Genomic DNA, 117932 nt, shown 5'->3' with positions numbered 1-117932 from the left:
CCCTAAACCCTAAACCCTAAACCCTAAACCCTAAACCCTAAACCCTAAACCCTAAACCCTAAACCCTAAACCCTAAACCCTAAACCCTAAACCCTAAACCCTAAACCCTAAACCCTAAACCCTAAACCCTAAACCCTAAACCCTAAACCCTAAACCCTAAACCCTAAACCCTAAACCCTAAACCCTAAACCCTAAACCCTAAACCCTAAACCCTAAACCCTAAACCCTAAACCCTAAACCCTAAACCCTAAACCCTAAACCCTAAACCCTAAACCCTAAACCCTAAACCCTAAACCCTAAACCCTAAACCCTAAACCCTAAACCCTAAACCCTAAACCCTAAACCCTAAACCCTAAACCCTAAACCCTAAACCCTAAACCCTAAACCCTAAACCCTAAACCCTAAACCCTAAACCCTAAACCCTAAACCCTAAACCCTAAACCCTAAACCCTAAACCCTAAACCCTAAACCCTAAACCCTAAACCCTAAACCCTAAACCCTAAACCCTAAACCCTAAACCCTAAACCCTAAACCCTAAACCCTAAACCCTAAACCCTAAACCCTAAACCCTAAACCCTAAACCCTAAACCCTAAACCCTAAACCCTAAACCCTAAACCCTAAACCCTAAACCCTAAACCCTAAACCCTAAACCCTAAACCCTAAACCCTAAACCCTAAACCCTAAACCCTAAACCCTAAACCCTAAACCCTAAACCCTAAACCCTAAACCCTAAACCCTAAACCCTAAACCCTAAACCCTAAACCCTAAACCCTAAACCCTAAACCCTAAACCCTAAACCCTAAACCCTAAACCCTAAACCCTAAACCCTAAACCCTAAACCCTAAACCCTAAACCCTAAACCCTAAACCCTAAACCCTAAACCCTAAACCCTAAACCCTAAACCCTAAACCCTAAACCCTAAACCCTAAACCCTAAACCCTAAACCCTAAACCCTAAACCCTAAACCCTAAACCCTAAACCCTAAACCCTAAACCCTAAACCCTAAACCCTAAACCCTAAACCCTAAACCCTAAACCCTAAACCCTAAACCCTAAACCCTAAACCCTAAACCCTAAACCCTAAACCCTAAACCCTAAACCCTAAACCCTAAACCCTAAACCCTAAACCCTAAACCCTAAACCCTAAACCCTAAACCCTAAACCCTAAACCCTAAACCCTAAACCCTAAACCCTAAACCCTAAACCCTAAACCCTAAACCCTAAACCCTAAACCCTAAACCCTAAACCCTAAACCCTAAACCCTAAACCCTAAACCCTAAACCCTAAACCCTAAACCCTAAACCCTAAACCCTAAACCCTAAACCCTAAACCCTAAACCCTAAACCCTAAACCCTAAACCCTAAACCCTAAACCCTAAACCCTAAACCCTAAACCCTAAACCCTAAACCCTAAACCCTAAACCCTAAACCCTAAACCCTAAACCCTAAACCCTAAACCCTAAACCCTAAACCCTAAACCCTAAACCCTAAACCCTAAACCCTAAACCCTAAACCCTAAACCCTAAACCCTAAACCCTAAACCCTAAACCCTAAACCCTAAACCCTAAACCCTAAACCCTAAACCCTAAACCCTAAACCCTAAACCCTAAACCCTAAACCCTAAACCCTAAACCCTAAACCCTAAACCCTAAACCCTAAACCCTAAACCCTAAACCCTAAACCCTAAACCCTAAACCCTAAACCCTAAACCCTAAACCCTAAACCCTAAACCCTAAACCCTAAACCCTAAACCCTAAACCCTAAACCCTAAACCCTAAACCCTAAACCCTAAACCCTAAACCCTAAACCCTAAACCCTAAACCCTAAACCCTAAACCCTAAACCCTAAACCCTAAACCCTAAACCCTTAAACCCTAAACCCTAAACCCTAAACCCTAAACCCTAAACCCTAAACCCTAAACCCTAAACCCTAAACCCTAAACCCTAAACCCTAAACCCTAAACCCTAAACCCTAAACCCTAAACCCTAAACCCTAAACCCTAAACCCTAAACCCTAAACCCTAAACCCTAAACCCTAAACCCTAAACCCTAAACCCTAAACCCTAAACCCTAAACCCTAAACCCTAAACCCTAAACCCTAAACCCTAAACCCTAAACCCTAAACCCTAAACCCTAAACCCTAAACCCTAAACCCTAAACCCTAAACCCTAAACCCTAAACCCTAAACCCTAAACCCTAAACCCTAAACCCTAAACCCTAAACCCTAAACCCTAAACCCTAAACCCTAAACCCTAAACCCTAAACCCTAAACCCTAAACCCTAAACCCTAAACCCTAAACCCTAAACCCTAAACCCTAAACCCTAAACCCTAAACCCTAAACCCTAAACCCTAAACCCTAAACCCTAAACCCTAAACCCTAAACCCTAAACCCTAAACCCTAAACCCTAAACCCTAAACCCTAAACCCTAAACCCTAAACCCTAAACCCTAAACCCTAAACCCTAAACCCTAAACCCTAAACCCTAAACCCTAAACCCTAAACCCTAAACCCTAAACCCTAAACCCTAAACCCTAAACCCTAAACCCTAAACCCTAAACCCTAAACCCTAAACCCTAAACCCTAAACCCTAAACCCTAAACCCTAAACCCTAAACCCTAAACCCTAAACCCTAAACCCTAAACCCTAAACCCTAAACCCTAAACCCTAAACCCTAAACCCTAAACCCTAAACCCTAAACCCTAAACCCTAAACCCTAAACCCTAAACCCTAAACCCTAAACCCTAAACCCTAAACCCTAAACCCTAAACCCTAAACCCTAAACCCTAAACCCTAAACCCTAAACCCTAAACCCTAAACCCTAAACCCTAAACCCTAAACCCTAAACCCTAAACCCTAAACCCTAAACCCTAAACCCTAAACCCTAAACCCTAAACCCTAAACCCTAAACCCTAAACCCTAAACCCTAAACCCTAAACCCTAAACCCTAAACCCTAAACCCTAAACCCTAAACCCTAAACCCTAAACCCTAAACCCTAAACCCTAAACCCTAAACCCTAAACCCTAAACCCTAAACCCTAAACCCTAAACCCTAAACCCTAAACCCTAAACCCTAAACCCTAAACCCTAAACCCTAAACCCTAAACCCTAAACCCTAAACCCTAAACCCTAAACCCTAAACCCTAAACCCTAAACCCTAAACCCTAAACCCTAAACCCTAAACCCTAAACCCTAAACCCTAAACCCTAAACCCTAAACCCTAAACCCTAAACCCTAAACCCTAAACCCTAAACCCTAAACCCTAAACCCTAAACCCTAAACCCTAAACCCTAAACCCTAAACCCTAAACCCTAAACCCTAAACCCTAAACCCTAAACCCTAAACCCTAAACCCTAAACCCTAAACCCTAAACCCTAAACCCTAAACCCTAAACCCTAAACCCTAAACCCTAAACCCTAAACCCTAAACCCTAAACCCTAAACCCTAAACCCTAAACCCTAAACCCTAAACCCTAAACCCTAAACCCTAAACCCTAAACCCTAAACCCTAAACCCTAAACCCTAAACCCTAAACCCTAAACCCTAAACCCTAAACCCTAAACCCTAAACCCTAAACCCTAAACCCTAAACCCTAAACCCTAAACCCTAAACCCTAAACCCTAAACCCTAAACCCTAAACCCTAAACCCTAAACCCTAAACCCTAAACCCTAAACCCTAAACCCTAAACCCTAAACCCTAAACCCTAAACCCTAAACCCTAAACCCTAAACCCTAAACCCTAAACCCTAAACCCTAAACCCTAAACCCTAAACCCTAAACCCTAAACCCTAAACCCTAAACCCTAAACCCTAAACCCTAAACCCTAAACCCTAAACCCTAAACCCTAAACCCTAAACCCTAAACCCTAAACCCTAAACCCTAAACCCTAAACCCTAAACCCTAAACCCTAAACCCTAAACCCTAAACCCTAAACCCTAAACCCTAAACCCTAAACCCTAAACCCTAAACCCTAAACCCTAAACCCTAAACCCTAAACCCTAAACCCTAAACCCTAAACCCTAAACCCTAAACCCTAAACCCTAAACCCTAAACCCTAAACCCTAAACCCTAAACCCTAAACCCTAAACCCTAAACCCTAAACCCTAAACCCTAAACCCTAAACCCTAAACCCTAAACCCTAAACCCTAAACCCTAAACCCTAAACCCTAAACCCTAAACCCTAAACCCTAAACCCTAAACCCTAAACCCTAAACCCTAAACCCTAAACCCTAAACCCTAAACCCTAAACCCTAAACCCTAAACCCTAAACCCTAAACCCTAAACCCTAAACCCTAAACCCTAAACCCTAAACCCTAAACCCTAAACCCTAAACCCTAAACCCTAAACCCTAAACCCTAAACCCTAAACCCTAAACCCTAAACCCTAAACCCTAAACCCTAAACCCTAAACCCTAAACCCTAAACCCTAAACCCTAAACCCTAAACCCTAAACCCTAAACCCTAAACCCTAAACCCTAAACCCTAAACCCTAAACCCTAAACCCTAAACCCTAAACCCTAAACCCTAAACCCTAAACCCTAAACCCTAAACCCTAAACCCTAAACCCTAAACCCTAAACCCTAAACCCTAAACCCTAAACCCTAAACCCTAAACCCTAAACCCTAAACCCTAAACCCTAAACCCTAAACCCTAAACCCTAAACCCTAAACCCTAAACCCTAAACCCTAAACCCTAAACCCTAAACCCTAAACCCTAAACCCTAAACCCTAAACCCTAAACCCTAAACCCTAAACCCTAAACCCTAAACCCTAAACCCTAAACCCTAAACCCTAAACCCTAAACCCTAAACCCTAAACCCTAAACCCTAAACCCTAAACCCTAAACCCTAAACCCTAAACCCTAAACCCTAAACCCTAAACCCTAAACCCTAAACCCTAAACCCTAAACCCTAAACCCTAAACCCTAAACCCTAAACCCTAAACCCTAAACCCTAAACCCTAAACCCTAAACCCTAAACCCTAAACCCTAAACCCTAAACCCTAAACCCTAAACCCTAAACCCTAAACCCTAAACCCTAAACCCTAAACCCTAAACCCTAAACCCTAAACCCTAAACCCTAAACCCTAAACCCTAAACCCTAAACCCTAAACCCTAAACCCTAAACCCTAAACCCTAAACCCTAAACCCTAAACCCTAAACCCTAAACCCTAAACCCTAAACCCTAAACCCTAAACCCTAAACCCTAAACCCTAAACCCTAAACCCTAAACCCTAAACCCTAAACCCTAAACCCTAAACCCTAAACCCTAAACCCTAAACCCTAAACCCTAAACCCTAAACCCTAAACCCTAAACCCTAAACCCTAAACCCTAAACCCTAAACCCTAAACCCTAAACCCTAAACCCTAAACCCTAAACCCTAAACCCTAAACCCTAAACCCTAAACCCTAAACCCTAAACCCTAAACCCTAAACCCTAAACCCTAAACCCTAAACCCTAAACCCTAAACCCTAAACCCTAAACCCTAAACCCTAAACCCTAAACCCTAAACCCTAAACCCTAAACCCTAAACCCTAAACCCTAAACCCTAAACCCTAAACCCTAAACCCTAAACCCTAAACCCTAAACCCTAAACCCTAAACCCTAAACCCTAAACCCTAAACCCTAAACCCTAAACCCTAAACCCTAAACCCTAAACCCTAAACCCTAAACCCTAAACCCTAAACCCTAAACCCTAAACCCTAAACCCTAAACCCTAAACCCTAAACCCTAAACCCTAAACCCTAAACCCTAAACCCTAAACCCTAAACCCTAAACCCTAAACCCTAAACCCTAAACCCTAAACCCTAAACCCTAAACCCTAAACCCTAAACCCTAAACCCTAAACCCTAAACCCTAAACCCTAAACCCTAAACCCTAAACCCTAAACCCTAAACCCTAAACCCTAAACCCTAAACCCTAAACCCTAAACCCTAAACCCTAAACCCTAAACCCTAAACCCTAAACCCTAAACCCTAAACCCTAAACCCTAAACCCTAAACCCTAAACCCTAAACCCTAAACCCTAAACCCTAAACCCTAAACCCTAAACCCTAAACCCTAAACCCTAAACCCTAAACCCTAAACCCTAAACCCTAAACCCTAAACCCTAAACCCTAAACCCTAAACCCTAAACCCTAAACCCTAAACCCTAAACCCTAAACCCTAAACCCTAAACCCTAAACCCTAAACCCTAAACCCTAAACCCTAAACCCTAAACCCTAAACCCTAAACCCTAAACCCTAAACCCTAAACCCTAAACCCTAAACCCTAAACCCTAAACCCTAAACCCTAAACCCTAAACCCTAAACCCTAAACCCTAAACCCTAAACCCTAAACCCTAAACCCTAAACCCTAAACCCTAAACCCTAAACCCTAAACCCTAAACCCTAAACCCTAAACCCTAAACCCTAAACCCTAAACCCTAAACCCTAAACCCTAAACCCTAAACCCTAAACCCTAAACCCTAAACCCTAAACCCTAAACCCTAAACCCTAAACCCTAAACCCTAAACCCTAAACCCTAAACCCTAAACCCTAAACCCTAAACCCTAAACCCTAAACCCTAAACCCTAAACCCTAAACCCTAAACCCTAAACCCTAAACCCTAAACCCTAAACCCTAAACCCTAAACCCTAAACCCTAAACCCTAAACCCTAAACCCTAAACCCTAAACCCTAAACCCTAAACCCTAAACCCTAAACCCTAAACCCTAAACCCTAAACCCTAAACCCTAAACCCTAAACCCTAAACCCTAAACCCTAAACCCTAAACCCTAAACCCTAAACCCTAAACCCTAAACCCTAAACCCTAAACCCTAAACCCTAAACCCTAAACCCTAAACCCTAAACCCTAAACCCTAAACCCTAAACCCTAAACCCTAAACCCTAAACCCTAAACCCTAAACCCTAAACCCTAAACCCTAAACCCTAAACCCTAAACCCTAAACCCTAAACCCTAAACCCTAAACCCTAAACCCTAAACCCTAAACCCTAAACCCTAAACCCTAAACCCTAAACCCTAAACCCTAAACCCTAAACCCTAAACCCTAAACCCTAAACCCTAAACCCTAAACCCTAAACCCTAAACCCTAAACCCTAAACCCTAAACCCTAAACCCTAAACCCTAAACCCTAAACCCTAAACCCTAAACCCTAAACCCTAAACCCTAAACCCTAAACCCTAAACCCTAAACCCTAAACCCTAAACCCTAAACCCTAAACCCTAAACCCTAAACCCTAAACCCTAAACCCTAAACCCTAAACCCTAAACCCTAAACCCTAAACCCTAAACCCTAAACCCTAAACCCTAAACCCTAAACCCTAAACCCTAAACCCTAAACCCTAAACCCTAAACCCTAAACCCTAAACCCTAAACCCTAAACCCTAAACCCTAAACCCTAAACCCTAAACCCTAAACCCTAAACCCTAAACCCTAAACCCTAAACCCTAAACCCTAAACCCTAAACCCTAAACCCTAAACCCTAAACCCTAAACCCTAAACCCTAAACCCTAAACCCTAAACCCTAAACCCTAAACCCTAAACCCTAAACCCTAAACCCTAAACCCTAAACCCTAAACCCTAAACCCTAAACCCTAAACCCTAAAACCCTAAACCCTAAACCCTAAACCCTAAACCCTAAACCCTAAACCCTAAACCCTAAACCCTAAACCCTAAAACCCTAAACCCTAAACCCTAAACCCTAAACCCTAAACCCTAAACCCTAAACCCTAAACCCTAAACCCTAAACCCTAAACCCTAAACCCTAAACCCTAAACCCTAAAACCCTAAACCCTAAACCCTAAACCCTAAACCCTAAACCCTAAACCCTAAACCCTAAACCCTAAACCCTAAACCCTAAACCCTAAACCCTAAACCCTAAAACCCTAAACCCTAAACCCTAAAATTAGGTTTAGATGAAGATCAATCGGTAAGGCATCCTGGACTTCCAAAATCCATCTCATATGAACTATTTTAACTAATCGACAGTCCTTGATTGATCTCTTGTAAGATGAACGGTTATGATCAAAATGAAGCCGGAAGCGTTCTCCTTTTACTGGGCTTTCGTTCGGCTCATTCAACCGGTATCTCAAGCCCAATAACTGTGTGAGAGCCCTTCTTCTGAAGACGCGCGCTTCATTTAGAATTCTCTAGAACGTCTCTCGAGCCCAGAAAACCCCAGTGGCCGGGAAGGTGACCACCCTGGAATGTAGGGGACGAAGAAACCCCCCTCGGAGGAAATCCTAATGCTCGTCTTCTCTCGCCTTACTACCTCGACCTCCTCGTCCTCCTTCGCAACCCTAAGAAGGATGCCTCCTTCCTTGCCGAGATGGCCGTCTTCCTCCGAAGCGCCCCCGCCGCCGCCTTGCAGCCCTCTTTCGAGTACGCTCTCTCCTCACATCCCCGACAGCTTGTCCCTCTTATGACTCAGTGCGCCCTTGTCTCGTGTTTTGACTTTTGGGTCAAAGAACTTGGGTCGGAGATTGATGTTCTTCTTGATGGCTTATTTGATCGGGTTGTTTTCTATTGTTTGCCCAGTTATACCTTGTTCCCTTTTCTCCTTTTGCTGGATGCCTCGGTGCAATGTAGAGAAGAGAAGAAGTTTGACTCGGATGGGGGTTTTGGGAATGGCGGTGCCTCATTAGGTGGGCATGCGATCAGTGATTCTGTGGCAGAAGGGATGCTAATGTGCCTATATTTTCATCTTTTGTTCTTAGTTGCATACATAGAGTCCTTTTGTTTTATTTTTTTTGTTTTCATGCAATTTATGCCCCTATAAATTTGTAATCTAGCAATTAGGCATACATTTCTTTTGAAAATTCTTTTCTTATAGCTAATTTGCATTGGACCATTATGTAGCTTTCATATTTTTTAAATTGAATGAACCAAATGTTGTGACCACCAAAACTATACACACTAAACTTTTTCAGCTTTGCAACTTGATGTTAGTGTTGTTAGTTCCGTTAAAATTTGAATTGAAATAACCTAAAAATGTAATGTTTCAGATGGTTGTGGTGCTAAAGAAAATTACCACTGGAGCTATGCTTTCACATTCTGTGGCATCGGAAGAATTTCGTGAAGGAATAATAAGATGCTTTAGGGTGATGCTTCTCAATTTACAACCTTGCTCTGTTAGTTCGTGTTCATGCAAACAAAGGGTTATCATGCCTACATCCAAATCTATTGATGGTGCTTTTGTGCATCATAATACTCTCTCAAGGGATTGTGTTGAATCACTAGAATGTTTGCTAGCATTTCTCTAATCTCAAAATGCTTCAGCTGCAGTAGGGCATTGGCTATCACTTCTTCTCCAAGTAAGTCGTACGTGCTTTGTTTTTACTCATTTTATTTTATTGTTTCATTGTTTTGGTAGTCTAATTTCAGTTACTTATCTGTGTCACTCTCCGGAGCTGTTTGTTTTAGTTATTTTGATGTAAATAAATGTCCAAAATAATTTCTCTTGTTCTCTTAAAGGCTGCTGAACTTGAGGCACTGAGAGGACACTGTGGAAGTGCAAATCTCCGGAAAGAGGCATTTCTGACCCTTCGAGTCCTTGTTGCCAAGGTATCATGAATATTGATCTCCTATAATATCCTACAAGTGATATTCAAGTTATATATGTTCACGTATATAAATTCTTTGTCACACGTTGTATACTTAATTATGAAGTTTTCACAACCTCTCAAGGCTCAGGTTTGAGTAGACCTAGGTGTTGCTGTAGAGTGTAGACTTTGTGGAATATGAAACATAAGTTAAGATGGTTTTGTTTGACATATGAACTGTTTTAAATTTGACACTTTTGAGTTGGATACATGTAGAGGCATGTATTAAATTTGACATATGAACTGTTTTAAGCTCTTCAATTTACCTTGTATGTGTTACTTTTGGAGGACAGATGCTTGTTCTGTTGCCTTGGAGGTAGCTTATCAGCCTGCTTAAACAGGAGTCTTGATGTAAATGGATAGAACTATGATGATATGTTTAGTGGAGTCATTGACTGTTTACCATATAACTATAAGATATCTCAAATTCTCTTACACCTTCCGTCAATGCCATGATTGGCTAAAATTAGGCGGTCTGGTGCTCCCCTCCCTCAAATTTTATTAACAGCTGCTTTGGATTATTTTTTATTTAATGTTTCTTACATAGCAAGTTGTTGTAACCTACTTAGATGAGATTGCAACAAGAAGCAAGCCCTTGAAGAGCATGTAGCAAAACAGAGGAACATGTTAATAAAAGAAAAAAAAGGAACGTGTTAGTCATTAAATGAAAAAATTGGTCCATTCCCTCATCAATATTTCGTAAGCGAAGTGAGCAGGATCTTTCTTATAAACCCTGCTCATTGCATACTCTGATCGATTGCCGCACAAATAACATTAACTGCTGCTGCTGACTATAGTGATCTTAGGTGTGATTAATGGTTGGGAAGGCCAAAACTGCACCTTATGGGAGTTTGCCATAGTTCCTGCACCTGTTTCTGATCATCCCTGATGCAGCAAGACGTCCCTGACTATAGTGATAAATTGTTACCTGAACTTGGATCTGTAACTTGTGCTCCAATTATTCATGTTGCTCTTAGTCTTCTTTAAAATTTATTAAAACTACTCAGAGAAAAATTCATTTTTTGATCATGTTTTACTTAATTTGATCATCACATGCTTATGGAATCTTTTGGATTGCATGTGCAACTATTAGAAATCAGAAAACCTTCCATATATAGTTTCTTATCTCAATAGCTTTTACCTTCTTTTATTTTTCACATCAGGCTCTAAAATATGAAAAATGGTTTGAACTGGTTAAGAAACTGACTTAACCAGGCTCTAAAATATGATAACTGACTTAATCATTTATTAGGCATAAGTGGGCAGGTCTGGTCAATTTGGGCCTTCTTAGCATGTGAGACCTACCCTTATTGGAGGATAGCTCTTGTTCGACAACATTGGTAGGAATAAAGCCAAAAGTGCCAGCATGAGTCTAAATCGCTTGAAGTCTGACTTTGAGTTATTTGAGTTTTGAAGAGTATATATTTCTATATTTGAAGCAACTGAATAGTGCCAACATGAGTCTATCTTTTTTTACAAAATTTATCTGAATTACCCTGATTTTAGTGGACATTCAATGAGTTCTAAGAGGCTGTAATGCTGTAGCTTAATTGATCATACACATCTCTTCAATAACTGTACTTATTCTGTTGGTTAGTGTTGTTGGAATCGTGTCATAGTTCCTCATTAGGGGGGATTTTTGAGTCTTGACCACTTTATGTCAGGAATTTGAAAGATTTTATTTGAGAGGTGCTGTCAAGTGGTTTATTTTTTCATCGACACCTTTTTTAATTTGTAGTAATAATTGTACTAGTTGAATTTATGTGTTACTGAGTGGAATACCATTTTTTTCTTGTGTATGATGTATCTTTTTAATCATATTTTGTGCAATAGTAATCGTTTTGGAACCAATTACCAAATTCAGCAGACTCATCTCTTATTTATTGCATATTGGGGTTTACCCATCTATGCATGCTGTTGCCACTGCACAAAAGTAGCTAGTTCTTTTCTTTGGGGCAAAATGTCAAAAAGCTATTTGGTGATCATTTTTCAGTTACAAGAACTTGAAATTGATGTGTCATTTCATGCTGGTGTTTGAATTGATTCGTTTCTAGATATTTTCAAATAATCTGTTGGTATTAGTTAAATATATAAAATATATTGTATGCAAACATATTTTGGCTCTCTGTGGTCATTCTTTAAATTTTTAAGCATGATATTTCTTATTGTTATGTTGAACTTTTTAGTCATACATTGGTACTCTCTAGACCTAACACTAGCATGAGCTGTGTGCACTAGTTCACTTTTCTTTATTTCTTATGTTTATGTTTCTCGTCTATGAGGTTATTTTAATATGGTGAAGCAAGTTAGGTACATGATTGATCTAGCCTTGCTCTTTTTGGCAAACCTGTAATTAATTGTCTCCAACATCATAACTGTTCTACATATTCTCATTGTGGAACTGTAATCCTTGATGTTGTTTGTGTTGTTTATGTTGATTGATATCTTAGGTTGGTACTGCTGATGCACTTGCCTTCTTTCTACTGGGCGTTGTAAGCCGTTTTGCAAAGGCCTTATATGTATCAAAAAATATGATTAGTGGTGCTGCTGGAAGCTCTGTAGCCATCGAGCAGGCTATTTGTGGTTTGACTGAGTTCTTGATTATTGTTTTAGATGACAAGGCAAATCTTCACTCCCTTGAGATGCCTGTAAATGATATTGGATCACTTTCACCCATGGAAAATAAATCTACCCAATCTGTCCTAGAGGCTCTTCGTAGTTTACCTTTAAATGGTCATGTTCAGTCAGCAAATATGATTGGAGATTCTTTTAATCAAGCTATCAACGATGATCATAAACGAAAGATAGTTGATCATAGCAATGGCAAAAGAAATTTATTTGTACATCGTTCCAGGGAGTGGATTGATGAAACTTCTTCTAATGTTGATAAATTAATGTCTGCTGCATTTCCACATGTATGTATTATCATCCTCCCTATTATTTGTTTATTTTGTTGTTTTCTTCGAGGTTTCATTGGTAATGGGATCCATTCGTCTCGCCTGTGACAATAAAGTGGTTCATTGTCATTTTCAGCTTTGTATTCATTCTGCAGAAAAGGTCGGAAAAGCACTTGTAGATGGCATACAGGGGCTTCTGTTGAATTGCAGATGCACTTTGCAAAGAAGCAAATTAATGCTTTTGGTGAGTATACTGTCTTAGGTTCAGTTGTTGTGTGTGATCTATTATTATGGAGCAGAGGCATAATGGTTTCTCTCAACTAAAACTTTTCTTATTATGACTTGGTTCAGTATTGACTTTTAATTCTTATATATATATTATTAATTTCCTAGATTGATTATTTTGAAAATCTAACTGCTGTCCTTTCTTTTGTGGCTATTTTATGAATGCTTAAACTGTACAATGTCATGAATTATATTGTTGTTAATAGTCATAACGAGTAAAATTCGGTGGTTCAATTTTAACATTTTATTTGATGATCTTGTTCTATTCTTCTCTTGGATCCTTAATTATGTTAGCACTGCCATTAAACTTATGTGCAATCATGTTAACTTTTATGGTTCATAATTTCATTTAAGTGATAGTTTAGTTGACAGTAGCATTAGAATAATAGTATGTGCAGGTTTGTCTCCTGTTAACTTTGTTATGCTACTCCTGCATTATATTATCACTGCCATTAAACTTACGTGCAATAATGTTAACTTTTATGGTTCATAATTTCATTTAAGTTATAGTTTAGTTGACAGGAGCATTAGAATAATAGTATGTGCAGGTTTGTCTCCTGTTGACATGGCAGTTTGGGTTCAATTTTATTGCTAATTCCTTTTCTTGTATGTAATAATTGCAGGAGTGTTTGTGTGTGCTGGTTTATGACGATGCAGATGTTGTGTCCATGGTAGCACAGGAATCCCTCGAATCTTTATTTGTTTTGGGTGAGAAATTTATAACCAAAAATGAAATTTCTGGTATATTTACGAGGTTTGTTCTCTTATTAGTTAGTTAAGAAAATAGATAATTTTTGTGCTGCTGCAGTGAATCTTACTTTTTCAACTTGTTGGCAGCCTCATCAAAGCGCTTCCATGTGTGGTTCTTGGAAGTGATGAGACAATTGCTTTGTCACATGCTCAGAAACTACTTTCTCTAGTCTATTATGTAGGTCCGGACCTTTTAGTAAATTACCTTCAGTCTCCTGTAAGTATAGATGTTCACAATTTTTTGTTTCCAGAGAATGTATTATGTATTTTCTGTAGTTTATTGGGACCTTCTTATTTGTGTTTTTGACTTCAAAATCCTTTGCATGCATTTATTCTTATAATAAAATTTTCTTTTATTTACATGACATACAGTGCTATTTAACTACTAAACAGTATGTTATGTGTATCTATTCCCTTTTTCTTTCTAATGTTTTTATTTCCTTTTCATGGTTAATAATGAACTTGAAAGAGAGGGCAAATATACTTGTTTCAGCCTTGCGAAGGTAATTTAACCCATTTCTACAAATGGTTTGTAGCTTATCTTTGATTAGTGAGAGTTTCAATTGTTAATTTGTTGTTTGTGAGATATAAATGAATTCTATAGCCCTTTGTTTCAATGATTTCAATAGGCACTCGAGTGCTCGCCTAAGCGCTCGAGCGAGGCGAGGCGAGGCCCGAGCGCCTCGCTTCATTTCCAGGCGATGCACTTCAAAGAGGCATCGTGATAAGACCCTAAAGTCTTATCGTAGGCTCTGATACCAAATGATAAGACCCTAAAGTCTTATCGTAGGCTCTGATACCAAATGATAAGACCCTAAGATCTTATCGTAGAAGAAATGGAAGAAATGAGAATGCTCTGATACCAAATGATAATACCTTAAAGTCTTATCGTAGGCTTTGATACCAAATGGTAAGACAAAGTCTTATCGTGGAAGAAAGGAGAGAAATGGGGATGATAATGATCGCTTCGAGGGGATCGGCCTCCTTGATCACTTCGAGGGGATCGGCCCTCCTTGAACACTTCGAGGGGATCGACCCTCCTTGATCACTTCGAGGGGATCGGCCTCCTAGGGTTTCTCCAAAGACAGAATAGTATTTTTCATATATTACTGAAAAGAAGTAGTTACATCCCTATTTATAGAGTTCCACCCAGAGTTCATCAAGACTTGAACTCTAATAATAAATAAATATTAGATAAACCTCTACTTGACTCTAATTGAACCAAACCGACTCAATAAACAACTGGACTAAACAGACTCAATAAACATTATTCAAAAGCTTATAAAAAGGTTCCTAACAGTTCCTCCCTCTTCAAATCAGCCTTGTCCTCAAGGCTGAGCAGCATCAATCTCTGGGAGCTTCTCTTTCAGCACTTTAGCCATAGACTATCTGCAACGCATCACAACCCGTTGATCAAGTAAGTATGATCTCCACTTTTTGATAGTGTAAGCAACAAGTCGGTCTTTCAATGTAGCAATCGTTGCATGAAACTTCTGGCCCTGTATAATCAATTTTATCTTTGAACCTTTGTTATCACAAGTGAAAATCCGTCCATCAACGATCTTTACTTCGAATCTGTCATAGTCTTCAATGTGGTGGGCCAATCGGTCAATAGTCTCACTGTCCATAAAATTGTTAGTGCTACCAGTATCAATCAAAACTATAACAGGCTGATGTTCCAGAGTTTCGCCAACTTCCATAGTTTGCGAGTTAGAGTAGTCGGCTAATGCATGCATTGTATATATGGTAGGTCCAACATCTTCATTAGAATTTATACCTTCATAATCGGAGTCCACATTCTTAGCTTTCGGTTCCTCTGCAATTGGTTCAATCATCAGAAGTTGCCCTTGTTTACATCGGTGCTCCATACTCCATTTTTCATCATAATACAAACCCCTTGCTGATCTTTCCTTGCTAATTTTTTTCTCATGTAGATTTGCAAATGAGATCGCAGCTATCATAGTACGGGGTTGACGAGCCTTAACTTCACACCGGATCTCTGGAATAAGCCCTTCAATAAATGTATCCAGAAGTTGTCGGTTTGACCAATCTCTAGCTTGATTTGATAATCTTTCAAACCTACTCTGATATTCTAATACTGTAGAAGTTTGATGAATTTTGGCAAGTTGGCAATCAACATTCTCATATTCAGATGGGCCAAAGCGAACAAGAAGCCCTCTTTTGAACTGCTCCCATGAAGGAACTCCGTGGAAAGTTTCATACCAATCGTACCACTGGAGTGCATCTCCCTCGAGCTGGATTGAGGCCACTTCTACCTTGGATTCTTCTGAGGTTCTGTGAAAACGGAAAAAATTTTCTACTTTAGAGATCTAATTGGTCGAATCTCCATCTTTCCATCTTGGAAATTCCATCTTCATGTATGAGTAACTTGTGTCACAATGTTGGGGCCATTTTCCTGTATTTTCAGATCTGTGCAACGTAGAACTTGAGCCCCCATTTTGTTGAAATTTGCTGAGGCTCTTCAGTAGGCTCTTTTTGAAATCATTAAGTGTTTCTTGCAATCGATTCTCAATTCTGATTTCCAATGCTTCCATTTGTGCTTTCACCGAGTTATCAATGGCCATTGCGTAAGACTGCAAATCTGTAATCTCAACTCCTGTTTTTGGTGTCGGGTCAAGGGCATCAACACTATCGATGCGAAGTTGCCGAGGAGGTGGACGCCAAGGGCAGTGCTGCGGTCGCTGCGTTAGAGGAAGAGTAGCTACCCTGTGTTTGTGTCACTGCGTGAGATGAGAGCACCAAGGCTGACAGATGACGGTTGCGACTGTTGTGACCCAAGGAAGCAATCGCCGAGCAGCCGTGTTGAGGCTGCGGTGATGGCAACCGACAACTGCAGCAGCGGAGGCAGAACAAGAGGGAGGTGGCGTTGAAGCGATCGGGGTTGAGACTGCAGTGGTGGCAACCGGTGGCTGCGGCAACGATGCAGAGCAAGGGGGGCTGCAGCAACGGTGCAGATCGAGGGGGTTGAGGTGAAGGCTGCGGTGGCTAGCAACAGCAGTCGTTGCTGGCCGGAGCGCTGCGGCGGCGGTGGAGAAGGAGGCAGCGAGGGTCGTGGCAGGCTGGGCGGCGAGCGGCGTCGTCGCTGGCTGGGCAGCAGTGGCGACGCTGGTGGTAGCCGGCGTTCGCAGCAGCAAGGGGATCCACGATTGCGGCAGCAAGGGGACATGCGACTGCGACGGTGGTAACTGCCCTATTTCGGCCACCACCGATGCAGAGCAAGGGGAAGCAGCGGCTGGGAAGCGAGCGGGAGCAGCGGCTGGGAGGCGAGCGGCGGTCGTTGCATGGGGGAGCAGCGGCTGGAAGGCGAAGGCGACGGCGCTCGAGGCGACGGCGGCGGCTGGAAACAAGGGCAGTAGATGTGAGTTGCCGTGATAGCCCTGTTTCGGTTACAAAAGATGCAGAGCAAGGAGGATCGGCTGTTGGGAGGCGTGCGGCGGTCGTCGCACGGTGGCCCGCAGCGGTGATGGGTTGGCTGGTCGGCGATGGCGCTGGAGGGGAAGAGGAGTGCTGGAGGCGGCGCGGTTGGTGGAGGCGCGGCTGCGATTGACGAGGGGCTGCAGCAACAGAGGAACTCTGTTTCTGCAACCGTTGCAACGAGGGGCTGCGGCAACAGGCGGCTGCGACTGCGACCCAAGGGGGGGGGCATGGCTAGGGTTGCGGTGGAGAGGCAGCGGTGGTGGCGCGGCTGGGAGCAGCGTCACCAACGATCGCCGAGGAGAAGAGTCGAGCGGCTGCGCTGCGACGCAAGGGGAGCAGGGGTGCGTGGCTGCGGTTTCTGCTTCTTCTTCTTCTTTCTTTCTTTCTTTCTTTCTTTCTTTCTTTCTTTCTTTCTTTCTTCGTATTTTTTTTTTTTTGATAGCTTCGTTGCAACGAGAACGTGAAGGATTGCTGCTCTGATACCAAATGATAAGACCCTAAAGTCTTATCGTAGGCTCTGATACCAAATGATAAGACCCTAAAGTCTTATCGTAGGCTCTGATATCAAATGATAAGACCCTAAGGTCTTATCGTGGAAGAAATGGGAGAAAAGGGAATGACAAATGATAAGATCCTAAAGTCTTGTCGTCGAAGAAAGGGGAGAAAAGGGAATGATAATGATCACTTCGAGGGGATCGGCCCTCCTTGATCTCCTCGAAGAGATCAAGGAGGGCCGATCCCCTCGAAGCTATCAAGGAGGGCCGATCCCCTCGAAGAGATCAAGGAGGGCCAGACTTTTGAGTAGAAGAGACTATGCTCTATGGATCTGTTTCGGTGTTGGATGCTGGATCCCCGTGCCAGACTTTTGAGTAGAAGAGACTATGCTCTGATAATATAGACCTTAGGTTGTGCTTGTTAGAATCCTGTAGAAGTTGAACCATTTTGCAATTGCCTTGCCAATATTTTGCCTATTTTCAAACGGACAATTTGATCGTTAGAATTAGGCCAATCTCAGCCCTTGATCGATAACGGTTTAAATCCGACTGTTATCGACTTGTACAGGTTGGTAATGGTCCGATTTTGATCGTTATCGCCCGGTACAAATCCCATATCGCCATATACGAGGTCATGTGATAGTATCGCCCGACAGAGAGCGGTCCACATATCGGTATCCTATCAGACTAGTACATACCGCTCGTACTGGGCAGTATAGGTCGACATGACAAACCCTGAGCTAGAACATAAATAAGATGATTAAAGAAAATAGACCTAAATAACAAAAAATGGTCAAAAGAAAATTAAAGTGGGACTGCAGCCAAGAGTATAGTTTATTGGCAAAACGGAAGCAACAGCAACAACCCTCCTTATTAGTGTACTCAAACAAGTACACTATCTATGAAGCTAACTTGGTGGAACAAGAAAAGTAAAATGCAATTTAGTTTGTGCTAACGTAACAATTATAAATGATAATTTCTCTATAGAGGAAAGAAATAAAATTCAAGGGTTATGGTTTTGCTTCACATATCTTGTTCAAAATCTTTTGCAACCAATTGGCAACATCAAGGATGCTGACTGACATAGTTTGTGACTTGTTCTGTCTTATGGTTACCATACTCATTTAGTGCATGGTTATTAATAATGATCGTATTCTGTATCCTCTATTGTAAGGAACACTAGCCTTGGGGTGTAATGATGAATCTCATGATTTTGTTAAGAGGGTGAATATGAATCTAAATTTTCCACACTTGAGCCTTGAAGTACAGATTTTGCAGTCGCATTAGGAAACCTGAAATTTGAGTTGATGCTTATGACCATGATCTACAGAAAGAAGCTTAAATGATTATGGTTTAAAAGATCAAATAGAATATGCTAATAGCTATTTTGTAGTTTCTGGTTCCACGATAGGGTTTATTGTCATGCACTTACATCAGGCCTATCAGACGTAGACACAATTATGTACCACATTGCGAATTGTCATAGCTCCTGCAGTCATGTGAAACTAACCAATCCAAAAAGCGTCTCATACACACTTGCAAGGAACTGATCCACTGATCTACTGTCTAATTTAACTATGCACACATTGTTAAGATAGTACATCCATTGATGCAATTCCAATTAGGACCCTTTTTCTGAGCTTTTGAATAATGTTTATTGAGTCTGTTTAGTCTAGTTGTTTATTGAGTTGGTTTGGTTCAGTTAGAGTCAAGTAGAGATTTATTTAATATTTATTTATTATTAGAGTTCAAGTCCTGATGAACTTTGGGTGAAACTCTATAAATAGGGATGTAACTGTTTCTTTTCATTAATCTATGAAAAATACTATTCTGTCTTTGGACAAACCCTAGGAGGTCGATCCCCTCGAAGCGATCAAGGAGGGTCGATCCCCTCGAAGCGATCAAGGAGGCCGATCCCCTCGAAGTGATCATTATCATCCCCATTTCTTCCCTTTCTTCGACGATAAGACTTTAGGGTCTTACCATTTGAGGTCGATCCTCTCGAAGCGATCATTATCATCCCCATTTCTCCCCTTTCTTCCACGATAAGACTTTAGGGTCTTATCATTTGATATCAGAGCCTATGATAAGACTTTAGGGTCTTATCATCAATCTTCTGGCCTATTTGCATTTTGGAGCTGACTTAGGATAATTACAGTAGAAAAAAAAAGTTAATACATTTTTTTTAATTCATTTTGTTCCTGTCTCTCACAAAATGAGATGGCATGACCTTCTTTTGCATTTCTGAAGGTAGATGGCATGGCTCATTATTCCATGGCTCAAGCTTGAACCATTTAAGGTTGTTAATGTTTTTGTGATTCAAACCACTTCAACAATATATTTGAAGCATTAATAGATTTCTATTTTTTTTATAAGTATTTCCTTATTGGTTTGTGTGTATCACACAATTACCTTTTCTTGTACTAAAACTCAGGACATTGCCCTCAGATCCATTGCATCCCTCAGGTTTCAAATGTATTCTGTTGTTTATCGATTTGTTTCTACTGTGTAATAACTTTCTCCTTGTACTAAAACTTGTCATTTGCCACCTTAGCTCTGATTCTTCCTTCCTGAGAGGTATTGCCAGAAAATATTTTGGTTCATAAGAGCATAGCTGCAACCATTATGATAGATGTTTTACATAAATTTTAGGTGCCTTGCTTTTTAATATTAGGTCAGTGGCTTTTACAGAGGTGGACTTCTTGATTTTGAGTTGGGTTTTGTTGCTGATTCCAGTTTGGTAGGAAATAGTCTTGATAGTTCATATATTATGGTCTTCAAAAGGTTATATTATTACCCTTGGTGTGGCAAATGTGTATGTGCATGATTTAGGCTGAGATCCTTCCATGAGTAATAGAGCACTCAATTTAAGCAATGGGTAAGGTGGATGATGCAGGATGAGTTCATATTAGTCTTATTTTGACAATCTTAAATCTGAATCTGAAATCCTCTCATGTCTAGGTTTAAGGTTTTTTATATAATAATATTTGTATTTTTGAATAATTTATGTTATTTTTGAAGTGTTATTAGAATGCAATTTTGAGTTACTTAATGATAAGAATACCTTCACCTTTTTTGTTTCACTTTCATCAAACTCGTGATGGAATTCTGTTTAGTATGGGATTTGAAAACATTATGTATTGTGGACTTTCTCAATTCTTCCCCAAACTCTTGTTTTGAAGTATATTTGTTTGTTAAATCTATTTATTCATTATAGAGCTTTTTTAAAGACATCCATTGGTTTCTATACGAAATTCTTTATGTTTGACAAAGTGATCTAAGACAATACATAAATTGTTATGTTATAGCTCATTCTATCAAACATTGTTCTATCATCTTTATATTTTTACATCTCATCTTATATATATTTTTAACAACTATATGGAAGACATGATCCTCTGTTCCCAAGATGTGATTCTTCTTTAACTTTCTTGTCACTTCTCCAACTCCTTATATTATGACATTTGTATACCATGCTGTCATCTTATTTTACAAAGAAGCCATAAGGACAAAAAAGACACATCGATAAGTAGCATATTTATTTCTCCCACATCCTAACATAAGCATTAGGGTTATTTTTCCAAACATAACTGTGGTTAATTCTAAAATGTTTTTAGTAGTAAGGCTAATATGTATCATATACTTTACAGTGGTGTATACTTGGAACTTTGGGAGTCTCAAGTATTTGTTGTTGATTCCTTGATGTTACAAACTTCAAGTGTAAATACAGCAGCATTACTGTATTCTCAGATGTGGTTGACCATGTGGTGAACTTATTGATTAAGACAATACCATTGATCAGTGATTTCAATAGGCGCTCGCGCGCTCCCCTAGGAGCTCGGGCGAGACGAGGGGAGGCCCGAGTGCCACGCTTCATGTCCAGGTGCCTCGCTTCAAAGAGGCGCCGCTTGGGCACTCACCCGAGCCCAGGCGCCGGGTGCTTCGGGAGAGCGCCTAGGTTAAACCAAGCGATCGAACCAGATTTTTAGGTCTGGTTGGTCTCCGGTGCTTTAGTTGGTTCAATCGAACCAACTAAATCACCGATATCAGGCTCCCTCTCGTGATTTCCCCGACTCGCGATTTTGTCGGTTGTCGCTGCTCGCTGTTGTCGCTGTTGTTGTAGAGAGCAACGACAACTAACACTCGCGATTTTGTCGTTGAGATTTCTTCTCTGTTGTCGCTGCTCTCTACTGCCGATGCCACTATCGCTGCTCGCTGCTACTATCGCTACTCGCTGCTGCCACAATCACTGCTCGTCGTTGCCACAATCGCTGCTCGCTACTGCTGTCGTCGCTCGTTGCAGCTGTCGCCACTCCCGCTGTCGCTCATAGCTCCCGCTCCCACTCCCACTCCCGCTATCGTCGTCGCTCACCGCTCCCGCTCCAGCTACGACTGTCACTTGCTACCGCTACTGCTACCGCTACCGTTATCGTTGCCTCAGCCTCGGTCTTCTCACACTCTTCTCACTATACTGTTAACAGTATATTAACAGTATACTGCTAATTGTATACTAATAATAGTATTTTTATTTATTAGATTAATAATATATTCTTTTGATTTTAATACTATTAATTTTATTTATTTAATGCTATATTTTTTATTTAAAAAATAAAAAAATATACTATTATGGTTTATTTATTTATTGTGATATTGTACTTGATTTTCTTAATTTAATAGTATATTTTTAATTTAAATAGTTATATTTATTAATTATATTATATATTTTTATATTTTAGTGCCTTGCTTCGCTCGGGCAGCGCCTAGCGCCTTGGGTGTTTTTGGACCTTAGCGCATTTTGGCACCTAGCGTTTTTTAAATCATTGCCATTGATACAATACCTTAAATCAGCATGGTCAGACTACAATTGCTTCGGAAAATATCAAGCCAACCCTAAATAGTTGGAATATTATGGCTTGTTTTTGTACTTGTGGATTGTTGTACTTGTGTGGTAATCAAGGATTTTACAGCAAAATGTGGATACAAGAATCTTGGTTTAATGAGATTAATAGTGCAGTAACTTTCTATCAGATGCAATCTTGAGATTGCACCAAGGTTCGCAATACCGTACCGTACTAGTATTTCGACCTGGGCTTTGTACCGGTACGGTACGGTATACCGAGCGGTACACCCAGGTGTACCGAGCGGTACACCCAAGTGTGCTGAGTAATGTAGCACTGCTATAGTGCTACAGTGCACTCGGACCGGTAACAGGTGGTCCGCGTACCGACAACCTGTCGGACCGGTACGTACCGCCCATACCGGGCGGTACGGTTCGGTACGGCAGACCCTGGATTGCACATCCTAAAATTTGGTGTATATGTTTGAACTTTTCTCATGCGTGTTTAGCAATTTGTTCTCATCTGTTTTCTACTGCATGGGTGGATTTATTTGCTTGATATCTGCTGATTTATTTTGTTTCATTCTTTCCTTTGATTTACTGCTGGGGTTTTAAAATGGTGTCTCTAACCATTTTAGGTGTATTTCTTCTTAAAATTATATATAAGATGAGTAATTTGAAAAGTCAATTTATTTATCAGTTACTGCCAATACTCTTTTCTTCCTCTAAATTGGTTTGGTCAATTGCCACAGATGCGAGCTGTATCCTGAGTTAGAGGTCCTTGGTAGGCATCAACACCCAAATTTAACTATTCCATTTCTAAAGGTAAAAACATTTCTTTTCCAGCCTTCATTTTTTTATCTTTTTAAATTTCAGCTCTTCTACACATGGACATAGAATTAAGTTCTAGGTTTCACTAACGAGTGACCATGTTACATGAATTGTGTCCTGATTTATTTTAGACTAGTTTCTACAGCATCTTGCTGTCACATATCCTTGTTCTTATCTGATGATGGAATTCATTTGATATGTGTATCTGTATCTTTGACATAAACATATATGATTATCCTGCTTGACAAAATAAATTTCAATCTGCATAAAGCTGATGTCAACATTTTGGCAGGTTCAAAGATTTTAGGTGTATATAGGTACAAACTAAAATTTATTGGACCTGTATAATGTATATCATTCTATCCCTTGTTATATCAAGAAGAACTATGGTTGGCATTCCAAAGTATTTAGAATTGTGGTTAACTCTTCTTGTATCAGAGTTATGTTTCCTTTTTGTTGTATGTTTAATATAATGAATATAAATCTCTTTTGCTTGGAGAAAAAAAATCTTTTTTTTTTATCTTGTTCTATTATTATATTCTTCTTTCTTGTTTTATCTTGTTCTATTATTTCATTCTTAATCCTAAAGTTTGAAGATGTTACAAGCAGATTTTCTTATTTGTATTTTGAGCTTGCTGATTGTTAACATTCTTGTGTCTAGGCTGTGGGTGAAATTGCAAAGGCATCACAAACTGAAGCATCTTCTTTGCCAGATCAGACTGAAATATTTAGTGCACACGTCAGCTCCAAGATTCTTATGATACAAAAATGGATTAATGAGAATCATGTGGATAGTAGCTCCTTCTCCATGTGTACCAAATCCCAGGCTTAGGTAATTCTGATTTGTACTATAAGGATTCTGGTCTTCTGTTTCAGCTTTGATTAGTACTGTTGAATGATTGGCACATGACCATGAAATCTGCCAAATTATGTTTCATTGAATTTTGTGAGTATTAATTTAAGAAATTGCTTTTATTTGTAAAATTGTACTCTATTAATTTAAGAATTTTGTGAGTATTAATTTTGTGATTAGGCAATGATTTTACTGTATATTGCTTTTATTGTAAAATTGTACTAAAAATTCCTACATTACTGTGATCTTCGCCCAGACAGATATCTCATATTTCAAATTGTACTATTTAGTATATCTGATATCATGATGAAATATGACTAAGAGTGTAGAAGTTTAGTTGCTTTCACATGTGATTGCCATATTTAACTAACAAACTAAGCACTTTGATCATAAAATTTTATACACTCCCCCAGTGAAAGAACACTTTTCTAAAAACAAAGAATTAGTTCTCTTTGAAGATGCGAAAGTGGAGACAGATTAAATAGTTATCTTCTGTGGTTTAGCAGGCTTCCAGTGCTATTTTTTTCTCATTTCTTTGTTTCAATTGGTATATTGTTATTATGATATTTTTAATCTAGTGTTTGAATATTTTATGTAGTCTTTCAAGGTTCTCTTTGTTCAATGCAAGTGCTATTTGGAATAATTTCCCATTGCCTTTTTGTTCTAATTTGACAACCAGAAATTGGATCTGTCAATTTTGATGATGTTAGTCTTCACTTGGAATATTGGGAGGAATTATTGTTTAAGTTTAATGAGATGAAAAGATACAGAAGAATTGTTGGATCTCTTGTTGGATCATGCTTAAAAGCTGCATCACCACTTGTTTCTTCACAGAGAATCAGCTTGTCTGGTGTCTCTGGACATTTATTGATGTACTTGCTTGATATGTTTGTTGATAAAACATTTTTGGCCAAATGAATCTCTTTCTAATTCTCATTCTGCTGTTGCAAATACTGTTTGGTGTTTAATTGTCAGAAGGCAGCTCAATGCACAGGGGCACCCATTAATGCAGGTCTGGGAAGGGTCAATTATGCAGTTCTTTCTTTCAGTCAGGGAGAATTAAATTTAGTCTTTCTCAATTTAAGTTTCTACTATATAAAGGGAAAACACAAATTAAGCTCAGCCATTTCAGTATTTATTGTGATGTGAGGAAACCTCTTAGTTACCTGTGTTTAAAGTGAAACCTTACAAGTGACTTTAAAGAAAAAAAAATCTGGATTGAAAATAAGAAAAGAACAAAGGACAGCACATGTTGCTTCACAAGTAGGATACCTTTTCATGTTGATGACCCTTTTCGATTGTTTAGCATTTCTTTGTTTGATAGCAGTATTTTCAAACTAATGGGGCTATGTAATTTTAGTGGAAAATTAATTGATTACTTATTCATAAACGGCAACTTGGATTTCTGAAATTTTTTGACGTGAGGATACTTGGGTAGATGGCTTACCATTATGTACCTATCAGATACCTTATTCATTAGATAATTTTTTGGTACAAGTGATCTGTGCTTAGTCTGTGAATTCAAAATTTTTTACTACCATTCATACGCATTATGCTTTTCATGGAGTGTATTTTGCAAATGGTTCTTCTTACGAATGACAAGCTATTAATGATGGATAGAATGATTACTGGCTACATAATGTAGTTTGCTTGTCATTTGCAAGGTTATAAAGTTGGACAAATTTTGAAGTCTATGTTTACCTAAAATCCAATGATTACAAACTAGAAATTATTTAAGCAATAGGAACATGTACATTGCCATGCAGATTTTCGATTATGTAGGTCCAAATGAAGGTTTTTTAAAGCTTTATTTTCATTTGGATCTGTTATTTTAGATGTTTATTTTTGAAGAAAGTTCATTTGGCTCTGCTATAATAGTCGTTTATTCTGTGACTTGTTCTGGATTATTGTAACAGGGAAGCCATTGTTTCGCTAAGTGAAAGGCTTGCATTTACCATCTCTTTGTTCTTTATATAACTATATGCTTGTCAAGGATTTTAAGATGTCGACCATTTGGAGATGTTACTGTATTATTTCCCTAAATCATGTGTTTCATTGTGGCTTTCAGTTTCTAGAAGTGCCACTTTTATTGGGGTAGCAACCATGAAAAGTCAGAACATGTTCTGAATGTTGTTATATGGTTCAATTGGGAAAATGAACTGTTCTGAGTATGATTTCAAGTTTGTCATAATTTCCTTGGTGTAGGATACTTTGGGTCATGGGTACAATCCAAGCATGGGCCATGCTGCTTGGTTTTTGGTATGTGGGGGTAGGGATAATGTTGACTTTTTTGGATTAGTTCCTGATAGTTCTGTTGCTTTTCGGTCGTGTTCACTTAGTTAGTTGGGGTAAGACATCTTGATCTTTTCACAGCATTTAACTAAATGCTTTTTTTCCCAAAAAAAGGTAAGAGACATGAAAACTTGATGGTTCTTAATTTTTGTTGATTTAACCCTTTTTTTAATGGATTTGAAGTGTAATATATCATATGAATTCCATTTTTGCTTAGATGTTCTCTATTTATAAAGCCGAATAAAACTTTGAGATTGGATTTTTAATTTGTTTATCTTGTCGTGTATGATGGCAACCTGGAAAATACAGTATTGCAAAACAGATCAACAACCTGCATCATAATTTCAAGTAGTATGATCAAAGTAAATAGACAGCAACTTCTTGTTGGTTTGTCTTTTTCTCAACACTCCTTTTCTCTTTCTGGAATAATGTTGTATTTTGCAGAGAACAAAATTTCACATTTATTCCCAAGGTCTCAGTCCGTTGTCTTATTACTTTTAAGCAAGTCATTTAGGACTATCAGTTTAGCAGATTCTGCCTGTAAATTGCTGCCCTAAAAAGGTGTTACTGGTTAGACTGTTGCAACAAAGCAAATGTTAATTGAAGTCTTGGTTTCTGTGCCAAAATCAGTTGCTATGGTAGGAAATGTGAACCCTCTTCTCCATATTATTATTGGTTATGTTTGACAATTGTGTGTTGGTTTTGAACCATTGCATAATATGTTTTCTTTGTTCAACTAAATAAAATAATTAGATGTATACTTTTGTTAGGGGCTTGAGTGGTAAATATCTTATTGGAAAATAGTAAAACAAAATCTTTCTTGTTATTCTCCGTAGATTTCAGTTGTTTGTACTTTAGAGTAAGGCATTTTTTTGTAGGATGTTTCTGTATCTCTTGCAAAAGTGGAGGAAGCTTATAAGCACGAGAAACAAACCAAAGCAGCAATCTGGGAAGCAGTTCAGTTGCTATCACTAAATGATCTGAAAGATGGGATGGAGGCTGCAGATGAGGAAGCTGACGAGAACAGAGTGCTTCCAGCAATGAACATAATCTGGCCTTATTTGATTCTTTGCCTTAAAAATAAGGTTTCAGTGGTATGATAGATTTTTTTTTTGCTAATTTAGTAAATCTCTTTGGTCTTTTTTCCGTTAACATTTAGCCTATTCTGCGACATCGTACTTTGCTCGATTGTCTGATTTATGCTGAAGCTTCATATATATTTCTCATGTCTTGGGAATGGGAATGGAGTGGTTGATAAGAAATTAAAAAAGAAAAGACAGAGGAGAATAATGATAATATTTAACAATGAGCTCAAGTACCATAGGATCAAACGCATACTAGTCTTGAGTGTAGAGATAGACATTTTATCTAATCCTTCTTGCTTTATTTGATAATGAAGTTGTAACAATTGTTAATGCTTGGCAGCTCCAATAACACCATATTTTGTTTGATGTTTTAGTGGATTATGTATGGTTATGCATATAGGACAATAGGGGGGTTTGGAGCTTTAGGGCTTATGTAATGAGAGAGTTAAGAGGTAGGATAATTGGGGGAGAAATAAGATAGATATTAGGTGGATATCTTGGATTCACTCAAGTCTACCAAACTCACTTCATGGGAAGATTGTTGACATCACATCACACTGTATTGTGGTCACAAGAAATTAAATCAAGTTAGTACAATCATAGGATACATGCTCATAAAAACTATAAGTATTTTAAAAATGTTAAGAAATTAAATGGTTGTTCTGAAAGTTTGGTGTCAGAAGGTGTTGATTTGGTTTTGAAACTTTGCCCAATTGCAAAAAAATAAAAAATAAAAATATTTGGGCTACTGATAGGCCATGCCAATGTGTATTGTGTATTGTGTCTTATGCGGTGGTGTTGGAGCATTTGATACATATATGAATATGGAGTGTTGGTACTTCCAAGTTGAAAAGCCTTGACATGTGGCTCCATGTTAGTTTGGACTTTTAGTAACCATTAAAGAATTTATGCTATTTGGGTTCAAATATTGTCTTCTGATGTTTCTAACTTGCTGTATTTAGCCATTAAAGGACTTTTAATATTTTGTCTTCTGATTATGCAGTGATGTTTCTACCTTGCTGTATTCCCAGTTAAAGGATTTATGCTGTATTCCCAGTTGAAAAGCCTTGGCATGTGGCTGCATTAGTTACAGCTTTGATTTTTCTTTTATTCTTTTTCAGGTTGTGATCAGGAAATGCTTGAATATGCTGCATAAAGCAGTTCAAATTGGTGGCGGGGACTTTTTTGTTCCCCGGTTTCAGAATGATGGGCATACTATATGGAAGTTGCTTACTTCATCCCCATTTCGAAGGAAACCAATGCTATCAAATGAGGAAAGAATTCTTCTCCCTTACCGAAGTAATTCTATCACACTTCAGAAGAACCTATGGCTGAAGTCTCCAGCCAAAAATTCCAGTCTGCAGTATTGGACATGATTACCATGATATGTTCGGACAAGAGGACTAGTTCAGCATTACAGACAGTCCTGAAGAAGGTTAGTGGTATTGTCGTAGGTATTGCTTGCAGTAGCATGGCAGGTCTCAAAGATGCATCTCTAAGGGCATTATCAGGACTTGCTTGCTTTGATTCAGACCTTACCTGGCTTCTGCTTGCGGACGTCTACTATTCCCTGAATAGAAGGGGGATGTTATCCTTCCACCATGTCGAGATCTGGCGGGGATTTCTGAGCTGCTTCCTGCCGCATCATCCAAAAAGGAATATTTGTTTGTGAATTATGCAGGAGAAGATTTACTCTGTAAATTTGTGGGAGATGTTAAGAATCATTGAGAATGTAAAAGGGCATTAGATGTCACTTTGCACATGGTAGTTATAAGATTATGTTACATGCGGAGGCTTTTAGTGCACGTTTCCCAAATGTTCGAGGCAATGTTTTCAAAGGGCATTTTCCTTTTCTAGCAAGGCAAGTTTGGGTGACTTTTCTTTAGTGAGATAATTTCTTATATATTCTGTCTCATGGTGTTAAATGATTTCATTTGTATGATGTTCATGAAACTCTGAAATCTACTCAAATGTTTGGTTATCATACCATTAATATTGTGTGATTCCTCTTGTTATCCCCAATCGTGTTAAACAGTAGGAAACAGTAGGTGTACGCCTGGAGCATAGGGTTTCAAGCGGGCGCGATTGTACCTAAAAGCCGAAGGGATGTAGATTGCTTGTCTTCACCATCAAATCAAAGAGGTAGTAGTATCATACGAAGAACAGACAAGTAACCGCTAATTGGTAGCTGAACACAGTGCCGATGAGAACACACGGGATGATCATCAGCGTTTCAATACTATTGATTGATGAGTACAAGTTTATCCAGGTACCTCTGGTTGACATAGGAGACTTGATATGGGGAGACTACACAGATTGTTTTGTTGGAAATCATTTTATTAGTGATGACTCGGTTCGAGATGATCGGATAGGTGGATTGGGATCTTTCTCGTTGTAAGATTCCTCCCTGAGGCTAGGTCATTCAGGTGTTTTCGAGCGATCGACGACATTGGAGGTTGTCTGACGTTGTTCCTCCGATGTTTAAGTTAGCAAAAAGGAGAGACATTTTAAACGAGTAGTTTATTTGTTTTAGGGTAATTATTATGAATGTGACTACTGTTATTATTTTTTTAGCGATTGCACGTGACCATATTGGCGCGAATGGTACTGAAGGCATCTCGTATATTACATGTCGCTGTAGAGGGTAACGCGGTCAATTCATAGCGATGCCGTTACGCCACGTTGCCTGACAGTGATTCCGTGTTCGTGATGTCGTTATGGAAACGGAGGAGATCGTATTCCGTTAACGGATCGTTTCTAGCAACCCAGGCCTCCCGCTCACCGACCTATGATACTAGACACTCCACCCCTATATATTCTCCTCTGTCCTCCCCATCATATTTCTTGAAACGCCTCGTTTGTTCTCTGTCTTCGGTCTCTTCGAGCTCTGTCGTTGCTTCCGAGTTCTTGAAATTTTCCTTACGAAACTTTGTATGCTCCCTCAAAGAAAGTAGGAATCAGTGCTATGTAGTACGTGAGAGGACCACTCTCAGCCACTCCTTGTCGCCTCTCTGCTTCGTCTCCGAGAAAAGAGGGAGCCGCTTCGGAAGGGTAAAACCTTAATATCATGTGAATTCTTCCTTGATTTCTGGAGATCTTTGTCTATTTTCATGTTTTCTTCGTTTATCTGGTTGCTGATCGTGTATCTGACCGGATTGATCGGGTCCTGTGTCTTCCATTTCGCTATTTTCGAGTCGCTTTAAAGATATTTTCAAGTGTGTTCTCTACTAAATTATGGATCGATGTGATCTTTGATTAAGCAATCCGTTAGACAGATATCTGTTCTTGTTTCCAGATCGGTATCATTCTCGTCTTTTTCGTGTTCATTTTCTGATCGATCTTGCGCTGGGAATCTTGTTTTAGAGACGGATATGGTGGGTATAAGGGTTGGTTGTTTGTCATGATAACTGTTAGATCAGGCAGATCTGCAATGGTTTTAGGGGTGGCCTTGTTCTATATGCTTGATTTTCTTTACGGACCTTTGTATGCACCCTAAGTAAAAAGAGGAATCACTACCATTTAATATGCGAGAGGACCTCTCTGTCATCCCGTTCTTGCGTTTCTGTCGCCTCTCTCTTTGTCTCCGAGAAATGAGGGTGCCGCTTCGGAAGGGTAAAACCTTAATCTCATACGAATTCTTCCTTGATTTCTGGAGATCTTTGTCTATTTTCATGTTTTTTCGTTTATCTAGTTGCTGATCGTGTACCTGAGCGGATCGATTGAGTCCTGTGTCTATCATTTCGTTATTTTCGAGTCGATTTGAAGATATCTGTTCGTTATTTACAAGTGTGTTATCTTATTTTCGTTATTTACAAGTAGATTTGAAGATATCATTTCGTTATTTTCGAGTCGGTTTGAAGATATCTGTTCGTTATTTACAAGTGTGTTCGTTATTTGAAGATATCTGTTCGTTATTTTCGTTATTTTCGAGTCGATTTGAAGATATATGTTCGTTATTTGAGTCCTGTGTCTATCATTTCGTTATTTACAAGTGTGTTCTCTACTAAATTATGGATCGGTGTGTCTTTGATCAAGCAATCCGTTAGACAGATATCTGTTCTTGGTTTCAGATCGGTATCATTCTCTTCTTTTTCGTTTTTTTTTTATTGATCTAGCGCTGGGAATCTTGTTTTAGAGACGGATATGGTGGGTATAAGCATTGGTTGTTTGTAGTGCAAACCGTTAGATCAGGTAGATCTGCAATGGTTTTAGGGGTGGCCTTGTTCTTGACGCTTGATTTAGTATATTAATCGCATCTGATCTCCTTTTTTATAAGGACTGTAGGCTGTTCATGGTTCTTGTTTGCAAATTTGGTCCCTGATAGCTTTCGAGGTGGTAGACATCTCAGATTAGCTTGGGGATTTTAGACCTTGGAGCTTGTAGCTTCTCTAATCATGATACGTTTATTGATCTATGACTTGCAGTGTTTTATGTGGCTAAATTTATAGTACATAGACTTGGCACCGATAACACTTTGGTTATTTACTTCTAAAATAAAGTATTGGTTTTGATGTGGAGTAGCATGGTTTATATATATGTTTGCTCTCTTTTATGGAGTTATTTAAACTATTCCATTGGAGATCGTTTGTTTTATTTATAGAAACCCATGGTAGTAAGGTTTATGATCTATTAAGCTCCGTATTTTGCGTGATGAAGCTTTAAGGTTATTTTGACCGTTGAAATTGTTAACTGTTGTATTTTATATTCTTGGTCATCTGGAATTCTTCATGATGAGGTATTCAATTTGGTAAATGTTTCATTTGTTTGTGGCTATTTGCTTTCATCTTTTCCTGTATTGATTATTTACTATATTTTATGTGATTCTTTATAGCACAAATGTCTGCACATTTTCTTTGTATAAAAGTACCAGCCTTGTAGGTTGTTCATAAAAATTGTTCAGTTTTGCAATTCTCATGACAATATCCCAATTATCATTTTTTTTAATTCTCATAATCTTAAACATTAATGCCTCTTTTTAGTCTATTTTTAGGTAATTATGGTATGGTCAGACAAAACTACCTGTCCATATATTGAGGAATCTTAGTTAATTGTTGGTAAAGACTCAAGTTTAATCTGGCATCCTTCCGTTCCAGTTTGTAACATATAATTACGCCTGATCTCATTATTTAGTAGTGGTTTCTCTGACGTGCTTGCTCAATATGCTGGATTTGTACATTAATTTTGGCTATAATGGATCCTGGGGTGATCGATAGAAGTACTAGTTGCTGATCTGATTTATTAAGACACATACTAGTGGGTGTATTTATAAAAGTTTAGGGTTCTGTTTTCACTATATTAAACAATACCTTTTTATTTCCAGCAAATTTAGTAAACAAAATTCATAAGTAGTGTTTTCAATATGGAAAGGTAAGAATACACTATCTTTTTGCTCAATTAGTTGTCGAGTGTCTAGGGGAAATAAATTGTAACTTTGTTTGTAACACTAGCTTTACTTGTCTTCGTAGTCTCTCTCTCATGCGAGGGGTTGACAAATGATATTTAATATAATTATGTTTAAGCTAGAAGATGACATAGTCTACACAAGATTGACTTCTTAATATAGACAACAATTACTGGGCTTTTCATTGATGCTCAATTTATATTTATGATTGGGATAACAATAATTTGATGCAATAATAATTGTTTCATCTATTAATTTTCACGATTTTTTCTGATTAAAATGTATAATAAGATCAAAGTTCAGAACAGTTTAGCTGACTTTAAAGCAGCCACAGATGGCCTAAATAGCTATGAAAATCTTGGTTTGATGTTAGATAGTTGTTGGTTCATGCCTTACTCAAAAGCTTGAAATAAAAGTTTACAAAGATTGTGATCTATAAGTCAAAACACCCAAAAGTTTAGTTGCATAAGTTGGAAATATGGTTGTTCTTGTGTCAGCAACCTAACTAGGTTTATAGCTATGAAATTTGGATTGAATTAAAAGATACTCCTCTTTTGGTTCTATTGTAGGATCAAATGACAAGGATGAGCTCTGGTATTTATTAGCATCAATGTCATCATGGAAGGTGGCATCTTTTTTTACAATATGCAGTAAGCCAACTCTGTTTTTTGACAGAAGACCTTGTCCTTTCCAAATTGGATTAGTTCTTCCTGAATAATGTCTTTTTAGCTTATCTATATTGAGATATTTTTTGCAAAAGTGTATAATTTGGTAATTTTATTCAAAGTTCGTCTTTATGTTCTTTTAGAACTTCACTCATGTTTAATTATGTACAAAATTTGCTGCTATTTTAACTTCGTATCCATAATTTATATTCTTCTTTCTGAATTTTGTCTGTTATTTTTCCAAAATTGTTGTAGGCTACTTTTTAATACTCCGTGAGTCTACAAACCATGTTCTTGTATGAATAGGATACTTCGTATCCTATTCATGTGAGATTTTCAGCAAGAATTTATTGAACATGACATCTAGATCCTTCCTAGAATTATTTTTGTGCATATTTTTTTTGTAGGAAGTAGATCCTATACTAGAAAACTACTTCATCTCATGAATCTGCAATTTAAACCTGCATTTGTCTTATGAACATGATCCTTTATTCTCTTTTCATGTTGGCCAGGTGGACATTTGTGCTGGTTACCATTTATTTTTTGTTATGTCCTTGAACTTTGAACATTTCTCCACTAGGCATTATGATTTATTCTCCTTATTTTATTTCTTATGTGCATAATATTTTAGTCTAGAACATGTGTTTTTTCCTTAACATAGGCATTCCTAGTGCTCTTAAATCAATTTAAAAGTTCTTTGCTGAGCACTCACATATGAAACTATGCTTACAACTCAGCTCATAAATGAAAGTATAGCTGGTGGTCCATCCTCGATGGAGGAGTGTCACTAGCAATCACCAAGGTCACATCTCCAAGAAGCTTGAGGAAGCAACCAATATTTGATTGCTTCCTGAGGGTTTGCTAGGGATGAGTTGAATTTGGAGATATTTAATCTTTAACCATATGATTTGATGATCTTACAGTACAAATATTTAACCATAGAATTTGGAGATGTTTGATCTTGGCTGGAAGATGCTAAGGCAAAGAAAAGGGGAAGAGGAAAGGGGGATATGTTGCCAGCGATAGTGGGTGTGACAACAATTTCTGTAGAGGAGAAAGTGCAGTGGCTTCTGGGAAAGGGAGAAGAGGGAATAAAGAGAGAGGGGGTTACCACCAGAGGACAGGGGTTGTCAGTAGTTGGTTATCGATTGCCAATCGCCAATCACATTACTATTGATTGCAAGGAGAGTTGCAAGGAGGGTAAGCCAATTCCGTTAGGCAAATCATTTCTTATTTAGGTATTCTTAGCTTTAGTGTGTTTAATTTAATATATATAATCATATATAGAAAAATAAATATATAAATTAGTGGCAAAACATACGTTAAATTTTAATGACAAATGTGAAATTATTATCAATTCAGATATTATTTATCATAATATAATATTTTATCAAAAATTAAAAACTTTTGTGACAGCGTTGATACTAATATCATCACTAATATCCAAATTTTAATGATTTAGTGATAAATTATGGTTTGCCATCAAAATTTTATTTAGTGATAACCTTGTCACTAAATTACTTTTTAGTGACAAAACTAAATATTTGTGGCAAAATTTGTGGCTGTTGAAATGTTTTCTTGTAGTGTTCTTGAGCATTAGCTTGGACTTCTTGAGCTTACTAGCTCGGCTTCTTGAGGCTTCTCTTACTATCACCTCTCTAATTTCCCTCCCTTCTTACCCCTTTCCTTGTAGTTGTAGAGGGGTAAAACTCCTTACTAAAGAAGGACTAGAGTCCAACTCTTAGTCCACACAAAGGACTCCTAGATTCTCAATTAGAGTCTAACTCAGTCTCAAGTAGGGACTCCTAATCTGTCTTCTCAACTTGAGTCAAACTCAAATTGAGCTTGGGCTTACGTCTTTGGGCTGGTCGAACTTGGAGTTGAGCTGGTTTCATTGTCCCTAATCATGGCTCCCCCCATTTGGAGTTGAATCTGAAATTGAAGATAGGGAAACTCTAGTTCACTGGCTTCTTTTGTGAACCACTTTACTGAATCAGATTCTACCCTTTGTGTCCTACTCGATTATTTTGGCGTCTCGTCTCATGATAGTAACCTTCTTTTCAACAATGTTGTATTCGTCTAAAGCCTTCTCTTGGTCGATCACTAAGTCATACATCAAAGGCCGCATCAATGTCTCAAACGCATTTAGGTTCTCTGTACACCTCTATGTATAGAGGCAACTCGAGTTGGTAAATGTTGTCAATAATCCGCTTTAAGACTTTGAATGGTCCATATCGAATGGGCTTCATCTTTCAGTCATTCCTTCCCTAAGTGCAACCAAACAAGGTCACCTTCTTGGAATTGGCCCTCAACACGATGTTAATCATCTCTCTCTTTCCTTTTGGATAATCCCATTAAAGATGTTCTCTACACCGATTGGATATGCTTGAAAAATTTTTAGGCTTGTAGCGATGTGTTGCTTTCTATAGAGGTTTGTGATGTTGAATTAATCGTAAACCACAAATCAAAAGGGATTTGAGGGTAAATGCTTAAGCATACCTCTAACGGTGATTTGGTCATGGAGTTGTGCACCACTCAATTAAATGTGAATTTCAAGTATGGCATCCACTTCAGATGTCGATCTTGTTGCAGTTTGGACTGTGTTTGCAAGTATTGAAGTGGGTGATGAACAGTGTAGATTATCAATGTAGAGAATTTTGTACTCACAATACTTGATGACTTAGTGATGCATAAGTAACTCTTTGTCATACATGAAGAGGAAGACAAAGGAGGACGAGGAGGAAGGAGAGAAAAAAAAGTAAGAGGAAGGAAGAAGAGGAGGGAGGAAGCTGTGAGATAAGACCAAATCACTGTTAGATAAGAGTTGGAATTGAAGAAGCAACTACAAGAACTGTTAGATAAGAGTTTCATTCAATCTAATGTTTATCATGGGATGCTCCGATGTTATTAGTTAAGAAAACGAATGAAACATTGAGGTCTTGCATCGATTATGTTTAGTTGAATCAGGTGCAAATTAAGAATAAGTATCCTCTATCCATAATTGATGATTGATTTGATTGATTGTATAGTGCACATGTATTTTCGAAGATTGATATAAGATTTGGTTATTATTAATTGAAGAAATAGCCACTGCCTCCTAGATTATCGACCCATGTCAGGGTGTATGTTATCATTGTACAAGATTTCTGAGCTTTCAAATCGATAGTCTAATGTATTATTAAAGTTTCTAATTGAAATGTAAAAGTTTTGTTTGACTCTGGTTACAATCTATCTTTTGTTTTACAATATTTTTCTTATCACTTAGGTGTTTAACCTAGACTAATGAATTATATGCTATATGTAACTACGTTTGATGGGGATTCGTTGACAACAAACTTGATCTATCCATCTTATTTGATTTCTATTGGAGAACACAAACTTTTTTGCTGATTTGATTTTCCTAAAAATTCAGTATCCTGATATTGCACTTGGTATTAATTGATTATCTTCATAATTGTCAGTATAGATTGTTCTACAGAAGTGATCACTTTTTGCATATCAACTCAGCCAATTCTTTATTTGAAGGGCATTAGGCTTGATTCACCTTTTTGCCTTATATCGTTACTTCAAGCTCATCGACTTATACGAAAGGGCTATTGTTGCTATCTTGTATTTGTAAAGGAGTATTCAGATCAAGAAACTAATTTAAAGAAAACTCCTGTGTTCAGAGAGTTCCTTATTTTATTCTCGGATGACTTGCTCGGATTACCTCTAAATGGAGTAGGTGAATTTGCTACTGATTTCATCCCCGGGGACAACCCCAATATCTAAGCCTCCCTATAGAGTGGCACCTCTCAAGTTTGTGGAATTGAAGAAGCAACTATAAGAACTGTTAGATAAGAGTTTCATTCGGTCTAATGTTTCATCATGGGATGCTCCAATGTTGTTAGTTAAGAAAATGGATGAACCATTGAGGTCTTGTATCGATTATAGATAGTTGAATCAGGTGCACATTAAGAATAAGTATCCTCTACCCAAAATTAATGGTTGATTTGATCGATTGTATAGTGCACATGTCTTTTCAAAGATTGTTATGAGATTTGATTACTATTAATTGAAAACTATGAAAGAGGATACCTCAAATATAGCTTTAAGTACTTGATATGGTCGATGCGAATTCTTAATAATACCATTCGGCTTGACAAATGCCTTTGGAGCTTTTATGTATCTAATGGATAGGATATTTCAGCCACTCTTGGATCACTGTATAATTGTATTCATTGATGATATATTACTGTATACGAGGGGTAACCAGGTGCATAAAGAACACTTGAGAAATGTATTGTCAATACTAAGAGAAAAAGAGTTGTATGCAAAGTCAATCAAATGTGAATTTTTGTTAAACGAAGTTGTCTTCTTAGGCCGTATGATTTCAGCAAAAGTTATCTCTATTGATCCAAAGAAAGTGGAAGTGGTAGTTAAATGAGAAATATCAATGACTATGGTAGAACTTAGAAGTTTCTTGAGCATGACAGGTTATTACAAGAGATTTCTAGAGGGATCTCTCGAATTGTTACTCCTCTCTTGAATTGGGTGAAGATTTTGAGCGAAGTTTTCAAGAGTTACAATGAAGATTGACTAGTGCCCCTATTATCTCTATTTCAAATGGTAGCAAGGGATTTGTAGTTTATACAGATGTTTCGAGAAAGGACCTTGATTATATTTTGATGAAGGATGGGAAAGTGATTGTTTATACTTCTAGATAATTGAAAAGTTATGAATAATCGACTCTTGATTTGAAATTAGTTGTAATTACTTTTGCTATAAAGGTTTAGAGATATTATTTATATGGGCGAACATTTGAAATATTTATTAATCACAAGAGTATAAAGTATATTTTTACCTAGAAAGAGTCAAATATGAGATCATAGAGATATATAGAAATTTTAAAAGATTATGATTATACCATCAGTTATCACTTAGGTAAAGCCAATGTTGTAGTTTATACAGGTAGTAGAAAATGTACCAGTTTTATGGCTAATCTAGTGGTGAAACAACGGAAGACATTGAAAAAAAATTATGACATGAACGTTTTGAGGATAGTACGAGACTCGTTGATTTTGATAACCTCTATTCAAGTTCTATCTGATCTCATTCGACAAATTAAAGAAAGACAATTACAAGATCCACGTTTACTCTACTCGAGGAATGAAGTAGAAAATTGATTGAAATCAGATTTTTGTGTTTTCAAGGATATCCTATTGAGATTTCAGGATAGATTATTCTTTCTTAATAATCCAAATATGTAGAACCACATCTAGGAGGAATGTTATAATTCCAAGTACACCATGCTTCTTGATAGCACATACTTGATGATATTATATTGATTATGGCAATCTTAGTGGACTTTGTTCTTTTCATTTATTATATTGATTATGGCAATCTTAGTTTTGTTGTGTCTATTGATTTTATTTTTCTTGAAAATAAAGTTATCTCAATGAAATAAGCTCACCTTCCTGAGTTGAGTTCAGGTCAAGGATTTTCATTTCAAATGATACCGTTCGTACCGGACTGTATGTATCCGTCCGCCAGCAGATCGGTACGCAGACCGCTCGCTACCGGGCGGTATCAGCATAGCTGTAGCCTGGCTGCAGTGAGAGAAGAAGAAGCATCAAGGGAGACGAGCGAGAAGGAGCTCGAAGAAGAGGGAGAATTAGGAGAACCTCGACGCTTTTCGATCCGGCATCACCCTCTCTAACGATCTTGATCTAGGAGGTAACGAAGAGTCAGCAACTCGGCTTCTTCTTCGTCGTATTCTTTGCCGAAGACCGGAGATGCTCGTAACCTTGATCGTGTTCTTCACCGAAGGCCTTCGACGGCTGCAGCCTTCGACGTCTTCGCCAAATGCCGCATATGACTAGAAGATTGCATTCTTCTCCTCGTGCACGAGGAGAAGAAAAGGAGGCGACGTCGTCGAGGCAACTGACACCTCCTTTTTCTTTTTCTTTTTTTATATTTATATTTTTATTATATATATATATATACCAAGCAGTACACCTTAGCGTATCGCTCGGTACACTTGTATCATACCATACCGAGCAAAACTAGAAACGTCGGTACAATACGAAATTACGAACCTTGTTTCGGACTCGTCACCTGGTTTGTTTGGGAGTCGTCATTTACTTCTTTGATATCTTATTCAAGACATTGCATGTTCATCCTACTTTTGGGCAAGGTTTGCCGTACCGGACTGTACCGCCCGGTACGGGCGGTACGTACCGGTCCGACTGGCCAGCGGTATGCGGACCGCCCCGTACCGTACCGAGCACTGTAGCAGTGTAGCAGTACGGTACCGGTACGGTATACCGCTTGGTACACCCAGGTATACCGAGCTCGGTACCGGTACGGTACGGTACCATACCGTACCGTCATTTCGACCCGAGCTCGGTACCGGTACGGTACGGTATATCGCTTGGTACACCCAGGTATACCGAGCGGTACACTCACGTGTACAGTAGCACTGTAACAGTGTACAGTAGCACTGTAGCAGTGTACAGTGCTCGGTACACGTGAGTGTACCGCTCGGTATACCTGGGTGTACCAAGCGGTATACCGTACCGTACCGGCACCGAGCTCGGGTCGAAATGACGGTACGGTATGGTACGGCGAACCTTGCTTTTGGGTAATATATCGTGATGATTTAAATATTTAAACAATCTAATTGAGCTTGCTTTTCATTATGCCCACTGATATCAGGTTAACAAATTGTCCTTCAGAATATATAAGCACAACACAACTTTTTTTTCCTAAATTGTTTATGAAATGTACCAAAAAAAACGGTTGGTGGTTCAATCTAACCAAATTTATTGAACCTAAATATATTGAGCTTGACCAACCTTGATTTGAATCAGGTGGGTGCTTGGCTCACCCACCATCACTGCTAAACTACACCCACCATCTTGAATTTAGGGGTTTTGGTTGCTTTTGGTGATAAGATGAATTTAACTGTTTGTATTCTTTGGATTAATTTGGATCTTAGTTTGGTTCTTGTGATTATTGCCAGGTTGAAGTAGTACACAGAAGCATTTAATAGGAGGGACGTCAAAGCAATTGTGTTAATTGGGAGGCATTGATGCTAAATGATGGTTATATCCTCTTGCTTGCCATATAGGATCTGTCCATATATTGAGGAATCTTAGTTAATTGATGGTTATATCCTCTTGCTTGCCATATAGGATCTGTCCATATATAGGATCTGTCCATATAACGGATCCTGGGGTGATCGATAGAAGTACTAGTTGCTGATCTGATTTATTAAGACACATACTAGTGGGTGTATTTATAACAGTTTAGGGTTCTGTTTTCACTATATTAAACAATACCTTTTTATTTCCAGCAAATTTAGTAAACAAAATTCATAAGTAGTGTTTTCAATATGGAAAGGTAAGAATACACTATCTTTTTGCTCAATTAGTTGTCGAGTGTCTACGGGAAATAAATTGTAACTTTGTTTGTAACACTAGCTTTACTTGTCTTCGTAGTCTCTCTCATGCGAGGGGTTGACAAATGATATTTAATATAATTGTTTAAGCTAGAAGATGACATAGTCTACACAAGATTGACTTCTTAATATAGACAACAATTACTGGGCTTTTCATTGATGCTCAATTTATATTTATGATTGGGATGACAATAATTTGATGCAATAATAATTATTTCATCTATTAATTTTCAAGATTTTTTCTGATTAAAATGTATAATAAGATCAAAGTTCAGAACAGTTTAGCTGACTTTAAAGCAGCCACAGATGGCCTAAATAGCTATGAAAATCTTGGTTTGATGTTAGATAGTTGTTGGTTCATGCCTGACTCAAAAGCTTGAAATAAAAGTTTACAAAGATTGTGATCTATAAGTCAAAACACCCAAAAGTTTAGTTGCATAAGTTGGAAATATGGTTGTTCTTGTGTCAGCAACCTAACTAGGTTTATAGCTATGAAATTTGGATTGAATTAAAAGATACTCCTCTTTTGGTTCTATTGTAGGATCAAATGACAAGGATGAGCTCTGGTATTTATTAGCATCAATGTCATCATGGAAGGTGGCATCTTTTTTTACAATATGCAGTAAGCCAACTCTGTTTTTTGACAGAAGACCTTGTCCTTTCCAAATTGGATTAGTTCTTCCTGAATAATGTCTTTTTAGCTTATCTATATTGAGATATTTTTTGTAAAAGTGTATAATTTGGTAATTTTATTCAAAGTTCGTCTTTATGTTCTTTTAGAACTTCACTCATGTTTAATTATGTACAAAATTTGCTGCTATTTTAACTTCGTATCCATAATTTATATTCTTCTTTCTGAATTTTGTCTGTTATTTTTCCAAAATTGTTGTAGGCTACTTTTTAATACACCGTGAGTCTACAGACCATGTTCTTGTCTGAATAGGATACTTCGTATCCTATTCATGTGAGATTTTCAGCAAGAATTTATTAAACATGAAATCTAGATCCTTCCTAGAATTATTTATGTGCATATTTTTTTTGTAGGAAGTAGATCCTTTACTAGAAAACTACTTCATCTCATGAATCTGCAATTTAAACCTGCATTTGTCTTATGAACATGATCCTTTATTCTCTTTTCATGTTGGCCAGGTGGACATTTGTGCTGGTTACCATTTATTTTTTGTTATGTCCTTAAACTTTGAACATTTCTCCACTAGGCATTATGATTTATTCTCCTTATTTTATTTCTTATGTGCATAATATTTTAGTCTAGAACATGTGTTTTTTCCTTAACATAGGCATTCCAAGTGCTCTTAAATCAATTTAAAAATTCTTTGCTGAGCACTCACATATGAAACTATGCTTACAACTCAGCTCATAAATGAAAGTATAGCTGGTGGTCCATCCTCGATGGAGGAGTGTCACTAGCAATCACCAAGGTCACATCTCCAAGAAGATTGAGGAAGCAACCAATATTTGATTGCTTCCTGAGGGTTTGCTAGGGATGAGTTGAAGGCCCATCAAGGAGCACCTCTTCCTTCTGGTGATGACCTTATCGGCAAGATGTCGCAGCTCCTCTCCTGGTTTAGGTTATGATCAAGATGTATGCCGATAAGGTCATCACCAGAAGGAAGAGGCCCATCAAGGAGCACCTCAACGATGGCTCGATAAGGGCCATGTTGGACCATGTTGTGCCAAAAGGCTCGTCAGGGGACCCTATTGGACCGTTCTTGTTATCGCCAAGAAGTGGAAGACCAAAATCAGATTCTTTTTATGGAAGAAACTTCTCTTGATCCCCCTAGATTTTATCCTTAACCACTCTTGTTTATAAGATTTTGGGTTTTTTTAATGTTTATATCTAGGCTTAGGGTTTTTTGTTCTGTGTTTTATTTTTATTTTTTTTTGGAGGCATCAAGTTGCAGGCAAATCAGGTATGGGTGATGATTTAGGTGTACACTATGTCTTGCGGTAAGCATCACGTCTTGAAAGTGATTTTAGTTGTTCTTTGTTTTCTTCTTTTTAACAACTATATTGTATGGCTTTTTCTTTCATGAGAAATTGGGTAATTAATTGGACTTTTCAGAGTTTGATGTAAATGGATCTTGAATTTTTCCACTATGTTACATATGATAGTATTAATTACTCATTTGGTTGCATACACTTGTTCACAAACATTGGTTTAGCAACAGTTCATCCTATAACCTGACTTGCATTAATTTTGAGGTTATTTTGTGTTCCACTCATCGTCATATAGTGGTGTAATGCTGGAATACTACCTGGAGGGTGCTAAATTCTAACAAAAGGATTTACTTATATCTGATGTCTTAAATGCGAAGAAAATATGTGTTTGTCAATTTGTTGTTATATCATTCTATTTTCTAATTATCTAAGCACATTTATAGGTGGTGATGTTACAACTTCTACAAGGTCTTGTTCTTTCATGTTTTCCGTTTCCTAATTTACTGGTAGTAAATTTTTTTGTTATTAGAAGCTTTTGTACCATTTGTAAGAATTATTTACCAACTTATTCAATTAGTGCTACTTAAAGTTATGCTTATGTTAAATTGTAATATTTGTTTATTTTGTGAAAAAAGAAGTGACACTATGCACATAACAATAGCAATAAAACTAATTGGACTGTATAGTCTCATGATTGTGCCTTTGTCTCTTGAACTATTGCATAGTTCTCCACTTTGCTTTTGCTTATTCTATTTATGGATGCTCATGCCAACCCTAAATCTGTTTTTGGGTCTCACTACTACAACCTTGTGGTTCACATGGCTTTAGAAAATGGTCGAGTGTTGTGTTCTTTTCGATTCATTCTCTCTCTAAAATTGATGGAGGAATTAGATTGTGATGAAGTTTGGAATTAAGGTTTCACACTAGCCTCTTGCAAATTGTAATTTTGAGTTAGATTGACATGCAATGCTTGTTAACTATTTAGACAAAGAAGACTTGCAAGTGTGGTTGGTACAAGACAATCAAGGTTATTTACCTTGGACATGAAGGAGCTTTTGAGGGTCGACTAATCGATGATTTTTACATTCCTAAACTCATAAAATTAGATAAGTCTTTATCATCTTAAAAAATGTTAAAGTTGTAATCTTCTATTTGCATCAACATGCATTTGATGTAGATCATTATCTGCACATGTTAATTTATACCCATGGATATATATATCATATACTTTATTTGATATGTTAAACCAAACAACAAGAGTAGTAATTAAACCCATAAAGTAATTTATGATATTTTTTAATTAAAAAAATAAGGAGGTGGTACTTTACATAACTTTGTAGAAGAATAAGTAGTTTTCCTAATTTGTTTATCTTGTGAGGATTAATATAGTCGAAGGTGCTAGGCGCTAAAAGACACCAAAGTGCTAAAATGACCATGGCACTAGAAATTAGACACTCCCAAATATTAAATTTAAAAACATGATAAATTTAATCATTTGCAAAACACTAGGAAGTGGTTGTGAGTTGCTATCAGTTAGGATGGGAAGAGGGATGAGGTATGAGAGAGGGTTGTCGGTTGGGATGGGTGGTTGTGGGTTTATCGACTGGGAGGGGAAAAGGGGAAGGACAAGGCATGAGAGAGGGTTTTTCTTGATGGTGCTCTTAGTCTCTCTTAACATATTGGAGAGCTTAGGGAGAGTCACCTCAAGCTTGTTCATAAAGAAGGAGATTGCAATGTATGCTTCAAAGTGTTTAACTTGTCAGCAAATCCAAGCAGAACATCAGAGACCTGGAGGTTTGTTGGATCCTTTTGATATTCCTGAATGGAAATGGAAATATGTTATCATGGATTTTGTTTCAGGACTACCAAGAACCTCCAGAAACCATGATGTTATTTGGGTTATCATTGATCGGCTAAACAAATCTACACATTTCCTATTGATCAATATGACTTATTCATTTGATAGGCTGGTAGATTTATATATCAATGAAATAGTAACTCTTCAGGGTGTTCCAAAAGTGATCATCTCTAATAGACACTCCAGATTTCTTTCAAGATTATGGACAAGGTTACAGGAATCTCTAGGCACTTAAGTCAACTTTAGCTTTGCTTATCACTGATGTTCAATCAGAAATAACCATTCAAACTCTTGAAGATTTACTTAGAGTCTATTTCATGGATTGGAAAGGTGATTTGGATAAAGATATATCCCTTGTTGAATTCACGTACAATAATAGTTACCATTCGAGCATTCCAATGGCTCCGTATGAAGCTTTGCATTGGAGAAGGTACATAACGCCTTTATATTGGGAGGAAGTTAGCGATAAAAAGTTGTTACCACCAGACAAAGTGCAAGAGACTATTGAAAAGATTCGAGTTATAAGAAAAAAACTAAAGATTGATCGAAGTCACCGAAAGAATTATGCTGATAATAGAATATAAGATATTGAATTTCAAGTAGGAGATTTTGTATTCCTGATGGTCTATCCTAACGAAGACATTGTAAGATTTTGGAATAAAGAAAAGTTATGCCCAAGGTTTATTGGATATTTTGAGGTCATTGAGAGGATTGATTCGATTGCTTATACGGTTTGCCTAGAAACCATCTTTATGTCACATCCATGATATATTTCATGTTGCAATGCTCAGAAAATATATACCAGATTCCTCTCATGTCATCAAGTAATAGCCGATTGCGATCGAAAAAGACTTGTCTTACATGGAAGAGACCACTCGGACCATTGATAAGAAAGAGAAGATCCTAAGAAATAGAATCATTCCTCACGTTAAATTAATTTGGAATCTAGGATGACATGGACATCTAGTCTTCTTGCTTCATCTTCTCGTAGGTCCCGTAATCACCTCCATTCTCTCACCGCACCTCATGTAATTACATCATAATCATAGACACGCAAGCCCTAATAATCATAATTCCATCAATGATATTATGATTATTAGAAAAATTATTATTTGAATATTATGAGAAAGGGGCAAGATTCATTGATATTGATGGACTCTATCTATGTGCAATCAGTTCTCGTTCATCAAATTTAAAAAGGATGACTTTAAGATCCACATTTAATATATTTGAGGAATGAAGTAAAAAAGGGATTGAGGTGGAATTTTCAGATTTTATTTGATGGCCTATTGAGATTTGGGATAGAGTATGTGTTTCAAATGATCTCGATATCAAGAATCAAATCCTGAAGGAAGTTCGTAACTCAAAGTATACCATGCATCTCGATAGCACTAAAATGCATATAGATCTCCAAAGTCTTTATTTGTGAGAAGTCATGAAGAAGGAGATTGTAATTATGTTTCAAAGTGTTTGACTTGTCATCAAATCAAAGCAGAACTACAAAGACCTAGTGGTTTGTTGTAAATTTTTGATATTCCTAAATGGAAATGGAAATGTGTTTCTTTGGATTTTGTTTCAAGATTACCCAGAACCTCCAGAAAACATTATGTTATTTGAGTTATCATTGATTGGTTAACCAAACCTACACATTTCCTACTGATCAATACGACTTATTCTGCTTGCAGATTTATGTATGAATGAAATAGTAAGGCTTGATGCTGTTCCTAAAGAGATTCAATTGATGTGCAAAATTATATTTAGGTTTAGTGAAGACATCTGGTCCTCTTGAGGAACGAAGTAGGAAAGGTAGTGAAGTCGAATTTTTAAAATTTAGATGATGGCTTATTGTAATTTGGGATAGAGTGTGTGTTCGAAATAACCCAAAGTATGATTTGAATATTAAGAGAAAAAGGCATGACTCAATGATATCGATGGCTCTATCTATGTGCAATCTGATCTCATTCAACAAATTTAGAAAGGGCAACTATGAGATCCACATATAATCTACTTGAGGAATGAAATAGAAAAGGGATTTAAGTCGAATTTTCAAATTTTGGAGGATGACCTTTTGAGTTTTGGAATAGAGTATGTGTTCTAAATGACCCAATTATCAATAACCAAATCCTGAAGCAAGGTAATAATTCAAAGTATGTGATAATCCGGATTAGATTGTTGATTACATTTTAATTTTATGGATTTTAAGACAAGGTTGCACATCTTGTTTGTGATAATTTGGGGGGCGTGACAAAGCTGGTATCGGAGCATGATTTCAGGATTACTAAGATATTTGATTCATTTGATTTGTAAAATGATATTGAGGTTTAGTAAAGACATCTGGTCTTCATGAGGAATGAAGTCGGAAAGGTAGTGAAGTTAAATTTTTAAATTTTAGAGGATGGCTTTTTGAGATTTGGGATAGGCTATGTTTTCGAACTGACCCAAATTATGATTTAAATATTAATGATAAAAGGGTATGATTTAATGATATTGATGGCTCTATCTATGTGCAATCTGATCTCATTCAACAAATTTAGAAATGGCAACTATGAGATCCACATATAATCTACTTGAGGAATGAAGTATAAAAAGAATTTAAGTCGGATTTTTAAATTTTGGAGGATGGCCTTTTGAGTTTTGGAATAGTGTATGTATTCTAAATGATCCAATTATCAGTAACCAAATCCTGAAGCAGGGTAATAATTCAAAGTATGTGATAATACGGATTAGATTGTTGATTACATTTTAATTTTATGGATTTTAAGACAAGGTTGCACCTCTTGTATGTGATAATTTGGGGGGCGTGACAAAGGTGGTATCGGAGCATGATTTAAGGTTACTAAGATATTTGATTCATTTGATAAGCAAAATGATATTGAGGTTTAGTAAAGACATCTGGTCCTCTTGAGGAATGAAGTAAGAAAGGGCAACTATGAGATCCAAATATAATCTACTTGAGGAATGAAGTAGAAAAGGAATTTAAGTCGAATTTTTAAACTTTGGAGGATGGCCTTTACAGTTTTGGAATAGAGTATATGTTCTAAATGATCCAATTATCAATAACCAAATCCCGAAGCAGGGTAATAATTCAAAGTATGTGATAATACGGATTAGATTGTTGATTACATTTTAATTTTATGGATTTTAAGACAAGGTCGCACCTCTTGTATGTGATAATTTGCGGGGCATGACAAAGGTGGTATCGGAGCATGATTTAAGGATTACTAATATATTTGATTCATTTGATATGCAAAATGATATTGAGGTTTAGTAAAAGATATCTGGTCCTCTTGAGGAATGAAGTAGGAAAGGTAGTGAAGACGAAATTTTAAATTTTCGAGGATGGCTTATTGAGATTTGGGATTGAGTGTGTGTTCGAACTGACCCAAATTATGATTTGAATATTATGATAAAAGGGCATGACTTAATGATATTGATGGCCTCTATCTATGTGCAATCTGATCTCTTTCAACAAATTTAGAAACGGCATCTAAGGGATACACATTTAATCTACTTGAGGATTGAACTAGAAAATTGATTGAAGTCGAATTTTTAAATTTTGGACGATGGCATTTTGTGTTTTGGGAAAGAGTATGTGTTCTAAATGAACAAATTATCAATAACCAAATCATGAAGCAAGGTCATAATTCAAAGTATGCGATAATTTGGATTAGATTGTTGATTACATTTTAATTTTATAGAGTTTTAGACAAGGTCACACTTCTTGTATATAATAATTTGGGGGGCTTGTTAAAGGTGGTATCGGAGCATGATTTAAGAATTACTAAGATATTTGATTCATTTTATGTGCAAAATTATATTGAGGTTTAGTAAAGACATCTGGTCTTCATGAGGAATGAAGTAGGAAAGGTAGTGAAGTCGAATTTTTAAATTTTAGACGATGGCTTTTTGAAATTTGGGATAGGCTGTGTTTTCGAACTGACCCAAATTATGATTTGAATATTATGATAAAAGGGCATGATTTAATGATATTGATGGCTCTATCTATGTGCAAACTGATCTCATTCAACAAATTTAGAAATGGCAACTATGAGATCCACATATAATCTACTTGAGGAATGAAGTAGAAAAGTAATTTAAGTCGGATTTTTAAATTTTGGAGAATAGCCTTTTGAGTTTTGGAATAGAGTATGTGTTCTAAATGATCCAATTATCAGTAACCAAATCCTGAAGCAGGGTAATAATTCAAAGTATGTGATAATACGGATTAGATTGTTGATTATATTTTAATTTTATGGATTATAAGACAAGGTCGCACCTCTTGTATGTGATAATTTGGGGGGCGTGACAAAGGTGGTATCAAAGCATGATTTAAGGATTACTAAGATATTTGATTCATTTGATGTGCAAAATGAAATTGAGGTTTAGTAAAGACATCTGGTCCTCTTGAGGAATGAAGTAGGAAAGGTAGTGAAGTCGAAATTTTAAATTTTCGATGATGGCTTATTGAGATTTGGGATTGAGTGTGTGTTCGAACTGACCCAAATTATGATTTGAATATTATGATAAAAGGGCATGACTTAATGATATTGATGGCCTCTATCTATGTGCAATATGATCTCTTTTAACAAATTTAGAAACGGCATCTAAGGGATACCAATTTAATCTACTTGCGGATTGAACTAGAAAAGGGATTGAAGTCGAATTTTTAAATTTTGTAGGATGGCATTTTGTGTTTTGGGAAAGAGTATGTGTTCTAAATGAACAAATTATCAATAACCAAATCCTGAAGCAAGGTCATAATTCAAAGTATGCGATAATTTGGATTAGATTGTTGATTACATTTTAATTTTATAGAGTTTTAGACAAGGTCACACTTCTTGTATATAATAATTTGGGGGGCTTGTCAAAGGTGGTATCGGAGCATGATTTAAGATTTACTAAGATATTTGATTCATTTTATGTGCAAAATTATATTGAGGTTTAGTAAAGACATCTGGTCTTCATGAGAATTTAGTAGGAAAGGTAGTGAAGTCGAATTTTTAAATTTTAGACGATGGCTTTTTGAAATTTGGGATAGGTTGTGTTTTCGAACTGACCCAAATTATGATTTGAATATTATGATAAAAGGGCATGATTTAATGATATTGATGACTCTATCTATGTGAAATCTGATCTCATTCAACAAATTTAGAAATGGCAACTATGAGATCCACATATAATCTACTTGAGGAATAAAGTAGGAAAGGAATTTAAGTCGGATTTTTAAATTTTTGAGGATAGCCTTTTGAGTTTTCGAATAGAGTATGTGTTCTAAATGATTCAATTATCAGTAACCAAATCCTGAAGCAGGGTAATAATTCAAAATATGTGATAATACGGATTAGATTGTTGGTTACATTTTAATTTTATGGATTTTACGACAAGCTCGCACCTTTTGTATGTGATAATTTGGGGGGCGTGACAAAGGTGGTAACGGAGCATGATTTAAGGATTACTAATATATTTGATTCATTTGATGTGCATAATGATATTGAGGTTTAGTATAGACATCTGGTCCTCTTGAGGAATGAAGTAGGAAAGGTCGTGAAGGTGAAATTTTAAATTTTCGATGATGGCTTATTGAAATTTGGGATTGAGTGTGTGTTCGAACTGACCCAAATTATGATTTGAATATTATGATAAAAGGGCATGACTTAATGATATTGATGGCCTCTATCTATGTGCAATATGATCTCTTTTAACAAATTTAGAAACGGCATCTAAGGGATACACATTTAATCTACTTGAGGATTGAACTAGAAAATTGATTGAAGTCGAATTTTTAAATTTTGGACGATGGCATTTTGTGTTTTGGGAATGTGTATGTGTTCTAAATGAACAAATTATCAATAACCAAATCCTGAAGTAAGGTCATAATTCAAAGTATACGATAATTTGGATTAGATTGTTGATTACATTTTAATTTTATAGAGTTTTAGACAAGGTCACACTTCTTGTATGTGATAATTTGGGGGGCGTGACAAAGGTGGTATCGGAGCATGATTTAAGGTTACTAAGATATTTGATTCATTTGATGTGCAAAATGATATTGAGGTTTAGTAAAGACATCTGGTCCTCTTGAGGAATGAAGTAGGAAAGGGCAACTATGAGATCAAAATATAATCTACTTGAGGAATGAAGTAGAAAAGGAATTTAAGTCGAATTTTTAAATTTTTGAGGATGGCCTTTTCAGTTTTGGAATAGAGTATATGTTCTAAATGATCCAATTATCAATAACCAAATCTCGAAGCAGGGTAATAATTAAAAGTATGTGATAATACGGATTAGATTGTTGATTACATTTTAATTTTATGGATTTTAAGACAAGGTCGCACCTCCTTTATATAATAATTTAGGGGGCGTGACAAAGGTGGTATCGTAGTATGATTTAAGGATTACTAAGATATTTGATTCATTTGATGTGCAAAATGATATTTAGGTTTAGTAAAGACATCTAGCCCTCTTGAGGAATGAAGTAGGAAAGGTAGTTAAGTCGAAATTTTAAATTTTCGAGGATGGCTTATTGAGATTTGGGATTGAGTGTGTTTTCGAACTGACCCAAATTATGATTTGAATATTATGATAAAAGGGCATGATTTAATGATATTGATGGCTCTATCTATGTGTAATCTGATCTTATTCAACAAATTTAGATACGGCTACTATGAGATCCAAATATAATCTACTTGAGGAATGAAGTAAAAAAGTGATTTAAGTCGAATTTTCAAATTTTGGAAGATGGCCTTTTGAGTTTTGGAATAGAGTATGTGTTCTAAATAACCCAATTATCAATAACCAAATCCTGAAGCAAGGTAATAATTCAAAATATGTTTTGATTCGGATTATATTGTTGATTACATTTTGATTTTATGGATTTTAAAATAAGGTCGCACCTCTTGTATGTGATAATTTGGGGGGCGTGACATAGGTGGTATCGGACCATGATTTAAGGATTACTAAAATATTTAATTCATTTGATGTGCGAAATTATATTGAGGTTCAGTAAAGACATCTGGTCTTCTTGAAGAATGAAGTAGTAACGGTAGTGAAGTCGAATTTTTAAATTTTCGAGGATGGCTTATTAAGATTTGGGATTTAGTGTGTGTTCGAACTGACCCAAATTATGATTTGAATATTATCATAAAAGGGCATGACTTAATAATATTGTTGGCCTCTATCTATGTGCAATATGATCTCTTACAACAAATTTAGAAACGGCATCTAAGGGATACACATTTAATCTACTTGAGGATTGAACTAGAAAAGGGATTGAAGTCGAATTTTTAAATTTTGGAGGATGGCATTTTGTGTTTTGGGAAAGAGTATGTGTTCTAAATGAACAAATTATCAATAACCAAATCCTGAAGCAAGGTCATAATTCAAAGTATGCGATAATTTGGATTAGATTGTTGATTACATTTTAATTTTATAGAGTTTTAGACAAGGTCACACTTCTTGTATATAATAATTTGGGGGGCTTGTCAAAGGTGGTATCGGAGCATGATTTAAGATTTACTAAGATATTTGATTCATTTTATGTGCAAAATTATATTGAGGTTTAGTAAAGACATCTGGTCTTCATGAGAATTTAGTAGGAAAGGTAGTGAAGTCGAATTTTTAAATTTTAGACGATGGCTTTTTGAAATTTGGGATAGGTTGTGTTTTCGAACTGACCCAAATTATGATTTGAATATTATGATAAAAGGGCATGATTTAATGATATTGATGACTCTATCTATGTGAAATCTGATCTCATTCAACAAATTTAGAAATGGCAACTATGAGATCCACATATAATCTACTTGAGGAATAAAGTAGGAAAGGAATTTAAGTCGGATTTTTAAATTTTTGAGGATAGCCTTTTGAGTTTTCGAATAGAGTATGTGTTCTAAATGATTCAATTATCAGTAACCAAATCCTGAAGCAGGGTAATAATTCAAAATATGTGTTGATTCGGATTAGATTGTAGATTAAATTTTGATTTTATGGATTTGAAAATAAGGTCGCACCTCTTGTATGTGATAATTTGAGGGGCGTGACATAGGTGGTATCGGTCCATGATTTAAGGATTACTAAGATATTTGTTTCATTTGATGTGCGAAATTATATTGAGGTTTAGTAAAGACATCTGGTCTTCTTGAAGAATGAAGTAGGAAAGGTAGTGAAGTCGAATTTTTAAATTTTAAAAGATGGCTTTTTGAGATTTGGGATAGACTGTATGTTCGAACTGACCCAAATTATGATTTGAATATTATGATAAAAGAGCATGACTTAATGATATTGATGGCATTTATCTTTGTGCAATCTGATCTCTTTCAACAAATTTAGAAACGGCAACTAAGAGACACACATTTAATATACTTGAGAAATGAAGTATAAAAGGGATTGAAGTCGAATTTTTAAATTTTGGACGATGGCCTTTTGTGTTTTGGGATAGAGTATGTTTTCTAAATGACCCAATTATCAATAACCAAATCCTGAAGCAAGGTCATAATTCAAAGTATGTGATAATTTGGATTAGATTGTTGATTAAATTTTAATTTTATGGATATTCAGACAAGGTCACACCTCTTGTATATGATAATTTGGGAGATGTGACAAAGGTGGTATCGGAGCATGATTTAAGGATTACAAAAATATTTGATTCATTTGATGTGCAAAATTATATTAAGGTTTAGGAAATTATATAGAGATCGATGAAAATTATATTTGATGTCTTCTAGGAATCTAGGATGACATCGACATTTGGTCTTCTTGCTTATGAATTGTGGATTATGGGTGTGAATTATGAATTGAACGATTTTTTGTGTCCCCAAATTTAGTTTGGATTTTGTATTAGATTATTGATTAAATTTTAATATTATGGATTTTAAGACAGGATCACACCTCCTAAATGTGATAATTCGGGGGGCTTGACAGAGGTGGTATCAGAACATTATTTGAGGATCACTGTAAGATATTTGATACATTTGATGTGCCAAATTATATTACGATTTAGTAAATTAAATAGAGAGCAATAAAAAATTTCTTTGATATCTTTTAGGAACCTAGGATGCCAAGGACATCTGGTCCTCTTGTGGAATGAAGTAGGAAAGGTAATGAAATCGTATTTTTAAATTTTAGAGGATGGCTTATTGCGATTTGGGATAGAGTGTGTGTTCGAAATGACCCAAATTATGATTTGAATATTAAGAGAAAAGGACATGACTCAATGATATCGATGGCTCTATCTATGTGCAATCTGATCTCATTCAACAAATTTAGATAGGGCAACTATGAGATCCAAATATAATCTACTTGAGGAATGAAGTAGAAAAGGGATTTAAGTCGAATTTTCAAATTTTGGAGGATGGCCTTTTTAGTTTTGGAATAGAGTATTTGTTCTAAATGACCCAATTATCAATAACCAAATCCTAAAACAAGGTAATAATTCAAAGTATGTGATAATCCGGATTAGATTGTTGATTACATTTTTATTTTATGGATTTTAAGACAAGCTCGCACCTCTTGTATGTGATAATTTGGGGGGCATGACAAAAGTGGTATCGGAGCATGATTTAAGGATTACTAAGATATTTGATTAATTTGATGTGCAAAATTATATTAAGGTTTAGTAAAGACATTTGGTCCTCTCGAGGAATAAAATAGGAAAGGTAGTGAAGTCGGATTTTTAAATTTTTTAGGATGGCTTATTGAGATTTGGGATAGTGTGTGTGTTCGAACTGACCCAAATTTTGATTTGAATATTATGATAAAAGGGCATGACTTAATGATATTGATGGCCTCTATATATGTGCAATCTGATCTCTTTCAACAAATTTACAGACAGCAACTAAGAGATACACATTTAATCTACTTATGGAATAAACTAGAAAAGGGATTGAAGTCGAATTTTTAAATTTTGGACGATGGCCTTTTTTGTTTTAGGATAGAATATGTGTTTTAAATGATCCAATTATCAATAACCAAATCCTGAAGCAAGGTTATAATTCAAAGTATGTGATAATTTAGATTAGATTGTTGATTACATTTTAATTTTATGAATTTTCAGACAAAGTCACACCTCTTGTATATAATAATTTGGGTTGCGTCAAAGGTGGTATCGGAGCATGATTTAAGGATTACTAAGATATTTGATTCATTTGATGTGTAAAATTATATTGAGGTTTAGTAAATTATATGGAGATCGATGAAATTTTTATTTGATGTCTTCTAGGAATCCAGGATGACATCGACATTTGGTCTTTTTACTTATCTTCTCATGGGTCCTCTTGTCACCTCTATGCTCTCGTTGCATGTCGTCGTGTAATTACATCATAATCACATTCATGCAATCCCTAATAATAATAATGTCAGCAATGATGTTATGATTATTAGATGAAAATTACGATTTGATTATTATAAGAAATGGGAAAGACGCAATGATATTGATGGCCTCTATCTATGTGCAATCTGATCTCATTCACAAATTTGGGTTTTAGGATAGAGTATGTGTTCTAAATGACCCAATTATCAATAACCAAATCCTAAAGCTAGTTCATAATTCAAAGTATATCATGCATTCTGGTAGCACTACGATGTATAGAGATCTCCAAAGTCATTATTCGTGAGAAGGTTTGAAGAAGGTGATTGCGATGTATGTTTCATAGTGTTTGACTTGTAGGCAAATCAAAGCAGAAACTTGCTACAACCAACGTAGGCTTGATAAGAGAAGAGAAGAGGAATTGAAGTAGAATAAGTTTTACTTTGGCTTAATGTTTTGGATCAAATCCTCACATTTGTGATTCAAATGTTTTTCAGGCTAGTGTTAAATGTTTTTATTATATAAGTACACTTTGCGCCTAACTAAATGTTGAAGGTAAATATGAACTTATGTGTTTTGTAGAGGTTTTAAAAGACTTCTCATGTTTAGGATTTTGGAATGTTAAGTTTAATTTGTAAAATAATACGACCTTGTGATCAATGTTAGTTTTTTTGTTGTATAGATTCGGTTAAAAGCACAAATGGAAGCATTGGAAATCAGAATTGAGAGTCGGTTGTAAGAAACACTTAATGATTTCAAAAATAGCCTACTGGAGAGCCTCAACAAATTTCAACAATATGGGGGCTTAACTTCTATGATGCATAGATCTGGAAATACAGGCGCTAAAATTTGTCAAACTTCAACAGTGTTAGAATATTAAAACAGATTTGAACGATTGTCAAATCTAGCCAGAGATTGGTCTGAACGGCAAATGGTGAGTATATTTATTGAACGGCTTAATCCAAATATCCAGTTTGAAGTTAATGCTCGTCAACTCCGTACTATAATTGCTACGATATCATTTACATGTTTACTTGAGGAAAAAATCATTAGGGAAAATCATGGAAACAGGAGTGACAATAACTAGATGATCAACAAGCCACTCGCCCCATCTATTCCCAACTAAAACCCTGACACTCAAAGACTAACCCTAGAAGAACTCAAAGAAAGATCAGCAAAGGGTTTGTACTATGATATAAAGTGGAGTATGGAGCACCAATGTAAACAAGTGCAACTTCTGATAATTGAGCCAATTGGAGAGGAACCGGAAGCTATGAATGTATACTTCGATCATGAAGGTATAGATTCTAATGAAGATGTTGGATCTACCATACATACAATGAATGCATTAACCGGTTACTCTTACCTGCGAAAGTTGGCGAACTTTGGAACATCAGCATGCTATAGTTTTGAATGATACTAGTAGCACTAATAATTTTATAGACAATGAGATTGTTGATCGATTAGCCCACCACATTGAAGGTTGTGACAGATTCGAAGTCAAGATCGCTGATGGACGAATATTAACTTATGATAGCAAATGTTCAAAGATAAAATTTATTATACAAGGCCAGGAGTTTCTTGCAATGATTACTACACTGAAAGACCGACCTATTGCTTACACTGTCAAATTGTGCAGATAGCCTATGATTGAAGTGCTGAAAGAGAAGCTCCCCGAGTTTGATGCTGCTCAACTTTGAAGACAAGGCTGATTTGAAGAGGGAGAAATTGTTAGGACCCTTTTATTTTATGAGTTTTGAATAATATTTATTGAGTTTGTTTAGTTTAGTTAAAGTCAAATAGAGTTTTATTTAATATTTATTTATTATTAAGAGTCTAAGTCCCGGTAGACTTTAGGTGGAACTCTATAAATAGTGATGTAACCCTTTCTTTTCAGAATAAATCAATCAATGAAGTATTATTTCAGTCTATGGACAAACCCTAGGAGGCCAATCCCCTCGAAGTGATCAAGGAGGACGATCCCCTCGAAGCGTTCATTCTCATTTCTCTTCTTTCATCCCCGATAAGACCTTAAGGTCTTATCACTCCCAGACGTAGGAGACTTATGTCTGGTGGTTATTCAGAAATGGATGAACTATATTCTGTAATGATCCCATTGCACCTTCTATATGTTTGATATGATATCCAGAGCTTTGGTTATGTATTTCTATATGTGCTTTATATAAGAATGATACGAATACAACGTCAAATACGACGTTTGAGCTTCTGTTTCGTATTTGTTCTTTGATATGCTTCGAAATGATTCATATGTCATTGATATGCACTGAAATATTTTATATTCCACTGATATGTTTCGAAATGTTTCCTATGCCTCTGAAATGTTTATACGCCATTAATACGCTTTTAAATATTTCATATGCCATTGATATGTTTAGAAATGTTTCCTTCATTATTGATATGTTCCGAAATATTTCATATGCCATTGATATACTCCGAAATGTTTCATCTGCCTTTGTTATACTCTGAAATGTTCTATATGCTGTTGATATGCTACGAAATATTTCATACGCTATTGATATTCTCTAATTACACTGTGCTCCATTTGTTATGAACCAAATGTGTTTTGAATGAAATGACATTTGTGATTCTATATCTAATGAGATGATACCCTGGGATTTCTTGTATTCTGCCTTGCATTGTGATACCTTGTTTGTTAGGGCTCTCTTTTCGTTCTGGATATGTTTTGTCATTTGCTAAGCTTTTTTAGGCCTACTCCTTTGCTATATAAATCTTTCGGGTCAACTTGTCACTCTCTGATATGTTTGTATTGAGCTGAGGCTGTGGAGAGCTATTCAAAATTGTAGGTAAAACTTATTGGTTGTTATATTGTGGTTAGTGTTGTATAAGAAAATTTTGTATGTAATGAAGTGTTATCGATGAACCTGAATGAATATAGCGTATAAAAGGTGTTAAAAGATCTCTTTTATTTGGAATTTTGGAATCTTAAGTTTAGTTTACAATGATATGATCTAGTGGTAATTGGTTGGATTTCTGAGTGTATAAATTGTTTAGCTTGTGGATTTATAAGTGTTGTTAATGTTTTGTTAAGTTAGCTTGGATTTTCATAAATGTGAATTATCGAGTGATGTGCTATATGATTATAAACTGCATAGGTTTTATTGATATGAATTTGACTCAATGTTTCTCAGTGTCCCCAAATGTTAGTTTGGATCCTAAATTGATTTGTGATGAAAAATTTTAATATTATCGATTCGGGAGACATGACAGTTCTTTTCTCCTAGTCTGAAATTTCCACTGTCAGAGCGTCTCGCTTCGCTTGAGCGAGCACTTAGCACCTAGCGCCTCGGGCATTTTGGAATGTGCTTTTTAATTTGTTTGCAAAATAGAAGCAAAATAAATGTTATAGACTTCCACTAGGATCATGATAGGTTATAGATTTAAGTTCCAATTGAATATGAAAGAGGAATTGATGCAAAAACCTCAGTTCAGGTCCCACATTGTCTTATCGTTAGAGAAATTTAGTGATCAATAGTTCTTACTATATCTTAGATTCATAGATCATTTATAATTTTGTTGGACGTATCACACTTTCTTCTTTACAGAAATTTTATGAAAATTCAAGCTCCAAAATTAAACCACATTTTATTGGAAGAATATTTTACTAGTGTTATCGTTCAAAAAGGTATATTAGCTTATTGTTGTAGCCTGTAGGTGAAAATAATACTAGATCATTTGTTTTTTGGAAAGCTTGTATTGTAGATTTGAGGTAGCTACTTTTGCTTTTCCTCTCCTGTTGCACTTTTTGTGTGAGAATTCTGACACTTGAATGCTTATATCCAGTCATCAGGATACTTGTGTGTAAAGATCCCTTGCTTATGCTAGGTTCATCTCTGCTGTAGTTAGTACAATAGATGCATCATGCATTTTCTTAAGAATTAAGATTATGATTTAGTGACTTCTACTGTCATCGTAACAATTTTTTAAATTTTTAAGTTTTGGAGTGGCATAAGTCAGCCTCATGATGCTTCAAGCTTCAAGTTCCATTCATCGATCTCAGTATCATTTTGACTCATTAAGTTCACCACCACTCAAGTCATTGATGTTCCGTCAAGCAAATCCAAGCAACACTATTAAAAGGCCACAGAGTTGTAGGTGGATTGATTTCTTATCTGGTGTGTGTAGTGGCAAAATGATAATCCCTTTTGTTTGAGAATTTTTACTAAAGGTTTTTGTTTGGTCCTTGTACTTTTAGGCAGCTGGAGATCTTCCTGTTCACGGTTCAAATCTTTTTGCTCGCAAGTGCTAGATTCTTGTAATACATGTGATATTAAAAAGGTCTGTATTATTTTGAACTTGATGATTGTAAAATGTTTTTAAAATTGTCCATTCTATTTGATTGTACATATTTTTGTTGATTATCATGGATTCTCATATAGTTTGATGAACATTTGAACCTGCTTTCAAAATGATATCATCACAATTATTATAATTTGTGATGAAACCCAGCTTTATGTTGCACCAATAATTGCTTAGAGATAAGAAAAGATCTAGGAGTTAGATGCATGATAAAAGAGCCCAATGTTGTACTATTTTCTTCTTAAATAATAGAGTGGCTCTTATCAACTTGTTTGGCTTGTGCTGAAAATTTACTAATTTGATGTTACTATATGATGGCATATAGTCGGTACTTTAACTAAGTTTTGAACAAAGAATGCTTTGACATAAAATGATATGGATTTGTGAAAATTTAGGAGGTTCAGCACAAAAAGACATGCAAGATTTTTTTGAATTATTCAAATTTTAAAGTAAACTAAGACTCCAAATTGTCAGAAACCAAGGGAACTGCATTCCATTGCATAGCCTACAGGTCCCATCTAACATTTTGTTGGTGCATTAAAATTTTTATTTTTTTCCCCCTCACTTCTTTACAATTTATGGGTCGATAACCATTTTGTCAAAAAGTTATTAAAGTTGATCGATATTTGCAGACAAAGGTTCAATGTATTGTTTCATATCTTAGATCTATCTTCTTATATTTATTTTAGTTGCATTTGAATCCTTGTCAAGTAGTTGACTCTCCTACCTAAAAATAGCTAATCTGATATGGGTCTTTATGTGAGTTTGACTCTTTTACAATTTTTTATATTTTTAAAATTATTTGATGTTTTAATAGAATATTTGGTTCATATGTTGAACCTTATTGTAAAATAGTGAACATTTTATTGAGAATTCCTTTGTGGGTATGTGCAGCTGCTTGTTATGAAGATTCAGTTGTACTACATAGACTATATAGGCCATCAAAACAGTTATATGAATGCATCAGCATCTGCAGCAGCATGAACTGGAAGCACTTTATTAAGCCTTCTAATGGAATGTTTTTCTTGTTACTCGAATTTGTACATTTGCCTAGATTTGTCTTTGTTCTCTTGCTTACTGATTGTCATAGTTTAATATTCTCCTGCTGTATTTTGTGTTATATTTTATTGGATACTCTTAGTTTAGTTGGATCAGTGATTTAAAAAGGTGCTCGGGCGCTCGCCTAGACGCTCAGGCGAGGCGAGGCAAAGCCTAAGCGCCTCGCTTCATTTCCAGGTGTCTCGCTTGAAAGAGGTGCCGCATAGGCGCTCGCCCGAGCCCAGGCGTCGAGAGCTTCGGGCGAGCACCTGGGTTAAACCAGGCGACCGAACCAGTGGTTTAGGTCTGGTCCGGTCTCCGGTGCTTTAGTTGGTTCAATCGAACCAACTAAAGCATCGATATCAGCGCGACTTCCCCAACCCTAACCCTGCTCACCGTTCACGCTGCTCGCTCCCACTGTCGCTACCCGTCGCTCCCGCTCTCTCAGTCGCTGTAGCTGCTCGCTGCTGTCGTTGTCTCTATCGCCGCTCCCGCTCCCGCTTTTCTCAGCACCCTCGGTCTTCCCTTACACTCTTCTCTTCTCTTTCGCTTCTCCTCTTTCGAAATTGAAAGTATACTATTAACATTATACAGTATGCTGTTATACTATATACTGTTAATAGTATAACACTATTATTTTGATTTTAATACTATTAATTTTAATATTATTAATTTTTAGCGCCTCACTTCGCTTGGGCAAACGCATGGGCGAGCGCCTCGGGCGTTTTTGGACCGTTTGGACCGTGGCGCCTTTTAGCGCCTAGCGTTTTTTAAATCACTGATTTGGATACTTGGATATCAGGATATGTCATTTTCATTTACTAGATGTTGATTTTCGTAAGTATATAACTGATGACATTTCTTCAGGATAAAGACACCAACATTGATAGATTAGATTCAGTGTTACCTGTGCAAACTCTTCGAAACTTTCCCATTGAGAAACTTTATGGAGAAGTTGTCATGGTTCGGCTTGATTCTGCTCTTCTGCTGAATTTAAGGGTTTCTGATGATCTCTCTTTAAATAGAGCAATTTTAACTATCAAGTATCTATACAATGCTGGGGCTAAAGTAATTTTAGCAAGCAACTGGCCTCAGGCCAATGCTTCAAGGCTTCTTTCAAAAGAGGCCTTTGCAGGTTAGTAGCATTTCAGACCTAATGTATACACTGTTGCTTTTATCATGTTATCTTAAGAGAAGATATTAAGTAACCATACTAGTTCTCTGCAGCATTCTAATATTAGCTTTCAATTTATCATGTATTAGTTTATTGACATACAGGAAGAAAGACAGTTTCTTAATATATATGCACTAGACTATCTTGCTTCAGTAGTTTAGAGATTTGGTCTCTTTAATTGAAGTTCTGCTTGAATGATGATGGTTTTCCGCTGTGGTCTTTTAGTTAAGTGTTCTGCTTGAAATGTCATCGTTGAACAGATCACTTGTCAGCGCTTCTCAAGGTTAAAGTTGTGCCTGCAAATGATGCTTCTGCCATCTTGCAATTCAAGATGAAAAACGTGGAAAATGCAGATGTACTTCTTCTTGACAACTTGACAAATAATAAAGAAGAAGTTGCAAATTCCTACGAGTTCTCCAAGACATTGTCATCTGGTGTCTCCATCTTTGTTAATGATGCCTTCTCACTATCACATAGGGTTCTTGCTTCAACTGTTGGTGTTGCCCGCTTTTGCTATGCATCTGTTGCTGGTTTTCATTTTGAGGAGGAATTGTTGCAACTAATGAAGATCAGTGAGACCAAAAAACAACCTTATGTTGCAATAGTATCCTCTTCTATCCTATTTCTGTTTGATGCTACTTTCATTTAAACTCTTCAGGGATAATCTTAAACATGTTTCTGATGTTTTTTCCTAATAAGAAATTATTACAACATGAGCTTGGTTGTTATTCAAGTTGGTGCAACAGTGTACTGCATGTAATGGATTTATTTTGCAAGATGCTAATTTGATTTTAAAGAAGGAAGTATGAAAAACTTGGACCATTTTATTTCTTTTTTCAAATTGGTGGTGTTGGAGATCAATCTGCGCCTCATTTATTCAATTATCTGATGGATATGGTTCCTGCTTTTGATTTGCATCAAGATGTATGTCTTTATTTGTGCTAAACATATTAGGAATAACTTTGAAGTGCTAAATGTGGTGAACTGTAGTTTTTTCCTGTTAGCTCTTTCTCATAATCTTAGCAGATTTTTTTATGGACTGCAAGTTGTACATGACATATGGTAGGCATTTGATTATTGTAGTGATCATGTCCACATAACAAGTGTTGTATTGCTAGCAAGGTCAAAAGCATTTGTAACTCAAATTGTTAGCTTCCTATGTATTTGTTTCACTTTGTTATCTTCATATTTTAGTTGGTAGTATGCTCCCATGCAGCTTAGGTTATGGCCCAAGCCTTTGTCTGGATAGCGCATTAGTTGGTGATGGCATGAACTTGTGCCTATTGGAAATGCTAAGTAGTTTTATAGGGGTACAATTAAAGAAAAGAATAAGAATAGCAGAAAGATGAAAGTGAAAAAAGGCGGATCCATAATTTTATAAAATTTTTGCTTTGTCCTAGTTATGAATAAAAGACACTTGCATAATGCTGACACAAAACCTTAAAATCACTTGAGAACTGAAATGTTGATCTAAATTTTCCAAAATAGTCAAAATATATATACAGTTGTCTTTATTTTAAGGAGTTTTGCATCAAGTAATGAGCTCAACTTCAACTCAAATCCAAGGAAGATATATTACATTTACTATAAGAGGAGTCAAATAGTGTTGTGCAAATCAGATTGAAATACATGAAAAACAGGTGCTAATTTAGGCATAAAATCCTCTAAAAATACATCAAAATAAAAAAAAAAGTTATAATAGGATTTTTAAGTTAGAAATAAATATAGTAATAGTATAAATTTAGCAAAATCAATGTAAATTAGGTAAGAATAGTATCATAAATCTTTTTCGAACTTTGAGAAATAACCTTGTGCAAGGTTCATATTTTTGTCCGTTACGTATTGTCCTTATGTAAATATTAAAATATCTACAGAAAAATTATTTGAATTATTAGATTATTTTGTTATAATATAAATTTTAAAATTCAAATGAATTAAATAATCGTATATATAGATATATCTGATTGCAGATTTTACCACCAAAATGAATGGTAGGCCTCGGTGAATCGAGTTCTCAATCCTATACATCTGCATATTAATATGATATGCTTGTTGAACCTAATCATGAAATTTTTCCCACGATTTAGTGTATTGAGCATAATAATTTATACAATTAGAACTCCAACCATTTCTACAAGTTCATATTATTATAGACTAAACATTCCAACAATTCCCAAACGAGAGAGGTCTTTTTAAAACTTCTACACGATATATCAATTTAAATTTGTCAGCAACATTTTATTACATACAAAATACATTTATACAACAATAACATCACAACCAACAAAGACTTGCTCATAATCTAAATAGATTTCCACTGCCTCAGCTCAATTATAACATTTCAGTGAGTGATAAACTAACATGAGAAAGGGTTATATAGCAACGGAGTGAGCTACAAAGCTCAGCAAGTGGGAAACATATCTAGAATAAGAAATGGTAGTTTCAAACAAACTTGGTATCAAAATACAAGTTAGAGATACAAGAATTCATGGAGATTAACTCATTAGATACAGAATCACAAATGTCATTTCATTCAAAACATATTTGATTCATAACAAATGGAGTAAAGAATAATTGGAGTATATCAATAACGTAAGAAGTGTTTCAAAGTATATCAACGGCCTATGAAACATTACGAAGCATATCAATGACATATGGAATGTTTTGGAGCATATAAAAGAATATGAAACATTTCGGAGCATATCAATGGCGTATAAAATGTTTCGGAGGATATCAAAGGCATACGAAACATTTCAGAGCATATCAGTGACGTATGAAATGTTTCGGAGCATATCAATGGCGTTTAAAATGTTTCGAAGTATATCAAAGGCATATGAAACATTTCGAAATATATCAATGACGTTACATTCATTTTATTTTCACCCAAAGCGCACATATAAACACATAAGCGATGCTTTGGATATCTTATCAAAAACACAGAGGGTGCAGTCGGATCTTGAACAAAATATAGTCCATCTATTTCTGGTTCTGGATAACCACCTAACAGAAGTCTCCTACGTTTGGGAGCTCAATCCACCCACGTCTGGGTGAAGTCAGAAGGGGCCGGCAATGCATCACGGGCTCTAAGCAGGTACCCTTTACCATTTCTAACAAAGGTCCAGACAATCCCATAGCCACCAGAGTACAAAAGGATATGTGAACAATAAAACTCGTATATATCGGAAAGCATATGTGAAACAACGAAATATGCATGTGCTTGTACGAAACAATATAATTTAAACATAAACGTTACATTACATATTTATATATACAAATTATTTCGGGATAGGAGCATATAGGATTTCGAAATAATAATGTGCAGCTCAATAGAAGTAAGGATTTCAGCTAAAATATACACCGTATTGTCACGAACGGTCGTCGCGCACCCGCAACAACTCTGTTCAACGAACCGTTCGTCGCTCACACCCGCATGTACAGCTGCTTGACAGCATGTTTTCTCATAGTTTTGGGTCATTTTGCTGTAAATATGTAAGTTCGAACAAGCTGCAGCGTTGCAAAGCGATCGCTCACCGAACCGAGCAAAACAGCCCCAAAACAGCCCAAAACGGCTCCGTTTTCGCGTGCCGCGGGAGGTGAGCGGAGTGCTGCCTCCGCTCACCAAAATGTCAGCCATCTCAGCACCCAGGAACCCCCCGGGTGGCACATGGCTGGATGGGGCTTCGGTTATATACCGGGCGTTGAACACTCTTTCGCAAGTTCGCACGTGACCTTTACGGGAACTTGGTTTTGCGTCCGGGACCAGGTGAGCGGCTGTTTGTGGGCTTGCAGCTGTTCATTCATCCTTGAAAGCCTTGTTTTTCTCCCTCTCCCTCTTTTCTCTTGTGCACACAAGGTGTTCGACGATTTGCTTGTAAAGCTTCCCTTTTCGCGAGACTTCGGGACTTGTCCGTTGCTCGTTCTTTTGATCTAACTTTCTTTCTCTTTTACAGGTCCTTCGGGACCTGCGAGAGGTTACAAAGTGGCTGATCCTTGCGGAGCAAGATCGCAAGGGCGAAGCGCGACTTAGGCAATGCAAGCTAAGTTCGCGTCTTTGCCACACGGGCGACTCGCGACTTAGGCAACGCAAGCTAAGTTCGCGTCTTTGCCACACGGGCAACTCGCGACTTAGGCAACGCAAGCTAAGTTCGAGTCTTTGGCCGCAAGGGTGCCTCACGCCTTAGGCAATTCCAGCTAAGGTCATGACAGTATGCCATTGGTGCATCAATGTGGTGATGATTGTAGGTTAATCATGATAAATCACATTTGTTCGAGGCGGCTCCTAAGGCATATATTGGTGAATATCAGAGCTTCTACTTTCGCTACTGATCTGCTGCTTTGTATCATACTGTTGCTCGGAGAAGTATGACCAACTATCACCGTACTAGTGATTTAAAAAGCGCTAGGCGTCAAAAGACGCCAAGGTCCAAAAACGCTTGAGATGCTAGGCGCTCGCCCGAGCGAAGCGAGGCGCTAAAATATAAAAATATATAATATAATTAATAAATATAATTATTTAAATAAAAAATATGCTATTAAATTAAGAAAATCAGGTACAAAATCACATTAAATAAATAAATCATAATAGTATATTTTTTAAATTTTAAATAAAAATTAATAGTATTAAAATCAAACTAATATATTATTAATCTAATAAATAAAAATACTATTATTAGTATATAGATAGCAGTATACTGTTAACAGTATGGTGAGAAGAGTGTGAGAAGACCAAGGCTGTTGAGGCAACGGCAATGGTAGCAGGCGACAGCCGTAGCTGGAGCGGGAGCGGCAAGCGTCGGTGACAGCAGGAGTGGCGAGTGATAGCGGGAGTGGGAGCGAGGAGCGACAACGAGAGCGGCGAGCGATGACAGCAGCGGCAAGCAGTCGGCGAGTAGCGACAGTAGAGAGTAGCAACAACGAAGAAATTGCGATCGCGAGTGTTAGGGTTGGTGAAGTCGGGGAAATCGCGAGAGGGGGCCTAATATCGATGATTTAGTTGGTTCGATTGAACCAACTAAAGCATCGAAAACCAACTAGACCTAAAAATTTAGTTTGGTAGCCTGGTTTAGCCTAGGGGCACACCTGAAGCACCTGGTATCGGGCGAGCGCCCAATCAGCTCCTCTTTGAAGCAAGGCGCCTGGACATGAAGCGAGGCGCTCGGGCCTCACCTCGCCCGAGCACCTATTGAAATCACTGTGTCATACTGTTGTTGACCGTATGATTCTCCATAATACGATGTTTATGAGAGTGAAATGGGGTGAAATATTGGGGAGTATGAGTTTAAAAACCTATGAGAAAATATTCCAACGGTCATTTTGACCATTGGAGCACTATTATGGACTGTTACCGATCTCTTCATTCTACGCAAACCTTTTGAGTTGGAGCAACATGTTGCCAAACTGGTGCTAACTAGATATGTTCTGCTTTTATTGCATTTGAATCATAGTCTGATTCCATGTTTTAGATAATTGATTTAAAACAACAGTTTCATTGCCCAGATTTTCTTGTTTTTTTAATTCTAAATTTTTGGCATTCTGCATGCTGTTTCCTTCTGATGGGAGCTAAATATGTTGCAGATTGGAGGGAGTAATTTCCTGAAAAAAGCTAATACATTGCATGTTTTAGCTTCTACATGTGATGGACTGATTTTCATTGGAAAGCTAGCATTTCAGATAATGAATGGTTTCGGACTTTCGGTACCTACCCACTTAGTGGAACATGATGCTGTTAAAGAAGCACTAGAACTGATCAAACTTACACAACAAAGAAAGATTCCAATTTATTTTCAGAAAGATTTTGTGTGTGTCAAAGTTGGCAAGCCTGAGCTGGTGGAGATATACGCTTATAATGAAATCTTGGCAGGTTAGTATGATGAATTGTACATGTAAAATCATGTGAAAATTAATTTTTAAGCTTGGATTGGCCCTTTTGAACCTTTGTCCTTTTAATCTTTCCCTTTACTTTCCATTTGTAGTTCACACTTTCATTTTGGCTTATCTGAGTCCTGGAAAGCATGCTAATGCTTGCCTATTTATTTATTTTATGTATTATTATTTCTTAAATTTTTTTCTTTTTTTTTTTCATAAGCCACAACGTATTCTTTGTTTGTTTCTTTCTTTCATTTTAGTTTTTTCTAGTGAAACTTCTTAAATCCTTTTTATGAATTTGTTAAATTTTATAACATGGACTTGGTACAAGCTTTGATTAGAATCCTAATTAATCGTGTCACAAATTATATGTGTTCTATCACTTTTCTCTCATCACTTGAACATATCAAGATCCATTTTGGACTTGGCCTTTTGTACTCAACTTGGTCCTGGTCCCCTTATTGTTGAAAGGAGAGGGTCCAAGTCCAATTTCCTACTTGTTGCCTATACCACGTCTGTGGGTCTAGGATAACTGGTAGCTGAACCTAACCTGGCTATCATTACTGGCTATAGCTCCACTTACATCTTTCCAAATGATCCCTTGATGATCTAATGCATTAAAAGATTGTGAAACATATGTAACTGGATCTTCATAGTGTAGGCATTTCTAACCTAAACAGTGAGACATTTTACTGATTATCTTTAATATTCAGGTTGGGTGCCTGTGGATCTAGGGCCAGTTTCAATGAAAGAAACCTCTTCTATGCTCTCAACATGCAAGGTCTGTGGCATCATAATTTACTTTCTGTGCCATGTTTGAAATCTAATTGAGGTTAAATGTTTGTGTTTTATAAGGTACTCTTTGTCTTTCATTAACATCTAAGCCATAACCGGTTCAAAACCAAGTGACAAATGCATCTCAGAATGTCCATTAAGCCATTATGATAATTATATTTTTCTTCTGTTTCTTCTATAGATAAAAATGGTCAAGTACATGCAGCTATGGAAGATCAACTAATAGAAAAAAATTGTTTATTGGATGGTATTGCTTGTTGTCCCCCGTTTTTTATCATAAAAGTGGTCACTAAGTTCTTTATATAATAGAAGATCATGAATATCTACTTAAAAATATTATTTTAATATTCCCTAGTTTCAATCACTGATTACAGCACTAATGTATCCAATCAGTGGTCCATGCCAGCATAATGATCAGATTTAACATCTTAGTTGCAAAACACTGAAGTAAAAATGAACTATCATAGTCGATATGCTTGATTTCTCCTTGGACAGCTGCATCAACTCTGAGATAGGTTGTGCTACAATTTTATTGAGAATGAAATTTAATTTGGCATGTTTTCATTCTTATTAAGTCTGTTAGTGATCATCATGCTGCAAGTGTAGTTACTTTAGCAGACTGAGTTTTGGTGGAGTATATAAATGTATCAAGAGACATAGTTCAGTTTAAGCTAAAATAGTAGATCAAGTTAGCATTTTTCCTCTTAGCAGTTTTTATGATCATTTTTAGTCTCGAGGTCCAAATAACTTATCAGACCAATATGTACTGATTAGTATTTACTCATCTGATTGGTTCTGGCACGTGGACCGAGTGATTTTGCTCGATCTGGTTTGAAACTAGTTGTTTTAATTTTTTTATTTTTTAAATTTTAACAGCTTATAACAGTTGTTCAAAGCTGTTGGCTGTTTTAGATTGCAAAAAAATAAAAACAAAAGGTGTCAGGGACTGCTCTCTTGCATTTGAATCCTTGCATTTGAATCGATCAATTTTGGCTTCATTACCTGCTACAATGATGTTTGGTTGGGCAAATACTTTCCCAATTTGGTATGCTTATCTTTCTTTATCTTTTACAAACTTGAACTTTTAATTCAATTTATTAGAAATCAATCAAACAATTTTAACTCTAGTATTTTTTTTTGTTGTTGTGGTTCTATTTTCTGTAGTCTTGTTTTAACTTTCTGATTATTGTGATTTTTACTTTTTGATTGAAAATGTTGAGTTTGGTGCTTAAGCAAACCAAATGGAGATGAACTAACTTTCATGGCGTATACACTGCACATTATGTTTTTATTGGAAAATATGGGATGTTCATTCAATATTGTATCTATCATAGAGAGCATCACAAGATTAGTGACAACTTGTCGTATTAACACAAGGCAGTTGACTTAGATGTGTTTTGCAAAAGTTATCTGGTTAATGCATGTCCTTGACATGTAAGTATTATTTTTTTTCGTGGTTTAGTGATTTGATTTTTTAGATAATTAAGAAGATTTGACCGGCCAACCCAGTATTTATTCTGTCATTTCCATGTCCTAGCATTCTTTTCAGAACTAGCTATCTTATACAATATTGTTAATGCCTTGATATTTGAACTGTACCTTGTTCATTGAATTATGGTGTAACTTTTGTCATTTTATGTGATTTGAACTTGCTTTTAGAGTAACAATGAACCAACTATAGATTATTTAATTCTAGTCCATCTTTTGCTTATGTTATCTTTGTTTGGGATAACTTAACAAACTTAGAGGGTTTCCTGGTTGATTTGTGATCTTTAGCTGATATTGATGAATGAGGACTTTAAAAATGATAAGTAACCAATTAGGTAATCAAAATAATGCTGAGCTGATAGAATGCTATGCAAAAAATATGGCTTGCACAAAGAAGAAGATTTTCAGGTTTATAGTGGGTGAGTGGTGACTTAGAAAGTAGCCAAAGATACTATGACTATTGTCACTTTAGGGTGATGCAATTGCAACCAAACCTGACCTTTTTAGATGGGTAAACATAACAAAGCTTTATATATAATGACTTAAGTAGATCATGAGAAACTTGGTCAGCAAAGTTGCTCAAATACTTGCAGAATTGACATTTTAACATACTGAAAATGTCTAGCTACTTAGTTATATGGATGAAATTTATAGTATTGCTAATTGGAAAAGACATCTACATTGCGAAAGATGGATATTTTTGTGATGCTTGATGGCGCTATTATTCAAAATTTCAAGCAAGGTTTCTTTTTTACCTATGAACCCTAATTGTTAAACTTGAGTGGATATTTTTCTTTGTTTAGTTTTTTCCTTATAGTAGTGCTTCTTAACCTAGCTTTTATATCTTATTGCTTAAAATTTATTTTTTATGCCTTATAATTTGACTCTTTTGTGTTTTGTGAATTATTTTGTACATATCTGCTTCCGTAATAAATATTCACATCTTACAGAAAGTCATATTGATTGGTTCAGTAAGTTTTGGTTCTTTAGAGGAAGATAACGTAAGAACATCTCAATTGGTATCCGTACTTGAAAGAATAAGCAAAAATGGCAGTGAGGTGATTCTTATTGGGAATGCAGCCTGCAAAGCGTTTGCAGGAAAATCAAGTTATTCTAATCAGTATTCAGTGTTTAGAAATGCATCAGTTGCTTGGGAGTTTCTCAGAGGAACAAAGTTGCCAGGTGTGGCAATATTAGATAAAGTATGCACACCTCTACTCTTTATATCTTAATTTCCCTTTTGGTTTTTTATATTACTTGCCAATTATATGAAGTCAAACATAATCAATTATCTGTAACCTTGAGGCTGCAATTTGTAAGTTTTACTATAATTTGTGTGTTTACATACTGTTGTATCCAAATGTGTGAATGCTTAGATTTATTTTAGTTTTTTTCCAGCATATATATTTTAGAAACTCATGCTATATGTATATATCCAGTTAGTAATTTTCCATTTATGGCTGTTTAGATTTATTCTGGTGCCTTGTTTATTCTAGCTTATGCAATTAAAATGTCCTTGCTAATTGCTCCATGTCCTTTTTTTTCTTCACAGAAAAATAACTAATTATGAAGTTTGAATATTCATATTGTAAGAAAATGGTTTCCAAAATGTTGTGATATAGATCTAGATTTAACCGAACACACTCTGCTAGTTGGTCACTGAAGGGTCACTATTCTTGCTAATGTATTGGGCTGGCTCGGATCTCTGCCTCTATAAGGCTCATTAACTGCAGAAAGGATTGTATATAGAGGATGAGCTGAGGCCATATTAGGTGTCCAATGAATACTATAGCCATCTTCATATGGTGGGTCATGAGGGCTTATTGTTGGTGTTGTTGGGTGAGTATTCTGTACAACAATGATCACAAATGGCATATCTAATGCATGGTGGCTATAGGTTATGTCACATACCTTTTGACAAGAAAGAAGAATTTTGTTGGTAATAAGGCTGGAACAACAAGAAACTCCGATATGACTCAATCTTATGTAAGCTCTCTCTTTGCCTTTAATACATCAATTGTCTTTGCCCCTTTCTTTTTGGTCATAAACTAATAAGGTGAGCTTCCTTTGCCCCTATCTTTTCAGTATGAATGAGAATTTGATTTTCGTTATGCTCTCTCTTGCTATTTCTACATACTAGAAACATGACTTTAGCCACTGTTATTGTAAACACATTACTACCAGTCTCACTGTAGTTTTTTGCAGACCTCTCAACGAGCAAAATATGAAGTCTTGTCATCATTAAACTGTTTCTCTGGCCAGACATGATTAAAGTCGAGCTAATTATTTTTCACCATATTTTGTTTGACATAAGTGATGCATCTTTTATGTTACACAGCTCAGAACTTGTTTATATTCTCAAACTTACACGAATGTAGACCTGGGACCTTAACTGCTTTGAATATTCTTTTCCACAAATATTAGTGACAATATACCTTTTTAACATTGTTGGAATATGCTGGTTGAACTTTCTGGACAGACCAAGCCCCACACTCACTGTATTTGCTTTGACATAAGTTAGTGTTTGTTAAATTATAACTTCATTTGTTTTGGATAGACCAAGCCCCACACTAAATTAAATATATATACATATGAGATGGGAGCAGGACATGATAACTAGTTTGCGAAGTCTATATGGCGGTACTTCTAAGTTCTACCATTGATGCAAAACTATTTTGGTCCATATCGAGTAACTTTATTGTGAGTCTCTGTAGCTGACAATGTAGGCTTACTCTCCTGATGGTTCTTTAGAGAGTTGTGATTTGTTTTTGACTTCATCATTCTTGAACACATTATTTTAGGCCTTCTTTTTCTCTGTGGTTCATTTTTCTAATTTTGTTTGCATTCTTACTAGATATTTTATATCAACAAATGCAACCTCTACATTCTGTTCTATAGTTTCTAGTTATCCTGGAGATTTGGTACTTGTCGCAATACAGGTACAAGTTTCATACGCTAAATCTTTCCTGCAATTATTTTGTTGCATCTTCTACTGTCTGGAACTGATCTATAGTATGAGATGCCCGTTAAGTGCATTTCTTAGCTCGAGTCAGGAGTGAACTTGATTGATGGACCGAGAAAGTGCAATTCTAAAATGAACATTGAACCAAGTGGATAAAAGTAATAAAAGCATGAAAGTAAGAATTTAATATTCATGTTACGGAAAAGAAAATCAGTTGCATGACACACCCCATGTTGTTCACCGGCTGTCATGATACGTACTGTCATTATCACAAGGTACACTGTCAAACCAACATGGGTGTGCTGGCAAAAATGTAAAACAAAAAGAATAGGGGGAGAGACAGAACACAGAAGGAAAGAAAAATGAGTCATTTGCAACCCGGCATCAATAATTCTTTTCTTAGCCGACCATATGTGTTTATTTTCTCCTACAATAACCTGACATGGTTTCTGGTCGAATCCTGACAAACCTTAAAAAAGTTAGTCAACTGACCTTGCAGGTTCAGTCTGTTGTAATTGTGACACCTTGATTCCACATTTCTTGCTCCATGTTGGATGCCACACATGGAACAGCAAATGTGAGGTGTCATATCCTTGATCGAGATAATTGTTCAGGATAACACTTCAGTTGGCAGTCATCATCATTCTCTACTCAATTTTACTTGGTACAACTAGAAGTGCTAGCAGTCAGTCATAGTTCTCAACTCAATTTTACTTGGTGGTAACTAACATGCAGGACATGCTTAATGATTTATTTTCTCTGTCACTACAACTCAAATTGGCATACTATGTCAAGAAAGCACTTCAATGGACGGATCTTGATCATTGCTTGTTATAAGGCTTCTGATTGTTATGACATTTTCCATGTAACTCTGACTGAAGTTGACATATTCTACATTATTCATAGTTCAAATCATGGTTCACCTTATCAGTTCGTACTAGTGTACCGACCGATCATTCGTATGGTACATACCGACAGACTAATTTGTATCACCCATAACAGGTGATATGTTACAGTACGATGAACATTGGTTTAGACTTTGATAATGCATGTTAATGAGGTAGATTCATTTATTAGATTATTGGCAAAGATGAAAATGTTACATCGTATACTACAGTATTTAATTTTTATGATGTTCCACTACCATAAACGTTGTTAGTAAAATTTTTAGAATTGGGGAACCAACATTGTAGGCCTATATGCAAGACTTAATAACTAATAAATTAGAAAATGAGTTTACTGATCGCCAAATACTGCTGCCATGGTATGGATATTGTCGCAGCGGTAAGTTATTGCAAGGAGCCTCAATGAATGGCATATTTATTGGATTAATGTTTGACGCTTTGTACTCATTGCCAATCTATCAAAGAATAGGCTTCTGTCCTTGAAATTTTTGTGATGTAAATCAATGTACTTAACTATGCTTATGTGTTTTCTCAAGATCTGATTTATATCTTATGTAATATATGGAATCGAGTTAAGTTGGTTTCTGACACCAATTTGTGCTTATTTAGCTTTTTAGTTTGATTTGCAGTGATATAATTCTTCAATAATCATCACAAAATCCATTTGTCCTTGGACATGGTACTTTGCTGCATGCATTAAACTCATTGACCATAATTGATAGTGATCTATATCATGTGACTTAATTCTAAAACTCCAATATGCATCGTTTTTCAATAGATAGTGGCATCGTAAATCATTCTCAATTTCTTCATAGGCTTATATTCCTTATCTTCAGCTATTCCCATTTATTTATGGATATTCTATCTTATTATGTGCATAGCATGTTTACAAAGTATGCAGATAACATTTATGAGATACAACTTGCTCAGCAGCATCCTTTTGTCTAGTGCCCGAATCCTGATTTTAACAGAGAGGACCAAAGATGGAGGATGGTACAGAGAGGACTTGTTGAAGCAATCTTGGATCTGCTTATTACAAATGGAAAGGTACACTCCACATTTCATGTTTGGAGTATCTTTACCTGCAATCTTTGTATTTTTGCCTACATGTTGTTAAGTTTTAACTTTTGAGAATGTGTTTATGTTCATAGGTCAACCTTTTTAATCACCACTAGTTTAACTGCCTCTTCACAGTGATCAACATGAACCTGATAAAACTAGGAAGACAAAATTGCCATGCATTTGCCTAGTCAGAAATAAAGCAATCAATTGAAAATGGAAACCACTACTTCACTATGATCTAGTGCTCTAGTCAGAAATAAAACAGTCAATTGAAAATGGAAACCACTGCTTTACTATTATCTAGTGCTTTGATGAACACATGTAGACTTTCCTGGTTCTGTTGTGTTGATAATCTAATGCATTCCGTGAGTCGGCTCTTTGTGGTGCGGCAGGTGTTTTTACAGTCTGATATCGAGACTGTTACAACGAGAATGAAACATCTGTTCATTACTTATGGAAAGGGTAAACTAGTAGTGGATGGGGATGACAGGGATTGAATGGAGGAGAATCCTTTTGGTGTTCAGACTGACTGGGAGCAGCATGTGATTGAACGTGGAGCTCCTATGTATAGAATTATTCTCAAAAAGGTTTGATCGCTTGCAAAGGTACCAATCACATTTACTCTTGTTGCCTTTTCTTGCCCTTTTATTGGAGCATGTTGGATACTTGGCTATGACCAATTGGCTTAAGCAGTTCTATAACTGCTTAGATGCATTTCTATAACCAGTTTCTACTTGATAATTTTGGATGAATCCAAATCATTGCAGGTGGAGTATCCTTGAAATCATGGCAGCTACTTGCTATCAATTAAAACTTTGGGTAGTCTTTAAATACGAGACTATCTTTACCTGCAATTTTTGTATTTTGCCTACCAAGATGGCTTCCACATTATGACATCATGGTCTGACTCTTTTACTCAAGTTTGTGTTACCATAAACTAGGACAAAATATGATCTTAATTATATGGAATAAGCTGCATTTGTCATATCTTTTTGACTTGGCGAATCTATGTCCATCCTTTTAATTCGTGATGGGAATTTTGTTAAGTTTGAACTTTTTAGATTGTGTTTATATTTCTAGGTCAACCTTTTTAATCACCACTAGTTTAACTGCCTCTTCACAGTGATCAACATGAACCTGATAAAACTAGGAAGACAAACTTGCCATGCATTTGCCTTCTCAGAAATAAAGCAGTCAATTGAAAATGGAAACCACTACTTCACTATAATCTAGTGCTCTAGTCAGAAATAAAGCAGTCACTTGAAAATGGAAACCACTGCTTCACTGCTTTACTATGATCTAGTGCTTTGATGAACACCTGTAGGCTTTCCTGGTTCCGTTGTGTTGATAATATAATGCATTCCGTGAGTCGGCCCTTTGTGGTGTGGCAGGTGTTTTTATGGTCTGATATCGAGACTGTTTCAACGAGAATGAAACATCTGTTCATTACTTATGGAAAGGGTAAACTAGTAGTGGATGGGGATGACAGGGATTGAGAGCAGCATGTGAATGAATGTGGAGCTCATATGTTTAGAATTATGCTAAAAAAGGTTTGATCGCTTGCCAAGGTACCAATCACATTTACTCTTGTTGCCTTTTTTCTTTTTTTTTTACTTTGAATGATGCATGTTAGATACTTGGCTATAACCAAATGGCTTAAGCTATCACAGCATTTGGGGTGTCTTTAATTGATTCAAAGTTGTTTGAAAGTGACCAACTTATGGGAATTGGGAAGCTACTTGCTATCATGAGTATCCTTGAAACGTTCAGCAGCTACTTGCTATCAATTAAAACTTTGGGTAGTCTTTTCCAAATGCAGGCATTTAGGAAGATTGAAAAATCAGAGAGTTGTCAAGTGACAGATGAGTCAGAGTTGTCAAGTGACAGATGAGTCTGTTTATAAAAGAATAAAATCATTTTTGTGGGAAGAATTATAGCAAAATATGTAACAATTGGAATGATTAAACGTTTTTTCCTCTTAATAGGTAAGTAAAAGACAAATTTTCTTTGTTTTCTTAGAAGAAATGACATGGCTTTTCATTGGATGTGATAAAATAATCGGTGACGGACAACACAAATAATTTTACAGTAAATTTTAATAATAAAAATAAAAAAGAAGAGAAAGAAAAAGGGTAAAATAAGAATTGTAGCAACATCATCCCAAGTTATGATCCTACAAAATGGTATTGTAGAGGTGAGATTTTCGTAGAATAATCGATCCTTTGTTCTCATGAAGGATGAGTGCATGATTGTGAAAGGTGATCAACAAGATGAAATTTTTAAAACCAAATATTGAGATAAGATCAAAAGGCAAATTTTAAAAAAAAATTCTCATCAAGATAGTTAAAAGTATGAGATTTTAAGTAGATGCATAAGTACTCGATCAAGAAATGAAATAAGTAGTGTATGGTGTAATACTTTTTTTACTCCCAGGAGTAGTGGTAGAAATGATAGTCTGAACCATCCTACAAACTATCAAAACTATCTAAGACTTGAATCTAAGTTAGGTGTAATATGAAAAGTTTTATTTGAAAAGAATACAATTTCGCTCTTAACAAATTCTTGCAAATGCGCTTTCGTAGCTATCCGAGCAAGTTGAAGTTTTGGCCATTTCACTTTCGACCAGCGACTTCCTTGAGGATATTAAGATAGAATGACAGGAAGATTCAGATATCAGTAAGATCATAAAAAAATTGGATGAAGCACCAAGCCCCGTGGCTCATTACAGTTGGGACTTAAAAGAATTATACTATAAGGGTACTAAATTCAAAAGGAGTACGACATATCACCTAAAAATCAACGACCAGACGGAAGTTGTAAATAAGTGTTTGGAGACAGTCCAAAGCCACCCATTAAATATGATTATCTAAGGAGAACTCCAGACCCAGCCAAGTGTCATTATTGATCGACGGATCGTGACTCGACGATGACGACCCACTACTAAAGTGCTAATATAGTGGATGAACCTATCAACAAAAGATGTCACTCGGGAGAACTATGACGACTTGAAGATCAAATTCTCAAAATTCATGAATCGTCAGCCTCGAGGACAATGTTGATTTAAAGAGGGCGGGTCTATTATGATGACTTGAAAATAATACAATTTCGCTCTATGTTACTTTAGGAGGAACAACGTGGCTTATAATTCCCTTTATTCGGAAGAAAAGGAGGATCCTAACAAAATAGATGAAATGGAAGATATCCAAGTAAATCGAAAGGAAAAAAACAAAGCATGAATTTCACTTTCACTTTAAAGACATGCGATAAAGATAGTTGTTTACGAAGATAATTGTTTACGAAGATTCTTATCTTGATACCTATCAAGATAATTGGGAATTGGGAAGACAAAGAAGAGAAAAATGAAAAGATTTTTTTTTTGCTTTGACTTTGATAAACCTATTGTAACTTTTCTTTTCAATTATAAGCAGTAGAATGGTCCATTACGATATATAAAAAATAATTGATTTGAAATTATGTACAAAATGAAATGTCACAATTTTTTTGTGTTTAGAAAACAAATAATATCTTTTACATATCCACTTAGTTTATCAATTTTTTTGAAAATGATAGAACGCAAAATACCTTTGTACATGATAGAAAAATTTTCCCATGAAGACCTATATGATTAAATACCAATAAGCAAAAAAAATACAACTTGAGCAATGAATTGATAAGTCGAATAAAAACTCTAAAAGAAGAGGAAGAAAAAGAAGAGGATCTCTTACTCTTGCTAAAAGCGTACGATCCTTTTTTGAATGGACCATACTGTGGAACAATAAAAAAATTCTTTTTACATACAATCATGAATGATTTAATTACTTCTAAAGAAGATGTAGATTCCATAGAAATGTTTTGGATAAATAAGATTCACCGGCTCTTTCCTATTTCTAAAAATTCTCGAGAATTTGAACATGAAAAGAATTCGTTTGATGAGAAATCATCATTTAATTATATTGTTAATTTCTTAATGTCAATCGGTGAATCTTCTTTATTTTTATTGGAAGAAGAAGGAAGAATTTAAAGCAAAATCCTTGAGATTTGTATTTGATATAATTACAACCAATCCAAATGGTCAAACAACAATTGAAAAAAAATCTGTTGAAATAAAAGAAATCAGTAAAATTGTTCCTCGATGGTCATACAAATTGATCGATGAATTAGAACGATTGCATTAAGAAAATAGAGAACATAAGGAAGATTATGAAATTAGTTCAAGAAAAACAAAATGGGTGGTGATATAATGAAATTAGTTCAAGAAAAATAAAATAGGTGGTGATATATACTGATAACAATCCGGATATCGATACTAATTAGAAACGACATGCCAACTATTAAACAACTTATTAGAAACGCAATACAGCGAATAAGAAATGCTATGAAATCTTTCGCTCTTAGAGGATATCCTTAGCGTCAAGGAACATGTACCATGGTGTTTGTGCGACTCTTTACCAATCAATAGGGTAAATGAAAAAGATTTATCATATCCTTAGCTCTTAGACAATTTTTTCGGTGTCAATGATCGATACCAATGAATAGGGTAAATGAAAAAGATTTATCATATACCTATATTGTGTATGGAATTTATGGTTTGCATTGGTGCACATCCAATCACCTAGATTTCAGATGAAAAGTAATTCCCCATTGCTAGCAAATAGTTATCCGAGGAAATAGTATTATAAGAAGCAAAAAGATTGTGCTGCTATTGTTAAAAGTGAAGAGGGTCAGCTACCTAGCCAACTTTCCTAATTAAATGTTATCACTGTATAGATCATTCTTATTGTGAAAAGAGTTATTACATGGGTAGAGCCAAGACTGTGAACTATACAAGTTCACAATACAATATGGTTGAATGAAGAAGAGGCTCCGGTGTACAGAGAGTAGGCTGTGATGAAATAGTCGGTGACGGACGGCACAAATAGTTTTGCAGCGAATTTGATTATAAAAAAAAGAGGGGGACAAAACAAGAATTGCAGCAGTGCACACACCTTGTGCTCACTCAACCCACGCATAATTGCACGAGTAAGCGACCACGCATAATTGCACGAGTAAGCGACCACATGATCCACAGCTCATCTCATCCCGTGTCACGTCTCTCGCCCTCGCTCGATGCGCCACGTCGAAGGAACGAGTCGACGTATTATGCGGTCGTACGGACGGCCATGGGCCCTTCGCGGAAAGGAAAGCGACACGCCACCAAGACCCACACCTCCCCTGCCCCCCCTTCCTCTCTCTCTCTCTCTCTCTCTCTCTCTCGAGTCACCTCTCGCCCCAATTTTGAGGGTGATCAAGCCCGGCTCCGTTGCTCCTCCCAATAACAGCAGCTAACACATATACACAACAAACATACATATACACAACACAGCATTCACAACACGTAACATACACAACTCAACACATACAAACCACACATGCACACACAAATACAACACATACAATACACATAAATTTCACAACACACAATACATACATAACATAACACACATACACATAATACATACACACAACATATACCATTCACAACACATACCATTCACAGCACACATACACACAACACAACATATTATTAACAACACATATCACATTCATAACATACATACGGACACAACACAAAACACACACAACACATATATATATACACTACACATAATACACAAACACAAAACACACAGCATTCACAACACACATACACACAACATACATACGCACCCAATACAACATCACTTTTTTAGATTATGTTTACACTTGGGAGTTTTATTGCTGTTTGTGACTGAAGGTCGATGTTTTTGACCCATCGTAGAAAGCTCATCCGAACCGAGCATCATGCCCAAGCCTTCATTGGCAACTCTAGTAGGAGGTTGGCATTTGCATCATGCCCAAGGCATATAAATCATATGGCTCGAGCACTACTAAGCTGCGGTAAAGACAATAACACTAGGCTTACCATTGTTATTCCTGATATGTAAGCAACAACCAACTGTTTTTTTTCAAGTATCTGTCTGCTGCATAGACAAAACCTCATTATTAATAGCCTTCATGCTCATCAGATGCTGTAGCATTTAAATAACTGCTGCTACTTGGATCTTCTCTTCAAGGTTCTGAGCAACAGCATCAACAAATTCCTCGGTGTTCAAGTAGAATTCTCTGGACACTCTGCAAAAGAAATAAATGAAGACAAAGCACAATTGAGAAAAGAGCAATCACTCGTGCACAAAAGATAAAACCATGTGCCTATATGAGATCTTAGACTCCATATATACTAAATGAACTAAACATATTTCGTGGATCTTACAATTGAATTACAATGCTCCTGCAATTCCTAGTTAAGAGTCAGTTTCTTCAACCTTTCCAAGTGTTTCTGGAAGTACCAAACAAGGATTTGAATTTTGCACTAAACATACTAAACCATGTTCCGTCATGCTAGTTTTTCTTTTTCAATTGAATTACAATGCTTCTGCAACTCCTAGTTAAGAGTCAGTTTCTTCAACCTTTCCAAGTGTTTCTGGAAGTACCAAACAAGGATTTGAATTTTGCACTACACTGATGTCACGACGAAGCAGATTTTCAATATTTAAAAGAAACTATATAATATTCAAGCAAAAAAAAGGAAGGGGACAAAATTTTGCTTGAGCATACCTAGGACCATGGATAAGAAGTGCAAGATCCTTGGGTCATTTTACCAGACTCCACTGTTTCAATGCATGCAGACTCGAGCTTCTGGACAAAGTCTTGTAGTTTTTCATGTTTATCAAGCTCTGCCCTGCAGAAAAATCGACCTCAGATGTCAAGACCAGGGAAAATAAATCCTGACGTTTTAAGATTTATTTGTTAAACTTTGGTAATTACCAATACAGACGTCATCAAGCCCAATGAACCAAATCCTGCAACAACAAATAAATCTTAAAACATCATATTATTGAGAATAATTTAAGTTGAACAAAAGAGAGTTGGAAAAAAACTGTCCAACTGCCAAACAATAAAAGGTTTAACAACACAGATCATGTTCAAAATTTTCAATAAATTTTCCAAAAATATCTTGTGAATTTAATTTCGTTCATGAACAATTTGACTACACGAGAAGCATCTGCAGTTTTTTTTGCATGGATAAAGGCATAAAGTGAGTGATCTTGTTAAATCAATCAACCACAACAAAAGTAGAATCATGACTCCTAGTTAACATGAACATTTTCACTCATGTTACCTAACAAGGTTGAGGATATGTTTCAAGTTTCAATTTGATTCTTTCCTATGCTACTACCCCTATACTTTAGTTAAAATAATAAAGTGAAAAGTAAAACATATTTGGAATACAGGAATTTGATACCAATATATTAACTACTGTTATAATAAGATCATAAATTCAAAAGTAAGACCTTGGGCGAGGAAATCGCTCTGGACATCTCCATCATAATTTTTGCAGGCCCACACATAACCACCACTGCTTTTCAATGCATAAGCTACCATGTCATCAATCAGCCTATGCTCATACCTGATAACAGGAAGACAATTATTAGACATCAATTTAAGACTTATTAAGCAAAAAAGGTGAAATACTTAGAACAGATGTTCCCACCACATATTGATCGTTCTTCGAACTTTGACTTCCATTTTTCTTCATAAACCTCCTGAAAAATGTCCTTAAACCTACAATATTTCAAATGTCTCATTCTGTATATCTTAGAAGCCTAAAGTTCCAAAATTTAAAAGGACAAAACCAAAATTTTGGATATATATTGCATCCTGAGCATGAAAATTCCACATTGTTGACAGACATATTTTCTATAGCTGAGCTTCGCAATTTGTGAGGACAATTTAAATTATGGTACGATTATTCATTGAGCTTTGCAATAAGGACACTAACAAATCGAAGAAATAGAGAATAAAAGCAAGCAAGAATCTTGTATGATCAACAAGATTGTATGATCAACAAGATAAAAGCAAGCAAGCAATATTCATTGAGTTTCCAATTTTGTATGATCAACAAAGAATATCTCTGTAAAATTTCCTACATAAGACTATATATGACAAACCTCATCTACATTATAAATAGATAATGCAATACCAGAGCCTTTAAATTCATAAACATCTTGCTCCACAGGTGGACGTTTATCTGCAGGGACTAATTTAACAAAAAATCTAACTAATCAACCAGGTAGACACTATATATGTCAAACAGAAAACAATAAATTAATCAAATCAGCAATAGTCAGTTTTAGAGCTCACCAAAAACCATTTTAAGCTTTCCAGGACCTTTAACAATCATGTCAGATTATCTCCAAATGCATGTCTACCAATACATATAGGTTTCTTCCAACCTAAAAGTATACAGCATAAGCAAAGACCTCCAAACACGCACATACATACACACAAAAATTAACTTATCACCAAGTAAAATTTCATTTTTACCAGCAACAATGCGTGGCACATTGCGGCAAAGAATAGGCTCACGAAAAACAGTTCCTGAAGTGAATTAGAACAAGACTGATTCAAGCTAACAAAAGTAACATAGAGATCAGCAAGCATAAGAGACAATCATAAGGTAATATGTACCAGACATGTAGATCAAAATGCTAAGTACCAAAAACAAGGGGTGCAAACTCAAAAGTACAGAAAACTGACATGACATGGAGAATACAAACAAAGCCATGCCAGGGAAGGCTACTAGTCAACCATTCCTTTTTACAGTAGCTGAATATCATACATGACCACAAGTGTAATGCAGCCATGGCTGAGAAAACTTTAAAAGCTGCATTACAATTGGCAATTACTAACCATCAACTTTTGTACCCAACAGAGTGAAACTAAAACAGTAAAATGAGTTACTTCCGGATGCAATGAGGCTGTAACAGCAACGATTCCTACTCCAGGTAGTAGACTGGCTGACCCCAGGTAAGTGCAACATGTGCGATATGCCAAACTACCAATACAATCCTGTTTTGTGTCTCAAATTTGAATTATTATTCTGATTTATTTAAATAATGCAAGCAGTATGAGCTAATGACCCATGTCAGAAGTTAACTAGCACCATAGCATGGCATTGCAACAACTCTAGCCCCTAATTAAACTATATCTTTCCTACTTTGACTTCCCTTAGCGAGCTAAACAGGAAATAGACTTAAATAAAAGATAAAAGAAAAAAAAAGGTCCAAAGACCAGGACACTTTAAGTTCCTTTGATTCTTATGCCACAACCTTCTTCGAAATTGAATTCTTATTGCATTCCTCCATAAAAGTTTTGTACTGGTGTCAAACTATTTGGCTAACCAAAGATGCCAAGAAGTGTTCCAAGTGTTCGCCTAGGTGCTTGGGTAAGGCGATGTGAGGCCCAAGTGCTGTAGCGGGTTTTGGGCAAGATGCTTTCCACTGGGTGCCACCTAGACGAATGGCTCAGTTGAGGTGCTGGGCATATCAGGCATTTGCATAGGTTGACTCAATGACCCAAATGCCTCGACTCGATCCAAACCCAATTCCCTTCCCCCCTTCCCCTTGATCCGAACATAATTTTCCACGTTTGACGCCCATGTTATGCCCTAGATTTGATTTTCAGCCATCAGCCACACGTCCTTTCTTTATCCAGTATGTCTCCCTCTTTTCTTGATCTTCTTCCTGCTCTCTCTCTGCGAATGCTGGGTTGCACCTGCTGTTACCATCCTATCTTCTCTCTCTTCTCTCCTCTCCCCTTCCCCTTTGCATGTGACCAGCACCCTACGTCATCACCACTCTCTTTTTCTTCTCTCCCCTCCTCCTTCCCCTCCCTCTCCTTCTTCTCCTTTCTCTATGGCTCATACCTGCTGTTACCATCCTATCTTCCCTCTTTTGTCCTTTCTCTCCTCCTATATGCTCTTTTCTTCTCTGCTTACTTTGTAGCCCACAACTATCATTCTCATTGCCCTCCCTTCCCTCTTATCACTTTCTCCCCTCCAACCTCCCTCTTCTCTCCTATCTCCATTGTTCCATCTCTTTGATCTCTCTCCCTCTCTCCTCTCATTCAAATTAACATGGCAATCAAAACTACAATTCAGATACAATGGTAACCAAAGGTACGTTAGAGGAATCATCATCAAGAAACAATAAAGATGATGATCCAAATTAATATGGAAATCAAAACTATATTTCAGATACAATGGTAACTAAAGCTACGTTAGAGGAATCATCATCAAGAACCATTAAAGATGATGATCCAAAAGACCCTAATGCTGCCACTTGTATGTTTTGTGATAAAACCACTAAAGGGGGAACATTTTCAGACAAAACAACATGAAATGGAAAATGTAAAATCAATCATCATGCAAAAAGGAAAGTGTCCTTTGAAAGCAATGCAGAAGTTACAGGCTTATATGAATGAGAAAAAAAAAACCAAAGATTAAATCATTTAATCATTTACCTCATTTGATGATTGGATGTCTTAAACTAGTTTGTTTAAAATTTGTTTGTTTTGTTATTTAGACACAGACTAGTTTCATTATCATTGTCATAATTGAGTGTTCTATAAATGGTCATATGTGTATAATTTGATGTCTTCGTATTAATCATCTTGCATATGTAGTGATAAAAACTCATGTAGCGATCCATTTTTTTATAATATTTTTTGATTGTTATAAGGCAATTACTTTGTTATATTAGGACAAGGACCTAGGCACGAGCTTGGTGCCACAAGCAATAAGGAAGCTTGGCACCTCATAGCACCTAACGCTTTTGATGACCTTGGACTGATCATTCTAAAAATCACCAATGTAGTCAAGAAAAGAAAAACAAAGTCCCTAAAAAACCAAATGTTGAAAAACCTATTACAGACAAACTTGAAGTAACCAACCATGCTCAAGACATTGAAACCAAATTTAGAATTTTGTGTGATCATCAGATGCCTTTGAAATTAAAAGAAAATTATTAAAAGATAGTTGTGAGACCAATAATAATTTATGGATCTGAGTGTTGAGCAATTAAAAAATAACATATACAAAAAGTTCGTATTGCCGAAATGAAAATGTTAAGATAGATGTATAGAGTTACTAAGAAAGATAAGAAAAGAAATACTTTTTTCATGAACGACTAGGCATCGCTTTGATAGAGGATAAGATAAGAGAAAATCATTTAACATGGTATAAGCATGTGCGTACGAGACCTCCAGATATGAAAGTCAGAAAATATGAAATGATTAATGTTAGTGGTACGAGGAGAGATAGAGGAAAACCTAAAACAACTAATAGAAATTATAACTAAAGATTTAAGTACTTTAAACTTAACTAAACATATGGCCTTTCACAAATCTCAATGACGGCAAAAGACCTATGTAGTTAATCCAAATAATTAGAACTTTTGGCTTTGTTACTATTGTTCTTGTTATTGTTGTAATTGAATCAAACATTTATATTAAAATAAGCAAGAAATAGCTGGAGATGAACCAAGATCATTGACCAAGATGATCCTAAATCATTCAATCAATCAAAATTAGCCATCATAGATCAAGTTGAACTAGTAGTACCTAAAAATTTAAGTTAAAGTTTAAGGGCACTCCTTGTGTACTCAAGATAAAGGAAATGTAGTGGTACCAATTAAAACTTGAATGGATTCTTAGGTTGAATGGTTGAGAAGAACTCCGTAATCTCATGCTACCAAATAAATTAACAATGTTTAAGGAATAGTTCTCATATATTCCCTAAATCTTAAATACAAGAAAACAGATGCAGAGGACAACCATATGCAACAAATCATGCTAACCAATAACAAAAGTTCCAAGAAGCAACCTAGATGAGCATTATATCCAACATAAAAGATAAAAGTTATTTTTTGAAAGTCAGAATGACCATATTGTGGAGTAAAATTGACTTTAAAGATAATTGTGTGGATTTGTATATGAAATTAATGATATAAAAAATATCAAATAGCAAAACCAAGCACTATAAAGCAAACCATTTAAAATATTTCTTATTGTTCCATTTGGGCTTCTTAAACTCTTTAACTCTAGCTTCATCTGCAGGTCAAATGAGAGTCATATTAAATCCATGTAAAACAAATGACACCAAAACATTGTTGGCCAAAAATGCTTGCTAAAAAATCCACACTAGACAAGAAAGAGTAAAATAATTCTGCATGTCTGTTGGGTTTTTGTGGAGGCATCCTTACCCTCAATCTATACATTTCTTTTTTTTTTAATTCCCTTTAAAAACCAAAGAGTATAATCCTCAATTTATACATTTCAGAGGAGCTGCACAAACTAAGGACTACATGGTGCAATGAGTGTTCACCCCAGTGCTTTTGTTATCCTCAAATTATATTAATTATTGAAAAACAGTTTTAAGTCCTCTACAACCCTACATTTTAAACTTCATTTCACAGAACAGTAGTATATCGTTGTTTGCAAACCTACAACTACAATCATCATCTTTAAACCATGCTCATCAGTTCTATACTTATAAATTTCCTAGTAATCACACATAAGCCTATCATGTGTCATGACTACATAGACTCCTCAACCTAAGCTGTAAACAAATGTAAGCAACCTAGACCAATGTCCCTTCTCTAGCCCTTCTACACATGGTAAATATCAATACAACCTTCTGATTTTGCTTTTCCCTTTTAATTGATTTCAGATGAAGCACAATAGAACCTCCCAAGCTCTATAACTTATCAAAAACTTGTTCTTATATACATTTGAAAAAATGAATGGATGAAAAGCCATAACGGATCTTTTTCTTTTTTTTTAGCAAATAACCTCCAACGCTAAGTATTTCTAAAAGCTAGAAACAAGGAAGATGAAACCAGAACAGGTAAATATTTCACATAAGATGATCCCGGATATCATCTCATCATTGGATATCACCTCATTCTTATAAAGCAATAAAAAAGAGCATCAAATTATCTACCAGGTGTAATTGTTGCACATTTCACAGCAACATTGTGCCTGCAAGTTGCACAAAAAGATCACAGGAAAAAGTTAAACAACATCCAAATGGGACAGATGCAGACATAATGTAAAAACATCAATAAGCTTGGTATGCCTAAAGATCCAAAAAATAGAATAATTAAAACTGGGTTAGCAACAAAAGAGTGAAACAGACGCTCGGAGTTTCCAACTAGATTGACAAGTTAGTATATTTCTGAAAGGAGTCCCCAAGTTTTGAAACAGCATGCTGGACTGCAGAATTCATGCTGATGCTAGTTTAAGCAAACACTGTTCCCACGTATCTTTCTGAGAAATAATTCGATAGATCTGGCGAAATGGAAGATTGAATATACCAATCGATACAAGCATGTACAAACTGGTAAAGCAAGTTTCCTATATGCACGAACATTAATTATACACAACTTGGTATTCAGTTTATCACTGTAAGAAAACACAATAAATTATTTAAGTGGAAGGAGGAAGGGGAAGTGCTACTATAAAGAAGGTCGTGGTAGGTTACTTGAGAGTTGCCTCGGCACTTTCAACGGTTACCCGATCGTCGGTGGCATCACGACTCAAGAGGCCCGGATCGAAGTACTTGATGTCCAATTCGAGAAATGGAAAAATTAGCTGCAGTCAGGAAATAAATCAATCAATCATTTCCAAGTGACTCCAGACTTGCAGGATATATAAGAGGAATGAGAAGATTGACACCTTTTCTTTTATCATCCTCCAGATGACCCTCGTCATCTCATCGCCTGAGAAGACATCAAAAAGTTTTTATGTACATCAGATAGGTAGGGTTTTAACCTCTTTTTTTTTCTGAATTGAAAAAATAGAAGAAGATATCGATAGAACGTAACGAGGAGAGAAGAATAAGCGTTTGAAAGCGGGAAAAGAACCAAGAGAGCAAAAAAAAAAGCAGCAAACACACACACACTAGGGGGATGTGGCTCACCATCCATCTCAACGATGGGGTTGTGGACTTTGATTCGCTCGGCCGGTGAGAAGGAGGCAAGGCAGCGTACGGAAGAACCGACGACGACGAAGCGGGTGGGAAAAGAGAAACGAACACCATTGAGTCGCCGCTGATGCGTGAGGCGGATCGAGCTAGGGTTTTTACCTGGTAGGAACGACGAATAAGGGGAAGAGGAAGACATGGCCCCGGTGGAGAGGAGCCGCCGCATGAGAAAGCAAACAATTTGGCGAGCGCAGTGCGCGGCGGATCCCTTGTTCATAAGATGGCCTGACCCCAACCCCAAATACATTAAAATAAATAAATAAAAAAGGGAAATGACGATTTACACACAGGAGGGAAACATTGCATACTTGCATACTCATATGAGATAATGGTGTCTTGCTAATGTCTTTTTGTGCTAGCGTCTGAATACTTCATTTAAGAGTCCATTGTTATGTGGCAAAACATCCATTATATTCATAGAGACTTCTGACAAGGATAATTATTCGTGAAATATAATACAGATATCGTGAGTTTTTGTGCTTCAGGCTTGTAGCGTAAGTGCTCTTTCTCGCTCTAAAGCTATGCCAATATTTTTTTGTGCTAACAATCACAGTGCGACCGGATGATCTGAATACCTCATTTAAGAGTGCATTGTTATGTGGCAAAACATCTATACATACCCACAGAGACTTCTGACAAGGATAATTATTTTTGAAATATAACACATCTCTTAGATATCGTGAGTTTTTGTGCTTGAGGCTTGTAGCATAAGTTATCATTGATTATAAGCCAAGTATCCTTCATCGATTATTTGTTCTTTTGCATATTTTGCTTCGAGAGAGTTGTAATTTTTCAATGTCCCATGATGTGTTGTGTACATGTTTATATCTTGCAAGAGATGAACGTTAATCTTGGTGAGAACTTGCCTGTTGAGTGGTTGGTAGATGCTATAAAAAGTGGTTGATAGATTTGGCATGATGATTGAAACTGAGGAGTCAAGCAAACGCATGTCCTCTTTCTGTCATCACTTCCTTGATCCCATAAAACAATGGGATGAGATTTGGCATGATGATTGAAACTGAGGAGTCGAGCAAACGGAGGTCCTCTTTCTGTCATCACTTCCTACAGCTTGTACTTGTCTTGATGCACCATGTATATGTCCTTGCACCACGCCTGTTCTAGCAAAGTATCTGTGCATCAATGCACAGAGTTCGTGCATGAATACATACAAATGAATGCACAACAAAATAGAGACATATATTATTATCTCTATTGTAATGCAAACACAATGTGAACGTACAAAAACTATGTAAACACATAAATTTACAGAACTTGTAAGTACATACACATACTTCAAATTAAAGTATATGGAGATCTGACTTGAACATATTCTTATCTATGTCATCGAGGTCAAGCACTAGGAATGTAGCTACATTTGATCCCATAGAACAATGGGATGAGATTTGGCATGATGATTGAAACTGAGGAGTCAAGCAAACACATCATGGTCTTTACCTAGTGATGGTGAAACAAAAGCCTTTCTACTCTATGTTACATAGATTATTATACATCTGCTTAAAAGCCTTAACTTTGAATTTGGTAATTATGCAAGACCATGATGTTCTTAAGTCTCTTCTATGGTGTGACAAATTATTCCTACCTTTTTCTTTGGTTTTCGGATGCCTTTCTACTCTATTTTACATAAACTATTATACATCTGCTTAAAAATCCTTTTTAGTTGGTAATATGAGATACTCGGATCTATTTTCTTATCCTTCTGCATAAATAAATACATTCTTTTCAGTTTCTCTACATTGCATATTTATCTTGGTTCCAAATGATAATATGGAATGCTGGATCAGAAGAAAATTATGCTTAATTATAATTCTTTTTTAAATAAGATGAGATTTAGGTGCGATATAAATAATTTTCTATGTGTACATAGAACTTGATAAACAAGTCTTTTTAAACCTTTGGTGTTTTTTGACTCAACTATATCTTTGTTGACATGCTTAATTAAATCCAATGATTTACAATATTATTATTTTTGTTTATATACTTGGAGTTAATAGTTGGTGATGGATCTTGTGTGACCTTAATGTCATTTTTTTAATATTGATCTAAACTGTGTTGTATGCTTTACTTGATCTACACCTCACGTAAACATTTGAAAAAAAAATAGGCATGATAAACCTTCAGAAGTAGAAAATATGATATTGAAATAAGATAAAAAAAATAAATATCTCTATAAAAAAAAGATAACTTTCTCTCCTCTCTCCAGCATTGGCAGTGCAACAGTATAACCGTTGCTGATTTTCTTAGCATAAAATTCAGCTATTCCTGTTGCAATTACTATAGACATTGATTTTGCTATGCCTCTTTTGCTAAGACCACACTTTGTAATCTTCTAGAATATTGGTGTGTGTTGATGTCTTAGTAAGGTAATGCCTCCTCTTTGGTATTAATTTTTATTATATCATGTTAATTTTACCAAAAAAAAAAAAGGAACAAAAGAAAGTGGTGCTTTAAGCTGAGCATAGTGCTCTGTTTCTGATAGTCTTGAATTTCTTATCCTAGTTGGTAAATGTTTCCTTGTCTAAATATCACATTAATGCAACCTCCTTGTCCAAATATCATATTAATGCAACCTCTTTGGAACTAGGTCTACAAACAACGGACATGTTTCACTATAGATGGCTAGGGCCACTGTCATAATAATTCTGAATAGATTGGGGTTTAACTAGTCTACAACATAGACCATTCATAATTTACTATCGTATATTACGAATCAAGCCATCTAAAATATGAGAGAAACTTTATCTTTCGTCCAAATTTACATTGAGATGAAAGTTCGAATAAAAGAATCTGCCATCTAAATACACCAATCAAGAATGAACTCGTTATACATAAAAAAAACCTATTCCAAATTATGCACTATTGGACATGTATATACATTCCATATGTATACACAATCTATATCATAGAAGTTGGTGAGCCTATGGATCTGCTGGTGGCAATTCTACCTCTCCTCATTTTTTGTAGGAATTTTGGGTGATATCATTGTTACCAATGTCTAGCCCATGCACGGTAAAAAGGTCCTTTTGGTTTTGGTGATATTTGAGTGGATCTAAAAGACACAGAAGATTGAAAATGATTAAAGTATTAGTTTAATGTGAGGCATATATATACATGTATACACAGTCAACCAAAATGAAGTTTGATCTAGAGTAGCTTACCATGATTTGAAGAAAGAAGTCACACCCTGTACTCCATATTAAGAAAAATAACATATCTATAATGCATACCATAGTAGACTGCATCCTAGTTAACATAGGAGATGGAAAGGAAGCAACACCATATGAAAGGAATAAGGTATCTTATGATAGTAAAATTTTGTTATCTAGTGAAAATGATTGTTATAAAAATGTCTAATGGTGAAAGCAACAAGAAATGTATCATATATTTGATTAGTCTCATATGCCAAGAACATAATTCTCGATAGCTAATTTTTTATGCAATAAAATGATTGCAACGCATCATTGCAAATAATATATCATTCAATTGATAAATATGTGGAATATTGAATATGTAACCGATGCGAGAAAACTATGTAGGGTTGTAGAACCTTTTTTATTCGCAAACAAGTAGATACATACTATCTACTTATTTACAACAAACAAATAGATATTATACTATTTACTTGTTTACAATATCATACCGTACCACGATACATATCATAAAAGTATCGATAAATGATAATCAAATTCAATTAATGTTTTAATCAAAGGTACATATCATAAAAATTATTGATAAATGATAATCAAATTCAGTTAATGTTTTAATCAAAATTCTCACTTTTTGTTTCGGGATTGGTTAAAGAATCAAAAGAATCACAACGAAAATCCCACTCGACCTAAATCTTTATATAGGTTGATATTCGATTGAACATCCAAGAGCTCTCTCAACTCCAATTGAGTTTCTTGGGCACAGGGGATCGAACTAAATCGGATTGGTTCAGTTGTCACCGACATCAAAACCTCAATTCAACATTGACCCCTAGGATACACAAGAGATAGAACCGTGGAACATCTACATGCATGCTTAGTTGTTCACAGGATCCTTCAGCAACAACACAAGCAGATTCCTGTGTCACTCTTTTATGTACTTGCTGAAACTATATTTCATTATATGATAAAAATAGAGAATGTTAAGAGGCAGCTAATTTCCAAAGTAATACCATCAGCACCACTAATCACAAACACCAATTTGCAGCTAATAACTATAAGCAAAATGGAATACAAACCCTATAGCTACATGGACATCCAAACTTGACACCAAATGTTCTTTCAATGTAATCTTTTCTTTTCTTTGCTAGAATAGAACAATGGGAAACCACTACTTCAACAAACCGTGACCGAGCTATGCCCAGGTCTCATTCCTCACACTACCAACTTCATTTTATGTCCTTATAGTGATGGTGAGATTTATGCCTCATCTCAATAAGCTTTCATAACCTTAGTTTAAAAAGAAGTAAAATATATATACAAGCTGAAATTCTGAAAAGTTCGCTCGCAAACATAAGATCATGGTAGCTTTACGGAAGTTCACTTCATCATCCTGAGAATGGTACGGAATTTCTTAGACTTTCATCGATGGTTTATACAAGTCCTTCCATCACCTGCATGCCCTCCTGGCTCATCTGTCGTACTTCAGAAGCCGATAAAATTCTGATGCATCTGACACAGTTTATGAATTCTCTGCAAGCAAGTGCATGGGACAACATTTGCATGATATAAGCAATCGTTTGTTTAATAATCGACGAAAGAGATGATACGACCTACACTAAATCATTCCATGGGGAGGATATTTGATGTACAGAACATGAAGTCATGATAGACTTGATATCCGCTTGACCAATTAAAAGCACCAGACATCAAAAATAATGCTTGATATGTACCCAAGAAACATTTAAACTGAACAATAAAAAACACTGTGTAGATAATCATGTATGCTCCCATATATAATAACAAAATCATGGTTCGAGATCATCAGGGAACAGCGTCTGAAATTTGTTCTACTCTTAATCACTTTAACGTCAAAAGAAATCCAGACGAGGGAAAAACATCAAACTCAGTAAGTCAACATGGGTACGCAACTCAAGCAAATATGTCCGGAAGATAAATAACTTTAATCGGTTAAGTGTAAGAGTGAACATATGGAACCTACCACTCTACGATCTGCAGTATCAATTTTGCTTTGTTATGGGTTGACCACACAATCATAGATTTAGATAGCATAGGTGCACTTACAATTTAGGATGTGGAGCAAAATAATGTTACTAAAACATATTTCAGAAAAGTTGCATTTGCCAGAAACATCGGTTAATTTAATGGGCTGTCAGGGATATTATTGAATCAAAGCAATTGCATGAGAAAGAAAAAAGGAAAGTGCACTCACTCCCATGGATCATCCCCAACCAGAAGAACATCGTTTTCATAATCCACATAAACAAGTTTCCATTCTGAGCCTCGTGCATCATCCAGCTGTCCCTCTAACCCAAACATGCAGGCCACTGCAGATCTCAATTCATGGTAATTGCTAAAGCGTGTCACATCAATCGATCTTCCAACAGATCCTAGCTTTTGAACCTGTTCAACATAGGTTGCAATACTTGTTAGTTCAAAGACAAGTATATTTGTTTGTTCTTGTGTAAGTTCAATTTCAGAAGCCAATATTCCACCTTAGTGTATGTTCTTAAAGGTTGTTGACACACTTGCTTCCTGGAACCTCGGTATAAGCTGTAATCATTTGCAGCTATACTACCAGATGATGTACCAGCAGAGCAGTCAGGGATGTCCTGTAAAGAGGATTCCGAGTCTGTCAATCTCATTGAAGTAATTTTAGACATCTGTTCCTGATTTGAATTGAAAATGCAGACTGGCATCACTGAAGCCATACGAAACTTGGAAGATCCTATGGAACTGAGGCCTTCTATAGTCACACTTGGAATCAGACCCATATCCATGCTTTCGTTGCTAGGGTCAAGATGGAGATTGCCAATTGTCTCACTTTGGGTATTACTCTCCTCCGACAAGTCCATTGTCCCACATGAATTGGGCATACCCTGCAAGACACAGCAATGTCCTTGAACATCTATGTTGTGAACCTCAGACGAAAGGATGCCTTGGACAAGCAGCTCATCATCTAATGAGTTCAACTGAGTGCCTAAATATTCTTGAATATTAGTTGTGCAGTGCTGCCCCGTGTCTGAATCTGAAATGCATGATAGCTGATATGTCTCTATGGGTTCAAAGCTGTGAGGTTTTGCTAGAGAAGATATATCAGAAGTAAAAGTTGCAGCATTTTCGGCTGCAGAGAGATATAATGAATCTGGCTTATCATTGATACAGGGAACTTCTGGTGTCCTTGATGAGCTCATGAAGGACTGAAGACATGAATGCTGTGGTATCCATTCATCATGATCCAAGTTATGATGCAAGTAGTCTTGACACGGAAGCAAGTTATTTAAATTACACACATCTGACGACTGTGTTGCTTCTAACCCAGGTAACTGTGCCCCAGTCGGATCACTTTGCTGCCGAACAATTTTGCGATGACCTTGTACCTTCACTTGTAGCCCTTGCTTCACGGATATTTGATCTGCAATGTTATCATGATCAAATGGGCTAGTAAAACTTTCAACATTTTGATGTTTTGGCAATTGGTCCAGATTTTCTGCCAGTATGTCATGAGAAATTGTTTTAATCATATCATCTGATTGCTTATTCGGATCAATTGGCAACACCACAGAATCCATCTCTGATTGCTGAGCACTGGATTCATCTAATGATGCATTTTCAGTCCTCCGTAGGTTGATTCCATTCTCGTTTCCTGTGTTATGATCTTGAAAATTTTGTTCAGGCTCTGCTGGGGAAACTTCATCACTACCTGATACTTGTGAGTTTACATGTGTCCTTGATGCAGAATCTAATTCAACACCCTGGGGCACTAAATAATGCCTCTGTTCTTGTGGCATAACATCTCCCAATGGAACCATACATCGCTGAGGAGAGAGATGCTGTTTCTGTTGCATTGCTGCTGTGGAGACTATTACCTGGTGAGTAGAATTTCCCATTGTATGGAATGTTGGCATAGTTGAGAAGTTTCTAGAAATTTCACCACTTCTAACATTCTGCAAAATACTGGAGTATATGGACTGATGACATCCAAGTAGACCATCATGGCTAGTAGGTTTATTAAGAATATTTAGAAGATTTTCTGACCCTACACCAGCAATTAAATGCTCCGAGTTTGGATTCCCATTTTTGGCTGGCTTTGGAAATGGTTTCAAATTTCCAAACTGAATGTTTATTGCAGGACCTGCAAACATAATCAGCATTGTGCAAAACCAAACTCATATTGTCTTCTGTGATAATTAGTTGTGCTACCATCTATGGGATCAATAAGAAGTCGATATGATAATAGATATATTTATCACCGAAGCTTGCCAACCAGAAAGACAAAAAGGAGATCAGTGCTTCCAAATAATATGAAGAAAAACACACTTACCTACATATCCAGGAAGACATTGTCTTTTTAAACTTGATGTTATACTAGGAAAAGCAAAAAGACTTTCCGGGGTTTCTATTTCCCATAAGCTGACTCTATCAGGTCTCTCTCCATAACCATGTTCATCCCATTCCACCTGAAAATTGTAGGAAACAAGAAATTAGTCCAGAAGGAGAATTTCATCATTCAGATTGTCAACAGTAAATTTCATGTACATCAATGAGCAAGAGCTGACTCACTTGCAGGTTTCGCCACTTTGAATTAGGCCATTTTACTGGATCACAGTCACTGATACCTACAATTGTGCCCATGTATCTACAAGAACAACCAACACAAGTCATACAATGTTACATTATGTTTAAATATATATATACATATTTGCAGAAGCTACATAATGAGTCTGGTGAATTTATAGAACATAAGCAACAGAATTGCTAATGTCGAGCATATTTAGGTAGCATGACACAAGTTTTCACATAGATAGAGCTTGTACTTGTCTTGATGCACCATGTATATGTCCTTGCACCACGCCTGTGCTAGCAAAGTCATCTGTGTATCAATGCACAGAGTTCGTGCATGAATACATACAAATGAATGCATAACAAAATAGAGACATATATTATTATCTCTATTGTAATGCAAACACATGTGAATGTACAAAAACTATGCAAACACATAAATTTACAGAACTTGTAAGTACATACACATACTTCAAATTAAAGTATATGGAGATCTGACTCGAACATATTCTTATCTATGTCATTGAGGTCAAGCACTAGGAATGTAGCTACATTTGATCCCATAGAACAATTGCAATGCATGAATCACAACAAAAAGAAAAGTAAGTCTAGGAAGTGATGACAGAAAGAGGACCTGCGTTTGCTTGACTCCTCAGTTTCAATCATCATGCCAAATCTCATCCCAATTGGTACTTGGGTATATGCTGCTTTATGGTACTTGGTTAAAGGAATTACAAAGTCTGAAGGACATGCTCTGAAGCAAATAGAAAGAAACATAAATATCTAAGAATGATAAGTAGAGGTAGCTCAATTTTATAATACATGTCAATCAAACAAGAAAGAGGAAGACAATGCACCTAGGATTATAGTATACAGTGAATGGGCTCCTACTTGATGTAGCATGAGCTGCTGCAGCAAGGACACCAATATGCATACTATCTGTGGAGAGTACAGATGACGGCTGGGCTATTTGCTTACGGAAGGCACGTCTGATGCCCAAGAGTAGCTGTGACTTCTCATCCCTGTACATACCACATGTTTCATTGGTTTCTGGAAATGAACAGAGTTTGTCCTTTCTCCTTAGAGATTTTCTTTTGTATTTAAAGTTATCAGACTGGTCCAGAAAAGCAACTGATAATGTGCAGATATATACATCAACTGATCCCCAAATCCTTCAATTATTCAAATCAAAGTAACTCCAAGCAAAATAGCTTCTAGTTAAGGAAGAGAAACCACATGATTTAAGGAAGCTTCTTTATCGGTTGCTTCTTGAAGAATCATAGACACACATGATTTCTCAATAACATAATTCAGGGAAGAAAATCCACATAATACATCTCCAAAGTAGAAAAATAATGGGAAGTCTCTGGAAAAATAATTTTTGAGCCTACAAGATTTCCTATAAGATAGCGCTCCATCATCTAATTTGTTAACTGCTTGCAGAGAAAGAGAACAGAGAAATTTAATAGAAACCAAGAAAACTATCCCTTGAGACTTTCATTAACAACATTTTTTAAACCTGAACACCGGCTATATCATTTCCAAACTACATCTTCCATGAACTTGTAGAATACATCAATTATGCAAATAAAAGAACCATCATTCAGTAGTTCTCATGTTCCTTAGTTTGAAAATGGAAGTTCCAGAATAAAATCGTGAAACTAATTTATCTTGTTCTGCCATTTTACCTAATAAACAGTATGGAATCACCAGCTTTAAGCCTTTTTGCACCCACAAACAAACTCCATCCGGTTGTCAAAAGGTGTCTCTTTGGCTGTCCTGGAAAGATAATAAAAGGACTCTGTTACATGAAGTGCTAAAAAATCAATACTAAAAATGAAAGCAGCATGGTGAAAGAAAATGCTTATCAGTGAGTGAGCACAACAACTAGGGACACAACATTGCAGGATATTCCTGCATAAACCATTTTTTTCAATTTCTACAAAAAATATCCCCAGATGAGACAATTATTTTTTTTATCAAATTTATTCGAAAATATAGATGCTATAAGAACCTCAAATATGCCTAGACTCATACCTCGATAGATGTGCCGGAATGTCCACAGGTTATCATGCAAATCTCTGACAATAAGCTCCTGATTTGGAGGTTGCATTGAATAATCCTGGAAAATACAAGAAAGTTTATGGGCATATCCAATAGAAAGTGAGCACAAAATTTACTCCTCACCAATTGTGGAAATAGCTTTTCAGCAGCTCTTCGAGGTACGGAGAATCCACCATGTGTGCTAGTATCACTTGCAGTCAAAATCTTACAAAATATTTCAGTTGGGTGCTTACATTTAGTATGACCAAGATCCGGAATATGAAGAACATCACTTTCCTGAAAGGAGAAAGGGAAACTGAGCACCACAGTAGTTAATAACTCTCTTAGACTAAACAACTTTAAAAACATAAGGACATCACTTTGGTGAAAGGAAAAAAAGGAAACATAGTTAATGGGAAACCTCTCTTAGACTAAATAACTCTAAAAATACATTTTAATCTTTCATTTTTCATGTCGTCATCTATACATAATAAATTTGATCAAGGTTCGCAATACCGTACCGTACCGGCATTTCGACGTTCGTTTGGTACGATACAAAATGGTATACTGAGCGATATATCGCTCGGGGTATATATATATATATATATATATATATATATATATATATATATATATATATATATATATAAAAGGTGACGTCGCCTCGTTTATTTAAATATATAAATATATATATATATATAATCTGAAATAGGCGCCTCGGCGACGTCATCGAACGTCGCCTTTTTCTAAAATATTTATATATAAATATAAATATATATTATTTTATTATTATTTTTCATTCTGCCCGGTAGTGGACAATCCGCGTACCGGTATGTCGTCAGACCGGTACATACCGCCCGTACTGTGCGGTATCATTCGGTATTGCTTACCTTGGTTTTGATGAATTTTCGGACTGCAACAGCAATCTTGCATATTACTACAGAGCACTCAGGTCTAATCTTGTCCACCTAAAAACCATCTGTGTTCAACACTAAGCTTTAGAGAACACTAATAGGAATTTACAAATGCACATCTATTGTTGCACTCTTATAGTTTCATCGTCTCATAATAAAAATGAGTTGTAATAAAACTATCTAACAAAAAAGGAGAAGCTGCAACACAATTTGATTTATTACCGAAGGTTCTTGCATTACCAACTTAGCAATACTAATTAACATATGGACAAAGTAGAATTGCCATAGGTTGCTAATGAATCTCCATAAACCAAGGAAACCATCAATCAACAAAGAAATTAATATAACTAGATTTCTACTTATTTCTAAAGCAACATAATGGCAGTCTAGGCATGATCATTGAAATGATGTCATGGCTTTGATAAAAATCTGATTCCTAAATGGGGCCACATGGATCACAATATGTCATTCAATAAAGTAAAATGAAAACATTACAGAGTTTACTGGCTGAAGGGTCATCTGAGCATAGATCTCATCAGTCTCCTTGTCAGCCTGGAGATGTGTACCAAACAAAAAAAAAAATAACTATTCTCATAAAAAGACAGTAGAAAACCAAAATCACCTAGAATTTTACTTACATGAAGTGCAACATTATGAACCTGGCACATCAACTGAGATGGAAGATCAGTGTAGGCAGGGATTTGTGAGTTTGCTATTTTTCTAGTCGAAGCAGTAACCTGAAAGGAAGCCAGAAGATAATCAATAAATTGAAGAACGAAAAGGTCTGATGATGTAGGACTACTTAATCAATATATTTATGTAGCTCCAAAACCCAGGATCAGTTGTGACCTTTACCATGCTGGCATCACAAATGTTTCATCAATTGTGAAATGTTTAGAGCCTAGAACCATGCTACCAAATTTTCTTATCTAACATTCTCAACCCAAATGGCTACACAGATAAGAACGTAGGTCAAAGTACAACTAATCATCAACATGAGAAGATATGTTGAGTCTGCTTTTATTAGCAGATTTTACTTATGAAATTTTGCTGCCAAAGATTCTGTATTAGGTTCTCTCTAGGGAAAACAATACCAGGACAAGTCAAGAATCATGTTGTATCCACAGTATACGACAAGATGAGCAATACAGGGACCTGCTCGCTGTGCCCCTGTGGGAAATAGTACACTAGGCTGCCGGGTTGAGGCAACGATACGAATGATCCAGCGCAAGCATGCCAAAGCTCAGAATTTATCACCTTCCTTCCACCTACAAATAAAACCAAGCTAATTCTCATCAACTCACTGACGATTGAATGAAGAACCAGAAAAAAAAAAATGAAGCAAATAATATATATATTTCTATCAAACATTACAGAAATGCAAGATGAACATCATCAAGCAAAAGTGTAATCAAGAAGCAAATTACTAACTTGACATACTCGGAGCTTCCCCCAAGAGCTTCATCTCATCTTGCAGCACTGCAGCGCTATTTAGACCGACAGGTCCGACGTTTTCTTGGATGGAGGACATCTTTAACCAGCAATGTTAGGAGCTCAACTTCTCTTGAGAAAAATCTGAAGAAAGAAAGCTCAACAACAAGCTCTCACCAAAAGAGAAGTATCTTCATGCTGCAACCAAGAACCTCTCTTCAAATATCCTGTAACAGTATCAGCATTTGGAAGAGATTGCTTCAGGAGCACCAAATTTACATCTTCAAGCATATTGCTTTTATTTCGTGGAAGGAAGCATCTTCGGGGCGTCAGCACTATCCACCTTGGCAGGACAAAACATGTAGCATCAAAATCCAATCTTTAAGCAGAAAAATCTCATCTTTATTCAAAAAGCACCAACTTCTGAGCATAGAGCCGTGCGTCCAGCCAGCAGAAAACGAAATGATATCCCAGAATCGTTCAATCCGGAGAAGCCAAAGTAACAAGAGACCAAATTGTCGAGTTCAGGCAGAAAGAATAAAACGATTACAGCCACAGCGCTAAGAACCAAGACCTGTTTCCAGTGGGTCGGCTTATAAAGCTGCGGCGGAAGATGAAAATAGAGCGAGTGAAAGGGAGAGACGTGGGCCTCTGATGGTCGTCGTCGGAGGGGAAGGAATGGAGGAGGAAGAGGAGGGCCACCAGCTGCTGTAGAAAAAGGACGAATTTTTTGTTGGCAACCAAAGAAGCACGCCAAACTGTCGCAGCATTTGCAATGAGTAGTCGAATTCGGGGCACTCCTTTTTATCTTTTTATTCTCTTCTTTTCGCCATAAAGATACCGACCTTTCGATGATGGAAGACGCCATGATTCACCCATCTCTCTCTCTCTCCCTCTCTCTCTCTCTCCCGCGCCCCCCCCCCCCCCCCCCCCCCCCCCCCCCCAAACACCCTTTTCTTACCTTTTTCCTGGCTTCAAATAGGATTAGCGAATCCAAATCGCATTAGCGAATCCAAATCCCTGCCTCTTTCTCTTTCCACTCTTCTGTTCATCGGTACTCGTCGATGGATCCCTTCGTCTCTATCATGTCCCACCCTGATGCGTTTTCTTTCTTTATCCTGTTGTTTTACCGCAGCAACTTCTCTTTCTCATGGTATGGTATGGTATGGTCTGCTGGGTTTTGTAGCAGCTTTAGGAGGAGAGGCAGGGATAGACGAGCGCTACAGGGAAACAGGGGACTGTGGCAGAATCGTTGTTGCTGCAGCCGCAGCACAGCAGCGAGAGTGAAACAAAGCACTGTTACCATTAAAAATCCGAGGAGGAACAAAAGCAGAGTTCTGTCGGAGAGAGGGCTGCTAATTATTGTATTTGCTCATCTCTCCTCGCTCATCACTCGGACGCAGATGACGCAATTACTACTTAGGTTGTCGATCGTATTGAGAAGAGTAGCTTTGACAGAACGATCAGTCCACCTCAAAGAAAGCAAGGTTCTTCCAAGTCTCCATGAATGGTTCTTCGAGGGAACTCCGGCCCTGAAGCAAAGCATTGCGCATTGGATGCGGCTCGCGATGCCATCGACAGCGGCCGCGGGTCCACACAGCGGCCGCGGGTCCTTGAGAAATCCCATCGCTCCAGGGAATGCAGCGACGCTGCTCGCTGCACACGCGACAGGTTCTCCTTTGTGACGTCAACCCCGGAGACCAAAGACGCAAAAGAAGGAAGAAAGAGTACATCTCCGCTCTCTCTCTCTCCCCTCCTTCCTCCACCTTTGTTTCTCTCATCATGGTCTCTCCCGGACGTCACCAAAGGCAACAATGCGGATGCGAGGAAAAGGCAGGCACCACCCTGCTATTTTGGCGTGTGTGCGAGAGAGAGAGAGAGTCCAATATGTGGGATGGAATTGGTTGGGAGAAGCTATGGCTATGCGGCACTTTTTGACTACGTCTCGTCCTTTTTGTCATGGGGCCTGCGCTCTTGTCCCATGCAATGCGTGCATGCGTCCGCATCCGCCACCGACGATGACGACAGCGGACGGCCCCGATCACGGCGCGGCGATCGAAGAGCACGCGCGGGCGGTGGTGTGCGTGGTGGTGGAAAGGGATGCGAGTCCGGCTGGAGTACACGAGATTAGGCCCGACCTGTCGTCCCTTTCCAACAACAGCCTGTTTTGAGTACCAGTTTGCAGCGATGAGATCTCTAAACTCCAAAGATTAATGGAGAAAGAGGAAACTCACTCTTGTTGACGCTTCCTCCTGATTCTGATTCGATGCTGGAGAGAGAGGAAAACAGTAATCCACCACCAAGAGAGAGGTCCACTCCCCCATTTCTTTTTTCGACTGGAGATGATGACACCACAATGATGATGCTGATACTGATGCTAGTAATGATCAAAAGGCAAGAGAACAGGAGCCATTGTTTATTTCCCTTTCTCTTGCCTTTCCTTTCCTTTCCTTTGGTCTTCAATCCAAAAGTATCTCAACGTTTATGATTCCACCATTTTACTCCACCATTCATGTTCATCTACTATTTTGGCTTCGCTGCATGTACCGTCATACAACACACGATCCTCTTCTTGAAAGGTGAAGGAACAAGAGTTTGTCACATGAGGGTAGGAAGTTCCATATACTTCGATGATTTCGTTCATTAAGTTCAGTGATCTGCTTACCATTGCAATGAAAGGGGATATTTTAACAAGGACAGCCATCTCAAAACCAATGTGGTACCTCCGAATCTCATGTACACATTTAAAAGCAACGCAATTACCTGTATCTTGAAATGACACAACAGACTCAGTAATAAGTACACCACCTGAGACTATATGAAGTGGCACCCAAAATCAAGTAAGACAGCGCCGTGTGATGTAGAATCCGAATAGTTGGCTCATGCCATCCGAAGTGAAAGAAGCAAACGAATAGATCGCTTGGAATGTCGATGGTTATTAACAGTCCGCGCAACACTAACCTTCGATGAGAGGTACAAAACATCACCCGCAAGCATATACTAGAGACATTGATCATTATTCTCAAACAACCGACTTAAGCTTCGGATGGGTTGAGCTAGGAATCCTCCTTCCTGACATTGACATGTTGTGTAAAAACTCATTGTTAGAGGTAACCTTAGCTGTATTTCGAGTCGACCAGGAGACACCAGCCCCGATCCTTTGTTCCCTCTCCATTCATCCCTCTGAGCGACCACGTAGATGCCCTCGCATAATTGGGATCGAACTAAACTGTGCTGATTCTTAAGCCATGGCATAAAGGACTATAATATTTTAGCGCTAAAGGAAGGGTCTGATGTCGCAAGAGCATCCACCAACGAACAACCTCAACAAATGCCCCAATGAAGAGGCACCCACTCACTCCTCTTTTGGCCTCAAAGGGCAACCGACCATTCCCTCATAGATGGACGAAAACGCCTCAGCTCATACCCCTACGTGCTATTTGCGTTTATTCAACTACCCTAGGTGCTCACCTCCTGGGACTGTCATGGGACAGATGGTAGTGCCCGTTGAGGCATTCCTTAGCCTTATCACCAAGTGCAAGCGCCATGCAGGGATGATACAAAATATTGCACCCCTCATACCCCAATTAGCCCAGCAAGCAACTCCTCTCCCATAATCGTCGCCCGCGACCCAAACCACCTTTGTCCTTATGGTGCACAACACTAGCCCGGATGGCCGACCACCTATGGTTCCTGATGTCGATGCTTCGATCGAGGAGTAACCAGGAGACTCAAGACCAACAACAGGATGCAGTGCCCCTCCATACTAACGCATCATCCCGATTTTTCTAGAAATGAACACTGTTGTCCAACTCAACAGATGACTTACTGTAGGCTTAATGGTGGCTGGTAAATTAGCACCTAGATGAGGTCCAAAGAGATCCACAAGACCAAGGAGGATCATAAGGAAAGCGCCTCGGGAGGGTCCCCTTTCGTTCAAGAAGTTCGAGAAAAGCTTATCCCACTCAACTTTCGCCTCCCGACAGTAGAGGCCTATGATAGCGGTTCTAATCCAACGAAGCTTGTCATTATCTTTCGAGCCTAGATAGCCCAGTATGATACATTCGACGCCTTGATGTGTCGGATGTTTCCTACCACCCATTGGCTAGGCTTTTTTACTGCTTCCTCTTATTCTTCTCTCCTCCTCAACCAGTAGTCTCTATTTGTGGCATGTGGACAGTAAGAAGGGGCAGCTCCTTCTTGATTGCGTGGCGCATGTGAAGAAAGATTTGGGCAATGATTTGAGGAGTGTCTTCACGGCCTTTGTCATGTAAATCACTGCTAGAGAGGAGGACAGTTGACCTCCTTCATCCTCTCCCACAGATCTATATGAATTCTAGAATATACGATCTCTCTATATAACATATTTTTTTTTGTACGCATAGTTTTTTGGTTTCGTGAGTTTTTACATACCAATCTTCGTACAATGACAAGAGACTATTTTTTTATGGAAATCTATGATTTTTGTTTCTGTTTTTTCATTGTGCATGTGATGTCACCCCAGATTTCGCTTCCCTACGCATATCAGTGGATGAACCTTGGCCTTCAAAATCCTCAGGTAAGGCTATTATTAGCTGATCATGTGGTGGGATGTCATAACCTACATCCAATGATGCCCACAATGCCAAATGCATGCCCAAATACAACATCAATCCGCGATCCCTTTGACTCTAATTGATAGTGTCTAGCCCTTCGCATAATGGAGAATCAATTTCCTTAGCCCTTTTCCCCTCGTATCAGGACAACGGAGATTTCTTATAGTTGGGGTTGATTATTTCATAAAATAGGTGGAAGATAAACCACTAGCATCCATCATAGAGAAATAAGTAGAGGGATTCATATGGAGGAACATAATCACACGATTTGACATACCGAGGGCAATCATCACCGACAACAGAACCCAGTTCAACAATCCCAAGTTCAAGGACTTCTACAAATTCTACGGGATCCAGTTGAGATTTAGTTTAGTAGCACATCTCCAGACCAACGACTTAACAGAGGTGACCAATCGAGCCATACTTGAAGAACTAAAGAAGCGGGTAGATGGAGCTCATAACACTTGGGTTAACAAACTCTCAAACATTCTATGGGCATCATGGACTACTCCAAGATGGTCTTAGGAGAATCTCCATACAATCTAGCATTCGAGACTGAGGCAGTACTCCCCCCAAAAATAGTCTTTCCGACCCTATGAGTCAAAAACTTCGAAGAAAATCCATTAGAAGGACTCCAAGCTAATTTGGACCACATCGATGAAGAAGAGCTATGACGCATCTCCACTCCTTGATATACAAAAAAGCTATAGTGAAGATCCATAACTGAATATCTCACCCTCGACCAGTTAGGATGGGTGACCTTGTCCCGCACAAGTTAGCAACCCAACGAAAGTTAACCAAATAAGAAAGAAATTCTAAAAAAGATTAATGACCTGCCTACCAGAACAAATAGAAGACCCGAGAGCTGCACCTAGGCCAAGCCTACGTGCTCCCTAACTATGCACTTAGTGTGAAGACCCCCGAGACCTGCATCTTAGATGAGTAAGAGTTAAAAAGGACGGGCTCTCGAGACATGCATCTCGGTATGAAGCCACGATGGCTGCACCTAGGTTGAGCCTATGCGCTCCCTAGCCGTGCACCTCGGTGAGAAGCCCCAAGGATTATACTTAGGCTGAGCCTATGCACTCCCTAGTCAGGCACTTAGTATGAAATCCCAAGGCTTGCACCTCGGCCAAGCCTATGCACTTCCGAGCCATGCACCTCAACATGAAGACCTAAGGGTTGCACCTAACCAAGCCTATGTGCTCCATAGTCGAGCACTCAATATGAAATCCCAAGGCTTGCATCTTAGTCGAGCCTATGCGCTCCCGAACCATGCACCTTAACATGAAGACCTGAGGGCTGTACTTAGGCCGAGCCTACATGCTCCCTAGCTGTGCACTCGGTATAAAGACTCGAGGGCTACACCTAGGTCGAGCCTACGCACTCTCTAGCCATGCACCTTAGCAAGAAGCCCTGAGAACTACACCTATGCCAAGCCTATGCACTCCCTAGCCATACACTTGGTATGAAGCCACAAGGCCTGCACCTTGGCCGAGCCTACGTGCTCCCGAGCTATGCACCTTGGTATGAAGACCCGAGGGTTGCACGTAGGCCGAGTCTACATGCTCCCTAGCTGTGCACTCATTGTGAAGGTCCAAGGGCTGCACCTAGGCTAATCCTATGGGCTCCCTAGCTGTGCGCTTGGTGTGAAGACCCGAGGCCTGCACCTCGGTATGAAGCCTTGAGGGTTGCACCTAGGCTAAGCCTACGTGCTCTCTAGCCATGCATGTCGATATGAAGACTCGAGGGATGCAGCTCGGCCGAGCCTACGTGCTCTTGAGCCATGCACCTCAGCATAAAGACTCGAGGGCTACATCTAAATTGAGCCTATGCACTCCTGAGCTATGCACCTCGACATGAAAACCCGAGGGCTACACCTAGGCCAAGCCTACATACTCCCTAACTATGAACCTTGATGAGAAGCCTCGAGGACTACACATAAGGTGAGCTTATATGCTCCTTAGTCGTGCACTCGATATGAAGTCTCGAGGCCTGCACCTCGATCGAGCCTATGCACTCTCGAGTTGTGCACCTCGACATGAAGACCCAAGAGTTGCACCTCGATCGAGCCTCTACGCTCCCGAGTCGTGTATCTCAACATGAAGACTAGAGGGCTGCACCTAGGCCGAGCCTACATGCTCTCGAGCTGTGAACATCGATATGAAGACTTGATAGCTGCACTTAGGTTGAGCCTATCCACTACCTAGTTGTGCACTCAAGTGTGAAGACCCAGGGTTGCACCTAGGCCGAGCCTACTCACTCTCTAGTTGTGTCCCTCGGCGAGAAGCCTTAAGGATTGCACCTAGGTCGAGCCTACACACTCCATAGCTATGCACTCAGTATAATGCCCCGAGACTTGCACATTGGCTGAGCCTATCTGCTCCCAAGCCGTGCATCTCAGCATAAAAGACCCGAGGGCTACACCTCGGTTGAGCCTACGCACTCTAGAGTCATGCACCTCAGCATGAAGACCCAAGGGCTATACCTAGGCCGAGCCTACGTACTCTTGAGCTATGCACCTCGACATGAATACCCGAGGGCTGTACCTAGGCCAAGCCTACACACTCTCTAGTTGTGTACTCAATGTGAAGACCCGAGGGTTACACCTAGGCCGAGCCTACGCACTCCCTAGCCATGTATCTCAGCATGAAGACCCAAGGCTTGCACCTAGACCAAGCCTACTCGCTCCCTAGCCATGCACTTGGCATGAAGAATCGATATCTGAACCTCAGTCGAGCTAATATATTTTTTTAACAAGAAGCAAGGAAGCCACTAAGGGAGGCACATAAAAGATACATCTTGAATCCCCCTGCAAGAGACATGTGGTACGCCTTTGTGGGGGGGAGAAAATAATGGAGGATATTTTGGTACCACGCAACTGGCAGCTACCTCAGATCACACGTGGTGCCACTCTAGCCAAAGTAGCGCACATATCTCAAAGCAATGCAAAATGACACAGATCGATTCAAGAATAGATGCATATGAACCGATGCAGCCCGGCTCTGAAGTGACACACAGCAAATCCATGCTGCTCGGAGCTGCACGAATCAATACTTGCCAATAATGATATAACCTTGCAAGGCATGGGGTTGGGAGAATGGCACCGAAACAAACAAACTACTTGCCTGAAATATCAGCGGACACCAACAAACACAGGAGAGCCAACTCCCTACGAAAGGTATAAAAATCACCCCCAAGTAGAAGCCAAGGGGGTATAATTAACTATCCATAAAAGCTGATTTAAACTTCGGAGGGGTCAAACCAAAACTCCCCTCTCCGGTGTGACCTACCATGCAAGAACTAAGGATCATAAGCCCCTTATAGATCCGTTAGAAAATACTCTAGGAGATGATCGCTATAATTCTTCGTCTTTTCTCTATGATGCCTTCCTTCCAAATAACCACACGAACGATTTTACATTATCAGGACCGAACCAAATCGTATCCCTTCCTGAGCTACGGCATGAAGAATCACAATATATAGATTTGCTCATTATGAGTTCAGTGATATGCTTATCGAAGTACCATAAATAATTAAATTTGGAGCCAAACCCATCTCAAGCGATTCATCAGCGCACGTTCGGGCATATGTACCATAATTTGGAGCCAAACCCATCTCAAACCAATGCCAATATCATCCGATATCTTTTTGCCTCCAACACCTCACTTGGGTTGCTCGCTTGTAAGCTTTCAGAGAATTGATTCCATGTCATATGTCAATCTAAACTTTAATCTCATTCACATTTTTCCTCTCAATTTTCTCAACAAGAATCAAATCTCTATCCAAAGCTTCCTTTATACATCATCCATCAAGTAAGATGGAACACCCCACTCTTCCACCTTGATCGTGGCATGAAATTCTTCCACCATGAACTTAATTCCAGAGAGATAATTACCAAGATCACTGTATTTACAGGGATACAATTAATGTTGTCCATAAAAAAATTAATTTGTTATAAAATTGATTCCTAAAGTTGGAGGGCCTTTTGTTTACTTATTTCCTATATAAAGTAGTTCTTTTATTCTTATTGACTTCTAAAACTTCTTTATTATAGCATTCGGAGATTTAAACCCATACTAAAAATAAATAATAAGTTATATTAATTTATAAGAATTTAATGAGTGTCTCATCATTAACTTGGATTTAAGTGTGTCTTGTCTAAGTCCCATCATGTTTAAAGCTCAAAATTTATTTGTAGATATTATTTTTTATTTATTAATCTCGAAAGATATATATATATATATATATTATTTCTGTAATAAAGAACTATCTTATCGTCAATCTAAAGGTCTAAATCGACACCAAGGTAACTAATTTTTATGTTACCTAAATAGAATGCACTATGAAAATTAATTTACGAGATCATAAAGGAATTCCTTCCCATCCCCAATGCATCCAATTGCTTTAGAATTTTTAGAATCTATGTTTTTTTTCATCCTCCTAAAATTCTTGAAATCATTTTTATATGTGGCGAGTTTTATTGAATATAATGTTCGAATTCCCTTTATTCTTTTTGTTTCTAAATTATGTCTATTTTTAAACCTTTTAAACATATGCAATTACTGCTTGTATTAGTCTCTCCTACCGTATTCTTGATTTGGATATTTGTTATATTAATAGTTACATTAATCTATTAAATCTCACTATGAAGTTGAATTAGTGGTATTCATAAGTATCCGTAGAAACTTATATTTTGCACACACATATGTAGCCACCGAACTCGATATTTACAAATATAATACTCAACAATTTATCTAATGCTTGGCTATTATTGAAATTATAGTTAATATTAAAATCCTTCATCGAATTCTTAGATGTTTTGTTTTTAGTTTTTGTCACGCTCGGTCCTTTTCATATTTCAAGAAAGATGACTCTATTTACTATAATTATTGAAATACTCCATGATAAGATAATTAGAGCGATACATTATAATTAGAGTAAGTACATTATATCTTATAAAACGATCCATGTGGTGAATCGATTATCATTGCACTATGGATCCATCTAATCCTTATTTATAATATGTATAGTGTCAATTATAATATTTTTAAATATATTTACATTAAATTTTAATATTTTCATCAAAATATTATAAGTTTATTTAAAAAATTATAATTGAGATAAATAAATACAAAACCAATTCAACTCATAAAAAAAAATACAGATTCAAATAATTATCATTGTCAATTTACGAACAAGAGCAGGAGACTTTGATCGATTATTATTTTTTAAATAAATATAAATGTATTTAGAATATATTATATACCAAGGAAATAGGACTCATCATGTGTACCAGTCCACAGGGTATAATGAAGTACTGATCCTATTATTCAATGATATTTTTAAGATTATGAAAATATGAAAAAAAAGGTACATCCGAAAAAATCAAAAAAATATTTTTTAGAGTTTAGTCAAAGTATTTTATGTATCAAGGGCACTTTAGGATGTATATATATATATATATATATATATATATATATATATATATATATATATATATATATATATATATATATATATATATATGTATATGTATATGTATATGTATATATATATATATATGTATATGTATATATATATATATATGTATGTATATATATATATATGTATGTATATGTATATATATATATATATATATATATGTATATATATATAAGAGAGAGAGAGAAGAGAGAGAGAGAGAGAGAGAGAGAGAGAAAGAGAAATGTCGGTTGATAGTTGCCTAAGGATATATTTATTCCAAAATAGATGGGTATAAAAATATTATTTTCAAAAATTATAGGTAAGGAAACTATTTATTTGAAAGACTGATATGATAAATAATCTTGTGAATCAGAGAGAGAGAGAGAGAGAGAAAAAGAGATGTCACTTGATAGTTGCCTAAGGATATGTTTATACCAAAATAGATGGATATACAAATATTATTTTCAAAAATTGTAGGTAAGGAAATCATTTATTTGAAAGACTTATATGATAAATAATCTTATGAACCTGAGAGAGAGAGATGTGGGTCGATAGTTGCCTAAGGATATATTTATACCAAAATAGATGGGTATACAAATGTTATTTTAAAAAATCGTAGATGAGGAAATCATTTATTTGAAAGACTGATACGATAAATAATCTTATGAACCTGATTTTCCACGTGGCGGCGTTCCATGGGTTAAACTTGAAAATATCAACATCATAATTAGCACCTAAAATCCACATCATTCTGGGGTCACCTGTCCCCGCGTAGGCATATTCAAATGCACCGACTCAAATCCATGCGCATGCATCGGACGGTCGAGAACTTCCTGATCCTTGATGTCGTCAACGACACAAACCCCATGCGATTCATTGTACCGGAAGACTCTGCCAGGTTCCAGCGAGTCCCAGACTCCACTAGTGAGATCGAAACACCACGTGGTTTCATCTCGTTCACGAACGGGTGGTCAAAGGGGGCGAGAGATCGCTTCGGGGGCCGATTAAATTAACCGACGTGGTTCCGAAGCAAGCAATTCGCCAATTCGTTTCCACCAGACCCTCATCGTTGGTTTGTCTTCGTCCGTCGCCCTCTTCCAAGCCGTGAAAAGGAGAACACGAAGAGATGGATTCCTTCTTCCAATCTCGATCGCAGCCGTCGTTCGGCTCCAGTTGGAGCTACAATTCGCTCAAGAATCTCAGGCATATCCAACCCACCGTCCAAAACCACCTCAAGCTGGTGCGATTCCTCAACCCCTGGCCCCATTTTTCCTTTTCTTGTTTCATTCTTCTTTAGATTCCTTTCGTGTTCTTCTTGGGTGCGTTTGATCGACTGTGTTTCTTTTTGGATTTCTTGTATTTCTTGAGAGAATGGTTGTTTCGGGTTAAATTTGATGGATTTTTTTAGGCAATCTCGACGACTGATGTTTCAGCCCTTTTTATATTTCTTCTCCATCTTTTGCGTTCCTTGCAATCTTGATTTCTCGTCAGGGTTTGATCGAATGCTTGATGTTCTCTCAGTTGATTCATGGTTTGACCGATGCGATTTATCTTTTATGTTCTTCGGTTGCGTTCTTTCGATGCATGGGATCTGCTGTGCGAGTACGCTTGATGTTGCCATTCCGAGTGTCTTATGTGGGCTTGATCGATAGCGATTTGTGCCTTTCGCTTCTTTCATTTTCCAGGGTCAATTTTTGTGATTCTTGATGAGAGTGGCTGCTTGTGTTGTCATCTTTTTTGATGGTTTCTTAGTTATCTTCTTTGTCCTCGTTGACATGTTTTCCTCTTGGTTGATTTTGGTTCGGATTGTTAGCAAATTTGCTTGGAATTGAACTCTCTGGAGTTATCTTTTTTCTTTGGTTGCGTTCTTTATCATCTACACTTGTCTCTCTATCTCATGCAAAGGCGGTGCGGTGGAGTTGTGTAGGTTTTCTTGACGCTATGTTGTGCCCTAGCTGCTTCAGCTGTTGGAGCCTATCTCCACATTTTGATGAACATAGGTGGCGTCATAACCATGCTTGGATGCCTTGTAAGTATCGTGTGGTTGTTGTCCACGCCCCCACATGAAGAGGTACCCGTGCTGGTCCATTTCTATATTTCGATCATTTTTGTTTGTGGTTACTCATAATAGCTTTTAATTATATTGTTTCTTATTGGAGCAGAGGAAGAGGTTCGGCCTTCTGATGGCAGCTTCTGTTCTTGAAGGCGCTTCTGTGGGTCCTCTGATCGAGCTGGCTATTGACTTTGACCCGAGGTAATATTTTCTTAATTGTAAATCAATTTATTAAATGGTGTCATATATAATACCATCTGATGTCTAATTTGACATGTTTACGTGAAAGTGGTGTCCATCTAGTGTTTGTATGCACCCGTTATCATTTCTTTTTGTTTGTTCCTTGTGTCTGTAGGACCTATAGCTGTGGAAGTTGTATTAATCTAGGGTTATTATTGACTTGGATAAGGCTGCCATGTTAATAGTGGTTCAATCCTTTGAATAATTTTGTCACTTTCACCTTTGATATAATGGGGTAAGTAGGATCAAGAAGTTGAAACAATGTATACCTGTTGGAGTTGATCGAAGTTGGTTACATATCTTCTTGTGTGATTTAGAAAGCTATAGGTTCAAGAAGTGATATTTGGTCAATCAAGCAGCTAAAAACAAGGTTGGTTCTTGATTGTCATCAAGACATTTAGACATTCTGTCTTATTCGTCTGACTCTCTGATTAGTTGCATTAGACTTTTTGCATTTTTTTTGTGTTTGTTTTAGTGAAAGTCCATACTGCCCGCATTGGAGCTGCCTATATTTGCTAGCAGCAAGACAAGTAGCACTTTCTAGTGTCTGAATAAAAGGTGGTATATAAGGATGAAGAGAAGGAATTGATGGACTTGTTCTTTTGTCATCCAAACAGCTATTATGCCAATGATAACTCATGTACTGCATTTGCAAATGAAGAGCCATCATAGATGGATCCTTTCCCAGACTTGTTATAGGTTGATAAGTATGTTATGGTTGTAAAATTGGACACAGCATGTATAAGTTTATACAGTAAGATTTTGCCCCTACTAGTTCAGTCATCTATTTTGCAGACTAAGATAATTTGATTCCTGTGTTGGACAATTTCCTTTAGAAGTACAAGTTTGATCATACTAATTTTATGACACTTTAGTTCCTTGTGGTCCTGGATGTTGCTTTAAAATGTTGCTACTGTTGGTGTGGCTTTCTTGAATCCTATTAGGTTATTCATATGGTGTCACTTATCATTTTCAAAAATATCTCTATTCATGTAATGAAGTTAATGGAAAATTTTGATTTTGTTTTTTTTCCAGAGGTATTCAAGTTTCTGTTATGTCTAAGACAGAGTATATTAGGGAGATAAGTGATCTGCTGTGGCATATAACCTTTTCACTGCATCTTTCTAGTCTTTTTTCTAAACTTCTTACAACTAATTCTACCTTCCACCATCTTTCTAATCCCTGATCCACATTTATTACGTATGCAATTGTAAGATGAAGCTGGCAGATGCATTGTTTAACAGTTGTTCCTCTCTTGTGACTGTACCGTTCCTTACTCATTGTTTAACAGTTGTTCGTTGTTTATTCAGTGTCTGATTGCAACCCCAAATTCTTAAAGGAACAAATCAGCATAAGCAATAATTTGGTGTCTGGAAAATTTTGCAATTTTTTTTATATGAAACAAAATGTGATAGAACAAATAGGTGAGGATGATAGTTGAATGAAGATAAAGTTACTTGACATATGCTGGTGTTGTATTAGCATGGATTTTATGTCGTGCCAAGCCTTGTGCCATTTATTCATTATATAATTTCGGCTTTCACGGACCAACAAAGATCATGTGCTCTATATCATGCCCAGGGTTTAAAGGTGAATCCTAAGTCTCACAGAAATAGTTTTAAAGGTGATTATTTTGGTGCTTCCAGTTTAGTTTACTTGTAGAGTTCACTTTGGTTTATGATCATGTATATTCTGCTATACTGCTTGATATACAACTATAGAAGCAACAAGCTCCGGGTCTGACATAATATGTATGCTTTCTTGTCATTGATGTGTGCTACTCTTTCTATTCATGCTTTGTTGGGTGTTCTTCTTAAGAGAAAATTTACTTAAATGTAATAGAACCATGCTCTTGAAAAAATTTCTCCAGCTTTTGTCCATTATGTTTCTTATTGTTCTTCTTGTAGAAGGATGATATTGATTCATATTATAATGTGTTTTCTTTTTTAATTGAACCATGATCTTGATTTTTTTTTTTAATCGATGTCTACTATGTTTCTTGTTATCCTTCCTGTAGAGAGATGATATTGGTTCCCTTTCTAGTTGGGAATTCTCCTATTATCACTATACTGTGAAGCCAGCAGAATTCTTCGAGATGTTCCCATGAAATTCTCGTGTAATGCCCTTGATAGAAATGTATCCATATTGTTGTAAATGATGGATTAGTATGCTGACTTGTAAATTTTGTCGAGGTGGTTTAATCATTTTGGTTTGATGAATGTTCAATTTCCAGCGTGCTAGTGACAGCATTTGTTGGGACTGCAATAGCATTCGGATGTTTCTCAGGGGCAGCAATAGTGGCCAGGCGGGCAGAGTTTCTTTACTTGGGTGGTCTGTTATCTTCTGGCGTTTCTATCCTTCTGTGGTTGCAGTTGGCAGGATCCATTTTTGGACACAGTGTGGAGATATTGAAGGTTGAGGTAATCTACTAAGGCCAAACCTGACCAATATCTCAATGTTTGTTATTGCCAAATTTGATGATGTTGATTTTTTCTTTTGCAGCTTTACTTTGGGTTGTTGATCTTCCTGGGATACATTGTCTTTGACACTCAAGAGATTATAGAGAGAGCTCACCTTGGGGAGTTGGACTACGTGAAACATGCCCTGCATCTCTTCACAGATTTTGTTGCAGTTTTTGTTCGGATTCTCAGCATCATGGTAAGCTGCATTCCTACTACTCATCGCTTCAAAATTTTGGTAACAAACTAATTTCTTGTGTAGAAGAAGAGTACTCATTCTCAGTTTCTGGTTTGCAGTTGAAAAATGCATCAGCGAAATCTGAAGATGAGAAGAAGAGAAAGAAGAGATCGTAAAATCCTGGTCAGAAGAAGTGGTGGCGTTCATGAACTCTAGGGTGTATATTTAGGGTACTTGTGATCCTGGCAAAGTACAGAAAAGTAGGAGAATTATAATTTTAGTCCCTGGTGTGTCCTTGGACTTCTGGTTTGTTTTGTGCTTATGAAGGATACAGACATGTGCCAAACTGGCAGTGACGATTCTTGCGTTATGTGCTCCTCTTTATACCTCCAATGCTTCTACTAAAGATGAAACTAGGCTATTAGTTGTCTTCCTGCCGAGTCGAGACCTCCAGCCGTGCACATTTGTATGTTCTTGCTGGGTACGTACGTTAGACTGATGTAGAGATGGATGAGTTGCTGTCTATACCATAGACAACTTAGACGAGTGTGCTATGGAATAATAATTGCTGAGCTGAATCTTCTGTTTGATCTACTGAAATGAAACTAATACAAAACCGATTTACTAAATACACTAATCTTTAAAGTAATTATAAGAATTATCTATCGAAAGGAATCACCCATTAGTCCAAGGTGTGGAAACAACGTCTGGTCGACGGTGTTCCGCGGAGAGACTCGTCAGAACTCTTGTTCTTGAGCTTCATTTTTGACATTTTGCAAAGCGGACAAGCAAATGTACCCATACTATCTGTGGTTTGGATTCCGAGCAAATGCAAACGGCATTCCATTCTGGAAATCCGTTGACGTTGGTGTTGATGTTGGATTCTAAGCTTTTGTTGACGTTGATGTTGATGTTGTTAACGAACAAATATATCGTGGCTCATGAGTCAACACGGTTTGGTTCATGGGTCGATGTCGGGATTCTTCTGTTGGCTAAGCTAGACGTCGAGGTCGATCGGGCCCTTGCGACGGGTTGTTGATCAGCATTCTTCGATCTGCCGATCCGGGCGTCGTTTATGATGAGCCACATCTTTTCGTCTCCGGAGTGGTTGGCAGCTCGTCCTCGTACACTAGATGGTAATTCCCGGGTTGAGACGCTGGACGCTCGCCGCTCGTGAGTGATCGTCCACCTGCAAAAAAAGGCCCTCGCCGAGTGATCCTCGGCTGTGGCCCCTCCGACGAGCAAATTAGTGTGGGGTGGATTATTTTTTTGTGTCTATCCTCCCTTGGCCGGAGGTCGGCCAGGGGTTTTATACTATTACACGAGGGTCGGTAGTGCGTGGCCACTGACCCACGAGGGGCGGGACGGGACTTCTGACCGACTGCCGTGTTCGGGATGTGCGGAGCAGCATCAGACAACACCGCCCGAGCTCTCGGGACGGGACAGGTGGAACAACTTCTTGGTATGGTTCTGACTTGGCATGTGGCGTCAGCGGTGACGTGTTCGGGGTTCCAAAACATGTCGTATCACTTCTCCCCCCTCCCCTCTAAGGCATGCTGTGGGTTCCTTAAAGAGCCAAGAGGCATGCCTACGTCGGAGTGATGTTGATTGCTTACGAGGGGAAATTGATTGGACTCGTCGTGGGGCGTTTGAGAGGGGCGACGCCCCGTGCCTCGGGCAGGATTAACTTTGCTGATCGGGCGTCAATAGGAGCCTGATAAGACGAGACCGGCGTGTCGTAGGTCGGATGGCTGGTTTTGCCGTGGCTTAGAGTTATGGCCACCAATCGAGAGCGGTATGGAGCAACTCGGTTGGAGACCCAACGAGCTACAAGTCGTGGATCGGGGTGGAGCGACTCAGACAGCGGACTAGGCTGGGCGTTGGATCGGCCGAGATGCAATTCGAGCATTAAATCGACCACGAGGCGTGCTCGGGCGTTGGGTTGGTCGAGATGCGACTTGGGCGTTGGATTGGTCGAGATGCATGGCTCGGGTGTTGGATCGTCAAGATGCGTGGCTCGGGTGTTTGAGGCATGGCTTGGGCGTTGGATCGACCGAGATGCGACTCGGGTGTTTGATCAGTTGAGATGCGCGGCTCAGGCATTGGACTGGCCAAGATGCGAATGGGGCATTGGATCGGCTGAGATGCGACTCGGGTATTAGATTGATCGCGAGGCGTGGCTCGAGCGTTGGATCGGTTGAGATGCGACTTGGGTGTTTGATCGACCGAGATGCAACTCGAGCGTTGGATCGGTCGAGATGCGACTTGAGTGTTTAATCAGTCACGAGGTGTGGCTTG

The 117932-nt window shown here is 37.2% G+C and overlaps 4 protein-coding genes and 1 pseudogene across 22 annotated transcripts; 3 read left to right on the top strand and 2 right to left on the bottom strand.

Moving 5' to 3' along the window:
• The first annotated feature begins 8133 nt into the window (after window positions 1-8133).
• On the top strand, window positions 8134-29256 carry LOC135616005 (uncharacterized). Of its 4 annotated transcripts, XM_065115207.1 has the most exons (12): window positions 8134-8371; window positions 8528-8634; window positions 8995-9303; window positions 9464-9553; window positions 12042-12506; window positions 12625-12732; window positions 13397-13527; window positions 13611-13740; window positions 23045-23117; window positions 23785-23955; window positions 24656-27362; window positions 28475-29256. In XM_065115207.1, the coding sequence occupies exons 5-9, from the start codon at window positions 12123-12125 to the stop codon at window positions 23060-23062; spliced, it is 771 nt and encodes a 256-aa protein (XP_064971279.1). In that variant the 5' UTR covers window positions 8134-8371; window positions 8528-8634; window positions 8995-9303; window positions 9464-9553; window positions 12042-12122; the 3' UTR covers window positions 23063-23117; window positions 23785-23955; window positions 24656-27362; window positions 28475-29256. The 4 variants fall into 4 exon arrangements, with proteins under 4 accessions (XP_064971279.1, XP_064971280.1, XP_064971277.1 ...); XM_065115208.1 differs by lacking the exon at window positions 8528-8634 and having other exon boundaries at window positions 13397-13481; XM_065115205.1 differs by lacking the exon at window positions 8528-8634 and having other exon boundaries at window positions 27147-27362.
• A 959-nt stretch (window positions 29257-30215) lies between these two features.
• On the top strand, window positions 30216-76337 carry LOC135616004 (uncharacterized). 12 transcript variants are annotated; one of them, XR_010488237.1, is made up of 13 exons: window positions 30216-30404; window positions 33324-33404; window positions 41402-41482; window positions 58956-59134; window positions 59215-59297; window positions 61224-61491; window positions 61791-62134; window positions 67105-67390; window positions 68109-68176; window positions 70629-70880; window positions 74494-74592; window positions 75000-75212; window positions 75999-76337. XR_010488237.1 is itself a non-coding variant. In XM_065115200.1 (12 exons), exons 4-12 carry the CDS (start codon window positions 58981-58983, stop codon window positions 75102-75104), a joined length of 1635 nt encoding a protein of 544 aa, XP_064971272.1. In that variant the 5' UTR covers window positions 30216-30404; window positions 33324-33404; window positions 41402-41482; window positions 58956-58980; the 3' UTR covers window positions 75105-75594. The 12 variants fall into 12 exon arrangements, 7 of the variants coding, with proteins under 7 accessions (XP_064971272.1, XP_064971268.1, XP_064971270.1 ...); XR_010488236.1 differs by lacking the exon at window positions 75999-76337 and adding an exon at window positions 75375-75594; XR_010488240.1 differs by lacking the exon at window positions 75999-76337 and adding an exon at window positions 72533-72617 and having other exon boundaries at window positions 74479-74592; window positions 75000-75050.
• Window positions 76338-80524: 4187 nt separating this feature from the next.
• LOC135586929 (isocitrate dehydrogenase [NADP], chloroplastic/mitochondrial-like) lies at window positions 80525-88735 on the bottom strand (annotated as a pseudogene).
• Window positions 88736-92938: 4203 nt separating this feature from the next.
• On the bottom strand, window positions 92939-101549 carry LOC103989911 (auxin response factor 11-like). 5 transcript variants are annotated; one of them, XM_009408856.3, is made up of 16 exons: window positions 101065-101549; window positions 100821-100986; window positions 100644-100743; window positions 100368-100480; window positions 99851-99949; window positions 99708-99764; window positions 98443-98595; window positions 98293-98377; window positions 97944-98034; window positions 97113-97277; window positions 96890-97009; window positions 96256-96331; window positions 96017-96152; window positions 94188-95827; window positions 93905-94095; window positions 92939-93204 (listed from the first exon to the last, which is right to left on the bottom strand). In XM_009408856.3, the coding sequence occupies exons 2-16, from the start codon at window positions 100932-100934 to the stop codon at window positions 93105-93107; spliced, it is 3240 nt and encodes a 1079-aa protein (XP_009407131.2). In that variant the 5' UTR covers window positions 100935-100986; window positions 101065-101549; the 3' UTR covers window positions 92939-93104. The 5 variants fall into 5 exon arrangements, with proteins under 5 accessions (XP_009407131.2, XP_064971266.1, XP_009407135.2 ...); XM_065115194.1 differs by having other exon boundaries at window positions 100653-100743; XM_009408860.3 differs by having other exon boundaries at window positions 101218-101549.
• A 10166-nt stretch (window positions 101550-111715) lies between these two features.
• On the top strand, window positions 111716-116064 carry LOC135616003 (bax inhibitor 1-like). The gene is made up of 6 exons (XM_065115193.1): window positions 111716-111944; window positions 112632-112775; window positions 112867-112958; window positions 115231-115417; window positions 115500-115655; window positions 115754-116064. The coding sequence occupies exons 1-6, from the start codon at window positions 111831-111833 to the stop codon at window positions 115808-115810; spliced, it is 750 nt and encodes a 249-aa protein (XP_064971265.1). The 5' UTR covers window positions 111716-111830; the 3' UTR covers window positions 115811-116064.
• Window positions 116065-117932: the final 1868 nt, after the last annotated feature.

The sequence above is a fragment of the Musa acuminata genome, chromosome BXJ2-6, assembly GCF_036884655.1.
Source record: "Musa acuminata AAA Group cultivar baxijiao chromosome BXJ2-6, Cavendish_Baxijiao_AAA, whole genome shotgun sequence".
NCBI classification, from domain to species: domain Eukaryota; kingdom Viridiplantae; phylum Streptophyta; class Magnoliopsida; order Zingiberales; family Musaceae; genus Musa; species Musa acuminata.
This window is presented reverse-complemented; position numbering and strand designations above follow the sequence as displayed.

What these genes read in the sequence shown, in the direction of transcription:
- LOC135616005 (XM_065115205.1), top strand. Translation starts at nt 12,123, where the DNA reads ATGATTAGTGGTGCTGCTGGAAGCTCTGTAGCCATCGAGCAGGCTATT. An exon ending in TGTCTGCTGCATTTCCACAT is followed by an intron (nt 12,507 to 12,624) that starts GTATGTATTATC and finishes TGTCATTTTCAG; the next exon opens with CTTTGTATTCATTCTGCAGA. An exon ending in ATTTCTGGTATATTTACGAG is followed by an intron (nt 13,528 to 13,610) that starts GTTTGTTCTCTT and finishes ACTTGTTGGCAG; the next exon opens with CCTCATCAAAGCGCTTCCAT.
- LOC135616004 (XM_065115199.1), top strand. Translation starts at nt 58,981, where the DNA reads ATGATGCTTCAAGCTTCAAGTTCCATTCATCGATCTCAGTATCATTTT. An exon ending in GTGGATTGATTTCTTATCTG is followed by an intron (nt 59,135 to 59,214) that starts GTGTGTGTAGTG and finishes TTGTACTTTTAG; the next exon opens with GCAGCTGGAGATCTTCCTGT. An exon ending in GTGTGGCAATATTAGATAAA is followed by an intron (nt 70,881 to 74,493) that starts GTATGCACACCT and finishes CCTTTTGTCTAG; the next exon opens with TGCCCGAATCCTGATTTTAA.
- LOC103989911 (XM_009408856.3), bottom strand. Translation starts at nt 100,934, where the DNA reads ATGCTTGAAGATGTAAATTTGGTGCTCCTGAAGCAATCTCTTCCAAAT. An exon ending in GAGGAGTCAAGCAAACGCAG is followed by an intron (nt 96,332 to 96,889) that starts GTCCTCTTTCTG and finishes TTGTTCTTGTAG; the next exon opens with ATACATGGGCACAATTGTAG. An exon ending in GTTGGGGATGATCCATGGGA is followed by an intron (nt 93,205 to 93,904) that starts GTGAGTGCACTT and finishes ACTTGCTTGCAG; the next exon opens with AGAATTCATAAACTGTGTCA.
- LOC135616003 (XM_065115193.1), top strand. Translation starts at nt 111,831, where the DNA reads ATGGATTCCTTCTTCCAATCTCGATCGCAGCCGTCGTTCGGCTCCAGT. An exon ending in TCCAAAACCACCTCAAGCTG is followed by an intron (nt 111,945 to 112,631) that starts GTGCGATTCCTC and finishes GGAGTTGTGTAG; the next exon opens with GTTTTCTTGACGCTATGTTG. An exon ending in GCTATTGACTTTGACCCGAG is followed by an intron (nt 112,959 to 115,230) that starts GTAATATTTTCT and finishes TTCAATTTCCAG; the next exon opens with CGTGCTAGTGACAGCATTTG.